This window comes from Amblyomma maculatum, chromosome 1, assembly GCF_055883805.1.
Source record: "Amblyomma maculatum isolate TAMU_Amacu chromosome 1, ASM5588380v1, whole genome shotgun sequence".
In the NCBI taxonomy this organism is placed as follows: domain Eukaryota; kingdom Metazoa; phylum Arthropoda; class Arachnida; order Ixodida; family Ixodidae; genus Amblyomma; species Amblyomma maculatum.
Genome location: NC_139344.1, coordinates 339801461 through 339923356, shown reverse-complemented (window position 1 = coordinate 339923356; position 121896 = coordinate 339801461). Strand labels below are relative to the sequence as shown.

Genomic DNA, 121896 nt, shown 5'->3' with positions numbered 1-121896 from the left:
ATAACAGCTGACATACACCTTTCGAGTTGGATACAACTGAAGAAATAAAGCGGCAGGTTCCCCTGAAAAAAAGCCCTTTGCCAAATGGCGTCGGTCGACTTTCATGACGCCGTGGTTATTCCGATTAAGCCATGGTGGAACCCCCTCTTTTCATCCACACCCTACGTTGTTACGCTAACAGGTCCGAGGGGATTATCTACGACTTCATGAGACGGCATCCGCTGCAATGAAGTCCTTGAGGGGCAAAAGCCGCTTTTTTCTTTAGTTGTATCCGGGTAGAGAACCAGAGACGAAATCCCTTATAATGCCCTCCTCGGTGCTCGCTTCCTCTTACGCTTGCATGTACTGCAAAGAAGTGTGATTGCTGATAGAGACACGAGGACGACTTTATCCAACTTGAGGACTTTATCCAGATCCAGCTTCCAGGGACACCTTTTAATTATGACGTAAATTTGACATATTTTAAGACAAGGTTACGCACATTATGTTAGGAATGCTGTGAGGTTCCAATACTTAGCAAAAACGTGCTTTTAATTGCCATATTTGGCCTCCAGGAGCTTTGCGGCGAAGACCGAAACGACGTTTATTCCTGCTACTTTATTCCTGCTACCTAGCACGGTGGGCTTTTTCAAGTGGTCCTTTAAAGCCAAGATGTGCTATTAGGTCAGCGATGGCTGGACAGTGCGCATGGGCACGTAATACAAGATGACAACGCGCGCTTACGTGGTTTCACACGCACTCAACGCTAATATTTTTCGTGTGCTCGCACTGTAGTTAAAATTCCTTAGAAAACTGCCGAGCTGAGATTTTTAAAAATATTTGCGAAGCAACTATAGGATATTATAAGATAATTTTGATAATATATTGTTACGGGGAAGATGTACAGTCCCAAAGCTGTCCGCGCAACTAACGTTGGTGACAACACCGATTTCACTACCCCTCAGCGTCGTGCTCTTCTGGGAGTCTGTTGCACTTTATCATCCTCAGCACGAGCAGCGAATACCGCTAAGTAACAATATTGATAGAAATGGCCTAAGCTTCTGATGCATGTTGCCGCTCTATTTGTTGTTTTTTAACTGCCGCCGGCATGTGGCCTTATCACCGTGATTGTATCACACGGATCGATATGTATTCTTTGTTTGTTCACGCTCCTTGCTGCGACACGCGGCTTTATATTATTCCCTTTGTCGCGAAAGATGCTTCGAGATTTATTTCGAAAGATTCCAGCCACACGCTTGTGTTTCTACAATGTTTCAGATTATGCTAGTTACCATTCGCGGTTTTATCTAGATGTTTCTTCGCCCCCTTTAAACTGAGCGCTGAAGAGTGAAACGAGCATTCTCTGATCGACAACCAGCGAGCACGTTTGCTGTTATCGCCGCCGCCGAATCGCTTAGTACTTTTGTGGACGCAAGCCAGCCCAATAAACAGTTTCTTTTTGCACTCCCAGACCCCCCAGACTCTTCATTCGTTGTCATCGGCCTCGTCACCACCACGTGACAATATTAAATTTTTCTTTTGACATGTGTTCTTTGTCCACAGCAAGTAATTGGGGCTGCCATAAAAAAACCAATAGGGGTGTTTCTGAAAAGAAATAGCAAACGAGCACAAGCCTGTCAAGGGAAGATCTGGCAGTTATAGAGTGCTGATTGATTGAATGTCCTTTATTGAATGGGAAGGCTCATGGCCATGGATGGGGATAAAGGGGAGTAGACATAATCTTCATTGTTTATTTAGGTCGTCACTCGAATCACATTGCTCTAACCAGGCCACTAAGCGAGCCATACTTGGCAAATATCATCTGTGTGTTTGCATCAGTTTCTAGAAGGGAACGGTAGTTCAGGCGGTAGGGTTCGATCTCGGGGCGTCCAGTAGAAAAAGCAGGGCATTCCCAAAGTAAATGAGATATGCCGCCGCAGGTTAGAGTCGTACAGTGGGGGCACGTAATCATTTTCTCTTTATACTGACGCCAGCGGGCCATAATATGTGGCGTGTAAGCCGCATGGGCGATGAGCTTATTCAAAAAGACTTCTTGACTTCGGGTGAGGTGGGTTCTTCTCGTAAAAGGTGGGTCTGGTGTGGCCACCTGCATGCGATGCTGACTGAGGCTACGAAGACTGGTCCGAGTATAGTGCATAAGGGCAAGAGAAGGGGTGAGTTGCCCGCCCAAGGTCGAATAAGGATGAAGCAAGGGGGGTGGGGAAGTAAATGTGGACATCCCACCTGCCAAGGCAGCCGCGGCGTGTGCCGCCGCATTGCCCCCTGATTCGTCCGAGTGACCTGGGGTCCAGTGAATAGCGACAGTTCTGGTCGCGAGTTGGTGGCGTTTAAGGAGGCGCTGTATAGCCGTAGCTGTTGCATCTTGTGAACCCGGAGTAGCGATTTCCTTGTAAGCTTCAAAGGAATCAGTAAGAATACGTAGTGACCCAGTTCCGGTGCAAGGCACTCCTGACAAGGCTCCCCAAATCGCGAGGAGTTCAGCGTGAAGAGGGGTACCCTGAGGTAGATGGCAGGCATAAGCGCCTGAAAGGGAAGGGTTGTCATCGCATACCCAGGCCATAGATGCGAATTCGCTTGTAATGGATGCGTCGGTGTATATGTCAGTCGTATCGGGGATTCGCTCTTGTCGGTGATGGGCAGCTAGGAGCTCCCGGGGAATGACAAAATCGCGGTTTATAGGTCGGCGATGGACGCGTGTGACTACTGGCATCTCCCAAGGGGGAAGTGATGCATATAGGGCTGGTGTTTTGTCGTTACGCTGTTCATCCCAGGCCAGCAGGCGACGCCCCTGGACGGTGTTCTCTAGACGTATTCGATGACGCGTCTGTGACTCGGTAACGATGGTAGTGAGCGGTGGAAGAGCGGCCAAACGCTCAAGTTCGGCTATAGGAGTGTGCTTAGGTAGACCGGTAATAGTGCGCAGTGTAGCGCGATGAAGGCGTTCGACCTTAGCGAAGTCAGTCTTCGACAGTTGGAGGACCGGTGTACCATAGAGGATTTTTCCGACCGCCGCTGCTCTGGCCATCGCACGGCAGGCATGTTGCCGCGCACCGCCATGCCGGTTGGACAGGCGACGAATAGTATGTAGCAGTGCTGGCCAAAGGCGTTGTAACTGACGAACCCATTTCTGGGGGCTGTTGCAGCTTGATATGGGCAGGCCAAGAATGCGGATTTGCCCATTTGAGGAGGTGATGGTGTTGCCTCCGATGTGAAGATGGATCTGCATACTGGGGTTGGTTTTATGTTTTCCGTCGATACTAATCAATTCTGTTTTATGTGGTGCGAGTTCGAGGCCAATTTTGGTTAGTGTATCTTCAAGACAAAGAAGGGCCGCCTGAAGTTCAGTCTCCATAGAATATTTGTCTACGTAATCCGCTGCCTCAGTCCAGACGGTAATATCATCGGCATATATAGCGAATCTTGCGCTTGTGCTGATTTCCAGATTCTCGGCGACGCGTGTCATGGCCAAGTTGAACAATATGGGTCCGAGAATGGAGCCCTGAGGTACACCCCTATCCAAGTAATAGGTTTTGGGCACCCATCCCGGAGCTTTGCCATGTAGCTGAATGGGTCTAGATGTCAAAAAATTGCGGATCCAGATTTGGGCACGATTACTAGGAAAAAAAAAAAAAAAAAAAAAAAAAAAAAAAAAGGTGCAGCGGTGGCGTAGCGGTAGAACATCCGCCTCGCATGCAAGAGGACCGGGGTTCAAATCCCGGTGCCGCGCAATTCTCCACCGGATGAAAAAAAAAAAAAAAAAAAAAAAAAATCCGCGTGTCGATGGAATTGCATATACAGGTTTGGGGTGCGACCTGATGCCGATGAACACCTCCGGCAACGCACTCCCTCACCAGAACAGGAGTTGGCCACCCTGGTGCAGTAATTGGCCACAACCTCCTATGATAAGCCCAATAAAACCCCGGCCCTCAGTCACCAGCGGCTGCGGAACAACTGACCACGGCGGCGGTCAGACCTGTGACGCAGCAGGGGGTGCTAAGAAAGCCTGGCTCCGCTGGACAGGCCGCCATTGGAAACTGACCCTGGCAACGTTTAATGCTAGAACCCTAGCTAGTGAAGCTAGTTTAGCAGTGCTGTTAGAGGAACTAGAGGGCATGAAATGGGATGTCATAGGGCTTAGTGAGGTTAGGAGGCCGAATGAGGCATATACTGTACTGAAGGAAGGGCATGTACTGTGTTATCGAGGTTTACCTGAGAGGCGACAACTAGGAGTAGGTTTCCTTGTCAATAAGTATATAGCGGGTAATATAGATGAATTCTATAGTATTAATGAGAGGGTTGCAGGCATCGTAATTAGGCTTAATAAGCGGTATAAACTGAAGGTTGTACAGGCCTATGCACCTACATGTAGTTATGATGACCAGGCAGTTGAAAGCTTCTATGAAGATGTAGAATCGGCAATGCGAAAAGTAAAGACGCAGTATACTGTACTAATGGGCGACTTCAATGCCAAGGTAGGGAAAAAACAGGCAGGAGGCAAGGCAGTAGGTGACTATGGCATTGGTTCTAGGAATAGCAGGGGGGAGTTACTAGTTGAGTTTGCAGAGCGCAATAACTTACGAATCATGAATACCTTCTTCAGCAAACGGAAGAACCGAAAATGGACATGGAAAGGTCCTAACGGAGCGACTAAAAATGAAATCGACTTCATAATGTGCTCAACCCCCGCCATTGTGCAGGATGTAGAGGTAATCGGGAAAGTTCGATGTAGTGACCACAGGATGGTGAGGTCCCGAATTAGCCTAAATCTGAAGAAGGAACGCAATAGATTAGTAAGAAAGAAACCCATCAACGAATTAGCGGTGAGGGGGAGGGCAGAAGAGTTCAGGATCTCGCTACAGAATAGGTATTCAGCTCTAACTGAGGATGGCGAAATTACCCTAGAGGCAAGGAATAATAATTTCAGAGATATCATTACTGAGTGCGCGGTAGAAGTAGGCGGTAGGATAGTTAGAGAGGATACCGATAAGCTGTCTAAGGAGACGAAAGATTTGATTAAGAAACGGCAGAGTATGAAAGCTTCCAATCCAACAGACCAGATCGAATTGGCCCAGATATCAAAGCTAATCAATAAGCGCAAGGTGGCCGATATAAGGAAGTATAACATGGAGAAAATTGAGCATGCTGTAAAGAACGGGGGAAGCCTTAAAGCGGTAAAGAAGAAATTGGGCATAGGCAAAAACCAGATGTATGCGATAAGGGACAAGGCGGGCAACGTCATCACTAATATGGAAAAGATAGTCAAAGTAGCCGAGGAGTTCTATACAGATCTCTACAGTAGCCAAAGTAGTCAGGACCGTAATGAGATTGGCGATAGGGAAAAACAGTCAGACGTTCCACCAGTGACGAAGGACGAGGTCAAGAAAGCACTAGAAACTATGAAAAGGGGGAAATCAGCTGGAGAGGATCGGATAACTACAGATTTGCTGAAGGACGGGGGGAATATCGTGCTAGAAAAACTGGCCACCCTGTATACGCTGTGCCTGGTGTCATCGACGGTACCGGAAGCATGGAAGAATGCAAACATTATCCTCATTCACAAGAAAGGGGACTCTAAGGACCTTAAAAATTACAGACCAATCAGCTTACTGTCTGTTACGTATAAGGTATTTACTAAGGTAATCGCTAATAGAATCAGGACAACCTTAGACTGCAATCAAGCAAAGGATCAAGCAGGGTTTCGGAAACGGTACTCTACTATCGATCATATCCACGCCATCAATCAGGTGATAGAAAAATGCTCGGAATATAATCAGCCCTTATACATAGCATTCATTGATTACGAAAAAGCATTTGACTCAGTTGAAACCTCGGCGGTGATGCAGGCATTGCGAAATCAGGGGGTAGACGAGCCGTACGTGAAAGTGCTGGAAGATATATATAGTGGCTGCACAGCAACCATAGTTCTGCATAAAGAAAGTAACAAAATTCCCATAAAGAAAGGTGTTAGGCAAGGAGACACAATCTCCCCAGTACTATTCACAGCTTGTTTAGAGGAAGTATTCAGAGACTTGGAATGGGAGCAGTTAGGGATAAGGGTAGATGGAGAATACCTCAGTAATCTGCGATTTGCTGATGACATTGCCTTGCTAAGCAACTCGGGAGATGAACTGCAAATAATGATTGATGACCTAGACAGGAAAAGTAGAAAGGTAGGCTTGAAAATCAATATGCAGAAGACTAAGGTAATGTTCAACAGCCTCGGGAAGGAACAGGAGTTTACATTAGGTAGCGAAATACTGGAAGTAGTAGGCGAATATAACTACTTAGGACAGGTAGTAACCGCAGATCCGGACCATGAAAAGGAAATAACAAGAAGAATAAGATTGGGATGGAGCGCATTTGGCAAGCACTCGCAGATTATGACTAGCAGCTTACCGGTATCGCTCAAGAGGAAAGTATACAACAGTTGCATCTTGCCTGTACTCACCTATGGGGCTGAAACGTGGAGGCTAACCAAGAGAGTTCTACTTAAGTTAAGGACAACCCAGAGGGCTATGGAACGAAAAATGGTAGGGGTAACATTAAGAGATAGAAAGCGTGCAGAGTGGGTCAGAGAAATAACGCAAGTTAACGACATTCTAGTGGAAATTAAGAAGAAGAAATGGACATGGGCAGGACATGTAGTGCGAAGAGAGGATAACCGATGGTCGCTGAGGGTAACAAACTGGATTCCAAGGGAAGGAAAGCGTAGCAGGGGGCGGCAGAAAGTTAGGTGGGCGGATGAGATTAAGAAGTTCGCAGGGGTCAAGTGGATGCAGCTAGCACAGAACCGGGTTAAGTGGAGAGATATGGGAGAGGCCTTCGCCCTGCAGTGGGTATAATCAGGCTGATGATGATGATGATGACTAGGAAAGCGTTTGGCGAGTTCCTCCAGGATAACCTCATGGCGAACATTGTCAAAAGCTTTGTGTATATCGACAGCCAGGAGATAGTCAGGTAGCGTTTTACGATGAGCTCTATTCAGAACTCTTCGCAAAAGCCAAAGGCAGTCATGCGTTCCAAGGTTAGGGCGGAAGCCGGCTTGAGCTGGATGAAATCCAGGACTGACGTATTCAATGTAGTGACTAATCCGGGTATGCAGCAGGCGCTCGATGAGTTTACAGAGATGTGAAGTCAGTGCAATTGGACGCAAATTACTAGGAAGTCGAGGGTTTTTGCCAGGTTTAGGGATAGGAAGAATAAGAGAAAGCTTGAGGTTATCCGGTACCGTTCCGGTCTCCCAGTAAGAATTAATGATGTCGAGAAGGGCATCCTGGGCTGCCGAGTCGAGATTGCTAAGCTCCTGCCAACTAACTCGGTCGTGCCCGGGTGTGGCGCGAGCTCGGCCTCTTCCGAGGGCTGCTTGCAGTTCTCCCTTTGAGAATGGGCGATCCAGGTCTGGATCAGGGTTTCCGTCTGGGAAAATGGAAACTGCTGGTGGAGGCATTAGGCTGGCGTGTGGGAAAAAGGTGCGTATAACTTCATCTTCAACATCAGCCGGGTTGCCATTGAGAAGGAGATCAGCGAGAGGTGGTGCCCCGCGTGCCTTGCCATTTAGGCCACGAAAGATGCGCCAAAGTTGTGATAGGCCCGGTACTTGTCCAAGACGGTCGCATGTAGAGTGCCAAGCCTCACTTTGCAGGTGAAGCTGGTATGCCCGGATAAGCTTGAATTGTCGTCGAAGAAGCACGAGATCTTTGTGACGTTTTCCGCGTGTCCGAAAACGTTGCGTGAGGTGATCTGCGCGACGCCAAAGGTTAGCCAGGTGAGCATCCATGCCAACTGTGGAATCGTCACAGGGGATATATTCGAGAGCTTGAGTGCGGGCATCTCGGAGTACAGACAGAAAGGAGTCAATATCCGAGAAGGGGGTCGTAGTATTAGCACGAAACTTGTCCCAGTTGAAAAACGAACGTGTTGTCCGAACGCGAAGACATTTACGATTGAGAGTGAGCAAGATGGGCAAGTGATCACTACCCCAAGAATTAGAAAGGACTTCCCAGCGCCGAATAAGACGCGGTGATGAGAATGTAAGGTCCAGTGTAGTGTCTGCTTGAGAGGGATGGAGACCGATACGGGTCGGCACGTTAGGTTCGTTGCACAGGGTAAGAAGAGTTTGATCAAGGGCGTCATATAGGTGTTTACCACGTTGGTTAGGCTGAGATGAGCTCCAGGCTGCGTGATGTGCGTTGAAATCTCCGCCAATAAGAATAGGATAAGGGTGTGCTGCGTTTTCAAGGTCAGGGAGCCAGGAACAGGGTTCTGCCATGACGTTACCTGGCCGGAAATAGGCCGATGCTACGACGAAAGGTTTTTGGCCAGGGGGGAAGATTTTTACTGCAACAATCTCACGAGTGGAAGAGCAAAGGGATTGAAGTGAGAGCTGAGTGGAAGGACAATCGTTTCGGATTAAGACGGCCGCCTGTCCCTCTGAACGGCCGTTTTTATGTTGGATAGTAGGTGTCTGGTAAGTGCAGTAACCAGGAATTTTACAAGGACCGCGCGTTTCTTGAAGAAGAAGACTCGGCCTTGAGAGCGAGCTGACGCGGTTCACCTCGGCTCCGTGTTTTTCGAATTGTGTATGTGGATTTTAGACCCGATATGGCCTGAACCCACTCGAAACGGTCAGTGAAGGTGTTCGGCACCTGTTTGCAACAATTTTACTTTCAGCTCGCTGTTCAATTCGAAGCTTTCAAGGACTAGCGTTTCTGACGGGCTAAGCCTAATCGACGCCCTCAGGGCCCACCACGACCACGGCTGCTCCCGGGCCACAGCCGGGCGGCGCTGCCGCCACAGCGCATCCGGAAGATGTGACCTTCAAAATTTTACGCCCGGCGACCTTCACTCCGTGCCAACCACCGACTACGACCCCAGAGTCAAGCCAAGTTACAAGGCGTTCCGATTATCCGCCATTACCGGCGGGTCACGAGCAGATGGATGCTGCGCCATACTACGTATCCAGCCAAACCCTGACTCCGACACCACAAACGCCACAGGTTACACCGACTACAACCCCACAGTCAAGCCAAGTTACGAGAAGTTGTGATTACCCGCTCTTACCGGCGGGGCATGAAAAGATGGACGCGGCGCCGTACTTCGCATCCAGCCGAACGGTGCCTCCGACGCCACAAACGCCACAAGCTACAGGGAGCGTTGATTACCCGCTATTGCCGACAGTGCACGAGGAAATGGATGCCGCAGCTGTGACTGTCTCTGCAAGCCCTCCTGCTCAGGTTAAGACAACTACAGGATGCAGCATGACTTCAACCTATCGCAAGCGTCAAGTGTCCCCGCAACGTCTGCACACAGAACGGGTGAGTCGTCCTCATTTCACTGTTCTGATCAGGCCACTTAACAAAGTGCATGTCACAAACATCCCGAAACAGGCTATTACCAACGCAATAGAGCAAAGCGCTCCGTCTCAGTATTTTTCGGATATGGCCATTCTCCGCTTTGATTCTGCTGCTAACTGCATCCGCATAACTGTCAGGGACGCTGAGCATTTCAAGAAGCTGTGTACATTGACCCGTTTAATCGCGCGAACGCGGGATTCTGTCCAAGCGTTCGATGTGGACACGTCCCCACTGAAGCAGCCTGCGGTTGGCAGCACGCGAGGTGTGATCAGAATTAGAGAAGGCCTCACGATGGACTATATCATGGCACATCTGCGCTGCGAGACAGCTGAAATCACAGACATACGCATGCTCGGCAAGACAAATTTGCTACTTCTGACCTTCGCATCAGACGCATTACCTTCTCGGCTAGTATTCGACTACGAGATTACACGAATCCGTGAATACCGCCCGCGCCCAGTCGCATGTTATAACTGTCACCGCATCGGCCATGTAGCCAAATACTGCTCGTTTCCCGCCGTTTGTCGGGATTGCGGTAAGAACCCGCACCCTGAGGACCCCGGCTGCAAGCAGTTTCCTCATTGCGTAGCCTGCGGCGCTTCCACGCATATCGCCCTGAGTGCCCAGTGCCCGGCTCGAGCTTATGCAAAGCCTGTCGACAAATCGGCACCTAAGGAGTCGGATGAACCGAATACGCATCAGGTGACATCCTCACATACTGTCTCCAAACATGTATCATATGCTGAAAAGACCTCTTCTCCAGGTTTAGCCGAGGTCATTGAGAGCCTCAGAGCCTCAGAAATATCTGAACTACGCCAGGAAAATCAGCGTCTCCGGGAGATGATAACTAAGGACAAGATAACAATGGACACCCGAACTCGTTCCCAGACTCCGCAACGCAGCCGCTCACAGAAGGGCCGCAAAAGCCGTTCGCCTACCCGCCGGCCGCAACCGGTCACAGCGTCTGATTCCGCCTATACCCACATGCTCGGGCTAATCCGACAGGAACGCGCCCAAGAGACACAGAAGCTGGAAGAAACTCTGCGAAAGGAAGTTAATGCAACTCTTACTGCTGCCCTCACTTCCATGCAGAGCCATCTGCAGACTATGTTTGAGGAGTTCCAACGTACCACACTCACAGACGATAGTAAGCGCCGTAAATCTGTGCCCCTTTCATGAGCACTATGGCTCATGGGATTCAATGGAACTGCAGAAGCTTCAATCAGAACGGTCCTACCCTTCGTACATTTGTGCCTCAGCGCCGTCCTCTTTTCATACTTCTTCAAGTTATAGAGTTGTACAGGAGGTGCAGTTATACAGTATGTGAAAAAAAAATTACGTTCAAAAACCAGAATTTGTCCTAAATTTCCGGGTATGCGTATTTTTCTAGTAGAGATCAATGCTACGCGACCTTTCTGAGAAAGGGAGGAGACTTGTGGCTGTGGTGACGTCAAAAAAAGTTTTTGTGGCTCCTCGCGTACGACTGCTCTTATGGTCTCACAGAGCAGGTCAAGGTTACCAGTGTCGATGATGGCCGCAGCCATCGGGATGGGCGGCCGCTCGCAGTGCTTAGCTCGCATCTCGAGCGCCTTCTCTATGGTACAGTGGCCTCGAACACAAATTCCGCAATGATCTTTTGGGGATATCGTACTAAAATAATGAAGATCTCCTCTTTAATTCCCCTCATCAAATAACTTTTTTTTCTCCTCAGACATGTTGGGATCAGCTCGACGGAATAACTTCGTCCTCGAAATAAACGAGGACGCTCTCGTTGGGATGCTGAACTCTTGCCTGCAGGAGCAGCTCGGCGCATTACTTTCGAAGAATGGTGGTAGGAACTGGTCATTGAAAGAACTACACGTTGTCAGTGTAGGGTCGTGATTTTCAAACCAGGTGTAAGCTGCACCACCCAGCGAGATAAATACATGTTGCAGCTTCTGGACATTGACCCATCGGCTGTACTGCCCCCCCCCCCCCCCTTTTTTTTTCACATCCCCGTCTGTTAAGCACCGAATCGCAACTTCCTTCCTACCTCGTCTGTCCTCATTATTCGTTTTGAAGTCAAGTTCGCTCTGCACCCAATTAACAACGCAGTGCGAGTGAAGTGGCATTTTTTTTCTTCTTGCTAACACTTAGACGTAGCGATCGTGCCCCACGACTGATACTTCAGCAAAACATCACATCAAAAGCACATATTTCCGAAAAAGGCAGAAACACTATCACGTGTGTTGCGAGGAAATTTACTGAGCAAGCGGCTTAATACAGTTGACTGCCCAGTAGGAGACCACGTGTTGTAGTTAGGTCCCAAGCAGAGCCTTTCACGTGCCGCATGCATAGGTGAAAGCCTTTTACTCTGCATTCTCTACATTTAACTTTTATCCTATCCTTTCCTCCAAAAAGTGTAAGTTGCCTTCCACATCCAGGCTGCAAAGTTACCAATGCACATTGATGCCGTAACAGAAAATTTTAAGCACGAAACGGCTTTTTGGAGCTGGGAGACGGTGGGCGTTCCAGGCTCTTTTTTTTTTTTTTTTTAACTCTATCAGTTGTGTTTCTCACTTAAACAATAATGACTGCCTTTTTTAGGGAAAAAAGGTAAGAAGCGCATAATGCCCTACGTGAGCCCCCTTGGGTACACTCACTATCAGCTCCCTTTTTAAAGCTCTTTAATTGGCCTTGCTAACGGTGCCCTCCTTCTCATTATTATTTTTTTTTCTAGTCAGAGCGTAGTGATCAGGCTTGCCATTTTACTTAGCAACAGGCATTCCACGCATTTCGGAGTTCTGAAAGTGTGAGGCGGATGTGTGACTGGGCCGTGGATCGAGAAAGGAGGATAAATGGACAAGACAAAATATTACTGGAGAGATACTGCCAGTGGCACTCGCTTGGGAAAGGAGAGTTAACTACATATACACAAAAAAGAGGCGATGCGGTGGCGCGGACTCCGACGGGTGTCGTCTAATTCAAGCTCCCGCGCAGGGGTTTTTCCAGGGTATACGCCCGTACACCCCGATTCAACGTTAAAATGGCGCGGAGTCTCTGGCATAAACTAAGGCATGTGTTTTCAAGCACTCCTCACAACCGAATAATTCGTTTTACAAGAAGATCACACTTGCCATCTAGTGTTTCAGCACCACCAATGCGCAAATTTTCGGGTCTTTACAAAATAATTCATTTCATCCCCCACCCCTTCCTCCCTCTCAGTGCCCAACTGCGCCCCCCCCCCCCCCCCCCCCTGAGAACTGCACCTGATGCGGACCGCACCCCTTTCGCGACGCCTCTGTGTACTGGGTTACGCGCTCAAATTTCTCCAACCAGTCTTGTCGTCACCTGGGGAGCATTGGAAGGTCGGTATGGCCCGCGGCTGCTGCAACTCGAAGGACGGCGCAGAGGGATCTACCTGCATGATCAAGTGTGACTGTTTGGTCGCCGAAGGTGGTGTAGGAGCAGGTGGTGGTGTCCTCAGAGTACGGTTAAATTGCAGAGGGGATAACTCCGGCTCAGGACCTCGAAGCCATCGGCTATTGGCGTAATCTCGATGGTAGGAGATCCTTGAGAGCTGTTGTCTTGACTGTCTGTAGAGGTCCGGAACATGGCTTGCGTTATCCAGCACACCTCCACCAGATGTCACGGAGGCAGGCTTTGGGCAGAAGGCACACAGAACGGCAGCGAGCTAGGTAAGGCTAGGCAGAACTTCGGCTTCTTCGCCTTGAGCAGGCGAGGAATGCGCCATGTCAATATGAGCAACGGCTCACACGCTCCCTCCTACCCGGCAACACTTGCGCCATACACCGTTCGCGAATTAGTGTAGTGCTCACATGGACACACTCAACAACAAACACAAGCGTACTGACTGGGCAGCAGCGGGTACCTGGCGGGAGACAATATATTGTTCAATGTCCAACAGCATGCCTGGCGTCGCCTGCATACCAACACATACCCACACCCCACTCTGTACGCCCCCATATCGCTACAGCAATGGATGTAACATTTGCAAAGAACCTGCAAATCTGACCGACACCCTATGAGCATATCCAGAAACAGTGGGAGGCAGTGATGAGTTCAAGCCCCGCCGTTCGAGTGGCGGTAATGGCCTAGCTGGGCCGCGGATGCCGCCTGCTCAGGGGCTCCCGGCCGTCATTCCATCCTCCCTATAGCACTCTAATTCAATAAAAAAAAAAAAAAAGTCATCATCATCATGCCTCTGCAGGAGTTGGCAGGTGACATATGGCCGGACATTGATTGGTCGGCTGGTTATGTGACGTCAGAAACCACCTGACATGGCGGTTTGGCAAGCGCTGCCAACTCGGGTTTTTCCTTTGAGATGAGAATCGCACCTACCTTGCAACCTGAGTCAGGCGAGCTATTCCTAGACCTAGACCACGCAGGCACATTCGTACGACTTGCTTAAAAAGGGCTTTAAATCTTTGTTAGGGGCTTTGCTAATGATCGAGTCTTGACGTTCACTGTACGCTTTCTGAGTGCGCGGGCGGGACGAAGCGTGGTAAGTGGTGCTCCGCCGGACTTGTTTTCTTTATTTTTCCTGCGTTCCGGGGTGCGCAGGAGGAGAGGAGTAGCACGATTTTTATCGCTGTCTATAATGAAGCTAGCTTAAATATTCTTACGTTGCGGATAGGACTCAGCAAATAACTTTCATGGTCCTATTAAAGGTGGGTCTTAACTTTCGCGCGTATAAACCGCGTGGATTTCTTTTATTGTCTAAGATTATAAATGCATTCAGCGCGCCGAAAGCGGGCGAAATTCAGTCTCGAATCACGGTCGATGCTATCCACTCGAGATCGGGCTCTTCCAAACGAAAGGGCCGGCATACGCGGCTTACCACAAGCGTACGGGATGCAAGGTGTAAATTGCGCTCACCCATGAACAACACCAGGCACAACGAGCCTGCGATGTGGCGTGCACCAGTTAGGATTTTCGCCTGGTTTCGTTGCCATTCGCGTGCTCCATTGGCTTCTGTCCCGATAGTACAAAAGCTATGGAAACGCAACGATTTTCGCTTCCTTCTGTGCACATCATGGTACACACTTGATGGTTTTCACGTAAACCTGCCAAACATTGTTGTTTTGTTATTAAATACCTGCATCTGTTTTGCCGCGGTTCTTATCCATCCAAGAGCCCGCCGCTGCGGACGCCTCAACGCACATACATGCACACATGCCGTTCCGCTAGCGTTATCGGCATCACCAGAATTTGCGGCGTGTGCCAGTCGTGCAAGTCGGCCGTGTCGAGGCTCGCGCTTCCCGCTTGCGTTCCTTGCACGTAAGCGCTGTTGTAGCATTCTAGATTTTTAAGACATATATTTCCTCTGTTATTTAATATTTATGACGAATGTCTGCGAATGGCTGTTAGCGTAAGCCGGCGGGAATGATATTCATGTGTTTTGTGTTGATCATCGAAATGACCTTCTTGAATGATGTATGTTTCAGCAACGGAAGAGTCACTGAATACCTTTGTTTAACAATTTGCCTTTTGTGATCAATTCGTACTCTTCCTTACTGCCTTTATCCAGCAAAACGATGGCAAGTGAAAGAGCGAAACTAAACCGGTGTGGTGTCCGTTTGCCCTTGAAGGTCCTTGTTTACTTCTGCTTCTCTTATATTCTGTGTACTGCGCAGATTCATGTACGGCCGTGCATGTTAAAATCATGGATGTCACGCCCAAAGTCCACGCCGAGGCGGCAGCGCCCGCCGAGGAGAAAAAGCCTGCATGTAAGCCATGCTGCCGAGGAAAAAAGCTGAAGAAGCCAAGCGAGGTATATATTTTGACAACAGATGCTTTCTCCTGTAGTCTTTGTTTTGAAGTTGTGTTTGTCTTAAGAGCTAGTCATGGTACTTAAAAGCTTTGAGCTACATTTGAAGTTTCGGCCAGTGTATTTGAAGAAGCAACCTCTCTTTTTCTAGCTTTGTCGTGATCATTCTTTCTTTGCTGCTATTTATGGGCTCTCATTATGGCGCTGGTTTCGTTTAACACTTTACTATTAGTAATCTGGGCTTTGGTGGTGATGGCGGTGGAGTAAATATACAGATGGGATGATCCTTCTCATTGAGTCAGTATGGCATTTCTATTGCTTCTCTTGCAGCTGTCAGTGTACGACTGTGCTTCTGATAACATTGAGTATGAATTGGTTGAGGAACCTCCTGGTCAAGTTGAAAATGCTGTTCATTATGTGAGGACAAGCCTGAGTCCCTACTACAACGCTATTGAGGTGAGGAAACTCTGAAACATTCACAATGTCTCCGAGTTAAATCCATGGTGTTTGCCACCCGGAAAACAACAGATCTTAGAGTCTTTAAGACAGTTGCAGCATTTGAGGAACTCATTGGAAAGTGTGCACCAAACTATTTTGGCAGGCTAACTGAAGCAAGCACCTTCAGTATCACGTTGAGACAGCTTACTCGCATATGAAGCACCTTGTCATGCTTGTCAACGTGTGACCATTTTACAGTTCATGATGGGGATATGAGAAAGTGATCATGAGACCTTAATTCGTCATACGGCGTTCAGGAAATTGCATATTTGGGGGCTGTACTTTGGAACATTTCTATATGCAAACTACTGGCCTGTCCGAGAACAACCATCTTTCGCCTGGATTTCCTGTAACGAAGGAAAAACTACTGTTGCCTGCCAGTTCAATTTTTGGAAAGGCTGGCTGAGCTGCCAAAACAACCGGCTGCATGCGCTCCCTGCCAGTCGGAAGCGACTGACACTTTGGCTTGGTGGGTGGGCAGGCTGTACAGTTTCTTAAAGATGCTGTTCTGTCTGGCTGATAAAATTGAAGCCAAGAGAAAGAGCCATCACTCCTCTAACTAAAACACTGCAAAAATGTGACAGTAACCTTCAAAACAAATGCTCAACTTGCATATCCACCAAGCGAGTCTTTTGGTTGCTTCTTGGTCTGTTAGGGGAGATCAGCTGCTTGGCTCATGTCTGAGACAGCTGTACTTGCAATCAACAGCAGTTCCTTTTCAATTCCATACAGTGCAGGTATGTAGTGATGTTAAATTACATCTGAAATTATTTAGATCATGATAGGCTATCTCGTGAGCAATGTGTGCGCTCCACTAGGCCAGCAGCATGTGTACAAAAATTTTTTTAAAATCTGGCCTCCAAATACAGAAGTCCTTGTACATCAGGATATGCATAGTGTTCAATTTCTAGGGCTCTTGTCTTAGAGTACTTTTTAAATTTTATTAAAAAAAAAATGAGAAAAATAAACATTGCTAGGTAATCTGAAATAGATAATTGAGCAGACATGGAGTAAATGCAGTCTGGGTGGAGCTTAATGAAAGGTATAAGCTTTTATGCTGGTTTGAAGAAAGGACATCAAAAGGACGTTCAAAGAAACGGGGGAAAATTGACTGATTGACCGCACATCAGTTATGTCTCTTTTAAGGCGAAAGCCTTTAATGGCTCATACTGTCGGCGTTCGTTCGTTTGGTCACACTATAGCTGTCAGTCAAATGACATCATCATTCGCAACCGAAACTAACGTATTCATAGTAATGAAAATCCTGTCTCCACCGGGAATTGAACCTCCATCCCTCGGATCCCCAGCCGAGCACTTTAACAAACTGCACCATGCCCGGGATCGTGAAACGCACATCACATTTCACCTTGTCTACCGTGAGGATGATAGTTAAATAAATAAATCTTGTCGTCTCCGGGAATTGAACCGCCATCTCTAGGATCCCCAGCCAAGCGCTTTAACTAAATACGCCACGCCCGTGATCTTGAAACTCGCATCATAATTCTCCTTGTCTACAGTGAGGACGATAGTAGTGATGATAATGATGGTGCAATTAGTGATAATGACAATGATGACATTAGCATGATAAACAGTTGATCATGAGAGCAAACATGATGCACCATGTGTACCAGCAATGCTCAGGCTTTCGCATTTCTGCAGGGTAGATTCTGCAGTGCTCTTAGAATTTTTATGATAGCAAGGTTATTCTGCGTTCGTTTCTTTACCATAGTGTTGGAATGCTCTCAGTGCTGATGGTGCATATGTACACATAATTTGAATGGGGTATCTATGATTTGCTCTCTGCACATCTGCTTTTCTACTACAACCACGTCTTTTAATGGCTCGCTATTTGATATTTATCTCCACGTGCTTTTCATTGGAAGTCTCCAATAAATTTCCGTTAGGGCATCATTATCTGTGTAAATTAAAGAAAAAATTTCATTTAGCTCTCTGATCATTTTCACAAAAATGCTGGCATATGAACTGGAACAGTGTTTCTTTATGTCCTTTTATAAATGAGCGAGAATGGAACCTTAAAATCGTGTTAATGATGATTGTGTGGAGCACTACCATTTTTGGCAGTAGTTTTTTTTTTGTTGAATGGCACCATGTTTGATGTATAGGAAATTGTGTTTTCTGTATTGTCAAATGTTTTTGCTGTGGTTGAAGTTGGGACATTTACTTTGATTTGTTTCAATTTGTTTTCTTTTTCAGCCTCATATAACTGTAAGGATACTGCTGTCAAAGTTTTTGCATTGATTTCAGCCATACATTCAATATCTTTCTTCTTTCCTTGCAGTCGGCTAGTGAAAGGGTTGGAGATATTTACACAACGGCTGTCGAGCACTCAAAATGTGAGTCCCCTTTCCTTTGCAAGACGGTTAGCGTCTGGAATGCTTAATGTTATTTTTACTTCCAGCAAGCTACGAGTATGTTACGAGGGAAGAAAACACAGTCGCGAGGGCCATGGCCATATCCTTGGGAGGCCTCACAGGAATCATTCTGGGAGCCAGAGGTATGCTTAGCAAAGTGCTATTGTGAACATCACTGTGTATTTTTTGCTGCTTGTTTGTAATGGTTTCATCTTGTGCATGCATTAATGGATGCATTGGTAAAACAGTCTTGCCTATGCACTCTGTCTACGCTGAAGTCGGGGAATAAAAATATTCAAGAGCAGAAGCTTAACTCTTTGGAATGGTATGGCAACACCAGGGATGTACTGAGTGGCTCACAGTCATTCACATGCTAGAGGAACCTTGTGGTAACCTTGTGCTTGGAAAAGGTCTCTGTTAGCAACTGTTAGACCCTTTTTGTTATTTTTTTACATTACTCATTCTTAATGCAGTGCGTTTATTTTGCTCGCAGTGTGCAGTCAGGTATTTTGAAGCATGCCTTGGAGTGTGTTAAGAATAGCCTTGTTTCTGTGCCACCAGTAGAAGCGTGTGCCTCAGTTGATGTCATCTTCTATTGCTTTATTATTTGACAGCTGGAATAAAATTAACATGAACCTTTATTCTAGATGCAAAGTATGGACAAGTACAATGTTACAGCAGTTTGTGGCATTATTGTGCACTGTCTTAAGTTGACCATGTAGCAGCACTTTCAGTGTCATCCTTCTCTACACCGCCTAGTTCGCCAATAGAACTATGACACGTCTCCGCTGTCACATATCAGGGCTCTGTGATTGGAGGGTGGCAATGAATTTTCCTAGTTTAAAACGATTCTTGGCCCTGGATTCCAGCAACAGGGCTTTGTGTGTTCTGTGCAGTGATCTAAATGTTTGAAAGTGCTTATAATGTCCAGTTATGTGCAGTTCTGGTCAAAAGTTTCCTGCCCAAAGGCTTTTCATTTGAGTTGTACAATGGACAATGCCATTGAAGACTAAGGCCTTAAAATGCTAAGAGGTTTCTTTTTGCAGCAGAAGAGCTTGCTGCTTAGCCTTGTGCTTTGAATGCTCTGCGCAACTGAGCATTCAGGGCTTATTTATTCAGCTACAAGCGAGCACTGTGGTGTGAGGACCTCTGATGATGGTTTTACATCATATTAACTGTGGCAGGGGTCCTAATGGTGTGAGCATTAACCTCTTATACAGGAGGTATAGGATTTGGTTCCCAGTGCTTTTGGGTACCTGCCTTATTTTCATTTAACAAGCTTTTCCGTGTGGCCTTGTGCGCTGCTTTCTCGAGTGTAAAATTTTGGAAAATGGACCTTTGGCTGAACCTCGTGCAGACCAATAAATCGTTAGCCATGACATTACCTGGCCAAGGTTCTCTTGTGCCATTGAAAGTCATATCGTCATTTACAGTATGTGATTGGCCAGGTAGTACTTGGCAGTGTTCATTCCTGCATTTGCCTATAGGCCCATGATAAAGAAAATAATGTACGGTGCTGACTTTGAATGCAGATATGTACTGACAAAAGGTTTGTCTTCATTTCTTAGGAGGCGTGTTCAAGAAGCTGATTTATGGAACCGTGGGAGCTACTGCAGCTGCTGCAGCATGCTATCCTAAAGAAGCCAAGCAGTTCTCACAGGATTACCTTGCTGTGGCCAGGGATGAGGTTACTGCTGCTGTCAAACAGGCCACAGGCAAGCTGAATGATGTACTTTTTTGTGAAATGTGTCACCTATAGAAGTCATATTATGGGCACCTGATAGGCACTTTTATGGGCTTCATGCATGTGTAACCCGTATGCTTAATTGTGCAGTTATCATTGTAATATTTGGTTTTCTGAAATGAGTCTGTGGCCCCTGGCTTCGAGAGGGATGCAGCAATGTTTGTATTCTAAGTGAAGTGTTGGCAGGTTGCGTCTTTGTTTCAGTTAAAGAAGAAGAAGAAAAAAAAAAAAAATGCAACACGGTACTGCTGAGTGCTGCATTTATGTGCTTTGGATGACATGCAACTTCTTGGTCTCTATGGCAACTGGGCTCTTCTCTTGGCTCACTTATTGATCCTTTCTTTCATAATGATTCTCGCTAAATGTCATAGGCATAACAGCCTGTTCAGTGTGCATCCGTTGATCAGTGAAGGGTATGCTAGTTGGGCTGATGCTTGTCATTGACCCTATGTAAACAGCATAGTCTTCTTCTCATCTCATGCTCTCCCCTGAGAGCCAGAGATGTCCTCTAAACAGCATTTGGGGATGAAAGATGCACAGCGGTGGTGCTTTCATTTCGTCCTTGCAGTGTATTGTCAAAGTACCAAGCTGCTGAACTGCATTTATACTGGATATGCAGTGGGTGTCTAAAAAATAATGCCTCCCATGTTTTTTTTTTTTAGTTATAAATAATATTTATAAAATTCACCTATATTACAGCCTTGCATCTGCCAGACCTATATTACCTCTCAGTCAACATGTATGGCTTTGTGCCACTGATGAACAAGGGCATGTGTGTGTACTCTGTAGCAGCTTTTTTCCTTCATGGCACCAACACGGGCAGCAACGCCTGCTTTCACACCAGCCTGAAAATGGAAGAAGCAATTGCCACGCAGATCCAGATTTGTAAACGACAAGTGCATCATTTGCTTTGGGATGATAGTTCATATCAGAAAGGTAAAAACATTAGGAGGCACAAGTTTGCCTTAAAAGTAGGACACGATAGCATTAAAGGACTTCTACGGTCTCTTGGGGTCCTCTGGTGCACTGTATCACAGACATTGGTGCCTTTGTTGCCTTAACATACTGCTTTTAATCCAGTCGAACAAATATGCCTCGGTGGCAAAGGCACAGCAGTTCTCTCTCGTAGCACAACGGTAACAGGTTCGATTTCTTCACTGGACAGCCGACTCTCCTATTAAACGATTTCACCATACAACTTCATGACTACGTCATCACCCCTCTCAACCAGTCTGGATTTTCAAATCACGCTAACTCTGTTTTTTCCACTCGCATTGAAAGCTGGCACAAAGAAGGCATGCATGCCCTTGTTCACAGTTGGCTCAATGCCATACAGATCTACCGAGGCCACGTTAAGAAGCCATATAAGCCCGGTGAATATACAGCTGTAATATTTATGGATTCCATAAATATTGAATTAAGGGTACTTAAGATAAAAAGAGATAAGAAGTATTACTTTTACAACATCCTTGTACTTAAGCTCCTTTGAAAAAGATTTCAAGCCAAGCATTTTTTTTCGTGCTGATACATTTTCTATACATACTGTTCTTGTTCTAAAGTGGTTGTGTACGGTTCTTTTCTTTCTTGTGTGCCTACAGGCCATGACCTGAAGGACCTGTTTTCTAAGGTGCAGCTTCCTAAGTTGCCCGATTTCTCTCCGAAGACTATTGACCAAGTGGGGCAGCAAGTGAGTGACGTTCAGTATTACGGTTTCAGGCTGGCCGATCCTGAATCGGTAAATACTATGCTCTGCATTTTGCAGCTACTTTTTTTTGGTCTGTGATAAAAATACAGACCTGCGTAAGTGTTAAAGGATATGGTCGCCCTTGTTTATGGCTATTACACTGTCTTCTTTATTTTATTGCAGAAGACCTCATAGTGTTGCCATTAAGTGCACGCAAGGTAAGTATTATTTAGTTCTTTGTAAAGTAATTTGACAAAGGTTTCTTTTCTTTAGTGTTGGTTATGATTGCTTAGTTTCTATATGCTGTTGCTTCATTTCGGCATGTGCATTTCAGTGAACTCTCTTTTGTGTTTCTGCCCAGGTCTAGCTTTCCCTGCCATCCTGGTGGATTCCATGTGGATGTCAGCGAGAAATTAAGCTGCTGCAATAAATCTCACTTAGGTGCTTTGTTATTTTGTAGTCTTGCTCCATCTCTTCTCATTTTTGAAGTCTATTAAACTGTGCTTGTAAATACACATGCAGTTTAATTATGTTGAGATGTGGGAGCATGAACCAATAAACCAAGGTGTAGAAAGTTGTTTTCTCATTTCGAAGGCTGCATCGTTCCACAGTTCAGCATGCAGATTGAATCAAATGCTGGTGATAGAAGAGGTTTATGGAATGGGAGCTGGTTTAATATGTTAGATTCACACCAACTAGCCCGTGTGGTCACCATGCCAAAGATCAGAATTTATGCTTTGCTTGCCGAGCATATATATTTTTTTCATGGCCTTCTCTTGAAGTGCAGAAGTGAAACGAAATATTAAGACACCCACGTTCTGTGCGTCGTTGCCATGAACTCTCTTCAAGACTCACAGCTGAAATAATTCTGAGGAGGACGGAGGAAAAAACATTTATTTAAACCCAATAACTAGGCACTGGTGATTAGGTGGTCGTGTCCTCTTCAGGCGGCCTCCTCAGTCCAGGACGCCGGCAGCCGCTGCTATCCCGCACGCTCGCTCGATCAGCCGTTGCTGATCTTGCAAGTGTGAGCTAGACAGAGCAGCTTCCTAAGAGGAGACAGTGGGGTGGTGAATGGGCGGGAAGCCTTGCGGCTTCGGACACGCCCATATGGAGTGGTATAGTGTTGGTTTGGTGCTGGCGCATGATTGGCAGATCGAAGGGTACCGCGAGAGAAAGAAAAGGTGTTTGTGGTAGAGGTTCGGGAATGTGTGCGTTTGAAGTTGTCGCCAGGTAGTGGCATCTGCTCTGGAGACGGATTTGTGCGGTGCGGGAAGTGTTCTTCGTTGTTGTCTGTAGTATTCGAGGGTGAGTGTGTACGTGAATGGTTCTGTGGTGGTTGATAGCTGAGAGTTTGATGGTGGCCTCGGAGCATCTTCCTCTCCGGTTTCTGCATTAGCTGGTAATCTGCCGTCTTCCGTCTTCCCTCCTGGTGCCCAAAGTATTCGAATAAGCGGCGTGTGCGTTTTTTCTTTGCACTGACGAAGGATTTGGTGGCTCTTGGGAGACAGCAGACCGGTTGAGAAGGCTCTGCATGCTGCCTGTGAGTCTGTGACAATAGTGCAGGTCTTCAAGTGTTTGTCCATGCATGGGGGTTGGATGAGATGTATCGGATGGCGAGGGCTATGGTTGTCTCTTCCGCCGTTCTGATCGAGGTCATGAGGATGGAGTCTGTTACTTGTACCTGACCGTCATCGTTCGTGACGGCCAGGCTCGCGGCAGGTTTGCCGGGGTAACTTGTTGCGTCGGTGTATAATACGAATTCATTATTGCTAATGTACCTTGAAGTGCCCGTACTCGGGCCTGCCTGCGGTCTGCGTTAATGTCTGGATGCATGTTTTTCGGGATTGGGGCCACTTGGATCTTTGCTCTCATTAAGGGCTCCATGGGCTCCGGATCTGGTGGTAAGGGGGTACTGGGGGCTGGATACCCGACCCTACGCTACGGAGCCTTTTTTTCCTTTCACTCCCTTCTTATTCCTCCCACCGCGGCGCGGTTGAGGTGCCCATCTGGATACGCGGAGCGTAACAACCTTGTAGCAACTGCTAAAAAATACGAGCAAGAAGTCTCCAGTAGGCTGCTCCACGAGTTGTCGCGTCATCAAACTGTGCTGCCTCTCGATAACTCGTTATAAGACTCTAGCACAAATTTAAGCAGTTGATGTCCTAATAGGAACCATTTCAATCGGCAGCAAATCAGAGGTCCGTGCACAAAACCAGCCGGTGCTCTACAGTGACCATTTGAGCCAGCAGCAAACCACAAGGCTTCACTCGGAGACTACATGAAACCATTGAAAACCAGCAGATTTTCATTAAGAAATTTTCTCCTGGGTTGGCGAGAAATTCTTTTTGAGGTATTGTCAACCTGTGGACCAACGTTACTAGAGCTTGTTCTAGTAACGTTGCCGTGGACAGCGTACACCACGGCATGGCTGAACACTTCCCATCAACTGAAGAGTGGAGGAAAAAAATATATATATATTTTTAGCGCTGTGGTCCTCTCTGTCACACATACTCATAGTATAGTTGTAAAATAAACGCGACCAAGTGGGCATGCCGGAGGAAAACTACTCAATCGCACCATGAGCATGGAGGAAGAAAAAAAACTAGGAGGGAGCGCGCGCAGCCTCCGCAAGCCAACATCTTCTGACGCCGCTCCCTTCTCTCTCTTGCGCGCAATGATTCTTGGGAATTTACATCGAGGAGTTTTTTTTCTTCCTCCATGACCATGAGAGAGCGGGAGAAAAAGAGAGAGAGAGAGAAAAAGAAATGCTCCCGCCTCCAGTTTGAACAAGTTCACTAGATCACTAGAACAAGTTCACTAGATCACTAGAACAAGATCAACAAGATCACTAGCCATGGCTAGATGCCGCAAGCCACCGTTTGATTCAGTTTTCTTTTTTTACCTACTATTATATTATCATCATCATTGCCGCAATGACGTTACTTCCGGCAGCACCCCTTCAGAAATATGTAAACTTCCTGGGAGTGTCTACTTTCGTGCCTCTCGATCGAAAGTGCCCAGAGCATGACTGGGCTCACATGGAGAGCTCTGTCTGTGATATGCTACTTAATTATAGTAACCACGAGCCAAGGTGAGCAGCAATTATTTCTGGCCACAGTCTTGCTGACTTTAGGACATCGTCATGAAAGCTGCCCCGTCGCTCCTATGATCACATTTTTTCTCGCGCCACTTGTGAGATTCAGATCGCGCGATTCATATCTGCAATGAAAGTGACCAAGGAGCGCATTTTTGTCCTTAAATTTACGTTCTGACATCTCATAATTTTTTGCAGCCGCGAACATCTATGACCAGCTCAAATATTTTGAAACACTGAAGGTCAGCGATCTCAGTCATTCCATCACTAAACGCGGAACTCAACCTAGCAAACATAAATTCAACACGATCAAAGAAGTCAGCTTCAGGGCACATGGCAGGTAGGCGGCTTTTATTGCATGTCTGCTCTACCTGAGCCTCCTCTCTGTAATGACCCCTCGTATTTATCCCCAACTAGGGATTTTCGTCTTATCCTAAACCCGACCAAGGGATTGTTGTCTGCTCACTTCAAAGCTTACACCGTGGACGGTTCTGGCAATAAGCGGCCCGTATGGGTAGACCAGAACCAGTTCTTCGAAGGTAGAGTGTTTGGTAAGCAAGCGTGATCAGTTATTTTTTCCGTCAGTGGTTTGGAGGTAATGCTTATTCAATTGTAATGACCATCTGTCCTCAGGTGAACTGGTATCCAATGTGAGCGCGCACATTGATGAAGGTGTAATGACAGCATCTATACGAATCAAGGATGACACATTCGTAGTGGAACCGTCGTGGAGGCATATACCAAACGACAACAATGCCACGATGATTGTCTACCGAGCGTCAGATGTTAAGTACTCCTGGGACCCGACGCATGGAGCTCAGTCACTGTGAGTTTTCTTTTATTATTTTTAGTTTTCAGCGTGAAAAGCCTTCGTCATAAACCCTCAGTGACCTTGTTTCCAGATTTTTAAAAGCCAAAGACAGCAGCAAAATGGAAATTTGGGCCGGTTGGTACATAGCGGATAGTGGAAAGAAACAGCACAGGAACAGAATGAAGGGAATAACCAGTCGTACATATATATGCGGGGTCAACAAAATATACATGAGAGAGTGTCAGCTTTCAGTCACATAGTGTCTGCTTGGGCATACCAGGGATAAAAGACCACTGAACAGCCGAATCCCAAAGATCTCGCCTGGCAGTTACCCTTTACATACACAAACAGACCCACAATATGTATTAAGAAAATTATGCAGGAGTAAAGATAGTGCCCTTGGCAGCTGCGAAACTTTCTGGGCTGTGCAGACAACATGGGAGATACTGCATTAGGAGCACATGCTGAAAGAAGCCCGCTTGTCAATTTGTTGACTGCCACTGCCAAGTTGTGTGTGTCGTATCCCTTGTCGTGATGTAGCTGCTATATCGGCCGAACAGGCTGGGGCATAAATGGTTGACTTAGCACGCCAGCTTGATTAAAGGATCTCAAAGAACAAACTTAGTTGACCGCTGCCTTGAGTATGAAAAATGTACCAAACGTAATTGTATTCTTTTATATGAATCATGTCCAATCTAAAACAGGTATCATGACCAAAAGGAAAAAAAAAAAATTTCAAGCCACTGTTATTAAAGAAAAAGGCAAACAATGTGCAAACTCTTCTTCTATCACACTACATCGAAAAGAGCTGGCATGTGTTGCACGTGACTGAATACTGAAACGCTCTATATTTTTTGCTATTTTATATATATATATTTTTGCTGCCCATTTTTTTGTGTGTAATTCTTTTTTGTTGAGCTTGCATATATATTTATCACTCTGGCCCGTTCCTGTGCTGTTTTTTCCCACTGTCCAGGGCAATTTATTTTATACAGCCCAAACCAACAAATGTCCAAAAACAGCATTCTTCTACAGCAGTTTCTTTTTTTCTAGTAAATGCAACAATCCTGCATGTGGAAGTGATAAAATGAAGATCCACAGCGTGCACAAGAACATTTTACAAATGGGATGAAGGAAATAAAAATTAAACCTAAATGTCACGTGCAAAGGAAATGCAATTCTTTATAGAGGATGGTAACAAAAGTCGGGCTAACACTTTCACCGGGCTTTGAGGGTAAGATTGCAGCTGCATTAACAATTTCTCTCTCACTTAAGTTGTCCCTTTCTCCTTCTTTCTATAATGGCAACATGGCTGAAATTAGGATGGCAATTCTTACAACTGTGGCAGTGAACACCCTCCTCCTCCAATGTCAGCCAAAGAATGCATATTCTCTTATACATCATTCAAAGACTGTATAAACACCTACTTGTTTGTCTGATACAAAAACAGCCAAAATTGAGGGGAATCTTGGAAATGACACCTGCTGTGCACGGAACATACATGCTTGTTCTTTTACAGATTCCTTTTACAGCACATGTTTGGTTTTGGGATTTCCTTTCTCAAGAAGTTGCAGGGTTGCGAGAAAACAATGTCCACATCATATTTGCCTGAAATCTTCTTAAAGGGACAGAACACTGACCAAAATAAGTAATGGGATTATAGTGGAAATGAAAAGATCTTGCCTCGTATGGTATAGATGGAGCGCTACAGTATTTAAGAAACGAGGGTTTATAATTTTAATTTTGGCACTGAAAGTCGCGTAGAAATGACTGGTGTCTCCTTTTACTGTCATCATCATCATCATCAGCCTGACTATACCCACTGCAGGGCGAAGGCCTCTCCCATATTTCTCCACTTAACCCGGTTCTGTGCTAGCTGCATCCACTTGACCCCCGCGAACTTCTTAACCTCATCCACCCACCTAACTTTCTGCCGCCCCCTACTACGCTTTCCTTCTCTTGGAATCCAGTTTGTTACCCTAAGCGACCATCGGTTATCCTCTCTGCGCACTACATGTCCTGCCCATGCCCATTTCTTCTTCTTAATTTCCACTTACTGTGGAACGTTGTAATTATCACTGTAGTAACCCACATGACATCTTGGGAAAATGTCACTGGTTTAAGTGCGCTATGTCCTCTCTACTTTTAAGAGTGCTTGCATTGTTTTATTATATTTTGCACTCTATCTGCTGCACCCATCAATAAAAACCAGCCTCCTTTCGCATTGCCTATGATGTGCTTTTAGCATTTGTCACTAGATGGCGCTACAGTGTTTTGAATATTTTGGATGACGTGGTGACCATGACCCACTAAAGCTTCTGTCGAAGATGCGTACGTTTCTGTGCAGTAAGATTCCTGGGTGGGGAAACTAAACGTGATGCTACTGTGTGCTAAACAATGTGTAATTACTGTCTGGCGGGTGAAATTATATTAGTTTTCAGTACATAACTTTTTCCGCCGTGCTATCATCATCACGGTTGCTACTCATGGTTTCCGGCATCGGACCACGTAAAAACAGCCACATGCACTTATTTAAAGATTCTCGGTAAAATTTTTTTACTGTGTTTCTGTCAAAACCATTACAGAATCGACCACTTCAGACAAAAAGTTTTACATTGCGCCGGAAAAAATCTGACATTTAGAGTACAGTGTTCTGTCCCTTCATCCCTTTAAAGTTATGTGATTCCTCAAGTAGTGCATAAGAACTTCACATTTCCTCTGGCTAGTGAGTTCATGTTATAGGCATTAATTTTCTGCCTTTTAAAGTTTTGGCTAATGACTTGACTAATGACTTAGCAACCATTAATAACAGTTAGCATGGATAACCTGCCTTTTCCATTTGATCAACTTGAAGGTGAAAGCTGAAATTCATTTTTTGAGCAAATTGATTTTAAAAGCATGGGTCTGAAGAATGCTAAAACTGGCTTTATAAACTTGGAATGTGAAAAATAAAAAACAATAAGGCTTTATTGAACCTCAGCTGAAAGGCCTAACAGGCAGTGCACTGCCACATTTGTAAGGACTGTTACCCTATGTTGAGCCACACGGGGCTCATAGGAAGAAGAAAGGAACAGCTTGAGGGAGAAATTGTCAAGGGTGCTATAATTTTATGCTGTCAGACGGTTGAATGTGTTTGAAAATAATTTTTTTTCTTGCAGGTGGCATCTAGGTTTCAGTTTATTTTCCTTCCTTTCCAAATGAAAAGTCATGCATGCTGTGGGTCTTCGTTAACTTCTATGTGCAGGTAGTAGTTGTCATTTATGCAGTAGAACCTGCTAACATTTTTTGGTTCTTTGCTCTTACCTAGAGCTTGGTTGCAACATTTACACATGTGCTTTGCTTTGTCTATATAATAAAGCCATGGCGTCTTTCAGTAAATATTCAGTCGAAATACCGCTTTGTGTTGTTGTCTGCCTTCATCCTATGTTTTTTGTTGTTTTTTGTCCTTATAATGTCATGCCAACTGGCCTACAACTATACTCTTCTAAAATATCTTAAGATGTCTACGACTGACTCTTTAATGCTGTTGCCTACCAAGTCGAAAGAAATTAACCTGCTGAGATAAAAAATATAAAATGTTATTTCTGTTGACTGTGTGGACAGTTGCGCCTATGATTGTCAAAATCCACTTGTTGCTCTCTGCTGGACTTGGGCTTAAATGGCGGGATAGGGCCTTATTGTATTGCACATGATAATCAGCAACCTGTAGTCATGCTTGGAAACAACTAGCAGCGCAGTAAAACAGTAGTCAGCACGTAGCCATAGCAACACATGGCAACAGTCACATAACCAAGAACTTGCGATTGCTACGTGTTTTTTCGCCTTCGTCTCGTCTTGTTATTGAAAAGTTGTTTTTCAGCATGAACATTCACTGAGCAGCATGATTTACAGTAGCCATACTTTATTTGGTCACTTCATACGACCAAGAACTACCTCAAATCTTTGCGTCACAAATTAACTGCAGAACCAAGTACTGCGGATACGTCAAAGAAAATGGAAATGCAACAGAGGTCTCTGGCGATCTCTCAGAGAATCTCAGCCACTGGAATGACGGCAGCAGCATCACGTCTCACGTCCAAAAACGGCAGGCTATGGAGCCTTACCATTGGGAGCCTGTGCAGACCCGCTGCTCCCTGCTGCTTGTGGCTGACCACCGCTTTTATGAAAACATGGGGGGCCGTAACCTCAAGAGTACCATCAATTTCTTGGTGAGAAGCACTGACATGCGTTGTGAGCTTTAAAATTTGTAGTTTCTGTGGAACATGCAGGCTGGTGCGTCGAGTTTTTCTTTGTCTTTTCTTCTTTTGTTTTTGAAGCCAGTATTTTCAAAGTTAGCTGGTGCATAATGCTTTCAGCAATCTAAGTTATCAACATTTAGTTCTGTATACTTGAAAAGTAGTTATAAAATTTGTTATTTTTATTTTTGCAATAACCCAGATTGTTTTCAATAAACAAATTTTCTCATTGTAGATTTCATGAACCACTTACACATTGCAGTGCATTACTTTAAAGATAATGACTGCTTGGATAATGCACTTGGGGCCTTCCAAGAATTTTTGAATTTACAATTTACTGTCAACCAGTGCGCACTGAAACACGCCTTAATTTTATTTGCCATTTCTTTCTTTATGATTCAGTATTGCAGATGACTTGCTTTGTGAACATTTTTGCTTGGGGACCAGGGGGTCCACTTAATGAGGCACAGCTGTATATGTGAAAATGTTCTTACTTTTTATTTTTATTTCAGCCTAATAAGTATTTCATATTTAATTGAAGTTATGTCATGAAAGTATTATTGCCATAAGAAATTGCTTAAACAAAAAGCAGTGAAATTGTGTGCTTTTGGCCTTGGGTCTATCCCAAGGCCAAAGGTTCTTCATTTTTGTTTTGCAGTATTAAAGTGTGGACTGGTTGATTTGCTCTCTCTTGTCCCTTAACACTTCTTTTTCTGCATTTCATGCCCCTCTAAAAACTTGCATGAATTGTGCTGGGGACAGATCACCCTGATTGACCGTGTCAACAAGATCTTTCTGGACACGGAATGGCGAGACAGTGAACGCCACCCTGGTTTTCGTGGAATGGGCTTCGTTATTCAAGAAGTGATGGTGCACACGGAGCCAACACCCGTGCTCCGTAATGAAGTTCATTACAACATGGCAGGTGTCACTTGGAATGTCAGGGACCTGCTGGAGGCAAGTTTCCTGCTTTCTAGGGGAAAATAATCTGCTTAACCCTGTTGGGAACACCTTGAAATGGCCATTTGTAACTTTTTCTTGGTAGTGAGCATGCGCATATTTATCGGGCACATCGGAAAAACAGTGGCAAGAGATGATGGGACAAAAGCCAGAAGAAACAGATTGGAATAAGCCTTATGCCTCTGCCACAAGGGTAGCTTGCAACTCCCTTAAACTTCCTTCCCATAAGGATCATCAGGGAGTTCATTCTCAATGGAGTTGTCACTGTGTCCCACGGCTAACAAGTTTTTGAGAGAAGAAACGGGGATATTTGCTTAAAATACTTGAATTGAAAGCATGTGAAATGTTTTTTATTTCTTTTTTTTTTGTGGACAAGGTACAAATATCTTGACACCATGAGTAAAATAAAATTATTCTACTTTTAAGTGAAATGAGTGTGCACTTAACTTGCAAAGTGGTTTTGTGTGCTCTGCTGGCCACAGCGTGCTCTTGATTTAACTGTCTAGTGCAGTCATTGAAAGGAGACATACTTACGTTATGTGTTGAAAACCATTATAATGGCTAAGGAAAGCAAAATGAATGCAGACGTTTATTTTTCTGAGATTTCAAGATCACTAGGAATGAGAGTATTCTCTTTACTGGCTTGAGGGAGATGATGGAACTCTTTACTCCTTAGGAACATTTTTAAACCTTCTTTCCTAATGGACTGTCGTGTGTCACAAAGCACTGCTGCTCTCAACTTTACAATTGTTTTGAATGCACAGGTTTTGTTGGCAGCTTTTTACTGCTGCTTTACAAGCACTGATGAAGTTCTCACAAACCTTGGTGTTGCATGAGTGCCTTAGGTGCATGCACACTCTGAAGAGCAGTGAAAGATTCTTCTCTTGTTAACTGGGTAGCGCTCATTAAAATGCACTAAGTTTGTATGCACATATTATTCATTCACATTAATGACCTCGTGGGATGTGAAATTTAGTTTGCTTTCATATCAGTAGTCCTGCATTTAATAGCGATGCCCATTTACCTGCACTGAAGGGAGTAATGCTGCGATCACCTAGAATGACTCGATTAGAAAGTCCTCTCGCAAGATTTCTTGCACATGTAATTGGTAAGAATACAAAGCTGTTGTCACATATTCCTTAAGGCTACATACATTAGTACTTAGTGGTCATTGTTATTGATTATGAAGCTCTGAGTTCTAGCAATAAATAGGGCATTGAATAGGGGAGGGGTCATTGAAAAGAAAGTGGGGTTTTATAAATTCTCTCACATATTACAAATGTAAGTATTGGGTATACGCGACTCTCACTTAGCTCACGCAATTAAAAAATAAAAATTTTTAAGTCCTCGTATTTTCCTTACTTTCCTTAAAATATTATAAAAGAACAGTTGCAATTGATGATTTAGTGTTTGTAATGGGACTGGTACATAGCCATGATCACTCTGGCCAGATGTTACTCCATTTCCTGCATTGAGAGAGGCTAAAAAAATAACTCAAAAGATTGAGCGCACTTTCCATCACTGGCGCTCCTGTCCTTTAGGTTTTGCTAGTATAATGTAGACCTTCTTGAGCTTGCACATTTTCCCAGTCCGGCACAACTTGTTGTGCCTATTACGTGCCTGTCACAAGTCTGTCTGATGTAGCATGTACTCAGTAACTTTCGTTTTGTTTTTTGTTTTACACAGTTACATGATGATCTTGCTCCTCATTGATGTTTGTGCTGCCTTTGTGCGCATGCATGTGCAGGCCACTTTGCATGTTGGTTTCTTTGTTTTTGCAGGCATTTTCCACTAAGTGTAGAAACAGCACGTGCTTGTGCCACCTGTTCACAGACCAGTCATTCTCTGACGATGGCAATGTGCTCGGGCTGGGATATGTGGCCTCCGCTAATCCTTTCTCCCCTGGTGGCATCTGTAGCCAAGGTTGTTGGGCACCACCCTTTCCTCCTTGTCTTGTGTGAGCTTCCTTGGCACTGCACTGCATGACGCTTGCTTTGTGCCTTTCATGCTCAGTGTCTAATACAGTGGAACATTTACCTTACATTTTGTGATTGAACTAAATGAGCATGAGGTCAAAAACCTTGCATTGTCCGTTCAGGAATACATGGCACATCATAATACTCGGTACAGTAGACTCTCGTTAATTCAGTGACACCTCATTCCAATATCTGGTTTATTCGAACTGATGGTTTAGTGCTGCCAACATTAGATATGCTAAAAATTCTTCAGTTAATAATTTGATTCTTATGTAAGCAAAAAATTTGTTAATACTCTTCAACTTGTTATATAGAAGAGTTAAGTAGTATCTGTTTTTTTAGTCAGTAACTTCTGGAGCAGAACTGCAGTTGTGCAGTGGGCACATTTTTTATTTTGCTTCTCCCAGTTTGTGTTCAATTAATGCTGTGGCATTGAAGCCTTGCTGCTGAGAAGACTGATTAATAGGGCCTCAATCTGATGAGCATGGATGTTAACAACATACTGGCATCACCTTTTCAAGCCAGCTATTTGCCAAAAGGTGATGGAATGTGACTGTTAATCTGGAAGGAATTAAAATCAGTCTAATTCAGTATCTCCACACAAGATAATCTCTACATGCACAAAAGATGCAAAACACTATAGGAACAGGATTCAAGACGAATTAGAATGAAATATATTTAAAAAGCCTATTATTGTGATAGCCAGATCACACATTGCAGTTTAATATCACATATATTTTCCCTCAATGACAGCACATAGATGATATGCCAGAAATAGAATAGCTGAAATGTGATGTTTCACTGCATTTGAGCTGATCGTTTGAAGGTCCTGTGTCTTGTGCTCTGGGTGCTTGATTCTCAATACTGCACTTTTCTGCATTCATGCTTTTCAAAAGGTCCTCTTTTTGGCCATTGTGCCTGCTTCATTGCATGTCCTACTTGCTTAAGGCCAAGAGAGGGTGAGGGAAGGGAATAGAAATTCAACAAGGGAAATAAGATTCCTTGTGCACATAATTTTTTTATCTTATTAATGTTTTACCAAAACTTAAGTGCCGCGTGTTCAATAAAGTTCAGTACAGTGAAGCTTGCTTACAGCAGCCATGGTTATAACAAATACTTGTTTAATATGAATGATGCTATCATCAAAATACGTGTTAAGGCAACATCAAAATAACGGCTTGAGGGGCTAGTTGGTGCTGGATCATATTCAGATATGTGGCGCAAAAAACACAAACACAGGAGAAGATACACAACACACGCGTACACTACCAACTGTAATTAGAATTTGAAAACACTTCCTCTTCACCACGCCTCTTCTTCTACACTCAGGCACAAATTCATCTTCCTCTTCTTTGCCAAGGGGATAATGGCACTCTCTTCCTCGCAGACCTTAACATCGTCCAAACATGGTATTGACCAATCTCATCTTCCTCTTCTTCTCTTCTTCCTCTTCTTTATCAGGGGGATAGTGGCACTTTCTTCCTCACAGACCATATACCTCTTCCAAACATGACAGTCACAAATTCTCACTGTCTTGTTACCGCACACCTCTGCTTTTCCCAGTAACTCATACCACGCTGGACAAGCAAATATCACCACATTGTCACATAGTCATACACTAAACACCACCGCCACACATATCCAGTAGGACATGTCCATCCACACCACATAACTTGTGTCCAAGAATAACAACTTTAGGCCAAGAATAACAGCTTGAGGCCCGATAGTAATCTCTTTCTTTGCATTACTCAGGAGGTTTGCTCAATAAAATTAAATTCTTTTCTACGTAAACTTAACGAAGCTTCACTAATGCATCTCTCTTCTTTCTTCTGTATCCAATACGCCTCTAAAATTTCGCGTGCCATCTTATCCCGACTCTTGCCTAAAATGTTTAGCCTGCTAAAGAACGGCTCACACTTACACTTTTGGCAGTGCAAGGCTAAATTTGACCCTTTGCCATTTTCTATGGACTTCTCGTGTTCCCTCATTCTATCATTAACACATCTTCCTGTTTGCCCAATATATACTTTACCGCACGTCAGAGGAACCTCATAAATCACTCCCACCCGACATCCAATAAAACTCTTAACATGCTTCTTATCGCATTGGCCTTTCTTTTTCCTCCCTATTAATGCACATAACCCACCCAGTTTTTTGGGGGCAGAAAACACAACTGGCACCTCAAACCTACCAGCCACCTTTTTCAGGCAGTGTGCAACTCTATGTATATAGGGAATCACTTGTGGTCGTTTATTTCTCAACTTATCTGGCAATCTTCTTTTCCCTTTCATTTTCTGAAGCAAAGACTCTGCCATCCCACATATAATCATAACCGGGAAACCAGCCACCTGAAGCCTTTGTAATTGATTATTGAAGCTTTCCTCTGCCATATGTACACATGATTTTAACAAGGCCGACTCCAAACAAAGGGAAGCTATCCCTCTTTTTATAGTCTTAGAATGGGCTGATCCGTATGGAAGTAGCTCTTTTTTAGCCCTGGGCAAATATTTCCAACACACTTCCCCATTACAAATTTTCATATTTAAATCAAGAAACTACAATTTGTTATCCACCGGAAGCTCATGAGTAAAAGTAAGCCCTTTTCCTTGTAGCTTAAAAATAGAAAGCACACTTTCCACTGCAGAGCCCTTATCCACAATGACTAAGAAATCGTCAACATATCTAAATATTTTAAAACCTGATCCATTAAGGGATGTATAAATTGCTCTGTCAACACAGGATAAAAAGATGTTACATAGAACTGGGGCAACACATGACCCTATACAAATGCCCCTTCTCTGCACATACAAATCAGACCCAAACGACACAACAGTGGACTTAAGGTAAGAGCTACTTCTATATGGATCAGCCCATTCTAAGACTATAAAAAGAGGGATAGCTTCCCTTTGTTTGGAGTCGGCCTTGTTAAAATCATGTGTACATATGGCAGAGGAAAGCTTCAATAATCAATTACAAAGGCTTCAGGTGGATGGTTTCCCGGTTATGATTATATGTGGGGTGGCAGAGTCTTTGCTTGAGAAAATGAAAGGGAAAAGAAGATTGCCAGATAAGTTGAGAAATAAACGACCACAAGTGATTCCCTATATACATAGAGTTGCACACTGCCTGAAAAAGGTGGCTGGTAGGTTTGAGGTGCCAGTTGTGTTTTCTGCCCCCAAAAAATTGGGTGGGTTATGTGCATTAATAGGGAGGAAAAAGAAAGGCCAATGCGATAAGAAGCATGTTAAGAGTTTTATTGGATGTCGGGTGGGAGTGATTTATGAGGTTCCTCTGACGTGCGGTAAAGTATATATTGGGCAAACAGGAAGATGTGTTAATGATAGAATGAGGGAACACGAGAAGTCCATAGAAAATGGCAAAGGGTCAAATTTAGCCTTGCACTGCCAAAAGTGTAAGTGTGAGCCGTTCTTTAGCAGGCTAAACATTTTAGGCAAGAGTCGGGATAAGATGGCACGCGAAATTTTAGAGGCGTATTGGATACAGAAGAAAGAAGAGAGATGCATTAGTGAAGCTTCGTTAAGTTTACGTAGAAAAGAATTTAATTTTATTGAGCAAACCTCCTGAGTAATGCAAAGAAAGAGATTACTATCGGGCCTCAAGCTGTTATTCTTGGCTTAAAGTTGTTATTCTTGGACACAAGTTATGTGGTGTGGATGGACATGTCCTACTGGATATGTGTGGCGGTGGTGTTAAGTGTATGACTATGTGACAATGTGGTGATATTTGCTTGTCCAGCGTGGTATGAGTTACTGGGCAAAGCAGAGGTGTGCGGTAACGAGACAGTGAGAATTTGTGACTGTCATGTTTGGAAGAGGTATATGGTCTGTGAGGAAGAAAGTGCCACTATCCCCCTGATAAAGAAGAGGAAGAGAAGAAGAGGAAGATGAGATTGGTCAATACCATGTTTGGACGATGTTAAGGTCTGCGGGGAAGAGAGTGCCATTATCCCCTTGGCAAAGAAGAGGAAGATGAATTTGTGCCTGAGTGTAGAAGAGGAGGCGTGGTGAAGAGGAAGTGTTTTCAAATTCTAATTACAGTTGGTAGTGTGCGCGTGTGTTGTGTATCTTCTCCTGTGTTTGTGTTTTTTGCGCCACATATCTGAATATGATAAGGCAACATCATTGTATCTCACAATAAAGAGCATCTATGTCTGCACCAATCAGTTATAGCGAACCAGAAATGTGCCATGAATTCACTTCCACAGTCGAAAAACTTGCACTTCCAAAAAATGTAGAGACTGAATATCATCTCTCAGCCCCCATGGCACCACATTGCAAAGGACATGGCGATGCTAAAAGTACGCACTGTAAAGAGACTGTGTTAAAACTGCAGTCAAGCAGAGAAGCAGGTGCATATAGCTCCCTTTGTTTAAAGAAATAAATGCTACTTTTGCAGACTTAATTTTGACTCTAGTATGGGAAATTTGTTTACTGCAAACTTTACTGCGATACAACTAATGCGACCCATGTGACCATCAAGGTCTATATAAGTAGGCTCGGCTCCATTCTTAATCACTTAAACACAAACAATAGCCGTACACATGCTACTGTGGTGGGCCAGATGCCATAGGGTTGCATTCGTTGAGCACAAATGTTTGAATGGAAGTCTTTGCTGTTTCATGTACACTTTCCCACTGCAACAACTCATCAGCACATTGTAATTTAACTTTTTTTACAAAATTGCATGGTGCTGCAGCTTTCCCTTCACCAATGATGTACCAAAATGCCTGTGGCAGGCCACGTCTGACATGTTTGAGCTGCTGTGAGCCTAGCATTGTTACTAACACAGTATAGTTTATCGGTGAAACACCACTGCTGTTAGCCCTATTGTGTTGTCAGTGTACACCAGTGCAGAATGTCTCTGTGGCATTGTGCACTTCTGCACATTGGGAGTGCTATGCTGCTGTGACTAACTCGAGGAATGCGGGCATGTTCATTGCCACTGGGCAGGTCTTCTCTCGCAGCCTGAACCACCGCTGGTTCTGCCTGGCACACTTGTTTACCGATCAGAAGTTTGAAGGGGGCATCCTGGGCCTCGCTTACGTGGGCTCGCCTCGCCGCAATTCCGTGGGTGGCATTTGCAGCCCCGGTATGAGCACGCCTCCTTTTTCTCTTCTCTTTCACGACGCGCCACTCCCTGCTTCACTCCATCTAACTGCTGAATTTGTGAACTTGTGTAGGGTTCTGTTTCCTCTTTGCTGGCCGTACCATTTTTTGCAAAGGCTCTTGGCCCAGCAGGCTTATGTTCAGAGCAGGGTTGCGTGTACATTGTGGCTAAGCATCCACATTAACTTGTGTTTGGGAGCATGAAGACAGTGCAAGAATTCCTCCTTGACATCTTTAATTGCAAAGATACCAGCTATTGCTGGCGACCACAAGACCCCCATGTGCACTTTATTTAGTACTGCTTTGGCACGGAAACATTTGCCACAAATAGTACAGGCTTGTAGGTATTACCTTGTTTTTATTTGCGACTTGGATGACTTCTCTGTCTTGAAATGTGCGTAAGTCTTGCGGTCAGCATAGACATCGAGCAAATTAAAACAGAATTTTTTCTCTGTAAAATATTACGGGGATAGACTTCTTGACTGAAAACGGACCTGCGAACAGTGTTGAAATTATTTCACGTTCAGAGCATTCAGGGCATATGCATATAGCATAGTGGCAATTTTGTGCATTGACTGTTTACTGACTGTGTAGTGGTCATACATCAAGATCAGCCAGGGTAAAAGAGAGGGCAGTTATCAGCTGTGATGTTGTTTTAGCACAAATGGTGGCTTAGGATAGCATTAATTTTTCTTTTTCTGTCACTCATTCTTGCTCTTTCCTACTGTCAAATGTGCCTGCTAGTGCCATGGCGCCATTTTGCAATCAGCTGAAGCTATGATTCTGTTCTCCTTGCATAGCTTTGCCATTTTTTTGGTTTGATCTTTTTTTGTTCTGTTGTGTACTACTCTGGTCATTGTTTAAAACATGAACGCTTTCGCTTGAGAAGCTGAAACAATATTGGAATTGCATCAAATTAATGTAGTTGAAGGATAAACATTGTTACACTGAGGTTATAGTGGCACTGAAATATTTTCATAATTCCACAGAGCATCTCGGCATAAAAGAATGGAAATTTTGATGTCATGCAAGGCACATGCACTTTGAATTCTTGCATCAGATAAGTGCTTAAAAGTACTGATTATTATTCCAAAGAAAAAATATATTGAAGTGGCTGGCCGGTTATCTCTTGCTTTCAGGTGAAAAAGGTTTGGCAAAATCACTGATTAAGTCATTAAATTAAGGTTTTGAATAAAAGGGTTCTGACACGGGTCAGCTAGGTTTCTTTCACCAATGTGTTATCTTGTAGGGGGCTTTTTTTTCCCCCAGATTTTCTGCGCTGAGAGTTCTGCGCAGTGTTTGTACAGGTGATAGAGTACTCAATTTTGCACTCTTAAGCCTGGAATGCACTGAGTTCGGAAGTGGCACCTGATGTATCATTTTCATGACGTGTTGCTGGCCACATGAAAAATTTAATACAAAGTGCAGTGCATTAATTGGGCGCTTACTTTAGAAATGCTCCTCTGTTAGTAAGACAACCGCAGTGAAGAACTGTATATTTGCTTGCCTAGTTTGCAATTGTACAAGTATATTGCATTCACAGTTGAGACAATTGCAGCCATGCAGACAACTTAGGCTTTAACTACTTCAGTGCACTGATTGCCTATTCTAAAATTTTTTTGGGGGGTATGAATTGCTGCTGGCTTGAACAGCTATCACATTGGACTAGAAGTAGTGTTTGTTGTCGCACACCTTTGTGAAGATTCTTATCAGTGTTTCTGGTAGGTTATGTGAAAAATGGCTACACATTGTACCTCAACTCTGGGCTCAGCACATCACGAAATCATTATGGCCAGCGAGTGATCACCAGGGAGGCTGACCTCGTCACAGCACATGGTAGGGATTCCTTCCACATGGAGTATTTTCATACCTCTTATTAATGTGAAATTTATGAAGTGTTCAAGCATTCCCTTTGGGGCCATGTTAACAGACATTAAAACTGATGTTTTCCTTGTTTGTAATCATGGAGAGGAAGCACTTGTGTGTAATCCTGACAGGCATTGAATTATATTTCAAGCCGTTAATTTCTAGAAAAATCAGTGTAAGTGACATTCTAGGGATAGGCCTTCTGTTTCTGTATGTCATAAATAACCCCCTCATTTGTTATTTCCTTAATGGCTCTATTTTATGTGCAATTAATTGTCTTAGTATGTTCTGAATGCTAGCAAAAATTAAAAACAGCTTTGCACATTGAGTGCCTTGATTGCTGGCAGATAATGCATTTGCAGCTTCTTTGTAGCCGACATGTGGTATTTTGTTTACGGCTGATAATAAGATTTTTTGTTCAGTTTGTTTATTAATGTCTAGCATGTCAGAAGGAAATTTAACTGAAATATTTAAACGTTGAGGTTTTTCGTTACTGGTACTTATTCCACGATTTGCTTGCAATGGAAGTCCATTCCTTCGGCACACTGGACAGATGATACACATAATTAACCTTGATGACACATTCTCAGATGTTGTAAAAATGTATCAGACATAACTTTTTCTGCCAAGAGATTTTCTAAGCTGTTTTTTTTTGTTTGTTTGTTTCTTCTACCACTGTTTCATTGGACTTGTGGCTACTGCTGAAATGCAGAATTTGGTAAGTGCATCCTTTCTGTATGCTACCTTGCTGTGTTCTTTTTGTACATACCAGAGCTAACTCTCAATATATCTGTTTGAGCTGGTTCCTATACTGTTCCCACACAAAATATACTAAGCACAAATATGGATGTCTTGCCCAGTTGGAGTCTTATTACATCAGTGTTGCTTATTAAATGTGTGCTTCGTGAAACTGCATGTGTGGGCCTCAAGCATACTTTTTTTGGAATCATAGTAAGTCCATGCTTAGAACAAGTGGTTGTGTAATAATAATAATTGGTTCAAAGGAAAGGAAAGGTGCAGTATTTGTCACAGTTCTGTGGACACCTGAACTGCGGTGAAGGTGGAAGTGATAATAGAAAGAGTGAAAGGGGAGCCGTAGTGGAGGGTTGCAGAGTAATTTCGACCACCTGGGGATCAAACGTCTTTTCGTTTAGCCTCCATCCAAACATGGGCCTCCATCCAAACATGGCTGCAGGCATTCCGGGATGGAGGCAAAACAGAGAGGCGTCCGTGTGCTATACGATGTCAGTGCGCGCTAAAAATCTTCAGGTGGTCGAAATTACTACGTAGCCCTCCACTATGGCCCCCTTTCTCTCTTTCCACTTTCACTCCCACCTTCCTCCCTTTCCTTGCCCCACGGTTCAGGTGTCCACAGAAACACGTGTGACAAAAGTTGAAAACTGGGTACTACAAAATGAATTCATATCCACATATCCTACCTGCAAAATGAATGTTATGCATCATGGGTGGCATATTTTGAGGAAACAAAATTTTTCAGTTCAATCTACTAATGTGCAGAGTTCTTTCGTTCTGCGTACAGGTCACAACTGGGGCAGTGAGCATGACCCCGACCTGCCTGAGTGCTCTCCAGACTCCCAGCGAGGTGGATCGTTTTTGATGTACACTTACTCTGTGAGCGGCTATGATCCCAACAACAAGGTTTGTCATGCTTCAAGTCATCACTGAACAAAGGCCTCTTCCTCATCTGCTCACCTGTCTCTCTGCGACCTTGTGCTATATACAGTAAAACCTTGTTGGTAAAAAATGCAGAAAAAAATGCATTATTCAGGAAAACGTATGATTCGAATGGCCTAATTTTGAGAACTTTACTTCTGAATGAGGTACAGAGGCATTTAGAATTGAGACTTTCACTGCATAAAAGTATAGGTTATAATTTATAGACAAAATATGTACTGGTCTTTTTTTTTAGCTCTCGCGGAATTCATTCCAATGCGTTGTTCTCAGTGATGAGGGTAGGGGAGTAATAAATCCGGTTCGTAGTAGAAGCTATGGCAAGCCAGAGTCGCTTCCTTGGGCATTTCCAGATGCTTCACCTCCTTACACCATTGACATGTGGGGAAGCAATAGCGATGTCTTACAGTTGCAGCGTTTTTGCTCATGTATGCGTCCCCTGGACTTGGCCCACTTGTATGCAAGCGAAAAGTTAAATGAAATGATGTTTTTGCAAGGACGAATGCCTCATATGTTGGCTTATTGACTTTCTTTGATGCTTTGCCCCTCTCTTTGCATCTAGGCACTGCAGGAAAACGAATGTGGCGGATGAGCGCTGCTGATCAGTTTTTCATTTTGCGAGTGCTCGTTAGCACATCTCCGGTTGGTCGTAAAACATATTATACAACCACTATATATCGACGTTTCAAACGTAGTAACCGGAAAATTGTGTTATCCGGGAACATGTTAACCGGGACAAAATAGTGTAACTCTATGGGAGATGCTTTACTGCCCGCGATTTTGAGCGTATGAAACAGGAAATCATATGAACCGGGAACTATATCAACAAGGATCTACTGTATTTATTTTCTCTTTGAATCAGTGGTAAACGGAATCAGCGTTCTGAGAAATGTTCCTTTCTTTTCTTTTTCAGAGAATTTTAATGGTAAAATTTGGCAAAAGAACTTCTATAGGTTTTCAGAAAATTTCACAAATAGAAAATTTATTTTTTTCCCCCTCCTCAAACTACTTGATTTTCTAAATGGTTGCCTGGGGAAAACGGCCAGAAATAAGGACTTTTAAGCCTAATTGAGAGTATTTTCAGTTATGGCATGGAACACTACTGGTTGAATATGCTGCGTTACACTAATGAACCAACCATTTGTCGTCTGGTTACCTGCACTACATGTCGTGCTTATGTCTATTTCTTTCTCTTGATTTCCTTGCATTCTTGCAGTAGGTATGAACTACCAGCAACCATAGCCCATTTGCAACTTTACATATCGCCCTCTTTTTGCTTGTTGCAGAAATTTTCTCCATGCAGTGTGCGGTCTATCAGAGCAGTTTTACTAGCCAAGGCAAGCAAGTGCTTTTCAAGTAAGTCCCTGTATGAGGTAGAGAGGAAAAAATGGAAAGGGAGCCATGTAGGTTTCAGCTTACTGTTTCGTCAGTCTTGTCCCGACAACTGCATTTTATTCCTTTTTATTCTTTCTGTTCCTAGAGCCTGAGGAGTCCTTCTGTGGGAACTCGTTAGTTGAAGAAGGGGAGCAGTGTGATGCTGGACTCATTGGAAGTGAGGACAGTGACCCATGTTGCGACGAGGAATGCAGACTGAAACCGAATGCCAAGTGCAGGTACTGTGGTAGCCGTTTACTTTTTGAACGGAGCAAATTTATGGCCATGTTATCGGTGATGCGAGTTGTACTGGTATTTCTAGGGCTCTGTTCGCTTGTTGCACATTACAGCGTCCTTTGAATGGTACTTTATTTGCTCAAGAAGCAAATTACTAGACGCCAGTGTTGTGGAAAGATGGTTGCAATTACATGCTTTAAAGAATTTGTAGCATTTGTTACCTTTCTAAAGGTTGCAGTGATCTGATTCTAATTTTTTTTTTTTTACCTGTTCTTTTTGTTTAGTGACAGGAATTCACCGTGCTGCCGGAGCTGCGACTATTCCCAAAATGGGGCGCTCTGTCGAGAGGCACAGCCCAATGCTTGCAAAAATGAAGCATACTGCACATATCCTTTACTAGGGTGCTTGAATGTTGTGAAATATGTTCATGCATTTTAGGGGAGTCATGCCAGTTACTGAACTCACAGACAGCCATTGAGGGGAAATAGCATAACTTGTGTGCGAGAGGCTACAATGTCATTGCGTACACAGCTTCAGTTTTTCTCACTGAAGCTGTGTATGTGTATGTGTTTCATGGAAGCAGCAATAATCGGGAGCTAATCACTGGCTGTATATTTCGCAAGTAAAAGGGATTTGTGACTAGTCCTTTGTCTCATGGTGTTGACTACTGAGATTGGCATACACAGTGGCCCACTGCTGGTGTGTTCATCCTTTTTTTTTTTTAATTGAAAATGTGCACAATTGCTGAATATTTTTTAGACAGCCGCGGAAGTGTCGCTGAAAAAGAATCATGGTCTACTGGAGTTGGGTTGAAAGCTGCAATTCATCTCTTGGAACAGCTTCATTGCTAAAGGCTGCATTGTAAGGCTTTGTATACAGTGCCTGTTTGGGACCATAAGTACATGCGATAGGCTTAATTTGCAGCCTACTTGAAATTTTTACTTTCTTTGAAACCTCTGATTATTCAAATTGACCAAGCTGAAATTTGTTTGCCAAGTACATAGCAAGTGGACATTAAAGAGAGCCTAAAGCTGAACAACACATTAAGGGGTGGCGAGCTTCATATGCTTTCATGCAAATTTCATCTCTGGTTGCTCTGTACATGATGCTACTGCCGCAAGTACGATATTGTTTTCTTAATGGTGCATCCACTGGAAGGTCAGCAGAGTGCCCTCCATCGCCACCCCAGCGGGATGACAGCCCATGCTTGGACAAGTGAGTAACTTATTTGTCGTGCAGGCACACTTTCACAGAAAGCGCTCATCATGGGCACAGAAAATGATACTGCGTGCTGAAAGTGGCAGCCTAAGAGGTAGTTCAGCTGGACACTTGTACTGATGAACGCTAGAGAACAGGACGCTGTGCTTATAAAACAGTTTTTCTTTTCTTTCTTTTTTTTTTTTTGTTTTTTAGATCTTGAGAAGTGGTTCACTGTAAAGTAGAGTGGACGGGTGGAAGTGAACACTTGCGTCACTCTCCCTTAACAAGTTTTCAGTTTTAAAAGAAATTCTGGTTTTGTGCTAATATTTTGCTGAGAGTGAGTGTCTTCAAAAGGAACGATGTGCTTTTCTCACTTCTTTTTTAACTCTCCGTTGTAGAGCCTGACACAGTGGTTAGGGCACTCAGCTGCTGTACCCAAGGATGCGCGATCGAATCTCAGCCGCAGTGGCCACTTTTCAAAGGAGGTGAAAAGGAAGGCATCCATGTGTTGTATTATGCCAGTGCACATTGAAGAGCCCCAGGTGTTCAAAATTTCTGGAGCTTTCCACTACGGCGTCTTTCATAGCTTGAGTTACTTTGGGACGTTAAACCCTTTAAAAACGAAGAACCAAATCTTCGTTGTTGAATTTACTGTCAGTAAAAAAATGACTACTGTTTGGAAAAAAAGAAGAATTGAGTTCATAACAATTGTAAGGTTGCAATCTTTCATCCAAAACATGTATATATATGGTGTCTTGAACATCTTTCTCAAATCCTCTTGCTCTTTCTTTCTAGGGGCAAGTGTCGAGCAGGCGAATGTATGCCATACTGTGAGACGAGAGGAGAAGTTTCCTGCATGTGTGACACAGGTGAGAGCACCAGGAATAAGACTTCAGGGCTGTCAGTTGTATGAAGCATGAACTTGGCGTGAACCCTCAGAGGGCCATCCTTTCTCCTAAGAATGCTTATGTGCATGACTTTTCATGTCATTGTGTCACTAGCTGTTAAGCAGGCAGTGCATGAGAAGTACATACACTCCCTTATGTGCAAGAGGAAAAATGGAAGCGGCTGAGCAAAAGTACTGCAAGTATAAGTACCGATACTACTCAGCATTGAGTTGCTACTTTAGAAATGGTTTCTTATGTTAATTTTTGGTGAAAAAAAAATACATAAATGGACATTGAGGACAACTTGCATGTAATGCTTTAAAAAAAAAAATCGGTTGTGTGCTTCTTTCTGGCTATATTAATGTTTGTCCGGCAGCAGAAAATGCATTATTTGGCAACAAAATTGGATTTAAAATTGTTCCTGCCAGTCAATTCAAACTTGTGGCATCTGTTCTGAAAAGGATGGATTGCCATCATTTCGAAGGGAATCATTTTGTGAGATCAGTCTCTTTCTGTTTAGAACACGGTATCTTATCGTCACAGAATAACTTCCGTGTGCCTTTAGTGTCCTTTTAAGCTTGGCGAATCTGTGAACATTAGGTAAACCATGTTAACACTGACATTATGCAAGAGACAGTGGTAAGAATAGTATAGCAAGGTGCCCAAATAGGAAAAGGAAAGATAGGTGTGCTGGCAGATAGTGACCATTTCTTTACTTTTTTTTGGCCATATTTTCAGAGGTGGATGCTTGCAAACGGTGCTGTCGACCGTCACACAATGCTACGTGCAAGCCAACTGAGCCAATGGAGATTTTGAGGGATGGCACACCGTGCATCCATGGTTATTGCGAAAAGGTCTGTTCTCCATTTGTTGCCTTTCTTCATCAGCATATAGCATGCAGCTAAGAGTGTTGTGTGGTCAATGATGTGTATAATGCATGCAAAGCAGAGGGGCGATTCTTTTGTGCTAGCGCTACACACATTATTTTGTTACGGTACTGGTTCTTTTAACTTTTCATTGTATAAGTCACAGCATTATTTTTCACATCTGTGCACAGAGATAATTGCACAGCACCAGATTCTTTCCTTGCTCTTTCTCTACTGAACTCTCCACCCATTGAAGCTAGAGCAGTCTCCCATTGCCAAACACAACAGAATTTATTTATGCTAGTTACAGTTGTGGTCGCGACTTCCTCCTCGGTCAGGGTGCAACTTCTCACAGCTAAGTGTAACCAAGTTTTTAAAAAGGTGGAGTGACCTAGGCAGAGAAAACAAAACTCGGTGCTATTTAAAATTGTGTTCCCTAGTCTGCAGCATTTTTTTTTGCTCTGCAATGTTGTTGTTGTTGTACGTTTATTTTGACAACAAATCCTGGGTGCAAGTACAAAAGACAGATGAATTGTGCGTAATGAGGCCCAGGTACCTGTATACTGCTGAGGCACGCAACAACACTAATAAAACATTATACACTATATTTACATGCTGAAATAGACTAACATATGTATTAGTTAGTTCAGGCTAACTAAATAAATATATAAATGTTGATGGTTTGGTCCAACCAACCTTATAAATGTTGAGTTCGGCAAAAAAAATGTTAAATCAAAAGCTGTAGAGCATCACTGAAAAACAAGTTGCTGAAAAACATGGTGTTATTTGTGGAGCTTTTCTTTTCCTGGCCCTAGAATATAAAAAATAATCTGTCGCTTGACAGGGGGGCTAATTGAATGCCTCAGATGCAATCTCCGATAGAAAAATTCACTTATCTTGTATCCCACATTCATTCCCTTTATTTGATAGCACATATTTAGGCACCCAAGTGGAACCAGTATAAAGTAGTCGATCTTGAATTTTAGTGCTGAAGTTATGTGCGCAGTATCGTGTGGCTGACATTTCAGCCAGCTGTTTTTCCAAGGTGATCAGAAATTTTCATATTGATGCCTGTTTCCTGAAGTCACTGTTCAGAAATTAGCTATTTATAAATCGTCTGACCTAATTAATTTTGCAAAACGAAAAACAATAAAAAGGTATTCCTGCAGTCTAGTCCGCATGACCACTCAACAGCACTGAGTTGGTTTCAGTCTACTTTTTTAAAAAGCTTTGTTACATGTAGCTGGAACACTTGGTGTATTTGAGTGAAAGCCTCTCAGAAAAATTTGTTTCTTGGTGTTTGATTTGTTTGAATTGCAGGGAAGATGTGAAAAGACAGTTCAAGACATTGTCGAAAGGTTTTGGGATATTATTGAAGATATCGACATCAATACAGTCTGTGAGTCTGCTTGATATTACATTCTTGTTTGGCAGTTCAAGAATTAGCGTGCTGAGAAATGAATGGATTCTGTTTCTTTCTTCATTGTTGTCTTTTTTTGTGTGTGCGTGTGTTTTCTCTTTGAACTAGTCGTGTGTATTGTATTCGTGCTGAAATTTGCTTGTAATCTGGTTGTAAGCTGGAAAAATAAGCACCATTAAAAGATTGCACTAGGCCAACCACTGCACAAATGTTAAAACCAATATTCTGTTTCTTTCAGATTTTGTTAGTTTGTGTTGACTGCTTTGCAAGCTTGGCTTTTTAATATGGCAGAAAGGATTGTTATGCATATGCAGATGCATCAGTCTTATATTGGAAGTTGCATGAAAAGTGTTGTATTTTTTTTCCTCCTTTTTCTTCCAGTGAAATTTCTCAATGACAACATTGTGGGAACTGTGATTGTCGTTTCCATGATTGTATGGGTACCAGGAAGCTGCTTAATCAGCTATGTGGTGAGTAGCACTTCTGTTTATGATTGGTATACCTTCTATGAAAAACGTGTGCTATTTTTTTCTGTCTTAGGACCACAAGAGGAGAGCAGAGTACGAGAAGGCCAAAAAGACGTGCCGGAAGCGTGACGTAAGTGCCGTCGGCTGCATTTTATTTTCATTGCCACGGGAATAGCGGTTGAAAATTTGCATCACCGCTCCTAAAAGTGATCTTTCCAATGTAAATTCATGTGATAAAGGCAAAAGTTAGGTTAAGGGGCTTTCTTTATTCCTTTCTTTTTTTTTTTTCTTTAACAATTTGCTTTTGTGTGGTCAACATATCGGGTAGCAGGTGTTACTGTGTGCTTCGGCATGTTTTTTTATCATGCTTTGTTAGAGGAGCTCCTTTATGAGTAGTTTTTCATGCTGCTATCACTTAATATGCAAAGTCTGTTGTGAGGATGACTACGGCATCAATTTCAATTGTGGGCATTTTCCAGTGTTACCCTGGGCTGAATTGAAAGCTAGCATGGTAGTTTTGCTTTCTTGTTTCTGATCAAAACACAGCTCTTATTTTCTCTAAAATAGCTCAGTATTTTGGCGTCATGCCTTGGTGTATGACAGGTTTTATTTTTCACCATCTTGCTGGTTCGTCTGCGCTTATTTTTGGGATCATAAAATTAATTCTGCGCCATCAGCCTAGAACTCCCTGTGTTTACTCTGTGTTCCTTCTCTCTTCTCACAGAGTCTTCAGCCATTTCGTCCGCCATCAGACAGCAGTGTTAAGATTGTTCACATCTCGCGACGACATCCGCCTCCACAGCCAGAACCGCAGCCGCAGCCACAACCACAGCCACGGACACAGCTTCCTCTACAGACACCATCTGAAGATCCAGTGCTGGCTCCAACTTTGCGGTTGTCTACCAGAACTCCAGCAGGCGCTGACTATTGGCCTGCTTCAAGCCCTTACGCTAGCTCTGAAAGAGGGTGAGCTACCCTTCTTAGTAAATCTCACAGGGGTATGGTATCTTTAACATGCTGACGTTGGTGAGTTGTGGCATCATGGGCTCTTGAGCACATGTGGGGTCGGCCCATTCATGTCTAGCCATCTGCTGTGTCCAGTAAAAAGTTAATCCTTGCAGTTGAGCAGATGCCAAGTGCTTGGAAATTTAAGGCCCCTTGACAGAGGAAACATGCCACTTTAGCCTATACTGCTCATAGATGGCACCCTCGGGGCTGTCATGACCAGGGAGGATAGACAGTCGCCTTTTCCTCCTCCTCCTTATATATCACTTTTTTTGCCTTCTTTCTCACAGCTGTCCTGTCCTCCTCCTTTCTCGGTTTTTTTCCTGGTGGTTGGGGTCAATCACTCTATCGTATTTGCCGTATTTGGTTATAGTGGGGGTACATGCACGGCTGGCATGGGCGGGACTTCATTTTAGGTTTTAAGTTTCAAGTTCCCGTCCATCCTGTCGTCATGCTCCATGTTTGGCATCTGGCACTGTTGCTAAATAGCGCATATATTCTGTGGCTACCCTCTTTCATGGTGTGCTGTACGTTGCCAGCATTGTGATTGCTAGTTTCAAGGTACATGCCGCATGCAGTAAGTGGCAGTGCACAGCAGTAAATTAATTTTGTCAGTTTGCAAACAGATCTGCGTGAGTACATTTCCCATGTTTCTGCATTCGAACCTTGTTCGCTTTGTATATGAATTTGAGATACAGATATGTTTTTGCTGCTTCGTAATATTCATATCTTCAAGATTATAATGTGGTTTCTCTTGGCCACCCATACCAGCACAAGTGCCCACCTCTGTCTGAAATTTGTGAAAGACAGTGCTGCAGGGGCACTGAGAACAAAGTTTAGTTGGCCGGCAACAATGGCTCAGAGCACTCTAATCGTAAAGATGCTGCTTTGACTGAAAATTTAGCTTTTGTAAGCTTGCAAAGGGCAAAAATAAAGGGAGGAGGGGCAAAAAGTGGGGTGCTGATGCTGTTTCTTGGGCAAGGGTTCAGCCTTGCGGTTCTTTTCAGAATAGTAATCACTACGGAGTCCTTTTTTGGTGTAAACATCATGGGTAGGAATTGAGTGATGAGAAGATCTTTGAATGGAATTTTCTCGGCAATAAATCCCCCTTTTGCTGTATATCCAGAAAGAGCCATGGAATCGATTTCTGATAAAACTTAAAGTCTTTCTCATTGTTTCTTTAGCATTTCCAGCATATGCAGTTTTCGGTATGGAAGCTATGGGTGCCAGTCAGCAGCTGATTGACATTTGCTTTCGGCACAGAAATATGTGTGTTCTAACTAGACGTCGATAAGTACATTTGCAGTAAGAGCGAAAGTGGGCTAATCTTGTCACTGTTTTTCAGCACTAAATGTCCGGAAACTATGCACCAACTAGCTAGCAGGAATGTTCTCTGAAGAAAAAAGAAATTTAGTGAAAAATTGGTTTTTGCAATGCTTGCATCGTTCCTCTGTTGCTGCTGTTGGCATGACTGACACAGCAGCAAAAAGAGCGTGGTATTTGATTATTTGAAAGCCACCACTTGAATGCTGGCATAAAGGTCACTTTTGATCTCCATCGCCTTATTCGAATGCAACCAGGGTGGGTAGCTAAGCCTGAAGGTACCCTACAAATAATCGAATTCTAAGCAGTAGTTGTTAGCAGCAAGCTTTTTGTTGTGCTGATGATTTGGCATGGCAGTTGTTTGATGGTACACTGGTAACAAGTAGGGATGCTTCCCTTTGTTGTTGTTTTTTTTTGCATAATCTGTCACAGTGCTCATTGCAGCAACATGAATTTGTTTGCGTCTTCAAATTTGTGGTGGTGCATCCACTTAAATGCAAGCAAGATTTCCGATGTGTCCAGTTTTATGTGTATGGCCCCTAATTTTCTGCAGTTCAGTAGTTCCATGAAAACACTGGTTTTTAATATCTTTCATGGAACTTGGTATCAGCAGCCACATTCTTTTTCTTTTAGTGATAATGTGTTTGTGGACATCAGGAGGAATGATGCTGACCGTTGCATCACTTGGAGCGTACCAAAAAAAGAGAATGATCTAGGCCTAACTGTTTGCTTGTTGGGGCTCAGATTTCGCACAGAGGTAGCACGGTAACTTCAGTTTTGTATTACATTTATGTTTGTTATTTGCCAGATGCAGTTATAATTGATTATTAAAAATCTTCATTATTCGATGCAACGCCGAACCAAACGAACAAACTTGCGTAGTGCACGTTGGAAAAATGACTTATCCTTCATTGCAGTCTCCATGGTAGAATGTTCAGTTTTCTGGTGGGTGCAAGGTGTTACTATCGCAGATTCTTTGTTTTGAGTTTGCAAAAATAAATATCTGCCACTGAAAATTGGGGCTCATATGTGAAAACTGCACGTGACTCAGATGCATATTTTGGAAATTTCCAGTAAATGGTTGCAAATTGTAATTCTTGAAGGTTCCTTACTAGAAGTGCGGACAGTGGAGGCTAGTAAAATTAGAGTGCTGCTAGCACTAACCCCCCCCCCCCCCTCCCCCACTGTCAGATTTGGCAGTGTTTGTCGGTCTAAAGCCTTAAAAAGCCTTGATCTTAAAATGAAGTAAAACATTTTATGGCTGTGAGTGGGTTCCGATTCATTGGCGGTGTGAACAGATCACCACTATAAGGTCCATAATCACCAGTCTTGCCTACCTTTGTCTGAGCCATGCCTAACCTCAATAACTGAGCCTGAGCCTCAATAACTGAGCTGAATTGAACAGACCACTATAAGGTCCATAATCACCAGTCTTGCCTACCTTTGTCTGAGCCATGCCTAACCTCAATAACTGAGCCTGAGCCTCAATAACTGAGCCGAATTGAAACCTGATGTGTTAGCACACCTAATTCGCATTTGACCTAGTACACATAATTGTCAGTTATTTTTTGGAATTTATCATGTGAGCTGCAGTTGCTATCATGCCATTTCGCAATGCTGCAATGCTCAGTAGCTGCTGATTCCAAGGGTCCGCCATTCGAATGCTGGCTTGAGTGGCCATATTTCATTGGAGGTGGATATAAAGATGCCTGTATTCAGGGTGATGTAAGCCTGGTCTAAACATCGTCATGTGGTCTAAGTTGATTCAGAACACTCCGCTACAGCATCCCTCTTTACCAGCATTTCACTTCAGTACATTAAACTCCAGTACAATGTTATTTCTTTTTGATGAAGATGAATGGAAATGGAGTGACCAGTGTATGCTACTGTATGTTGACTTGAACTGCACTTGCCTTCCTGGTTCTGTTTTCTTTGCAGTAGAAACTTTGAAAGTGATATTTGTTAAAATTACTTTACATAAAGGTTCCTGTTCCATCATTCTTTTTGGTTTAGAATGGAGAGTCTGTTAAGTAGAGCCTGGGCAACTGAGCATAATGCAAGCTGTGGTATCTGTCTACATTCCAGGGGCGTGCATGCGCCAAGGTATGAAGGGCGCCTCTACGCACGGCCTAGCAGTGTCGCCGAAGGTGGCAGCTATGGTAGGCACGACCCATCCGACTACTACCACCACCACCATCCACTTCACGCACAGAGCTATGGACGACCAAGCACAGCTTCTGTCTCGTCTGAGCGGCCAGGCAGCCGCTCAAGGCAACACATTGAGAACTACACAGCTCTTTAGACAACAGTTGCACTTGTCATTCAGGCGCACAGTTTTGCTCGCCAGTTTTATCCCAGTTTCACAGCAAGGGCTGCAAGCATTGTTGTGATTTCGTTAAACAAGGGCACCTGATGCGGTTAATGTCAGTGGTAAATCTGGAGTGCCAACAAGGCTCAGATGTGGCTAGCTAGTAGTAGCCATTTTTTATAGTTCGGCCAGTGCTTGCTTACCCTGAGAATATTTATGTCTTGTGTTACACATGCCGCACTTGTGTGTGAGCAGTCCGTATTGCTGAACCAGTCACATGGCTTCTTGTTCTGGGAACCTTAATCCAGAATGTTTCACGTCAAAAGATGTTCTTGGCGAATAATTTTCATGACTAGTATTTGAAAAAAGAAAAAAAAACATGTTTATGACAGTGTAATATCAGGTAGGCTTGCATTTTGTACACTGAAACGGGTACACACAACTATCTGGGTCACATTCAATTGCAGTGATCATATGTCTGATGAATTTTTGACCAGCACAGTGACTGAAATGTAGAAGCATTAGCCCAAGGTTTTTAAACATAAACCAGTGAGGGTTGCTGTTTCACACTTTTGTGAAATGCCCTTTGTCATCTACCCTTGTGGAACATGAGAATTACTTATCGTGTGATGCCATGCACATTTTCTTAGAGTAGTAGTGAGAAAAAGTAATTGTTTTAACTTTCATAAGTCATTTGTCATCCCTTTTTCATCTGTTTGGTCTTAATTCACACAGTTGTTTGCATATTTCCTATCTTCTTCTGCTGTGCCATCAATGTAGAAACAATTTTATGTTTCTTTTTACTTTTATTTGGCTGGACTTGTGATTCACGGCAATCTAGCTGTACTTTTCGAAGGGTACACTTTCGGTTGTGAATTTTTTGAACTTGTGTGCCAACAACATTGCCCAGAAGTCTGTCATTTGGTCTCTACTGAATGTTCCTAACACCTTTTCATTTTCCTTAAACAATAATTCAAGTTTTTGTTATTTTTCTCATACTGGTGACTTGAGTTTTAGATTTTGCACATGATGATTTAACAGCATTTGCTCTTAGTAGGGCTGTGAAGAGTTGTGATTTTAATCCAACAGTGTTGTGTTATAGATGTTTTTATTGTTATATCATTCTACTTTGCTCATTTTCGATCAAACTGTGCAGTATTTGTATGTATGAGGGACGTTAATTTCATGACTGAGGACACAATGTCTTAGTAACTTCATAGTGAACACATTTTACTTTGTGTTTAAGAAACAATTACAAATAATGTTGTTTTTACTTAGGGTCATTTTTCGCTCATCGGTTAATTCTGCATGTGTTGAATTTTATGCTGTTTTATACCAAAGGCTCAATGCTGTACCTGGCTTGAAATTCGGACTGCATGCTCTTGCAGCATTTGAGTACTTCTCTGTTCAGTCATGAAAAGAGTCTTTGTGCTACTAATTCTGAATTGCTCATTTGTGTATATACAGTGTTTAGTATACGCACTTCTTGGTTCATTGCATCCGTTGGTCTACAGTATTTATTGCCATTGTAGTGATGCAAGACTCTTGTTCCGGTTTGGATTGTTCTAGTCACACAAATTCCATAAATGCAAAAAAGTTTTGTCCTCTGGTAACTGCTTTGAAGCGAGAATAAAATTGGTTCTCCTTTTCTTCTGTTTTTGTTTGTATACCTTGTTGGCATTTGACTGGCTTGAGGTCACCAAAAGCAGTGTTACAGTAGCATGTTTGTATTTCTATAGCTTCTCTTCATTTATTTAAGTTGATGAACAAGAAAGTTGTTTATCTTGGTGCACATTGCTCTTTGCATATCTCAGATTGTGTATGATGTCATCATCATCTCTCCAATTAACCTGGTCCTGTGCTATCTTCATCCACTTGACCCCCGCAACACCAGTGCTTAATAAGTTAGTGCTATAGGCCGTGGTAAGACATTATTGGCTCGAAGAACTACAGTGATACAGAACGACAGAAGTATGCACAACGCACTCGTGTGCTCGTGTGTGTGCGGCATGCAGAAACCGTACCTGAGAGGCATATCATCAGCGTACTGAACAGATCTTGAAAAAATGCAATACCTTATGCTTTAGATTATAGAGGAACCACAGCTAAATCTTTCAAAATTTGCATTTGCAGGTCAATTAAGGCGTATAGCATCGTCTGCATTGTGGTTTCTTTTTGTTTTTTTTTTTGCTTTGGAAGTGATGATGCTAGCTGTATGCACTAGAGTGTCATAAATGTTTTCTTCACCGGGCACAAGACACATCAAATCAATATTTTAGATAGAATTTTCAGATGAAATTTATTTATTTCCTAATGCGACGTTAAAGTAACGCTTTATAAACTATTGAGATGTCCACATGCATGAAAAAGGTAGATTACCCACTCGAGGATGCTGCAGCAGCTGTAAGAAATGGTGCAAATAATATGAGATGCTTAGAACGAGTGTCACTGAAAGCTATGTTTCTGCAGGAGAAAAGAGCAACATGTTTTTGTGATGTTATGCACACTGCAGCTGCATCGAGAGGACTTTGTCATGTACCTATGTTGATGTATGCATGCGAGAACAGAGCATCCATCTCATTCAGCATGTTCGTATATTTTTCTCCTTCTGTTATCATCTTGTGTTCAGTCGCAGCTAGCCTCTGTGGTTTCGCTTAAAAGGTAGCAATAAATTGGCAACAAATGCTTTGCGATACATCCCCCTTGCAGTGGCTCAGTGGTTGAGGTTGATCCCAAGGACTCTGGTTCGATCCTTGCCATGGTGGCTTTTTCGATGGAGGCGAAAAGCAAGGCGTCCACATTATACGCTAAAAAACCCTAGGTGTTAAAAATTTCTGGAGGCCACTGTTATGGAATTTCTCAAACAATAATTTTGGACGTTAAACGAAAATTTTGTGGTCAGAGCATACCGAACGAAAAACATTTTGTTGCTTAAACTGTTCACTTGCTTGGGCTCAAATTTTGCACAGAGGTAGCATTTTATGGTAATTTTCATAATACTACATTTGAGTGGGGCACTGCCTGAAGCGGTCGGACTTATTCATCAGATTTTTCGTTGCGTAGGAATGGTACTATTAACACTTCATCTTGCATTCATTGGAGGAACTATAGTCTGCACACCTTTCATTCATTAATTCATTCATTCATTCATTCATTCATTCATTCATTCATTCATTCATTCATTCATTCAGTGAAGCTTTAATTTCCGCCATTTCCGCCGTATAATATTTGCTCTTATCGGCGTGAGAGATGTCGCTACATGTTACGTTGTTGCACAAGTTTGTTGTTCTTGTTTGTCATTGCATCAGGCAATAATTTAACGACTATATCTGATAGCTTCAGGCATGCACTCTACCTAGATGCAATGCAAAACAAAAATAACTATTAATGAAGTCTAAATTTTCGATAATTTCGTATCTCTTGCGACAGCAGCGTCATCTAGCACAAATCATAAACGCATACACATAAGGCATATAAACTTTGTAAGTAAATTAATAAGCTAACGCGAAACCTATAAGTTTCTCTTATTGAGAAAAGTTGAAATATATAGATTAGATTAAAATAAGTTGAAATAGATGTTTTCAAATAACTGTAGTTCAGTATCCCACGGTTATGCGACGCTGTAGCCGAAATCAGTCGATTTTGCCGTCTGTTTGCCCTTCCCGAATAGAAAGACGTGCGAAACGACAGCATGCAGTCAAACTTGTGGGCCAAGTTGATTCCTGCACTTAGGGTGAGGTCTAAGTACAATTTTAACACGCGAAAAAGCCGTGCTGAATGTTATTTCTCACAAGGACAGCCTGTTGAGCGCTCGGCGACGCGTGTTCTTGGTGCACCCGTCCCAAAGATAGCAGACCGAAAGCGCTCGGAGCTTTCGCCGGTGTTTTTCGTGTTTGTGTGGGCTGTGAAAGTGCATTATCAAGTGAATTGTGCGTGAGTGCCTCGTTATTCGGGCAACGCATAACCTGGATCGTTTTGGCTCTCGACAAATTATTGTAATCTCCTTGTGTGTCAATGCTGTAACTGTTTAGCTGTGCTGCCTTCGTGTGGGCTCTGCCAACTGTAAAAAAGAATTATCAGCACTACCTTCGAGTTGTCCGCGACGTTTTTGTGTTCGTTTGTCTCCTGATCTGCCAGTCGCTACGCGTTCCTTGATTCCTATGTTTGTCCGGATGCAGGCTCCTACCTTGCAAAGGTCAGCGTGCACGGGCATTGTGGTACCTGGTGTCCAGACGTTTCACCACCGAAACTACTCGAGTAGTGCAGGTGAATGTGTGATTGAATTATCAGCGGCATGATGCCCTAGAGCTTACGGTGCACGTATTACGCATAGCATGTGCGTTTTTTGTTGGCATGGATTATATTCGCGTTCGCTCCTACATTGCATCTGACTGCCACTAGTGCGGCTTTCCTTATTATGCCGCGGCTTTCTTATCTGTTGGTGTTTTTCTTTAATGTGTCGGGCATGATGCATTTTCTTGAGATCTGACGCTAGTAGTCTTCATTCTTCTTCTTCTTCTTTTTTTCTTCAGAGGAACAAGACCTGATTGTCATCGGTGGCGGTCCTGGGGGTTATGTGGCCGCTATTAAAGCTGCGCAGTTAGGATTAAAGGTTAGTGCAAATGTTTTTTTTTCTTCCACAACTAGGTGGTCAGAGCCGACTTCCTTAAAAAATCTGAAAAACACAAATGTTGTGATCCTGGTTACTTGAATTTAATGCAGTGTTCTACTTTGTTTATGCACAGACAACCTGTATAGAAAAGAATGACACACTGGGTGGGACCTGCCTCAATGTGGGGTGCATTCCCTCCAAGGCATTGTTGTACAACTCCCACCTTTACCACATGGCGCATTCTAACGACTTCAAGAACCGAGGGATTGAAGGTAATTGCTGATTGAAGCTTTTGGTCTTGTGCTTCTGTAAGCATACTCCCACAGGGGGCATCTGCAAAGCAAATGCTTACGTGTGTTGTGCGACACCACGGACCCCCGAGCACCCAGGCTTGTTCATGCATGGCATTGTCATGACCAGAGAAAGGGGATCCTGGTGACTGAGCTGACACTGAATGTTCAGAACTTTAAGGCCCCACTGGCAGCGGCAACATATCACTTTGGCCCCCGCTTCTGGCTTACCTGATGGAGAAATCAGTAGTCGCAATTTCCTGCCTTCCTTCCATTTTTAGCTTTCCTAGCCTCTTCCTTCTTACCTTTCTTTTGTCCCTTTATTGCTTTTTTTTTCTGGCAGCGAGGGTTAACCTGCGTGGTGTCACTCCCCCGAGTTTTGCCATATTTGGTTACAGTGGCAGTGTACAGCTAATGTAGGCAGGGCTTGCTTTCAAGTTTCCTGTCCTGTCCCCTTTAGTGGCACGGGCAGAGGCACATTATTTTTATTTACTTTTAGCCTGCCTCACCATAATATATGTCCTGTCCCCTTGTTAGGCTCATAGTAAATGGCTGACGTCACAGCTGAGTAATACATATTTTAACACAGTAGCGTTAACAGTGCCTTCGCGAGGGGGGTACGGTCCGCATCGGGTGCCGTGCTCAGGGGTGCAGCTGGGCAGTGAGAGGAGGAGGAAAAGTGGGGGGCGAAATGACTGGAAAATGTGATCTTCTCGTAGATTGAATTATTCTGTTGTGAGGAGTGCTTGAAAACATATGCCTTAGTTTATGCCAGACACTGCATGTAATTTGAACGTTGGACCACCGGTCTTGTGTACGTGCCTGTACCCTACGCCGGAGCATGTTAGACGACACCCGTCGTAGGCCATGCCGCTGCATTCCCTCTTTTTGTGTATGTGCAGTTCACTCTCCTTTTCAAAGCGATGACTGCAGCAGTCTTTTGTCATGTTCATTTATCTCCTGTGCCTTTCTTGCTCCTCAGCCGAGTCACACATCCGCCTCACACTTTCAAAACGCCAAAAGTCACGGAATGCCTGTTGCTCAGTGGAATGGCAAGTCTGATCAATGGGTGCTGACTAGAAAAAAAAAAATGAGAAGGGGGGCACCTTTAGCAAGGCCAGGGGCTTTAAAAGAGGAATTGAGAGTGAATGTACCCAAGGCTGCTCACGTAGTGCATTTTGCAGTTCTTGCCTTTTTCCTCTGAAAAAGGCAATCAATGTTAAAATGAGAAAAAAATGAGCCTGGAGATGCCCGCCGTCTCCCAGCTCCAAAAGGCCATTTCGCACTTAATATTTTCAGTTGGTATGGTAGGAATGTGTGTGTAACATTATGCGCAAGTGAATTTGCACCTTTGTCCTCTTTGTTCTTAATACTGGGCAATCACCTGTCTTAAGCCACTTGCTCAGTGAACTTCCTTGCAACTTGCACTTGCTAGTGTTTCTGCTTTTCGGAAATATGTGCTTTTGATGTGATTTTCTGCTGAATTATTAGTCGTGGGGCGCAATCTCTGTGGCCAAGTGTTAAAAAGAAAAGAATGCCACTTCATTCCACTGCATGGTTGGGTTCAGAGTGAACTGCAAAGCAAACCATGAGGTCAGAGGAGGCAAAAAGGAAGTTGTGATTAAATGCTTAAAATGCGAGGACGGGGAGAGGGGGGGGTGGGTGCTGCTTGCGCCTTCGCATCGGGTGTGGGTGACCCTAGCGACGCCACTGAGCATTAAAAGCCCCACTTTGCAGGAAATCCACTATTGTCAGTGTTGTCGGCATTGGCATTGTGAGCAAAAATCGTGGGCATAGCTCTGGTGGGCGGTTGTAGCCAGGTGACAAGGCCAAGTACTGATTTGTTGGTGGTTTGTGTGATGTCATGAGACCACATGGCAGGAGCTGCCAACTTGAGCTGCTTCTTTGAGAGTGTGAGATGAGAACCGAACCTTCTAGGATCCTTGGGCGATGAGGAAGACATGCTACTCCTGGGTCATGCAGGCATGTTCGTGTGGCTTTGTTAAAGTAGGGATTTGTATGTTAGGTGGTCTTTCATAAAGTTGGGTAGCTTACGGCTGTATGCTAATGAATATGGGCAAAATAATAGAGGCACAAATTAAGGGATTAGTGGTGAACTGATTTGTAAAGTGCATTTAGCAAACAAGGAGCTGTGGATGGGAGCCATTAATGCTATTCCGTCTTGCTCTTAAGGATGGAATTTAAAGGGACAGAACACTGGAATTTAGGTCTTCAAATTTTTCGGCGCAGTGGAAAGATTGATGTCTAAAATTTTCAATTCCATAACGGTTTTGATAGAAATGCTGTAGAAAGATTTTACCGAGAATTTTTCTATCAGTGCATGCGCCTGCTTTTATGTACCGATGCTGGAAGCCATGAGCATCGACTGCGATGACGACTGGTGGTCGACAAAAAAGATGTACCGAAAACAAATATAAATTTCACTCTCCAGGCAGTAATCACATTTTTTGCGGAAAGTAACATCCTTTTCAGTTTCACACTCAATGCTGTTATGGCACAATAATGCACGCCTCATAGACAAAAGTTTTAGTGGGCACTATCATCGCTTCATTTACGCAATTCCAAACCTTGCAGCGCCATCTAGTGGCAAAACCTGAAAGCATGCCTCTCTCGTTGCAAAAAAAGGGTGGTTTTTATTTAAGGACGCACTGGAGAGAGCTCAAAATATAATAAATTATGACGAGCACTTCTGGAAGAAAGAAGAACAGTGTGCAGTTAGGAAAATCAGCGATATTTTGCCGACATGTAGTCAAGTGGGGTACTACAGTGAAAGTAGTGGGGTTTCCCAGCTGGATAGCGCCTCAGTTGTTTTTATGCGATTTTCAGTGGCAAATTAAAATTGTAAAGCCTTTTTTCTTTGATATTGTAGTGCTCAATCGGCACTATATGAGGCAAGGTCTTTTCACCTCTGCCATAATCTCATGACATATTTTGACCAGTGTTCTGTCCCTTTATGTGACCACAAATTTTTTTATAGCATTTCCTTCCCTCAAAAATGATTACTAAAAAAAAAGAATGCGGATGGAGGCAACCATAGTTTTGGAGTGAACATAAGACTATTTTCCCAAATTTCATGTGATCCATAGTGAAAACTCTGAAAAGCCAGCCTGTACAATATTTCCCACCATTTTGCCTCAACGCCCATGTTATAAACTTTCCAGCAGGGACCACCTACTGCTTGAAGCTTGTGAAGACGCCCAATACTCAAATCTCAAAAATATATCATTTGGATAGATCCCCATTACAGTGATAGCCCAAGGACCTTTTTATTTTTTAACACATCTTGTGTCGTAATTTCTGAGAAAATTCTCTTGAATCTTACTGAAAACAACAGAGACCTACTCACCAAACACCTCATGCTTTCCTTTGCATCCGGTACGCTCCGTGGCTCATTCGAGATGGGGCACATAAAACTGAAGATCTGAGTATATATTTTGAACTCCCAATGATGCACCAAATGCTGAAAAATTGACCATGGCTCTCAACGCTACTGTGGTCACCATACTTGTGCGAAATTTCCATCTGATGATCACATTATCTAACGGCTGCAGTGTTGCACCATGCTGCGCAAACTGTATAAGGAACTGTGCCGCATACTTGCAGTTATTTTCATCCTTGAAAAGGGAAAAATGAATATTACCTGTCAAGACAAAAAAGAACATAACCTTTTAAGAAGCACGAAAGCAAGTCAAATAAAGCACTTTTGCATTCACCATGAGAGTAAACATTGCAAATGCTGTGCACAGGGGCGACATAGTGCATCATGAGAGCCTCTAACACATACACCCACCAGTTTGCAGACCTCCAGTGTCTCTGAGCAGGTGACAGATACAGCTCCTAGTTTGTCCCCACTGCTGCTATTACAAAGATCTTATGAGCATGAAAAAAAAAATATCTGATATCAGGACCAAAAAAATCTATCAGCCTAAGCTTTTACACAGAAATCATAGCGCAGTAACAACAGAGGATGAAGCGAGGACGGTACAGGCACTACTATCAACAAAGGTTTATTTCGATTTCTGGAGCATGCACTTCTGGTTTGCAAGGGGAAAGAAGGGAAGAGAAACTATACAAATTGCCACGTGCCACCTACGGCAAGAAATCCAGCTTTGTCTTTGATAGAGCCACAAGCTGTTTGCTAATGCAGTCATCCCCTGATCGTGCTATCAGTGACACTTCCACTGCTTGACCAGTCCTGTGTGGTGGTTATATAAAGGAATCGTTTGGGTGAACAAGGGATGATTGCGTCAAGGTATGATTGTGTTAGCGAATCGACCGTGGCTCTGTCAAAGACAGAGCTGGATTTCTTGGCATAAGTGGCACATGGCAGTTTTTGTCATTTCCCTTTCTTTCTTTTTTCTTGTGAACGAGGAGTGCATATATATGCTACAGAAGTGCAATAAATCTTTGTTGATGGTAGTGCTTGTCATATCCTCGCTTTGTCTTCTGTTGTTATTAAGACGAAAGCTTTACTTACCACCATTCCTCCGATTCCAAGCAGAGCGCACTGACTGCTGCTCTATGTTGGGCTCATGAGCACTGTTTAGTAATTCACCTTGTCTAGCGTAAGGATGCTGTAGGGCGCTGAGCGAAATGACAACAGCAGCAGTAAGCAAGGAAAAAAACAACATTAAAATGAATAAAAATTGCAAAAATCTGCTCCTAAGTATAGGTTGACATGAGTGGTTTGATGACGTCTCTGCGACTGTCATAGCCATGAGTCATGTGACATCATAAGTCGATGATGTCGTAAGGTATGTGACATCACTACCAGCGACATCAGTGGTTTGATGATGCCAGACAGCCAAAAGGTTGAGTCAAACTACCTTGAATGTTACGAGACACTGACGTCAGACTCCGAGTGGTAGCATCATCTTAGGCCGAAGAGTGTTAGTCGGACCTTAACAGAATGGGTAAGTAGATGTAGGAAGTCGTCGAATAGGAGTCAACGTCACAGCAACACTAATGCTTTCTCATTCTCCCAATGTAGTTTCTGCAGTGATCTCTAAGTTTTTGTGCTATGCTTTCTGTGTAATGATGAACCATCATGCCCAGAGATATTCTCATCTATAGTTGTATTCTAAAAGTCCATACATGGCGTCCTGATTCACTGGAACTGTTGTCGACTTGTTAAAAGCTATACTGACGTAAAAGATCTTCTAAATTCAGTTTCCCCAATTGCTTTTTGTTTACAGGAGACTAACCTTGGACCTAAACATGCAAACATTTTAAGAATATATAAAGTATTTCATTGAAATTGACGGCAAGCTAGTAGGTTGTCTGGAGGTGTCACTAGTATAGTTTAGAGTAATGTTGCAACTCCTGAAATTGAGTTTAAAACGAAAATTGAAGCTGTTTGAGTCACTGTTCTACAGTTTAAAACAATCACAACATGTTCTGTATACCTCAATCCACATTTAAGAGTTGCACTTCATGACTTAGCACTTTTAAAACAGCCGCTAGAGCCATATCTGGTTGTTAGGAATTTTAATGCACATTCCACTTCTTGGGGAAGTGAATAGACTGACACTAGAAACCACATTTTATGAAGTTTCATTTTGTGTAATAGTGTCTGCTGGCTCAGTACTGGCAAGCACACTTGTTGCTCTCCAAGCACTGGAAGAAAGAGCTGTACAGATTTACCCTTTAGTTCACCATTAGTTGTACTGATTTTAAACTGGATATTAACCTATTAATTATTAAACTGGAGTGGTAATCTTCCTTTCGTAATGAGCTTATCATCCCCAGCAAACCTCACTGTTGGAAACTTCACTTAGCTAACTGGCTGCTGTTTCGAAAAAAGGCCAGTTTGGAAGAAATACATATTCTTATATGATTTCAGTGTTGACGAACTCAACGAAATGTTCAAAACCTGTATCATTGACAGTATGCACCTAGAGTCCTTGAAAGGACTACTACAAAATCACAAAATTTGGTATGCACAACATAGAGAAGCAAAAGCGAAGCAAAATAGAGTGCGGGGAATTTTTTGTCGATGCCTTACACAAGAGAACCTTATCAATTTTGAAAAAGCAAGGGTCAAAACACGAAATATGTGCCATAATGCCGAGAAAGGTTCTTGACAAAGCCATGTATTATCTATAAACATTTCTATCACATTGAAAAAGTTTTGGGAAATGGGGGGGCAAGTTTTTAAACTTGGTTGCAGCTTCTTCTCCTTTTTCTGATCCTTTTCTTACACCCCCTGGTACCCAAACAAGTCTTAAGGAAAACGCAGATATACTAGGGGGGCATTTCTCTCAAGTTTCTTGCACTACACAGACTTGTTTTTAGAGTATAAAAGCACAGCCGAGAAGCAAAGCTTCATACAAATGGCTGCATTAATGAGCATTACTATAATTTGATTACACTTCAGTAATTCATGATGTATTTTTTGGCTGGTAAAAGGAATGAACATGGCCTTGATGAAATTCACTATGAAATGCCTGCCCAAAATATCTTTTGCTGCAGGTCGCTTCAAAGAATTGATTTGGTACCAACTTGTTTTGGAGACCTTTTTTTCTTCTGATTGCTTAAAACTGTCGATTGTGCTGTTTAAGCAAAATACTTATGTATTAGTATTGTTTTTGGTTGTTAGGTAGTTGCAGCACTGCTTCTGAGGAAGTGTTTTAATGGCTTTGTTTAGTTGACATGCTTCAATCTAGTACATTTACGCAGATGTTAACAGCTTGTTCAATCAATGAAGATGTGTGCAGGAAGCGAGGGTCCGGCTGACTGATCTTGCGGTTTTGATTTTGCCTTATCGTCGCCGAGTGAAGCCTTGCTGCCGCCGAATTGCGGTGTGCTTACAAAATATTTCTGCATGAAGCATTAAAAGTGCACTCGACGAATGCCGATAGAAGAAGCAGTATGAGTGGCAAGATGAGCATCAGAACTATGCAAGATTGGTCTGCTGGACCTTTGCTGTTTGCATGCACTTTCGCTGATATGTGCTCTGGAAAGCAGCAGTTTTGCCATCACTTGCGTTCTCCATTTTACTTTTGGTATGCCTGTAAATACCAGTGTTCAACAGTGTGCATAAATATCTTTTTCTCCTTTCTTGCTGTATAGTTGACAATGTACGTCTGAACCTTGAGAAACTTATGGAACAAAAGAGTTCATCTGTAAAAGCTCTTACTGGTGGAATAGCACACCTTTTCAAACAGAACAAGGTAAGAATTTGTGTACCTCTGAGGACTTGGTATAGTACTTAAAACATTCTTGCCTACTAAATATTTCTTTTGAACTCGTATGGTTGCAGGTCACACATATCCAGGCTCATGGCAAGATCACTGGAAAAAATGAAGTTACAGCCCTGAAGCGCGATGGTTCATCACAAGTTGTAAAAACCAAGAACATTTTAATTGCCACAGGGTCGGAAGTAACACCTTTTGCAGGGATCGAAGTAAGTACACTTCATAAGTCTTTTGTAGTGGCATTGCAGAATTTTAGTAGAATGAAATTGTCAGTATGAATAAACAGGAAGATCTAATTAAATCAGCTTAACTGACTACACTCCTCTGTCTTGCACTGTTTTTTTCGGTGTTGCAAAAAAAATTTTTTTCTTCTGACAGGTAGATGAAGACACCATTGTGAGCTCGACAGGTGCGCTGAGTCTCAAGAAAGTGCCAGAAAAGTTGGTTGTAATTGGCGCTGGTGTAATTGGACTTGAACTGGTGAGTGATGCAAAGGCAGCTCTTGCATATGCCCAGAGAGCCAGCCTTTGCTTGGAGTTCGCTGTGCTGGCTACGGTCTACTTATTATTATGTAATTGTTTTTTTAAATGTAGTTTTGAGTGGTGGGCAAGTGGTGTGACGTTTTTATCAGGGAGTGTGTAATTTTCCTTCTAAAAAGTCATCACATAACTTCGGTGAGCACTTGTGCCTATTTAAGGATTTTCGTGAACCTTGCATTCTTAAACAACTCTGTGGCTCAGTGTCCATCATTGCACTGTACAGTGAGGTTTATTGAAATATTATGCTTACCGCCAAGTGCTGTAAGTGTAGTGCGAAAAGTAGTAGTACAAGCATTGATTGAGATTTGCTGCTTGTAACTACTGCTTGTCTTTCCACACAATGTCTAATAATGAGCTGACTTTGTTTGATAGTTCACTGCACCTGATAATTCTTATTGTGCTTAGTTCTTTTCGTACTGTCCTTTTTCCGTCAGCTGAGGCTAAACTTTTGCAACAGGGTTCAGTCTGGTCTCGACTGGGAGCCCAGGTGACAGCTGTGGAGTTCCTGGGCCACGTTGGTGGCATGGGCATCGACATGGAGATCTCCAAGAACTTCCAGCGCATCCTTACGAAACAGGGTCTGAAATTCAAGCTTTCCACAAAGGTAACTGGAGCTACCCGCTCAGGCAGTACCATCAAAGTCAGTGTGGAGGATGTCAAGGATCCCTCTAAGAAGGAAGATGTAAGTCCTCCATCTCTTCTTTGGCTTTCTTCAGAGAACAATTCAGCTCTTAGGTGCAGCAAAGCAACATCATACATTCAGCTAAAATTCTGAGTGGCCTGGTAACTTGTGCACATAGCAACTGCTTGTATTGAGCTGCTGAGTAGCACTTCTGTTCTCCAGGAAAAATGAAAAGTTTTGTTCCACATTGCTGTGCAGCTTGCATTGGCCCTTTTATGAATTGCACGGTTTTTTGTTGAAGAGCATGTGTGCTGCAAGAAAATTAAATCACTTCACTTAACTTTGTTAAATATCTATGATGAAAGAAGTGCATAACAGCTATATTTTACCTGTACTCACCTGTGGGCAGAAACATGGAGTTCATGGAATGAAATCTGGAATGAAGAGTACAGCTAAAATTGAGCACTACGCAGCAAGCTGTGGAAATGAAACAATAAAACGGCATAAGAGCAGCAAGCAAGCAGAGTGGGTTAGAGAATAAATGAATCTAATCGAAATCAAGAAGAAATGAGTGTGGGCTGGGGCATGTTATACGAAGGCAAGATAAGCAGTGCTCACTAAATGTAACAAACTGGATTCCAAGAGCAGGCAGGTGTAACAGGGGTGGCAAAAGGTAGGGTGGACAGATGAGGTTAGGAAGTCTGTGGAGATAAAACGGCAGCAGCAAGCACAGGGCAGAGTTAAGTTGGAGGGATATATGGGAGAGGCCTTTGTCCTGCAGTGGGCATAGCAGGCTGATGATAGTGAACAATGAGAGGCACAAGAACGGGCATTTGTTTAACTCCAGATATGTTTCCGCTGGTTAACCTTTAGAGAGATTGCATGTATTTTAAATTATTACATGCAAAGCGCACCTCAAAAGAACACATCTATTGTGTGTGACGGGTGTAGTGCGAGCAAGTGCACTTGAGTGTAACACCGTGCACTGAATTAATGCTTGTTTCCTTGACAGCGGTTCTCCTGGTGTACAGGTTTTTTGATGTACAAATGATTCTGCTGTTCTCAGCCAGTTCGGAGCAAAAGAAGGGGGAAAAAAAACACTAAATACATAGGTTTTCTTGGGAAACCTGTAGTGCAGCATCAACTACTGCATGATTTCCACAATGCTGCGACGGCACAGCTGATAGGGACAGTGGCAGGCAATTGCAGCTATCAAATCTTGTTAATTAAAGTCATTCTTGGTAGACTCTTGCTCTTTGGTGGAGTAAAGCTGAGATAGAAAGTCTACGAGGCAAAGAGTAAGCTGAGGAGCCAGTGACCGCACTAACTATGCTCCAGTAGTTCTTGCACTCCATCCTACTATGTGATTAATTATTTCAAAACCAGATGGTGCTGCATGTCAGATTTAGGCACGCATCCTGGGCAGCTCAAAAAGTGCTGCTTTAGCATAGGCAATGGGTCAGGAAACGTGTTTTCACCAGAGCCTTAACGGTAGGACTGTGCCAGCTGTAATCTCACCCCCGTGATTTCGATGCGGTCCTTTTTTTTTTTTTCTTCTTCTTTTAGGTGGAATGTGATGTCCTTCTGGTGTGCGTGGGCCGGCGACCTTACACCGAGAACCTCGGCCTGGAAGAAATGGGCATCCCAAAGGACCAGCGTGGTCGCATCACCGTCAACTCTCGCTTCCAGACAAGCATCCCCAAGTGAGTGGTTGAGCTACATTGGAACTACGAAACGAAATTAAGTCTGATGCCGCTTCATTTGTACATTGTCCCAATCCAGAAGTGGTAGCCTTACGGCTGGGTTTAAAATTAAATGTTCTTTGGTGCAGGAAGCATGTCCCTGAAGGACTGGAGTAAGCCTGTGGCCTCAGCAGCCACGACCACGCAAAAGCTCATGGCACTGGCATTTTGCATTTCAGGGCTTGTGTTTCAGCAGTACAGTTGAACCTGGACCTTTCTCAAATTTCTCAATTCCGCACTGCCAGCACCTTTGAAGCGTCTGTTTTCGAGGGCTTCGTGTAATGAAGCTGTTCAGGGGCCAACAGCAGGCACAAGGCAAGAAAGGCATGCCTGAAAGTGCAAGCAATGATAATGAAAAGAGTCAGTTCCTAAGGCAACTCCGACTTGGCAGGACGAGAGAGGAAATGCTAGAAGAGACGGATGCTTCCGACTTCCCCTCTCCCTAAATCTCAGTGACGAGTTGCACGCACAAAATCACACGTCACACGAAAATAAAGACAGAGAGCAATTTCGTCCTGTGACTGTTTTTGTTGCACAACTCGTCATTAAGTAAAAGCCATGCACCAACTAGCCCAACAAGAGGTTCTTCTCAACTCCCCCAGTCTCTGCTGTGTTTCGTTTTTCCCATTTTTCCCAGCATATTTCTGCCCTTGCCTCGCTCACTTTTCCCACATTAAACTTAGAGACATTGTGCAAGCTGTGTCTGGGGTACTGGTGGCTGCTGCTGCAATTGCATTCTTGATGCAAGTGCAAAATGTTACTTCATAATTTGACTTCAAGCGACCGGGCGTTACTGTGAATGTTTCCTGGGCCACCTTGCTGAAAATGCAGTTTTCATTTTGCATTGCCCTTTCAAGCCTTTTGCATGAACACAATTTGCAACAAAAAATTGTGGACTTTTCTCAAGTTCAATAAGCAAGTTTAACTGCATTACTACTTAGATAGGCTTTAAAGAAAGAGAAAGCGATGATTATTGAAGATGTAAAGAATGACTTAAGCAGCAAAGTCAGCAAATCCAAAACCTTGTTTTTGGTAAAGCTAAGAATAACTTCGTAGTTAGAGAACTAAAAGGGCCATCCTCTTTCTATGGAAGAGCTGCTGGCAAGTCTATGAGCTCCCTGAAAACCTGTGTCTCAAGAAATGTTTGTTCAGCAGATAGTGTTCTGTTTAGCTTTACTGCAGCGAGCTATTTTTTTTTTTTTTTGCTGCTGTGCTTCAGCTGGAGGTGCTTTGTATGCAGTCCAAAATCAAGAAATGGACACGGGCAGCAGGTGATGTAATGTGTAGAGCATGTAACCAGTGGCTACTGGAAGGAAGGAAAGCGTAGAGTGAGATGGACAGATAAGATTAGGAAATTTTCAAGGATGGGGCGACTGCAGCTAGTGCGGGGCAGGGCTAATTGAAGAGACTTTTGTTCTGCATTGGATATGGTATGCCGCAGCTGGTGATGATTTTCTGCTTGTGGAGTGACTGAGATTGGACAAATATACCTTTGTCTTTTCCTCACAGCATTTATGCAATTGGTGATTGCGTGCCTGGTCCAATGCTGGCACATAAAGCAGAGGACGAAGGTGGGTGGATTTCTTTATAACATGCTTTTCTGTATAACATGAACTGGTGGGCGAGTTGGTTAGTTTTTCTTTATGCACGTGTGTGTAATGAGTATCTTGGATGCTGTGCGTGTACTGTTTGTTACAGACATGTGCTACGGTGCTGGCTTAATACAAACCTTTTTTATTCACAGAAAGTAAATGGAATAAGCTGCCTTTCAAAAGAAGCTGTGAGCTTGACTGAACAGGCTTCGCTGTCAAACTCAGTTTTGTGCAATTTGAGGAAGTAGATGTTATTAAGTTTGGTTTGATTTGTAAGGTTTGAAAGCAACTCGGGCTATGAGAGATGTCGCAGTGGAGAGCTTTGGAAATTTTGACCACCTAGAGCTCTTTAACGCGCACCGACGTCACACAGCACATGGATACTACGTTTACAGAATTGACAAGCCCTGTCTGGTGCCAGCTACTGTTTTTGGCTTAGTGACTTACTATTGCAAGCAAGTGAAACAGACTAGAGAATTCTAGTGAGAATGTTAGTATTGGACTGTTTTGGTTTATTGAATTGCACCATTAGACGAAGCGCCACTTCTAGGGGCACAGTGTACAATTAAATATAGTATTAATTTCCTACTGAACAAGAGTTCGATAAATTCGACCACCACTGTGCTTTTGCATGGGATTTTCAGGTGGTTTACTGTGCGTTAAGCTTGCTTTGTTTCTTGTGTTCGGGAGCTACTCTACAGTCACAGTCAAAAGGGGCCTACTTTTGAAGTCATATGGTGACATACTTATGGTGCCTGTCAGTCTCAAAAAGATTTAAATATGTGAGGACGAGAGTCTGCCGTCCCCTTCATGAACTTGCATATTGTGGTGCTCTGTAAACACCTTACAACAGGACTGTGGCTTGAAAACTTTGACCAAGGCTGTACATGTCTCATACATATATTTTGTTGTGTCCTTACATTTGTGCCTGCTCAGTCTGCATGATGGTGCGATTATGAATGCTTGTGGCTGTTGCAAATCGCTCATCCCATGTGCAGGAATTGTCTGCGTTGAGGGCATCGTGGGAGGTCCAGTGCACATTGATTACAATTGTGTACCTTCGGTCATCTACACTCATCCAGAAGTTGGGTTCATTGGCAAGACTGAAGAGGACCTCAAATCACAAGTGAGAAGCAGATGCTGTTTTCGTTTGCTTTGCCAGCTAGCAAAGGAAGGCTTCTCGGTTTTTCAGTGCCCGCATTGGCACTAGGGTGTCTGTAGCTTTCTCCATCATCACAGGAGGAAGCTGGAGAGGATGAGCTTTTAAGGAGAGAGCGCAGGAGACGTGAAGTGAGAGTTGAAGAAGTTACGACAAATCAGCCGGACTCTGCAGTTGCTGATGGGCAATTATGGCTAGTCAGCAAGGCTGTGCAGGGAGTGGCATGTTCATCATTTATCAACGTCTCCATTGGAAAATGCCAAGCAGCAATGTGGGGAGCCTGTTCAAACTGCAGTAGTGCTGTGCACGAGATGTAACAGAAACAGTACCGCACTGAGGTCTGTGCCCGGGATATGACATGTAGTACATAAAAAAAAAAAAAAAAAAAAAAAAAAAAAGTGCTGCATTGGGAACTAAAAGAATAGCACCCTTCATTTTTTAGGAGCATGAAGAGCAAGCACGTGATGCCACTTGCAAACACGTGGCTAATCGGGCCCCTGAGGTGTGACTTCTAACGGCAGTGTGAAAATATGACATTTTAGCTGCAGGTTCGGACGTGCCATGCAAATGCAAGGCTTGACATGACCTCAAAATTCATGCCCGCTGAGTAATGCAGAGACATGACGTGTATAAGAAAGCCAAGTTGTGTTCACAGGAAGGCGATTCACAAAAACCTAGCGCTGAAATCTGTTGTGTCAGGGTATGAGCGCCAGATTATTCTTTAATGCCTTGTTTTGTCACTTTAACCTCATCATATAATGGTCTGTGATGGAATCCTCCTACTGATGGGTATAACAAACTATTTCCTTCTTGGCCTAGCTTAATTTGAATAGTTTGTCACACATCAACCAGTGTGCCACGAGTTGCCACGAGTTTTACCAGGTCACTACATTCGACTCTTGGTAATTCAACTTGAAAAGAGGAAAAAATTTAAGCAGGGCCATCAAAACTTCAATTGGTGTGCAGTGAGTGTTTGCATGAGAGCTTAAATTTTGATCGATACAGAAAAATCACATCACTTACTGGTTTCCAAGGGTAGGAAATGGGTTTCCCAAGTTTTGATTATAGTACAGTAACGTTGCAATATAGATTACAGCATGCAACCTTGATGCTTCAATGGCAGTGTCACTCTGTCTGAGCGCTGTTGACACTCCACGCAGGGTGTCGAGTACAAGGTGGGCAAGTTTCCCATGGCTGCCAACAGCCGGGCCAAAACGAACAACGAAACGGATGGCGTTGTGAAAATCTTGGCGGACAAGCAGACAGACAGGATATTGGGATGCCACATGATTGGACCGGTAAGTCCATCTGCAGGCATTTTACACGCCAAGTGCACAGTCATCTGCACCTTTGACCTTCATTTCGGCTCACGTGCTACATGTGAATTGATTGATTGCTTTTAACCCCAAGTATTGTGAACTTGTGTTGGTGTTCTAACATTTGAGGTAAAATAGCAGTACAGTCTGCATCACCTCTGTGTAGAGTGCTCAGGCAGTACATTTCCAGTCGTTACGTTTCAGAAGTAACTCTTGGGTAGGAGTAGTGCCAGATAATCCTGGTATAAGAGTTTTAGTTAACCGTGATCTGTGATCCGCCACCGTGACCCTCTACCGCGCGTGGGCAGGGCGCACAAGCTGATTGCTCCCGATGCGGCAGGTCTATGTGCCGACATCCAGTATGTGGCGCCATCTATCGGTGTCGGGAGGATCTGGGCATGCGCATTGGAACGCGTGGTGGTGGATCTCTGTAGCAGATCACGGTAAACTAAAACTCTCTACTATATTCAAGCACTTTGACCAGAAATCAGGGAATGCTCTCCAGCTCGTTTTTGTTGTTCAGTACGCACTGCATGAGCACTCTGTGGAAGTGTCACAGAGACTGTGCATCACCTAGCATTTTGCTAAATACTAGTATGCGAGTGTTAAAGGAATCATTTCTGGTGTGCGTTTGATTTTCCAGTCATCCCCATGGTGAGGTTTCGTGAAATCGGCTGTAGCATGCCTAGAATTAAACTTGTTCCTTCTGCAGTTAGTATATTAATAAATTCTGTTCCAACAAAGCTGGTGCTAGTGACGTGCTCTGTGCATGCAACGGGGTGCTATGCTGAACTAGTTGGCGCACCCTCATAATATGGAATCAATACAAACAAAACCACATGGTCCTTTGCTTTTGATCAGCAGGGCTTCAGTGTTCAGCACAACATGTGTGCTCCCTCCTTTTTTTGCTTTTTCTTTTGCCTCATGCTGGATGTTGGTAACTGTTTCTGAATAAATTTCCGTGGTATCTGCAGAATGCTGGTGAGATCATCAATGAAGCTGCCTTGGCAATGGAGTACGGAGCATCTGCAGAGGACGTGGCTAGGGTCTGCCATGCACACCCTGTGAGTAGCATTTTCTGGGGGCTGTTTTGTGTTGCCGCTCTAGCTTAGCAGTGAAGGTCATGGAAATGCTTTGGCATGGCAACTGTGTGGTTCATTCACAGCACAATGTGTACACACTCGAGTGCCAAGGTTTCGATGCATGTTAAAGAAAAGCAGATGGATGAATCTGGTAAAAATCGTCCTGTTAGTAGACTATGAAAGTGCACTTCCATCGCTGCTACGGGGCAAGCGTGAACGACGTGAGGCGTGAAAACAAAACTACCGCGTGGGCAAATGCTACGTGGGCAGTGCTGTATACGATCCATGCTCAAGTCGGCTCATACACATGCTTCTGTTTCTGCATTTGTTTTCCCGCCTGCAGCTTAAAAATGCTATCTTTAGGTTCTTATAGACGAAGCCACAGAGTTTGTGCACAATTAATTCGACTTTCATCATAAGCAATGCAGGAGCGCGCACATGTGCTTAAACTTTATCTGTTCCGTACATCGTTCCTCTTCGCTGCAATGTCCCTTCCACTAACAGCTTCTCGGGTAGACAGAGAGCCATCGCAGGGCATACAGGGCATTGTGGGCATTCAGAGCCAAGAAGCCTTGCAAGTTCCAAAGAAGCATGCTGCTCGAACCGGAAGTGGAAAAAATAAATAAGTACAAATAAGATGAGAAGAAACTCCACGGACAACAGTGCACCTTTTTTTTTTTTTTTTTTTCACACATGATTCCCACCTACTGCATTTCTTGGCTGGTACATTTTAGTTCCGCGGTCTCTTGAAAAACGCAACAGCGGGGCTATCATAACGCATGATTTGGATATGCGAATACATTAAGCATATTGCTCCCTCCCTCCATTTTTTTTTCTTCGTGACAGTGCTTGGATGCAGATTCTGTGTCGCATGCCTTTTGGAAGATATGCCCATTCTAAATGCCAAGCACCAGGCTTTATGGCATTACAGCATGACTGAACTTGTAGGTAAACTAGAACTAACTTTCAGTGTGAAACCTGCGTTAATTTAGCCAAACTATCCCTTGTTTTTGGAAAATATTCGGTGCCTTGAATGCTTACGTTGTAAGGATGTCCTCAGAAGCCTGGCAGATGTGGTGCAGTCAAGCCTCCTTTTTTTTTTTTTCCCTTCCAGACTGTTTCTGAAGCATTTCGGGAAGCGAATCTTGCTGCGTACTGTGGCAAACCCATAAACTTTTGATGTGATCCCAATGGGCCTGGTGATTTCATTGCATTACCAGTCAACTGGTACTCTGCCTACGACAGGAGGCAGGCGTCATGTGCAACGCAACCAACTGTAGACCCGCGTGCATTGTATAGAATCGTGTTCTTAAAGGAAGTACGATTACAAAGTGTTTGAAAGTGTAATAAAGCCACTTTTAACAGCTACTTGAAACTTGGCAATTGCTTAGAGAAGCTGAGGGTTTATTCTGAATAATTCAGCTTTAAGAAATTCTAGTCTTCTTGAAATTCTTGCATGGAATACTAGCCAGATTTGTAGTTTAGAGATTGCTGTAGTATTCTGCAAATTTCACTGGCCGAGTATACATAGCTTGTATTTTTGTGCATTTATGTATGAATATTACACGCACATTGTTTTTCCAAAAAAAGAAAAGAAAAATAGACTGAACCTAACTCTACATGTACATCAAATTTGTAAGAGGCAAAGGCGTTAATGCCATGCCTAAACTCAAGGATAGGGTGTATGTTGCGATTATGTGAACGTGGAGTGTGCTGCAAAACAGCAAAACTTAGTGAGCACGTCGGTACCTACTAGCAATTTTAGCAACTTTGAGATACGTGCCAACGTGAAACATCTTTGCAAGATTGAGAAAAATGTTTTCAAAGTTGTGCATTCTTGTACGTGCATTATGTGTATCCCATAGCCTTATAAAGCTTGCAAGATTTAAAATAAGGCATTGTTCATGCTACTTATTCTGAGCTTAGAAATTAACATGAATAAACAAATGAAATATTTTCGCATATGTCACTGCCACGGCCCACGAGTAGCAAGCACTGGATCTTGGTGTGCTTTAATTCGGTGAGATGGCGGCTTAACTTGCAGCAATACATTTAGGAGAAATTGTGGTTGCAGTAATGAATAAAATTGTTTGCTTCCAGTTTTTACTTCACTCAAGAGGCAACTAAACGTTCAACACTAATGGCATCATTCACACTCTTTACCATATAGCATCATTGCAGAAGGTTTATGTCAATGCAAAGTGTACAAAGTATATACCCACCAGGACATTTGTTTCGCAAAAGGCTGTAATCTGTGTAATAAACTGCAGTAAACTGCTCCACCCCAGCAGCATGCGTTGTGCCAGTGTGGAAATGAAAACTCCGGGCTTGATTTTCGGAGGAGGCGAAATGCATACGCGAGATTTTGACGCACAGTGAATACTAGCTCCAGGCAACAGCAGTTGATCTGCATACCTTTGCTGTGCAGTTTCTTGTCGCCAAAGTGGTGGGTCTACAATGTGCTAAACAACCGAATCTTTAACCCCCTGATAGTAAACAGCTATTCGAAAATGCTTAGCGCAAATAAGTGCTGCCATGCATTGCCATACGAAGTTTTTTGCATTCTGTTCTTGCAAGTGAGGATCCTCACTTGTGAGAACTGAATGCAAAAAACATCGCTCTGCCAAGGTTATTACTAGTCAAGAGAATTCAGTAGACAGGCCAAGTATTTGTTTGCTAGTAGTAGCCCCCAAGCTTGACCCAGATTGTTAATCTGCATGACGTGTGATATTTGCAAGGCTTTTGTATAGCAATATGTTTAGCTGGTAAACTCTCATTAATTTGGCTCTCAAAGGACCAGAGAAAATGATCAAATTAACTGGATATTCAAATTACCAAATGGGCCTGGAAAAAAATTCCGAAAACTGTTTGCATACCCGTGATCACCACACAGTTACAGCATATTCAGGAATTCAAGTTCTGGGAGGTCTATTTAGGTGACCGCTGGCCACATGAGTGCCCCGAATCGATACGCCATTCTTATTAACGAGCGTCCAATGCTGTAGACTTGCACAGACGTTGGCTGGGACTGCGTTTCTAGTTCGAACTATCAGAGTTAATGTGGGTTGAATTAACATGATTTTACTGTACCTGGAGAGTCTTTGTAGCATGGGTGACCAGAGACTGTCAATGTGACAAGCCGGCAAACCTTGCAAAGCATTTTGTTGACACATCTGCCAGATCTTTTCTTGCAAAAGGGAGATGGCGTACACATACCTTAAATGCTCATACATTGTGCAATGCAACTCTAAGATGACATTACAGCATAGCTCAAAAATTTGCTCGGGCACAGAGAAAAGGACCTGCAGCTTTCTTTTATAGTCTATTTCTGTGTTGCTGACTGCCGAATTGGTAGTGCTCGGAACGGAGCTCATTGGTCCTACACAGCAACACAAACTTAAAGGAAATAGACGCTGCCATTGCTTGTCACCATAGGAATTGATAATATCGCAAGCAAGCTCGACATGGTGAACGTTTTATCGCCTCCACAAAAATTGGTCTGTGCATAGAAGGGCGAGTAATGTGAGGAATAATATGGTGGTTGTTCTTCCTGTGTGAAATACTCACGGAAATTGGTTAATTTTGAAAGACTAGTTGCATAGTGTATCCCCTTGTTTGTTTTCTCGACTTCACGACTAGCAACACTATGGGAGAACCGGCCATTTCAAATCTAGTTTTTGCACTTGAAACTTCTACACTGTGGTATCGATTGGAAAATACCAATGCAAATTATGCTGTCGTAAAGCACAGCAATTCTAAGCAGACTTTAAACCAGAAGATATGTCTGGTTCGGGTTCTGTTTGCAGCCTGGAATTTCTTGCTAAGATTAGAGGTAATCTTGCAAACATTTGGACTGCTAACCCTGATTGCAATTAATATTTGCTGGACATTACGTACTTAGGTTGAGCACCGGACACTTCTGTACTGCCTTAACCCTTTTACAAGCATTGTATATAACTGTGTGCAAAGCGAATCTGCAGCTTTTCTGCAATAGTGCTGCACCTAGCAGCAATTTCTTTATTTCAGGTAGTAGTAGTAGTATACAACTTTATTCCGCAAAATGGGAGGGAATGGGAGGGGGTTCAGGGGTTGGGGTCTTGAGCTGCAGGTGGTGTTCCTAGGTACAGGATCCCATTGGTTCTTGCTGCCTCTTCGGCCTGCTCGACCAGCGCTAGCTGATCTTGCGGGTCGGAGCTGGACAGAAGCCCCTCCCACTGCTCGACTGACAGGTTTGTAATTTTGGGCTCTATCGGGCACGCCTGACAGCCCCATGTGGAGTGGTAGAGGGTGGCTGTCTCTCCGCCCCACACGTATTCTGGAGTGTATTGCATAGGCTGAATCTTACTGTATATGTAGCGACTTGGGTATGAGTTTGTTTGTAGCAGTCTCCAGGTAGTTGCTTGATGTCTTGAGTCTTTTGAGTTTTACATTCTTAAACTTTCATATAGGGTGTTTTTTATGCCATATATACAATCAACAGAATAAACATTTCGCAAAACAATGAGCAGAGTAGCAAGTCGTCTGCAATTGTTGTGTGGGAATGTCGCCACCAGTAGTAACATTTTGCTCACCTTTTCAAGTGTAATGTGTATCTTTGAAACAAATTATTTAAAAAATCCTTCAGGTGTTTATTGTCAAAGATGCACCATTTTGGTGTTGCTATCTATAATAAATGCGACGCTTCGTACGAAAGCAAGACTTTAGTTTGAGCTAGTTGGCTGTTGCGAGATATGCTTTCCATAAAAGTGAAAAGGCACAAGGAAACTAGGACGAAACTCACAATACAAGGCTGGCGACACCTACCAATTGAGTTTATTTTATGGAAAAACTACTTTTAACTGTACAGCGTCAAACACAAGCAAAGGAATCAAAGGGTGACACAAGGAAAGGACAACCCTGTGATGATATACGATCACAGATTAAAATTTGGGCAACAATCCATAAAAAAAAAAAAAAAAGCAATTTCTACATCCGACAGTGACAGATGGCTTGAGTCGGGCCTCTTTGCTTGATAAAATAAGCTTCAGTTATTTCTTGTTCTTTTTTTTTATCTACCTATACATTTTGTTTTCTGAAATACTGAGGGACACTTCTGTCTTCTCTTCTATGTGTAACCATGCTGCTGCTATAGCCATTTTTCACCAAAATCTTATGCTGTCTTGCTGTACTATTTAAGTACTGGCCTGTCTGACCACTGTATTCATGGCCACAGCATAAAGCTGTTGTGTACAAGACATCAGCGTGTACTCAATAAAGACAATCTTGTTATTCTTTTGGCACTAACTGACTGGCCTTTCTTTGTTGATGATGCACGCAGGCAACAACTTGCAGGGAGCAAATAGTACTATGCTGACTTTGTACTCGTTGGCCACCAGGCGATGAATACTAGGAATCACAATAATGGGTTGCTTTTCTTTGTGCAATGCTGGCTTGAGCTTTTCTAGAAGGTTATCACAAACACTAATACTATAATTAATCGTGTTGTGTGCTTAGAGTACCCGTTGTGGCGAAAATGTTTGTGCCATCCCGTGCTCAAGTATTTTCCAGTGCTGCATTTAGGCAGGTTGCCACGATTCCAGACTTGATATGATGTTAATAACATTGGTGAAATGAAATTGTGGTTTGGACGATCTGCGATTGTAACCTAGGGTATTGTTCATCCTGCTTCAAAACTAGCCTTAATCGAGCAGGATGAAGATGTTGCCGGGCTTTGGGTGAAACGGAGCCCTCTTATAGTATGTACTAGCATATATAGTGATGTCATTGCTAATGATGCTTGGTTTTGAACTTGTATGACTTGCAAGTACAATTAAAAAATTAAAGAACACAAAGCCCCACATTATCCAAACCTCACAAAGGTCCCTATGTGGCCTAGGGGTACCATGTTGACATGGTACCCCTAGGCCACATAGGGACATGGATTCGATTCTGAAGGAACTCTCAGATTTTCTTTTGAGTGCAGTTCGTTTACTTTATACAGTACCTGCATGTCCTAATGATGTTTGAGTCATGTTGCAACCTTATAGTCGTGGTTTATGCAATGCTTTAATCACTCTACGTATGAAGCTGCTCCACGTATGAAGTCAAACCTCCTTGACCAATCCGGGCCACCGGTACTGGTGGGTCTTCTAGTGAACACTGAACCAGCGTGTTACTGCTGTCACATTAAATGTCGTCCATATACCTAAACTGTACCCCGAGAACATTATAGATCAATAGAAGCTGGTCATAGAATGTAAAAAGATTGCTTTAGGAAGTGACCTTTGTTTAAACGAAAACATACATTTCAAAGTGTGGTTTGGAGTAGTGCTAGTAAGACTTCAATCAAAAAGGCCAGCTGCAATTTATTCACGCAGCTTATTCCTTACTTCTCGAACCACCTCACTCGAGTTTCGGACAAGATAAGGGTTATAAAAGGTACAGCATGTAAGCGGCACTGAGGAAGTGCAACTGATTGCTACAATTTCAAATATTCAGCATCTCTCAAGAAGGTGACTAACAGATACAAAGCTGATGTTTTGCTATCTGCCTTTGCAAACTATTGCATGTAATGCACCATTACAAAAAAAAAAAAAAAAAAAAACAAAGAAAAAAAAAAAAACAGTCGGACAATGCCGCAAGAATTGCGAGACGGTCATCTATTGAAAGACAAATTGGAATGAAAAACAATTGCGCATATGATCAAACAAAGGGACCTTTCCTGCATCACCAGGCTACCCTTATCACCTACATGTGAATTGCCGTTTTTTTTTTTTTTAATAGATTGTTGGCCATGTTTGAATCACTGCTTATGTTACATTGCAAGGCTTTCTTATCCTGAGTCATCCTTTTATTTTCTTGCTAGCATGTTTTCTTGTGTGGTTAAACCCAGTTGGCACCACTGCTGTTGAATGTTTTATCCTCAGTTTCTTTGTGCCAGTTTGCTTTAATGCAGAACATAATTTGTACAGCATTTTGCACATCTGTGCTAACAAATGTTAGTATTTTGTGCTGCAAGATTTAATAATTGCCTTTCAGCAGCCTGAATATTTATACTATTAAGGTGGAAAACTGCTTTCGTAATAGAAACAAGGAATGACATATGAAACGGTTAATATAAGCAAATGTGCATTTGCTATGGATTTATAGTTCTCGTTGATTCACACATTTTTTGGCTGGTCTTTTATTTTGGGTTGGCACTAATAAAAATGTGGCAGGCCCGCTCTCTTAACACACTTCAGGATGTGATACAATGAAATATACAAGCACAAGAATATTTGCATGCATTGTAAATGCTTTTGAGCGTAGCACTTGCTCTGCACATGGATTTGCTTTCATATCCGAAGAATAATGCAGGCTAAAATGCATATAACTATATATAAAATTCTGTTCTGAAAATAGTCATTTGCTTTCAAGGTGAACACTATATTTAAGCCACATATAAAATATTGCTGTGGTTGAACATGACTACACAGCAAAAAGACTGACTAAAAAACTGGGACCGCTCAGCACACCAAAATGTGTACTACTTCCAAAAGCTCATGGTATTACCTCAAAGAAGGTGTGAGCACGCTGACGCACAAAACATGTATGATCCGACACCTCTCGATGGCAGCACATTCATATCACAGTATACGTTAAGCCACATAAATGTTGCACTCTCTCTTATCCTTGTCACCTTTAGTGCACAACAGTAAGCCCTGTAAGTTCACTGCATGCTGTCCGCACAAAGCGTCATTAACAACTTCCAAAATAAAAAGTACCAGTGCATGTCACAGAGCAAAAGTCATCTCAAATTTCACCGGTGTGTCTGTCTTCATGCCTCGCTTGAACGTGCCTCACTTTCTACACCGGTGTACTGGCTGTAGTCCTCGTCATCGTCCTCATCATCTAAGAGACCCGAACTGCTCAGGTCCAGCTCATCCAAGTCGGGCAATTTCAGCTCACCTCCTCGCACATGGGTCATAATAACTGGCTCGCACTCAAGCAGCCCTGGCTCATCAAAGTTGGGCAATTTCAGCTCATCTCCTGGTACAACACGGTTCACGATAATTGGCTCACGCTCAAGCACCCTTGAATAGCTGGCGCCACCTGCATTCGTTACTCCCTCACTCGACTGCTGCTGTTGCTGCACTCCGCTCCGAGTTACACCGAGTATGGACACCATGGGGAGCTGGTTCTCCGGCGATGACATGGGCTGTTCCAGCATTACAGGCAGACAGACTTCCGCTACAACCTCCTTCTCTGCAACCGATGCCACAGGCGGAGACGTTGAAGGCAAGACAGCTCGGGGTGGAAGTGTGGGCGACATTTTGGGGCTGCAAAAAAAAAAAAGAGGGCTGCTGGTTGAGACGGGAATTAGGAGCAACAAACTCTACGGAGTGCTGCCAGGTCAGTCATCACTGCGTGCTGGTTGCATTTTCTAACACTAAAAATGCAACACCTACGCTTGATTTGAGACATGTTACCAAGCTCAATTACTGTGCCTCACTCCTGACTACTGAATTCGAAAAGTATACAGCTATGAGATGCTTATAGAAAACAGAGTAGCCTTCATTGTGGGAAGCTTGTGGCACAAAGCTCCAATGCTAGGCATGTGACCATCTGAGTCACATTTGTCATGCAAATACTTTCCAAAGCAGAATGCGAGCAAATTAATAAACACCTTTAAACATATACTATTCTGGTATGCAGTCATCACAAAGTTCAATGTGAAAAACATTTTCTTCTCCCATCATCACAAGGGACATCTTGTGCAAATTGAAATTGGTTCATATAGGCTGCCTGTGTTAAAGATAACCTTAAGTTGTGTGAAATGTGATTAGCTGTAATGGAAGTGAGACATAAATTTGGGAAGAAAATTATCACTGATGGATACAGTGCTACATTCAAACAACGAGGGTGCTACTTTCATTGAAGATGGAGCTTTGAGAAGTTAGGAAATGCCAATAAATTGTATACAGGTGTCTCCTTCGCTGCCCCATTTTTACAAGTAAACTGTCGTGCATCCGAGAAGTACCACACTCACTTCGAAACAGAGTCGTTTTCGGTGTTGGTCACTACTCTGTCGCCAAATAATGGGAAAGTTGTTAAATGCAATTTTCTTATAAACATAACACAAACTTTTTTGCCGCTTGACAAACATCAACCTAGCTAGAATGAGTCGTCGAACAAATTTTTACAAAGATTTAAAATTTGACGGAGGTGTCCCTGGCGTCCTAATGAGACAAATGAGAATGTGATGGCTGCACAAAAAACTGCCATCTGCTTTGCACACATCCCGCAATTTTTCTGCAAGAAATGCTGCACAATGATTTGGCAGGTACATTATGATGTAAAGCCGCCTAAAGTTACTATGTTCATTTCTACTGCACTGCTTACATTGTGGGATTCATGAATTTTGTGAAATGCACTAACATTTTTCAGTCGTAATAGTACAAAATTTAATACTACTTGGCACATTCTAAAGCCATTTACCGCGCACAAGAACAGTTCACAATATATTGCAACGTTGTACTCTCTTGGGTAGATACTGCAAAGCTAAAACACTGCAGTACAATTTGAGGCAAAATTTTAATATGTGCAATGCAAGTGCACCAAAATAGAATTTGAACATTAGCGGTGGCATCAGCAACATTGCACGCACATAAACAATGGCCTGCATTCCTCGCAATATGTTTGCAATTTTTCTATACACGTGGAGAAGATAACAATGAGACACAGGCCTTGTAGCCTGAGCATTGGTTGGTGTTGTAGGGAAGGCACTGTTGGGCGTCAGATTAGTGGGTTTGGTGGCCTGGCGTTGTCGAATGTCATACCACCTCTGCAAGTCGTATGGGGATGGGCTTCCAGGTGTGCTGGGAGGTGTGCTGGTAGGCAGAGATAGCCCTGCAGGTATAAGAAAATGTGTGAGGCCGACAGCTTAGCTGCCGTGGAAAGAGCGGAGCTTTTAACTTAGGGCAGTGCAGACAGCAATTTTTCACAGTGCTTCCTTCTTAGGAATGGTAAGGTATTAGTACACAAAAGAATCAAGTGGAACCTTTACTCATATTTTCAGTTTTGCTTTCAACAACCAAACAGCGCCTATGACATCAATTCAGATCACATGAGGTGCAGAAAAAGTGCAGTATAATTGATGCTTAATTAATTTACTTAATTTGCACCAATGCAACAAAACAGTATGAAACTAAAATTTGCTGTTTGTACTTCAACAGCATGCTCCTGAGTGGAATGGTATGCAGAGGTAAATGGGAGAGCAGGGACGTGATGGTGTGCATGTCACTGCACCAACATTAGAATGCTTGCACATACCAAGGTGAGAGTTTATTTTTCACCCAGATAGAAACACATGAATATGTGATCTAACCACTAAGAATGGAGCACTGCAAGCTGTGCATTACTGACTGGCCACCAGGAGAAGTCCAGAAAGAGCTCGAGGCAGTTAACATTGTTTTGTGACAAGCAAAAATCTTTTGAAATTGGAATAATGTAAACCACAGTGAAAAACTCATTGCACTTTTGTTTCCTACAAGCATCACTTACTTCGAACAGCTTCATTTGGATTCCCCCGGAACTGCTGAAGCACCTGCATATTGTGTAAGTTTTGTAAGGCAACAACATCACTTGTACCAATGCAGTACTTTTCTATGACGAAGTTCTCACCTGTTTCATCTCTGGCCGTTCCTTCCTGTCGTAGCTTGAGCACTTCTGGCCCAAGTGAATGAGCAAACTAAAGATGACTTGGTTCTCGTCACCAGCGTTTGTGTCTCTGAGGCTGTCTAGCTGGTTGCTCTGGGCGCAGTCCTGCACAGTTTCGATCTGAAAGTGATAGGACAGCAAATATTTGCAGCTCTTTTACTTCCAACGAGACCATATTCTCTATGTGCATCCCAATTTTCAATATAAGAACACTTAAGCAATGTGTCTGAAAAATGAACTGAGGAGGTAAGGGAACCATCTGCTCCTTTTACCCTAAACTAAAGTTTTCCCAAAGGAATCATTTTGAAAACCATACACTGATAACGAACAAAAAAAGAGCTAATCTACAAGGAAAAGAGATAGACTTGCCAGTGTCCTTGTTTTCCGCCGCCTGTCATACACATGTTTGCTAGTCGCAAGCTCCAGAAGGACCTGTGTGAGAAGGTTGGAACATGATATTAAGGAAAGAGTGGACTCTGCAATCGTGGCTAGAATGGTCTGCTTTTCTAAAAATTTTGTAGCATTTGGCATATGACACTGAGTTAAGTTATCAAACATCACCAGTGATTCCAGTCATGCAAACTACAGTAAATTAATCTACCGTAAAGCTGTCAGGTATTCGTGCTTAAATGATCATGAAGCCATTTAGCCTGCAAAAATTTTGAAATGAAGGATATTAGGACAACATTGTACAAAGCACAGAGCTTATTAATATGTAAACAGATTGAGGTGCTTGAAAAAAATCTTGGGGGTGTTAACACCCTAGCAGGCTTGGACGAGCCGGGCTCCTCACAAGCGGACTGTCGTTTCTGGCTCCTGCAGAGTCTTGCATGTCGAGTGTTTTTTGTTGCTCTGCGCTTGGTTTCCAGCAAGTAAGGTCTTCCAAAACGAATACTTTTTCAGTTGACAGATGGTGGTACGGGTACTAAAAGGCCATTCTGGCAAGAATTTCGTAGAGAAAGAAATGTTTGTTGCGGGTTAACTACATCCTTTATCGAAGAAAAACGCGAAAGCATTTGAGCTCTCGGTTTAAGCACCTGCATTGTGTAATTAATGTCATGCGACTAATCATGCCTTCCCAACCTTTTATGATTTTGGGCACTTACATATTATATATATGCAGCTTCTCTCCACGTGAGCTTCGCCAAACTAACAATCTGTGCCCTGCTGCCGCTTGTATACTCTCGTCCCCTACCAAGAACTGGTTGGATCTGGATTTTTTGTGATTTTCACACCAGGTAGCTTCTTCCCGCCAATTTTCTAGTTAGACTCAGTTACACGTTCCTTATACAGTAATTCTTTTTTCTAGTTAGACTCAGTTACACATTCCTTATATGGTAATTCTTCTAGAATGTACCAGTGCCTCCCGCTGAATTAGTGTACCTGATTATATATGAACCTGACCCACTAATCCACGTTAACATGCCAACTAATCTGCCTTAATTCATACTGATAGTCCACAAATACTGATTAACATAGATCAGTGGGGGACAAAAAGTGGGCCTGATTATAACCCTGCAGTTGACTCACTCCTGCTGAATTTTGAGGGTCCTCAGCATTTTCAAATTTGGCTGCACCTTGTGATTATGGAGGAAGAGGTCCTGATACGGAGGTACGCATGCTTATCTGAACTAGTGACAAATTAACAAGCGACAAATTGTTTGCTTACAATTCCGTAGCTGTAAATGTCCACCTTGGTTGACAGCTGCCTGCTCTTCAGGTATTCGTGAGGGAGATAATACCGGGTGCCGTGAACGTGAGACACCACTACCATAGACTGATCTGCTTCAGGCCCACATCGAGTCAAGCCAAAGTCTCCAATTTTCGGCTCCAAGTTAGAGTCCAGAAGGATGTTTGCACTAAAATAAAAACAATTCTGCGTCAAAAAAAATGCTCACAATCAAGACTATTTTGTCACCACAGTAACGCGCTACTAGAGTGATCATGAGAATAACGACAGTAAAAAACTGTGTAATGTAGTAAGAGGCTGGCCATTTATAACAAGGGTGATTGCAAGAATAACAAACTGTGTACTGTACTTTAAAGGCTGGCCATCTATGACAACTTTGCCAAGCTTCAAAGACCGCAACGAGTAAAGCCATAAATTTTTAAATAATTCCCATTTTTAGCATGACCATATTATTATATTATTATATATTCAGCAGGATGATCAGTACGCAATAATGAAAAAAGTGCCCATTACCTGAAACTGCCGTGTTTCAGGCAAACATATTAAATAAAATTCAGGCAAGGATTCTGATGAACTGCGTTCATCGAACACATATTCGGCTATTTGAAGGTACAGCAAATGATCTGCCACAACAAATTTCCAGCTTGAAAGAAACACTGAGGATAACTATATTAAAAGTTTCAGTAAAAATTAAACCTCTGGCTCTTCCTTGGAATGTTAATGTTTGTCCAACAGCTTTTTTTCACTGATAAAATCGCACTTAACATTTTCCCACCACTTGAATCAAACTTGTGGCACCTACACCCAAAGAGAGTCTGGTTACCGTTTTAAGTGAATGGAGGCATAAGCTAGTCTCTGGGGTCTGTGTTAAAGAAAACTGTCAATGCACTTAGTTTTCTTGTAAAAGAAGCTGGTGAAGGTGCTGCCTATACCTTTTTTTTTTTTTTTGCATTTTCTAGCTCGTGAAAGCTACAATGTTCACTGGAGTAGTCTTGTCGTCAGAATGTGATACAGGCTAAATTAAATGAGTATTCAGTGTTTCCTCAAAGGGGCTTTAAAATCACAAAAGAGGCCAAGAAAGTAATATAATAATTTCTTTTACATTTTTGTAACATTTGTAGCCTCATTTCTTATTTCACCCCGTAGTTTCATTACTGACATCCACCGGGAAGTACACTCCATTTGTTTTTACACTCTTATGACCAAACAACAAACCAAGGCATTATTTGTCTTTCAAATGTGTTAATTTAAACCTTCTTTTACAATGAAATTGCATCTCAGGTTAGACATGTCTACAGAAATTGCATCAAAAAAAAATTCAAGATTAAGAATGTCCTGACCTGCAGCATACCTGCAGAAAAGCAATGAATGTTAAACCAGCCTTCTGCCACGTATTGTCAACTCTGCAAGCTTTTCACAATATTCAGAAGGGAAAATAAATGCTAGTCAAAAACAATCAATATAAAACAATGAAATTTTGCGAGAGTAGTCATACAGTTAGTACGTCTAATATGCTAAAAAAATTTCATATAAATACATCAAGCAACAAAAAAAGCTTTTTCTGCAAGCCACATTCTCTAATTTCTCAAATCGTATTCAGATTCTGAGAGATCAGAAACTACAGCATGGTATCCGATTTGTCACAGTGGTATTGAGCCATAATGAAGTTTTCTTGTGGAGACTGCATACGAAAAAGCAAAAAGGCTCCAAGCATCATCAACCTTATGGGCTCACTGCCTCTAATTAAAAGAAACTTTTCAAACCTTTTGATATCACCATGAATGAGCGGTTTCCCGTCAACCAGACTAGTGTGAAGGAAGTTGAGTCCTCGGGCAACGCCTTCGGCAATTGTCCCCCTCTGTGTCCAGTTGAGGCTAGGTGTGTTGTGCTAATAAAAGCACAGAAGCAAGGAAAAGAAAAACAAGATGCGTGGTAGCACAAAATTTCCCACACTCTTACTGCTTTCAAAGTAAATTATATTTAAAAAAAAGGGGGGGGGGTGTAATGGGAGGAAATTAAAGAAAAACAAGCTGTAATATAATGATAACTCATTACAGTAATTTGAAAGCACAGGACTTGTCAACACTTTATAGAAATATAGCAGTGCTGCTGACAAATCCATAAACTAGTAAAAATTATACGAGGCTCAAAATGGATATCTTAGCTGGTAGTGACAAGTGGTGCAGGCCTGCAGCTTATACCTCAAAAAGTTTTCATGAAAACTCTCTGCCACTGATTGGCAAAGTAAACTGCTGTTCCTGAAAAGAGCACGCACGCACGCACGCACGCACGCACGCACGCACGCACGCACGCACGCACGCACGCACGCACACACACACACACACACACACACACACACACACACACACACACACACACACACACACACACACACACACACACACACACACACACACACACACACACACACACACACACACACACACACACACACACACACCTTGCAGCGAAGCCTGTCTTCAAGGGAGCCATTCTGCATGAACTGGAACACAATGCATGGCTCTGGTCCATCAAGGGAAACACCATATAGTGGCAGGATATTGTCAATGCGGCAGCTGCATGAACACGATCACACAACATAAGCCATGAAACGTTCTTTTTTAACCCAGAAGAATTCGATTTACTAAAAGTTTCTCACTGAAAGCCTTAAGAAACTCATTAGAGAAGCATGCAATTGCCATACCTTTGCAGCACCTTCATTTCAGTGAGAGACTGCTTGAAGCTTTGCTCTTGCCGTATGTCCCCATCTCTTTCTTTCTGCATCAGACCAAACCACCATCTCTAGCACATGTGCACGATCTTCCTAAACACACTAACAACAGCTATAATTATTATTGAAAAAAAATTAAAGGAAACTTAAGCTCCACCTTGAAGAGCATGATACGATTGTGTAGGCTACCAGTTCACCTACAAAGGCCTGCTTTAACCAAGCCCTATTAATAACATGCTTGCGTGGTCCAAGGGTAATGTGAATTCAAATGTCCTGGCAGGCCAATTCTGACATCCCCCTCCCATGTGAAAGGAGAGGCCCAAGTTGGCAGCTTCTGCCAAACGTAACGTCAGGAAACCCTACAGTCGGTCAGTGTGCGGCCATGTCAGCTACCAGCTACAGCGTGCCAGTGCCCTGCTTGTGATTGTTCGCTCACAACGTCAATGCCAGCGCTGGAAGCCAATGCCAGATTTCAGTGAATGGGTCCTTTAACCCTTTCGCATTAAAATGACCGCAAATACTCTTCCACTTCACTGTCTTCGTGCATTAGGGGCACTTAGCACAGACAATGTTACATCTCACTTGTAACACACAATGGTACAAGACAGTTCTGTTTTTACTGCTATAGAATTGCATATGGTACCACTAAACTTAATATTCTTCGTAACTGTTTTCATGCAAAAGCTAGCGTGCCGGTAACGCTAGAAAATGCATGCAGTTTTGACACTTCAGTTTCACTGAAAACCAGAGATGCTCATAAGAACTAACTTGTATACATAAGTAGCCAAATGTGGTGTTGGTTTTTTCTTGCTTCTGTTGGCACATCAGCACTGCATACTTTACTCCATTCGTGGCAAGCACATTTGCTACTGCTGCTGGCCCATTTATAGTTGAAGTGACAGCAGGAAGTTTTTGTGTACTATTAAAGCTGGGTGATTACTATTTTGTATAGAACTTCATATCCCTGTTAAAAGAAAAAAGAAGGCTTACCACATGGAGCCTTTTGACAGCAACTATTGTGTCCTTCCAACAACCCTTGTAAACTGTTCCGAAGCCTCCTCTTCCTAGAATCTTGGCATCTATAAAGCCTTCGGTGGCCTTTTTGAGTTCTTCATAGGGTATCGTAGTGACGAGAAGCTGGGCTTCACTTGGCTCTGAAAAAGGGAAAGCCATGCAGTCAATAAGTGTACGATGACCTTTCTTTAGCAAAGCAGAAGGCAACACCAGTTATGTTATTTTTGAAGGTGTAAAAGGCTCAACTAACTATCAATATGATGTTGCATCTTGTCAAGTTTTACACCTGCTATGTAGACAGATAGTGCCGCATCCACAATGTACAAATGATACCATGTTTACTGCACGTCAAATCAGTAATATATACTACTACCAATGCAGTCCAGTCACACGGACTGGAACTTGCAAAGTAGCAAGTGTAAATAATAGCTGCATTTCTTTCTTTGTTCTCTGGCTCTGTTACTCATTCCAGAAAGTCATTTCCTCTACATAAAGGCATTGATATTGCCACCTGGTGCAGTCAAGCGGAACATGAAGGCAAAGGAACTGGAGTTTCTTGCACATGCCGACTGCTGGACTGATGCTACACTTAACTTTCTTCCTGCCTTCCGTGACATAATTTTGCCAGAGCTGCTGGGTTCTGATTAAAGAACCTTAGCTGTGCTATAGCAAATTCAAAACTATACAGCTACAGCACTTTCTGCCTTCGTCTTGGCCAACAAGCCTGTTGTGCCATAGGCAGCGTGGGCAGGGCAATTTCGCTTTTATTAAGTTTTTTTGGGGTGTCCATCAAATGCACTTCTTTACCCACATGTTAGAGTGAGCATAGCACTTGTAGCATAACTTATCACTTTGCACTTATGACAATACAAATACACGTTAAAATGCAGCTCTGAAAGTTGTGTGCCCATGGCTATCTATCAATCCAATACACACTCACCTTTTGCTGCGCATGCCCCTCCTTGCCTGTTACTTCTCTCCTCTGAAGAACTCTGTGCTCTCTCAGGGACCACATTCTGCACCTTTCCTTCAGGACTGCTCAGCTTCTGATCTTCAGAAGGCTGGAATTTCGGAAGCTGAGGGTACAAGTTGTTTCCATTTGCATAGCAGTTATTAGTCACAGATGGAAAGGTGCTCTGCAGAGCTTGCACAGGACTCCTGTTGCCTTGGCCTGGCCTAAAATAAAAATACAATCTTCTGTAATGATGCATAAACATCTAAATGCATACTTTGCTCACCAGGGCTCTGTTGCACATCAGTTTTTAAGTGCTTACAGTTCACACCTGATAAATTATTACTACACTGGAATTAACGCACACTGATTGCTGCTGTATATCCTGCACTATGTTTACATATTGTTACATACGTTCTGAACATTGAAGAAGACGATGATCAACAGCAGAGAGACAGAAGGAAGACGAAGCGGCAGCAACGGTGGTTGGTGCTAAGAGAAGTTGGGTGCTCGTCAAGTCATCAGCTGTTGCGTTTATTGAGGTAACCTTCTTGCCACGTATCAATATCATGCATGTGTGGGGGTCGGGCTTTTCAGTTACAACTTTTTAAACATTTGGTTTGTTTTTTTGGTGAATTGTTTCCCAACGTAGAATTAATGTTTCCTTTTTTTTTTTTTCAGTTATTATCATATTCAGTGACTTATATATAGTTAATCTTGGAATGCTTTTATTAAGAGCAGTTTATGTACGAACGATTAACGCATAAATTGTCATACTGAGTGCACAGAGTGGCTATAATGTGATATAAGTAACAGCGTAAAAGGTAAATGGTCGGGTCATAAGATAAAAACATTACTATAAATCTATTTCTAAATACTGTGCTGTGCTAAAACTGAAATAAACGATAGAAAAATACAAGTGAAAACACGACAGCAATATGTAGACCTGAAATTTCTTCTTAGGCAAGTAGGACCAGGCATTTCTATCAAGTCAGCCTGATGCTAGAACAGTTTTGTTTGGCTGTTAGAGGGACAACTTTAAGTGTATACGCGTTACTCCCAACATATTGCTCACTCCTTTAGTGATGAAACAAACTTTGAAACCAAGGAACACTTCACACGAACAAAATTTTTATTAGAAATGACTGTTGGCGGTAATTTAGAACGAGCCAGAGATAGTTCATATGATGATGGCAGTGATAGAAGTGCGAATGAATCGCTGAAAAAGCCAGAACATGACACTATTTCATGAAGCTGATGCACCATTTCGAGTGTTACGGACACGCTCAGTGACAGGGCAATGTGATTTTTCTTGCTTCCTTAAGCTTTTCGACCATATGTCCCTTATATGCCTCACAAATTTTCTATCTAAGCAACAGCTCTATAAGGATGGCCTTCAACACACCCGGTGTCTGCGTGAAGGACCAATGTCTGAAAATATACAAATGCCGATTTGACCATCCTGTTGTCTCGCCACACTGCCAGCTTCTAGAGTTCCTTAACTCTCCCTTGTGGCCGACTATAACTCGTACTCAACAGCCAACAAGCTGTGGTGTACCTCCCAAGGATGCAGACCTTTTTCACCTAAAACCGAATCTCAAAAATGAGTTTGCAACACAGTAATTAATTTTTATTTCAGTTTAAACTGAAAACTCTAACCTCTATGCCCGTGAATTAAACTGGAATGAGAACTTACAGCCCGGGATACACCATCTTAACCTTGGAACAGTTGACTTTAGCCATGGAGTGCCCGTTGTCCATGTTCATGTGGCAGTCATCAGGGTAGAAATTTTTGCTGTAAGCTGTTGCACCCATAGCAGACTTCAAGGAAAGAGGAAAAAGCAAGCAATTGGCCTCCAACTCCACTGAACACACCACGAAAACAAATTCTGCAAAACAGGCTGTATAGAACCGCTAACAATACGAGTATTTGGCATTATTTTTCATCAGAAGGGCACCTTCCTTCAAAACCTCACAGCCACACAGATTACAGGTTTTAGAATGTTTGAATGTATGGCTTGGGTGGCGATGTTGCTGCTGAGTGCTTGCAACTGGCTTCGAGACCATGGTAAGGAGGCTGCAGGCTACCTGCTATTGTTAGCTAGTGAAAATACCTCAAGATGCATGGCTAATGCCAGTTCAAGCCACATGCTCATGTCAAGTGTGTAAACAGTAGTACATCCATGGGCCCCATAACACCTTTCTGCAGTGTGCAAACTGTTTGCTTTAGAATACTGCAGCAATAGCTGAATGCATGTGGTGGAAAGTCAGGGTGGTTTTCCATAATGTCAGAAGAAAGCCACTATCCATAATAAATGATCTCTTTCTCATAAGGCAGCCTGTAGAAGACCACAATACCAGAAGCCAGCCACCATCCGTGGTAAGTGCTTAGCCAGTAGAAGACCAGAGCTGTGTATAAAGTTGCCACTTGCACGCTATAGTTATGCATACGGCAATACTGTACTGGAATTGCGATTAGCTTCACATTTCTGCAAAACAGAAGCGTTTAGGTAATTCAACTAACCATGCTGCTTAAAATAAATCCCGCATGCAATGCCACATTTTAGGATTCTCGACGATACAACGAAACACTTGAATATGAGTAAACGTTCATACATCAGGTGGTGGTGCAGTGCCTTTGAGCATTGGTGATGAGTGAAGGTACACATTGCTGTTACTGTTCAGAAGGGCACTGTCCAGTTCAGTCGTCTGTTCCCTGTCGAGGAGGTACAGATACTTCAGGCTAACTGTAAAATGCAGTTGAAAAAAGCACAGGGTATGAGGCAGGAATGCTAGTGCCAAATGGAGGAATAGAATGCACAGCTGCAGCATGAACTCTTCATCCTGCAGACAATTACATTATTTCATTTACTAAAACTACCTGTCCAAGCTGATCCCAACATTTGTTTTAAATTTGTTTTCCTAAATTAAGCAAGCCAAAAGATGGTATTTTTTATGCCAGGGTTGCAGTGCGGCCCTACTGTTAAGAATCAACATAAAATTCCGACGACTTTTTGCTAGCTGCACTAGCTAAGGTCTGTAAGCAAGTCCCATCATGTTTCAGAATAACAGCTTGAGGGACGAGTTGGTGCTGAATAGTACCCAAAAATGCGGCGCAACAAACACAATCACGTTAATTCATGTTGTACTCTGAATACCAGTGTTGATTCATGTGTAGAATATTCACATGATTCAGAGTAGATGCAAGACCCTCATTTTAAATGTTACTTTTGTAATCACACCGGAACAGTCCACACAGCAAGGAAACTCACCGAAGTCCTTGATTATAAGCATCGCTTGCATGTGTTTCATTTTGTACAGATAAACGAACAACTGGTTCACTGTGCCATTCTTTTCGCCCCATTTGTGTAAAAGTTCGTCAGTCGGACTTTCTTTCCGGAGGATCGCTTGCTCCATGAGGCTGATACTTATGTGGTCCATATGCATGAAATTGAAACCTGCGACGAAAGACAAACGTATATTTCTTAAATGCATTTTTACCGCGCGTGGCAAGCGCGATTATGCACGGTTTCCAAGTCTGGGACTACGCTGCCAGCTTTAAAACAATATGCTGCAAAAGCCACTGCCGTGCTACTCGTAAAATTTAAGGTGCTCTTTTAAGGTGCTAGTTGAGTAGAGACGCGCTTCGGTCACCGCACCAGCAGGCCTCCCTTTAGTTTTCTCTCAAACGAAATCCATTCTAGACATCGTTCATTTGAGAACTATGCGAAAACTTAGACAGTGATCTTTTCTTGCACTTCATATAACTTTTTTCACTAAGGAAACGGTTCAGGGAACAAAGTTTTTATTTTTACTTTTCTTACGGCAGTAAGAAAGCCGCGTCAACAAATACTACGGTGGTCGCTTGACCGCCACAGTGCCTATTGTAGAGGCAGGTACCGCTTCAGTGAATGGGATGAAATACTCACCTAGTTCCTTCCACCGTCCACCAGCGTCCAATAGCCTGCATAACTTGTTACGTTGAGCGTAGGGCAACTCGTATATATACTTCACTTGTTGATTGCTTGCAGACGCCATTCCGCGCTTTGCGCAGCTCAGTGAGCGATGCGAACTCATACTTCTGTAAGCAGCTGTCCCAGGACAGCCACTAAACAGCAACAGCGTTTCGATACAGATCACTCAGTCCTGGTCCAACAGATCGGGATAACACGGCACATCGGAACGCCAGAACTCTTTATTTACGCACACTGATTGCGAAATGAGCTGAAACACCTAGCAGATACCGTAGTTTCCTCATTGAAAAGTTTAGGCCAATGTAGCCAGAGGAAAGCTGGGCGCTGGCTGCATTTGGCCTGTATTTCTTGGGGAGCAACGTCAAAAATAAAAGCCTTGTTGCTAATATCTCGCGGACGCAGGGTACCCCGTTAGCTCTTCTCATATCAGAAAAGCCCTGATGCTGCAGTTTTCGCTCGTAATTAACCGTGTTATATACACACGATCGAACGCTCGCTTGTTACGAACAAATTTGGTGGAACTACGAAGGAGTTCATGGTAGAAATGACCTTCGAACTACCGCCAAAATATGGTACTGCGTCTCGGATAAAACTAGGGTGCCTCGATGCCTCTTGCTAGGCGAAAGACATCGAGGCACCCTAGATGAAACGAATGGCCGTGGCCGCACTGCTCGCTTGGAGACCCCGTAAATCCGGGGGAAAGAGAAAACTTTGTCAGTGATTTATAGGTCTTGGGTAGCTCTCAGCTGCTCTAGGTGGGGTGGCCGGCAGTTAGTCTGTCGACATCTTGCGCTCAAGCCGAGACCCGGGACGCGCGGGTCCCGGCTGGCGAGAACAGTTTCCCATTGTTCCATCGAGGGAGATGGTACGAGATCTGCAGGAGGCGGATCCTCCACGCAGTCCCAGATTATATGGTCTAAGGTGGCAGGCTCGCCGCACAGTTTACTATGCCGGGAAAGATTTTGAAATACGTCCATGGGGTTTGGCTGCGCCTGCGTTTGCAGCCGCCGCCATGTGGTAGCCTGTTCTCGGCTGAGCAAAACGTGCGGATGAGACAGGCTCGCTCTCAGCTCCTTGTAGTAAGTGCATGGTAATGGCCTTATACGTATCCAGCTAGTGACTCACCCGGTCGGACACCCGCGTCCGGGATCCCCTCACCAGCTCGGCTGACAAAACCTCGAGCATATTGGTGAACGCGGCCTCGTTCCCCGGGTTCCCCCTACTTTCCTATCTTTTGGCAATACGAGGGACTCTGGCAATACGAAGCAGTGCTAAAAGTCTTGCTCCATCGGAGGGAGGCCTGTAGCAATTCGAGCACTGGTGGAAAGGGAAATAAAGAGAAAACGGGTGGTTGCCTGTTTTGCAAATCGTTTTATACATAGGGGAGAAATCATTTTTCCCCATCTTTGTTTTTCGAAAACACGTTAATACTCACTGTAAAACTGTCGAAACGATAGAGAAGAAATCTTGCGATTACACCACTGAGGAGAACAATGGTTGCTTGCTTTGTATTCATACAGTCCTTACCACTTAAACTTTCAAGCTTGGGGGTCTCGCACCCCTTTTAAACCTTTTAAATATCCCCCCCCCCCCCCCCCCAAGTAATTTATTATGCAAAAGCGTTTGACTGCGTAGATCACAGCAGATTGTGGCAAGCTCTCCAAGAGATGGGAGTTCCAATTCACCTCATCTGTCTCCTCAGGAACCTGTATGAAGGGCAAGAGGCCACAGTCAGAACTGGGCATGGTCTTACTGATTGGTTTCTGACTGAGAAAGGAGCGAGGCAAGGCTGCATACTGTCGCCCTGCCTATTTAACCTATATGCAGAGTGCATCATGAGGAAGGCCGGTTTGGATGAGTCTTCAGCTGGAGTGAAGATTGCTGGAGATATGCGGATGATACCACTTTAATGGCAGAAAGTGAAGTGGAACTCAAGAGACTTTTGATGCGCGTACAAGAAGAGAGTGAGAAGTTTGGGCTTAAACTGAACATTAAAAAGACAAAGATCATGGCGTCTTGCCCTATCAAGTCCTGGAGCATCAAGGGACAAGTGGAAGCTGTGACAGATTTCCTCTTCTTGGGCTCCAAGATTACCCCGGAAGGAGACTGCAGCCATGAAATTAGGAGACGCCTGCTTCTGGGAAAGAGAGCCATGGTTAGCCTTGACCGCCTATTAAAGAGCACAGACATTAGTCTGCCAACCAAGATCCGTATAACTCGTGCTATGGTCTTTCCAGTTGTGATGTATGGATGCGAGAGTTGGACTGTGAAGAAGGCTGACCACCGAAGAATTGACGCGTTTGAATTGTGGTGCTGGCGGAAACTCTTGAGAATTCCTTGGACTGCCAGAAGATCAAATCAGTCGATATTGTTGACCATAAACCCTGACTGCTCATTGGAGGGCCAAATTCTAAAGTTAAAGCTCAGCTACGTTGGTCATCTGGTGAGAAGAGAGGAGTCGCTGGAGAAAGATATGATGTTGGGAAAGGTTGAGGGTCGCCGGAGAAGGAGTAGGCAGCGAATGTGATGGTGAGGTGCTGCAGATGAAGTTATGTAATGTTAGGAAGATAGTGAGAGACCGGAAAGCATGGCGTGACATGGTCCATAGGGTCACGAAGAGTCGGACACGAGTGAACGACTGAACTGACTGGGGGGGACCCCTCCCACCCCCCACCGCAGACCCCCGACTTTAAGCCCTGGTGCTAAGAATTTTGAATGCAGTGGCGGAGATACGACTCCTAACGAAGTTGCAAAGGGCCGTTTTTTGAATCACCGAGAACGGTGCTGGTTCCATTTTGAATTCCTAGGGCTACTGCCAGCTGGAAAAACAGGAGTCGAACAAGAAATTACTGCATGTGACCGGTGATCGACTAAGGGCACAAATCTCGTCTGTATGTCACTCACGAGGTGTACCTTGATTGCTGACATGGCAAAGTGGCAATCGCTTTGTCTGCGCAATCAGTTCTGCAGCTGCTGCGCTGCTGCCATAAGTAGACAGTATGCAGAATGCAGGCTTTCTGTATTACACCGATTTTTGGTGGGCAATGCACACCAACCAACGACGAGTGAAATCAGACATTAGCCGATGGTTCTCGGGCGCTAGTTGCCACCTAGTCTATAGGTCTAAGCGACTCCACTTGCATCAAATGTTTGCTCAGGACTACTAGAATTAGATACAACAAACGTAATCTGCATGACTGCCAGGTTTGTAAGGGGGTTCAAGTGTAACACAGACTAAAATCATGCAATGCACTTTAGTAATGAGGAGCTGCAATCCAGCGATCAAGTGCTCTCTGCAGCTGAGGGGAATCCCCAACTGTCCTTATTACACAACAAAAATACAGCAGCTCAAAAACAGTGACCTTTATTAAACTGTTTAGATGCAAAATAATTCCATGCAAAGGAACAAAACAAAGCCAATATCCATGGCTAAATGCCCTCACCCATAAAGACAGCTGCTAGATAAGGCAAATTATGATGGTAATATTTCACAGCCAGACAGTTCTTACAGGATCTATTGAGGAATGCATATTTGTATATGCAACTTATTGTGCCTGGAACTGTACAGATAGGCCATAGTGGTTCCGCAGCACGCAGACGTCTTGACTATGAAACCACAGTGCTGCTATGTGGAAGCCGTTTTTGACCCAAGAAAAAAAAGGAAGGCGGTCAATCTCTCCACTGGTGCCCACACTGAGGGTTACAGCACTTGTAGAAAGTAGTCATGGGTTCATCCGCTGATCGTGTTTGAATCTGCATGAAATATGCCCGCTCATGGCTGCACTTGGGACATTTTTCTTCTGTTGAATCGACATTCTCCCATGCCGCAGCACCTCCAAGCACGTCGTCAACATCCTTCAGACGTGGATACTTGCGGCTTGACATCTTTTGCTTGATATTGCACACATATGGACAGGTGTTGCAGGCAAAACGGAAGCATTCGCTGCCCTCTTCCACTATTAAAATGTTGGAGCATGTCGGGCAGAACAGCAACATCTTGAACTTACTTGTATTGTTCACTTAATGAAAAGCAAGTAACAGCCAGCCAGTACGCAGCTCACAGAGACAAGAAAATGCAACCGCGTGCCTATAACAGACGCTGTAAAAAGAAAAAGAACAAATCAATCAAGAACAGGTTTCGATAAAATTTCATCAGCCATGTCATCAGCACAATAACTGTTGATTTCACATTATAGTAACTGCTGATTGGTAAAACTACACAAAATAAATAGCACCACTCTAAGCAATAAGATGTAAGCGAAGGAATAATTTCAACTTTCTAGCAGTGTTAAGAAAATTAACCAACGTTTCAGAACATCTGTCTGGTCGTACCCATTCACTTGAACAGGCCCAAAATCTCGTTTGACAATCCGCGATAGTTTTACAGCTTTTTGAAAGCCCTAAAACGAAAACACGGCTCTTTGATAAAAACTTCTAATTATAGGGTTATTCAAAAACAGCAGAGCTTATCAAAGTTGAACACTCGCCATTTATTTCTTACCTTTGTAAAAAACTCCCCAAAACCCTTTCTTTTCAGAGAGAAACCACTGTTTCAACCGGGGAACTCTGCGCATGTAAGCACAGGTGCAGATCACCAAAAGTCCAAACACCACCAGGCCATCAAAGGTGTACGCTGCAAGAATCCATATATAAAATTTTAAAGATTATGCTGCAGAATACGAGCGGTAACTGACGCGTGTCAGTGGAAGTATGTATTCAATGGTTAGACAAGGGAAAGGCAACAGTTGACAAATGCCAACATCGAGATGAAATGCTGCTAGTACTACCTGTTTTGTTCCTTACTGCACTACTCGGTCTAGGTGAGAGACGAAACAGAGCTCGATGCAACTGGTTTCATAGACGACATGCCAGCACAAGGCAAAAACTGCTAAACAAATACGGGTCGCTGCAATTGCGGCGTTTTCCCTTATCGATCGCCATGCTAACACCATTAAAGCACATCCTTTTCATCGTTCTTGAAATAGCATTCCGCGCACCAGCAATACGCGTAAATACTAACCATTCGTCATTATTTAGCACGGAACATCAGAAACAACGCAAATGCTCGGCACGTACACGAAATCTTTCGGATTTGTCTTCGGCTTATCTTGACTTCTACGGCACTACGAACCGTCGTGCCATGGGTCTTGATGGTGATAATAGCTTGACAGTAGCTTTTCCAGTGCCGCCAGTGGCAATGTTTTGCGATGATACTGCAGGGTTCAGGACGTAAGTACAAGTTCAGATGAATAAGAGAGAGAGAGAGAGAAAAAAAAAAAGCAGAAAACATTTTGAATGCATTTGATAGAAAATCTCGACAGCGAGAAAGATTATTTTCATATAAACAACTGGTTCTGCGGTGCTACAATGGTTTTTGTTCTATGATAAACGGCGAAGAGAATCTAAATTTTTCACTGGTCAACGATAACAGTGCCCTAGTTCGCCAACGAAACGGGATACGCGTATTTCACACCGGGTTTAAACAAAAGCACGTGCACCCTAGTAGAACTGGGTCCAATTGGAAATTTTCCATTTGACATCATGGTAGAGAACCAGTGATGTTTTCGCCTCCTATTGGACTCAACCATTTCGTCGCATCTGGTGCCTCCAAATAGAAACTAGCCACCGATATTAACCAGACTGCTTTTCAATTAAACTCCAGTGGCTTTCCTATTGAGGACAAATATAATGAAAAATTCCATTTGGAGCTTCCTCCTAAAAATTCTGGGAGACCTCTGCCTCTGAGGCAATATATTTAAAATAGAACTGAAATTAATGGAATTTCGAAATTGTACGGAAATCAGACCAAGCAAACCTATAGCATATCCTCGATCACCGTGCACTGCATGGGTGCGCCCCAAAACCGGCGCGGTGCCCTGTGCACCACGGCGGTGGCACCCTGAGAAGGATAAACATCGAGGACAAAATGCACCGTGCGGGTACATTTCTCTGCTGCAATCTCGCCAAACTCCTTGCCCCACACACACCGCGTTGTAGAAAGCAATAATATCAACGGTACGAGGTGCCATTCGTCAATATCTGTAAGAGAACTGAATGGTGTCATAGAAGCGCGGCTACACAGCCGAATTATGAGTGTACTTTCTGCTATGCCAAATATTACAGCGACGGAAGCTTGTTCGCTACTTTTGTTTTCCACATGCCATAAGTGGGTTAAATCCAGTCATGACGCACACAATAGTGATTACTCAAAAACAAGAAATGAAAGGACGCGTTCTTCAGCCGTCTTCTGTTGGTAAGGGCCCCGCTGAGCTTAAAAGCACGACTTCTCATAGCCGTGTCGATCACATTGTAGCAGACGTTCCTGCTCACCCAGAAATGATTTAACTGCATATAAATCACTCAATTCGCGTCTCAAATGCACATGTCGTACGTTATAAGTTTGACGTGTCAAAGGCTCTGCACACTGCTATATGCTAAACAGGGAATCGTTAACAGCCGCTCGCTATCGTTGAGGCGCCAGATGATCGGCCCGATGAAAAAAACTGGTCGACTTTTGGGCATTCACCATACTTACGCTGTGTGAGGACGATTGTCATACTGTCTTCGTAACCAGATTATGTTGACAGCAGTCTATCGATTGCGGCAACCATCCATGATATTTTTCTCCATCGCGTCAGTCAGCGTGCAGACACGAGCACATCGAGCAGGGAAAAGAGGCTTCTCTGCAGCGCGCGTCCCGCAGTGCTTGCCGGGATTGCACCTCTGCGAACCACCGATTTTCTGGGTGCGTGACGGGGCTCAGTGGCTGGGCAACGAAAAACTGCTCCTGGAAGGGGCGCTTCCGGTGATCGAGGACAGCGGGTGCGCACCGGCGCGGTTGATCGAGGTGCGCACTAGGGCGCCCCGGTGTGCACCGGTGCGGGAGATCGAGGATGCTATTAAGCACTCAAGGGACATCTAACATATATAGTTATGCAGAAAACATTTTGCCACTGACTTACATAGCACATTCAAGAAACTCTCCTGCTTGTACCAGTGGCACTTGTCAACTAATCGACGTTATATCTTATTTAATTACTTCCACGGTTGCGACGAATGCAATGAAATGGATTAGTAACATTGGTTATGCTTACCTACCTACCTACCGAGTACCAAGTACTGACCTAGTAGTAATATGACACCTAGTTACAAGAAGTATATTCACTGCTTTCTTTTTAGAGAGCTGTATATATGCAGATCTCCCTCAAGCGTATAATTTCATTTGGACTGTCCAAATGGGAATGTTTCCTTTGGACCAATTGGAATAACTGCTCGGTGCTAGCCGGATGTCTGGGTTCCAATTGGAACTTCCTGTTTTATTCCCATTCTTGTTAGACGACCGAGATCCCTTGTGACCTAGCAGCTTCGAGGGCGTGTCTGATAACGGTCTTCTGCTCTTCCATGTCCTGGGTGTGTATATCAAAGCCTCTCACGTAGGACTTCTTCAGTTCAGTTCAGTCGTTCAGTCTTGTCCGACTCTTCGTGACCCTATGGACCATGTCACGCCACGCTTTCCGGTCTCTCACTATCTTCCTAACATCACATAACTTCATCTGCAGTGCCTCGAGGATGCCATCTAACCATCGCGTTCGCTGCCTACCCCTTCTCTGGCGACCCTCAACCTTTCCCAACATCATATCTTTCTCCAGCGATTCCTCTCTTCTCATCAGATGACCAACGTAGCTGAGCTTTAATTTTAGAATTTGACCCTCCAATGAGCAGTCAGGGTTTATGGTCGACAATATCGACTGATTTGATCTTCTGGCAGTCCAAGGAACTCTCAAGAGTCTCCGCCAGCACCACAGTTCAAACGCGTCATTTCTTCGGCGGTCAGCCTTCTTCACAGTCCAACTCTCGCATCCATACATCACAACTGGAAAGACCATAGCACGAGTTATACGGATCTTGGTTGGCAGACTAATGTCTCTGCTCTTTACTAGGCGGTCAAGGCTAACCATTGCTCTCTTTCCCAGAAGCAGGCGTCTCCTAATTTCATGGCTGCAGTCTCCTTCCGAGGTAATCTTGGAGCCCAAGAACAGAAAATATGTCACAGCTTCCACTTCTTGTCCATTGATGACTCCTGTTACGACCAAGCATCCGCATTTGCGCGCTCTATTGTTCGCCTGTGGGCATGGAAAAGTATTGTGAATATGTGGTGATGGTCCAATGGCTCTAAGTGAGCCTGTTTCCAGGAATCCTGTTTTGTAAGCCTGTTTTGCTTTGTGGACACTCTGCAAATGCCAAATTGACCCTGCCAAGAGAACGTCTGGAAAAACACAAAGAAACGTCCCCCTGCGGGAAATGCAGGAAGTGCTTTCTTTCTTTTGTTCACCCTTCCAGTCGATAAGCCCTATCGTCCAGTGAGGAATGCCTACTTTCCAAAGGAGACGACAGAGTGACATGTCCGCTGACGTGCAGGACAAGAAAGGAGCATGACGCATACAGCCATTAAGTGATTTCCCAGGAATGCAGGAAAGATTTGCAATTGTCGAAAACGGACAATGCTGGGAGCGGATGCGGCGCCACGTGCACTCGGGTTTCTGAGAAGTAAAACCACTTGTCAGAACCAGCCTGTGGTTTCTTTGCTGAAGAATAGAAATGTACCTCCTCTCCTCGCCGTTCCCAAGCTTTTCCCGCCAACAAGTGATCACGCCCAACGAATGAATGCCGGACCAGTCAGTGCTTCAGACCATCAGTGCAGTGATGTGTTCGATTGGATGCCGATACCTGAGGGGCGTGCCCTGGATTTGGTTGGTCAGCATCTTCAGAGAGGGGCTGGACATAGGGGGTTTTAAGGACGCTGCAGAGCACGAAATGTCGCTCTGGGCCCTGGGTAAACGGCTCATCCAGTCGCTTCTCGCTATGAACTCTTAACGCTTGCCATTTTGCTGTTATACCCTTCTTTTTCATGTAAATAATCATGTAAATAAGTTTTCTCAAAGTGCCATTAAACCTGCTTGTACATATTTCACCAACTTCGAAGATTCAATCCTACTTCAACCCCGAGTCTCTGCACGCTACCAAGTGAAGGCCGGGTCGACATAGCCCCAGCGTCACGACAACTGGTGTCCAGCGTTGGGATCTGAATCTACAAGCCACAACATCTGATGACTGGAGGTGGGATCTGAATCTACAAGCCACAACATCTGATGACTGGAGGTGGGATCTGGATCTACAAGCTACAACATCTGGTGATTCGAGGTGGATCAGAATCTACAAGCCACAACATCTGGTGATCGGAGGTGGCATCTCAAGTAACAAGCAGGCGCAACAATCGGCCAACAAGAGAGCAGCTCGGAACATCGATCGCATGTGTGGGTGAGTGCTTGGCTTTTCTTCTGATGTGGACCAGGTTCTAGAACAGGGTTAGATTTTAGAACTGGTAAAAAGAGTGTGGAAACGCCTTTAGGTTTGGTAGTTTGCACAGTTGTTTTGGAAGTAGCCGACACTCGGAGCGATCATGGACCTACAAAAGCTGCAGAAACCGGAACTGTTGCAATTGTGTGAGGAATTGGGAATTGATACAAGTGGTTTGGCACGAAAACCTTTGATTATAAAGGCAATCACAGATTTGGGAGCCGATGATGAGGAGCTCAGTGAAGCATGGAACCTCATCGGACAAAAAAAGGAGGAGCAGCTCAGACAGCAGAAAGAGCGGGAAAACGAGGAAAAGAGGCGTGAGCGTGAACTTGAGAGGGTAAAAGAGGAACAGAAGCGTGAACTTGAGAGGGAAAAAGAGGAAAAGAAGCGTGAAATTGAAAGAGAAGCAAGAAGGCTGGAGCTAGAAATTGAGCTCCGGAAATTAGAACTAGAGTTGAGCAAGAGGTCGGGCAATTGTCCCCAGCTAGCGGTACCTCTTCTCAACAAGGAGGCAGATTTCAAGATGTCAAAGTACATGCAGCCATATGTGATATCAGGGGATATCGGTCTGTATCTGGCTAACTTTGAGCGAACCTGCGAAAAACTGTCCTTCCAGCGAGACACTTGGTCTCAGAGATTATTGACGGTTCTGCCCTGCGAGGCAGCGGAGGTTGTCGCGCGGCTGAGCAAGGAGGACGCGGACAACTACGAGAAGGTCAAAGCTTGCCTTCTGAGAAAGTATAGGCTTAGCGCCGAGGCGTTCAGACAACGTTTTCGGAAAGCTACTAGGTCCAGGGACGAGAGTTACCCTGAATTCCTATACAATTTAAGAGTCAATTTGGGCGAGTGGCTAAAGAGCACTGATTCCTACAGTGATAGGGACGCTGTAGTCGAGCGAATTCTTTTGGAGCAGTTTTATAACTGCCTCCCAGAAATTGAAAGAAATTGGTTACAGGACCGAGGCGACATTAAGTCGGCAACTGAAGCTGCCGAACTCATTGAGGAGTACGCTTCGCGCCGACAATTCAGCAACCCAGCAGTGGATAGGCCCCGCAATCCCAAATTCAGAGTGAATAACCATCAGAAAAGGCACTTTGCTAGATTTGCAAACGAAGAAAGGAAGGCTTCTTCAGGCAAACGCCCTAGAAAGGACGGCAGTGAGAAAAGTGGGGAAGTGACCAACGCGCAGAACACAAAGAAAAAGCTTGAGGCTAGGAAGCCGCTCACATGCTTTAGGTGTAATGAGCAGGGTCACATTGCCGTCAACTGCCGGAAAGAAAAGATTGCTTTCTCGTATGTCAGTGACTGCGATGAAAATATGCAGCTTTTGGAACCTTACATGCATGACCTAGTAGTCAACGGGAAGCCTTGCAAGGTACTGCGCGATTCGGCCGCAACGATGGATGTTGTCCATCCGGTGTATGTGTCGCCTTCCGACTATAAAATGCAGTGTGCGTGGATCCGCCAGGTAGTGGAGGAACAGAGTGTGTGCTTGCCAATCGCGAACGTGGTCATCGAGGGCCCTTTCGGCAAGTTGACAACCGAGGCTGCCGTTTCAGGAAAGCTTCCTAAGTGCTATCCGTATTTGTTCTCCAACAAATCGGATATGCTACTGCGAAAGAGGGGCATCCTTTTCGGAGACAGAGTTGTGCCAGCCTTAACACGTTCAAAGGCGCGAGAACTAGCTACACTGCTAATTCCAGAAAAATCCACCGCGGAGGAAACGACAGCTAAAACAGTGGTCGATGCGGAAGACAGTGGGTCAGAAAACTTTGAGAGCAAGGCATCTCAAATAAGTCAACTTGAAAGTGATCTTGATGAGACGCGGAATGAGGACGTCCTTGGGAGTAACCTCTTGCCGCCAGCGTCTAGTAATCTAACGAGACTTTTAAGTGAAAACCGAGAGGACTTAGCTATGGAGCAAACCGTGGTAAATCTAACGTTAAACCTTCCCGAGGAGATGGGGGATAACTTGATTTGCCTCAGTGGAAAAGGAAGCAACGCTCAGGAGCTTCTCAGAAAGACAGAGCAGAGAGGAGAACTAAAGAAATCCCAGCTGTCCGATCTGGGCGAGATAATAACAGAGTTTGAGACCTGCTTCGTGGACAGGCCAGGCAGAACTGATTTGACTGAGCACGATATTGAGCTGACTTCAGACGTGCCAGTGCGATCAAGGTGCTACCGATTTTCTCCAAGGCAAAGAGAAATTCTGGATAGGGAAGTAACTCGCATGCTGGAATTGGGAGTAATAAAACCCTCGGAAAGCGATTATGCTTCGCCTATGATCTTAGTAGAAGCTCCAGGTAAAGACCCTAGGCCTGTGGTAGACTACCGAAAGCTAAATTCTCTCACCAGGGATCAAGTGTATCCTATTCCGAATATTGAGGAGAGAGTAGAACAGGTCAGTAGAGCGGCATATGTGACTACGCTGGACCTTACTCGAGGATACTGGCAAGTACCGCTCACTGAACGCGCCAGCAGATACGCGGCTTTCGTCACTCCGACGGGCAGCTATCAGCCAACAATGATGAGTTTCGGGCTCAAAAATGCTCCATTTTGTTTTTCCCGACTCATGGATAGGGTTTTAAAGGGGTGTGAAACATTCGCGGTGCCTTATTTAGACGACATTGCGGTTTTTTCCGACTCATGGGCGAACCATATGGTACATCTAAGAGCTGTACTGAGCCTTTTGCGTCAAGCTGGACTAACCGTAAAGGCCGAGAAATGTTGCCTGGCAAGGGCGACCGTGGACTGCTTAGGTCACAATGTAGGTCAGGGTTTCAGGAAACCCAGCGAGATTAAGATTTCTGCGGTAGCAGACTACCCGCGGCCGAGCACGAAGACGGAAATTCGAGCATTCCTAGGTCTGACGGGATACTACAATCACTACATCCCTAACTATTCAGCTTTGGCTAGCCCTCTGACCGACGCTCTCCGCAAGACAGAACCGACAAATGTAGTCTGGGACGAACAAAAGGAAGCCTCCTTCGTAAACCTGAAGGCTGTGCTGATTAGCCGTCCGGTATTGCGAGCTCCAGACTATGACCGAGAATTCACGGTCCAGTGTGATGCCAGTGATCGAGGGCTAGGTGCTCTTCTCTGCCAGAGAGATGACGACGGTAATGAGCACCCGGTGCTCTACCTGAGCAGAAAACTGAGTTCTAGAGAGAGGGCTTATTGCGCGTCAGAGAAAGAATGCGCTTGCATTGTATGGGCCATTCAAAAATTGCAGTGCTATCTTGGAGGGGCCAAATTCACCGTAGAGACGGACCATTGTCCCCTGGCTTGGCTGCAAACTGCGACATCGAAGAACAGTCGCCTTCTTAGGTGGAGCTTGATTTTACAGCAGTACAATTTTGAAATAAGATACAAAAAGGGGAAGTTAAATGGGAATGCGGACGCGCTTAGCCGCTCTTTCTAAGCGGTCCGAGATGTTCCTCACCATGTATCCAAATTGATAATCAGGTTTTTTTTTTTTTTTCCGTGCGCTTGTATATGTGTGACTATGTAAAGCAGCACGTTTGGTTTTCTAGGCATACGTGGGTCCTGAACGTCTTGAGAGTGGGCTTTTCTCGAACAACAATGGCAGTTTTCTTTTAACCTGGTCTCTTCAGACGGGAGCCGAGTGCTTGTTTAGACATGTGGTTGAGTTTCAGACAGCTCGAGCAATTTGGCCTACAACAATCAAGACAACGCGACAAGCAACAGCGAGCTTCAAGCGTTCACGTGCAGGCCATTAAGTCGTCTCTTCATGCAGCAGCTGGGACTGCTGCCCTCCGAGACTCTTCTGGCGGGGGAGGAGGCTGTTACGACCAAGCATCCGCATTTGCGCGCTCTATTGTTCGCCTGTGGGCATGGAAAAGTATTGTGAATATGTGGTGATGGTCCAATGGCTCTAAGTGAGCCTGTTTCCAGGAATCCTGTTTTGTAAGCCTGTTTTGCTTTGTGGACACTCTGCAAATGCCAAATTGACCCTGCCAAGAGAACGTCTGGAAAAACACAAAGAAACGTCCCCCTGCGGGAAATGCAGGAAGTGCTTTCTTTCTTTTGTTCACCCTTCCAGTCGATAAGCCCTATCGTCCAGTGAGGAATGCCTACTTTCCAAAGGAGACGACAGAGTGACATGTCCGCTGACGTGCAGGACAAGAAAGGAGCATGACGCATACAGCCATTAAGTGATTTCCCAGGAATGCAGGAAAGATTTGCAATTGTCGAAAACGGACAATGCTGGGAGCGGATGCGGCGCCACGTGCACTCGGGTTTCTGAGAAGTAAAACCACTTGTCAGAACCAGCCTGTGGTTTCTTTGCTGAAGAATAGAAATGTACCTCCTCTCCTCGCCGTTCCCAAGCTTTTCCCGCCAACAAGTGATCACGCCCAACGAATGAATGCCGGACCAGTCAGTGCTTCAGACCATCAGTGCAGTGATGTGTTCGATTGGATGCCGATACCTGAGGGGCGTGCCCTGGATTTGGTTGGTCAGCATCTTCAGAGAGGGGCTGGACATAGGGGGTTTTAAGGACGCTGCAGAGCACGAAATGTCGCTCTGGGCCCTGGGTAAACGGCTCATCCAGTCGCTTCTCGCTATGAACTCTTAACGCTTGCCATTTTGCTGTTATACCCTTCTTTTTCATGTAAATAATCATGTAAATAAGTTTTCTCAAAGTGCCATTAAACCTGCTTGTACATATTTCACCAACTTCGAAGATTCAATCCTACTTCAACCCCGAGTCTCTGCACGCTACCAAGTGAAGGCCGGGTCGACATAGCCCCAGCGTCACGACACTCCTTACTGTCCACTAAATGGAAATTTGACTTCCTCCGAGTATAGATGCATCTCAGAAAACGAGCGGCTATAATCTTTTCGAAATTCAACGATAAATGGATTGGCGCGCTAATACAATTTGCCACCGCAGGGATCGCTACCGAAACAGAATTCTCGAATTCTGATTTGTATTAGCGTGCGGTGCCGGGTGTTTTCGACACTGTCCAGGCAACGATGAGGCAGGAAGCGGGCCAGGATGTTAGAGGGTGAGTGGCAGGTTCTGAAATTCGTTTTCCTGCTTGCTGCCCACTAGTGACCGTAGGTGAGAAGCGCACATGTGTTGCGAGCACTGTGCGCGCTCCACCAAGGAAATTCGCGGCGTCCTGGAACACCGCTTATGTACTACAATACCATGTACAGTATGCCTAATGACGCTTGCAACGGGATCAGAACAAGCGAATGCATAAGGAAATGATTGGCCTCCAGAGGCTCAGATGATCGAGAGGGCTTCTTGATATATAGTATCGATATACATCCTCTCTGTCGGTGGCTCTGAACGCGTAGCCTTGTCAGAAGAAGCCCCAACCAGGAAGTTATTGTCAGGCTTAGGCACCTCAATAGTTTTGACGCACAGAGAGCTCGAATTGCATGGTCGTCGACAAACGTTGAGGGGCATTGGAAGAGCGATTCTCTTCGGAAAATTACATTCGCCAGCCAACTGCGCATGGCTGTAATGGTTAGAGAAGGAAACGAATTCGATGGGTAGGCTGTGGAAATGTCCATCAGCTCATTATAACACGTTCTCTAAATGAATGTTTAATTACCATGCTACGCTCTCGCGATATCAACTTCAGATGCAAGTACCGAGGACAGTGGGCGAAAACTGAAGGCATACGCATCCCCTCTTCTCATTAATCCATCATGGACGGCCATAAATGACTCTTCCCTTTAGGAACCAACAAGTGCTCTTTTTTTTTTTTTTTTGCCACTATACTAGTCTGCAGTTTTATTCGTTTCATCCAACTTGCGCAGAAGAAAGCTAGAAGACATTTTAGCGCATCGCCGCCTTCGGTAACGAAAACTCATGGCGGTAATGTAAAACACAAGCAGCAAAAACAGTGAAGACCGCTGCGACGACCCTTATGAAGAACCTTGAAGAAAGCGCACGCACGACCAGAATCAGTCCTGTTTTACACGGCGCCACCGAGCGGCCGCCAGGCCCAAAGGCGCGACAACGTTTTCAGGACGAATTTATGAGAACTACTGGCGGCACTCACTGGACAAAATTTAACGTTCAGAAAGCTGTACTCAAATTTGACTATATTGATGGCACTATCATCACTATCTACGTACAGTGTGCGGTAGACTTCTCCCAAATACCTCTCCAGTAGACGTCAAAACTTTGCTTGCTTGCTTTCTTTTAAGTATACGTGTTGGACTTTTTGTATACGCGGCAGCGTTCGTCGTGTATGGCATTATGGCTCAAAAAGACCACAACGTTGTCGTATGATATAGACTACGTAAGGCTGATGATCGTTGGTAATTTTAAAGGTAGTTAAGCATTGACTGAAGATGCGCATAAAAATGCTTTCGCGCGTGTGACGAACGTTACTTCTGGGCCGCATATAAAACAGATCAACATATCCTTGTGCCGTGTGCTTAGAAAGTGTTCTACTCTCACTTCAAGATCAACACGCACTCGAAAGTAAAAAGAGATAAATGAAAATTTATTTTCAAGTCAACTTATTCTTTGCGTGTCTGGTATGGGTGAAAGAAGGAGAGAGAGAGAGAGAGAGAGAGAGAGAGAGAGAGAGAGAGAGAGAGAGAGAGAGCTCGGCGGTTCGCGGGTGATTAGCGCATAAGATGGTAGATGCTTTTTTTAGGCTATGTACACGTAAGGATGCCCTCTCAGCCAGCGACTCAGTATCGGGGCAAGGCGAGGTTTTCCTTGTTCTTTTTGTAGACGTAGTAGCAAAAGAACATGGACACGACCGTGGCTCCGAGGCAGGCGACGACCACCATCGATATCCCGGCCACTTGCAGCGGTGACAGCTGGCCTGCACGGGTCATAAAAAAACGAAAGTGTAAGCACTATTAGCAGGAGCAAGCACTACGCTACCAACTTGGATTCCCACAACCAGCTGTTTTCGTAGCATTGCGTAATCTCGTTCTGTGTGCCATGCTCTCTATGGCATCCTTACTGTCGCGTCTGCTTATGAATTTTCGTGTTTAGTGTAACTGCGTCGGGCAACAATGCATTTACACGCTGCATAAAAAGGCTAGCAGTTTCAAGGTGTGCTGTACTGATTAATCGGCATAACCATGTGCTGCACTAGCAAGAACAACAGCAAACGACAACAACAACAAAAAGATGGGGCATCGGGGACTCCATTTAATATCCTGAAAGGACTTGCTACACGATTAATTTGTGTTCATCTATCATTTGCCATACGCACTCAGAAGAGAACGAAGAAGTCATGGGCACGAGAATCGATCTGTGCGTTTCCGTGTGGAGGCTGCGGCAATATTAAAGGATCGCAACTCGGGTTTTGCTGCTGTGACTGCGCGTCAGTCAGCTTCTCTAGAACCTACTGTTTCTTCTGCTGTGACCTCTGCCATTGAAAAGTCTATACCGGTTGTAATGCAGCGCTTCTCTGCTTCTTTTGCGGAGACCTTTTCTCAGATGCCTGCGGCAAGGACGGAGACGTTTTTTCCAAACTCTGGCAACCGGTGCCTCTGTAGTCCTTGCTATGCCCGTGGTCTCCAACATGAATGCGCTTCCCAACAAAAAAGCCTCTGCTACAACTCATGTAATCAATTCTAAGGCAGCTGGCTCTCTAATTTCCCTCGACTACTTTTCCCAAGGACGCGGGATCGAATCCCGGCCTCGGCGGCCGCTTTTCGTTGGAGGTGAAAAGCAAGGCGCCAGTGTACTGTGCGTTGTCAGTGCACGTTGAAGAATCCCAGGTGGTCGAAATTTTCGGAGTCCTCCACTCCGGCGTCTCTCATAGCCTGAGTCGCTTTGGGACGTTAAACCCCACAAACCAAACCAATCTCTAATATCCGCTGCTTCTACTTCAAGAATCGCTGGAGCATGCAGTAAGCGCTGTAGCTCCCCAGTTCAAAATCTCCCGAATCAGCGCACTAAATCTCGACCCAAGATAAACCCTGAAAGTGAGCCCCAGCAGACACATGATGTGCTGATGTCTGCTGTAGAGTGCATCTTTGATTCAACATAGGTTGTGTAAAAAGTTTGCAATGGAACTGCCGCTCAGTTAATTCTGGTTTTGATGATCTCCTCCGCTTAGTACTTAAAAGTTTTTCCTGATATTATTTCACTTCAGAAGTCCTGGCTTTCATATAAAAAAAGGTTTTCTCTTAATAACTTTCGCGCGTTTAGATTAGATCGCCCAGGCACGGGAGGTGGGTTAGTGGTTTTAGTTTCGTCTAAATTATATCATAATGTTTCAGTTTCATTTGAATTAATTTGTTAAGATTGTGAAATTATTGGTTTGGAGTTTATGCTACCCGGTTGTACCCCTTTCACTTTGGACAATGCGTACTTCCCAAATGGCGTTCATTGCACTTCACAGCTGGATTCTTTGTTAACTCTTTGTTCTCAAAACCTTCTATTAGCAGGTGATTTCAATTCGCATCATATTTCTTGGGGTCTGAAAACTGATTATTGTGGGCGGAAATTCTGGAATTGGATTAAGAACAATGGCCTCTATTGTCACATTTCTGGGAATATCACCTTCCTGCGGGAACGGTGCTCCTCAGCTCTGGATCTTACTTTTTCAGATGCGGGTCTTCTTATATCATCGTGGGCGACCGTAGACAGCGGAACCAGCAGTGATCATCTTCCTATTACCTATAATTTACTCCTTTCAAAATCTGACTGCGGAGCTCGCCAGAGGCGCTTTTTAAATTACGGGAAATACGAAACCGCTCTTCGATCTTCTCTTTCGTAAATTTTCCCTCCTGACGCTCATTCACGGACGGCGTCTGTGGTGTTATGGCTGCGCGATGCGATTGAATTGGCTGAATTTTCTGTTGCCTCATCTAGTCAGCCCTCAAAGTCCTCTTGGTGGATATCCGACTGCACTCGTGCTTATCGGTGCCGAAAATCTGTACGGAAGAGTCTGCGTCATAATCAGTCTCCCTCTAATTGGTTACAGTACAAGTTTCATGCTGCCCTTTTTAAACGTGCTGTGTCATCAGCCAAACAAAAACATAAGTCTGATTTACATTCCTTTTTATCTGATAATAAGCACCGGAGTGCACTATTTCGTTTCCTGCGCCGTGCTAAATCTCCGCAGCAAGTAGTTTGGCCTTCATCTGTGGTGCTGATCCCTAGCGAGGCGGCTGATTTGTTGGATACTGTTGGTCGCGGTTTAGAAATTCGCTTTTCGTCTCCATGTCCAAGGCCGCTCGCATTCCCGGTCGCTGCGACAAATTTTTCCGAAGTGACTATGTCAGAATTAGCCACTGTAATTTCAAAAACAACAGCTTCAGCTCCAGGTCCTGATGGTATTACTGCTGGTATGCTAGAAATCCTATTCCAGATTTCTTCGCAGAAATTATTAACTATTGTTAAGTGTTCGCTGAAGTACTCCTGGATACCTAGCTCCTTGAAGCTCGCCAAAGTAGTTCTACTACTAAATAATCAAAGCCTTGGCTATGTCATTGACAATATCAGACCGATTTCTTTTAACTTCTATTCTGGTGAAAGCAATAGAGTGCATAATTCATTCGCGATTGTCTCGGTTCATTTCAAGAAATAAAATTCTTTCTTCCAGATAGATTCGCTTCCGTCCAGAATGCTCAATATGGTCTGCTCACATTGACCAGGAGAGCGGAATTCGTTTGGCTAGTCTGTCTCGTTAAATTTCTGTTCTAGTAACTTCAGACATTTCAAAAGCTTACGACAGCGTTGGTCACAGACTACTAATTTCTCATTTGATAAATTGTCAAATTCCGAACTGCATAGTCGCCTGGATACAAAAATTTTTATCAGGAAGATTTTTTTACTGTTATCAGGGTGGTCTTTCATCTCGCACATTTTCTCAATCTAAAGGCATTCCTTAAGGTTCGGCCCTGCCCCATCTTTTGTTCAATATTGTCTTTTCTTCAATACCTTTGCGAGGCGATGTTCACCTATACGTCTATGCAGATGATATTGCCTTCTTTTCTTCACCCACAGATATGCATACCTTATACCTTACAGAATTACCTAAATGCTCTTGAATCCTGGTTAGATAATATTTCGTTTTCTCTAAATGTCATTAAATGCTTCATTCTAGTCTTTTCGGTCAATCAACCTGTTTCTATTTCTCTTTCGCACCATCAAGAGCGTTTAGTTCAGGTTTCTACTCTTAAGTACTTGGGCGTTTTCTATGATTCTTCAATGAGCTGGAATCCTCATATTGAACATAATAAGCGCAAAGGGGAGCGTGCCTTAGGTCTACTGCTTTGCATCAGCCAGAGGAGATATGGAATGAGGTCTGCCCTTATTATGATCTATAATTCGGCTGCGTCTTGTTTGCAGGCTGCGCTGCTTATAAACTTCGACCACTTTTCTTGATTGAACGGCAAATATTGCGGCTTTGCCTGGGCCTTCCTATAGTTTTGTGGCATTAAATGTCTTGTACTCTGAGGTTTGGGTACTTACTTTGGATTCCCGTTTTCAGCAAATTACGGTGCAGCCCTTTCTAAAATTATACGAATCTTTCCCATCGTGTTCACATTCGATTTTCATTATTTCACCTAATTTATTTTTTCGTACGCATATTGGTCTCCCTATCAAAGACCGCAGGTTGTACATGTGCAGTCGCTGTTAACTCCGTTGACAATAGATGTGTGCTCTCTTTCACAAGCCAGTTCTAGTATACCTCAAGTTAATTTGGTCCATGATGACATTTATCTCAATCATGCCAATTCCTTTCCAGTGTCTACCTTGGTTTTCATTTTGAATGACCGCTTGCAATATTTTCATTCATACGTTGTGATTGCCACTGATGCTGCTCAGCGCGAGAAAAAAGTGGGAGTAGGGATTTTTTCATCTCAACTTCATTGGGCTTCTTCACTCCGCCTTCCTGATTATACCCTCATACTTATTGCGGAATTTTTAGCTATTGTTTTAGCCATCCGGATAGTTTGTTTAGATCAGTGCAACGTTATTGTAGTGACGGACGCTATTTCAGTTTTTACTGCCTTGACTTCTTCAACTGCATCTTCTTTGTGTCGCCAGTTTTATGACCTTGCGCCGTCTCATATCCGCGAAATTAGACTTGTGTGGGTCCCCGGCCATTGCGGAATTTTAATGAACGAATCCGCGGACTTTCTTGCGTCCGCTTCTTTGAATGGCCCTATCCTGTCATTAATTCCACACTCCTCTTTATGGGTGGCGGCGCGATTCAAACAATTTCTTTGGATGAAATCTTCAAATTCGGCCTTTTTATCTTTGACGACTTCCGACATTTGAAATATAAACGGAATTCTGGTCAGTGTCTTTCCCGTCAGTGCGAGGTGTGGCTAACAAATTTCAGATGTAGGAGTCCTCCCCTTAATTTTTATCTTCATAGATCGGGTTGTTCTCCTTCAGCCATGTGTTCATACTGCAATGAACCTGAGACGTTGGAGTATTTTTTCATGACCTGTCGCCGTTTCGCCTCTCTCTGGAAACTCTTCTTTGAAATTCCTTGCAAAAATTTATCCTTGACTTACAAATTTACTTTCGTTTGCGAGGCTTCAGTAGCGGGACAGTTCGCTCAGCGGTACACAAATTTGTAAACGCCTCTGGTCGGATTCCCTGCTAGGTATGCCGATTCCGCTACTTCTCCTATTCAGGTTCTTGTTGAATTGAAATTATCCCTTTTTGTTTTCTGATCAGTAGGGCCTTTTTCAGTCGTATTGCATATGTATATGTATTATATATTTTTTAAATCACATAGCTAATAGCATAACTCCGTTTCTACTGGATTTATGTGTGGCCAATCACCCTCGTGGGTATGTGCCATTACCTGAGGGCACAACAACAACAATTTCCGTGGGCGCAACAACAACAGCAATTTCCAAGCGTAAAATATTCGTTTGTGAACTCGTGTGTGTTGCGTTTCACAAATCGTAAATTGTAAACAAGAGCAGGATGCGTAACTTATCTCAGTCTTAAGTCGCTCATCTGGCGGAAGAGGGAGGAGGTGAACACTCGGTATATGTTGCACTAGTATTGACCGTCGCGATGTGTATTCTCTTCTGCATAGGAGCGCATCCAGGTAGGAATGGAGGCCGTGTCTTTCACGTCCTAATATGAATGTAGAGGGACACGACTAGGCAATGCGGTAAAACACATGCGAACGGACCCGACACGGTTTACGTGCACGCCACAGAATATCCACACCGCTCAGCCTATGCGATATTCGCGGTATCCAGCCGCTTCGAACATATCACATCAGACTCTATCACTGCCCGAACAGAAGCGGAAGAATCCGCTATAGCCATCGCGATAGTCTCTTCCACTGCCACCATTATCCTAAGCGATTCTAAAACTGCCATACAAAATTTCGCCCGAATACAGCTACATATTGCTTTTCACAAACTCCAACTACCGACTTTAAACCACCCCAACCCATAGAACTTGTCTGTGTATCAGCCCATTCAGGCAACCCCGGTAACGAAGCGGTCCATTCTGCTGCTCGAGCATACGTCGACCTAGCAAAATATACCGAGGACCTAGGCAGCGCTAGAGATCGGCTGACCACGTACAACGACGTTACACTACACTACCGCTCTGAAAGATTTCACTACCCTCCACCGCACCCCTCCCTAACTAAACCAAAGCAAATAACATGGAGAAAACTTCAAGCCCGCATCTTCCCCACCTCGGCATTGCTGGCACTTTTCTCCTCGTCTGGTAATCAACCCGAATGTTCCCTTTGCGGGACCTCGAGAGCTATATCCGAACATATGTTCATATGCCAAGGGTTTCAAACACCGGCCAAACGGGGCCTTACCGACAAGGAGGGTTGGGATAGCGCGGTCTCCAGCTCAGATCTGGTCTCACAAAGGTGGCTGGTCGACTGGGCTGAAGCGGTCGCCGTCAGGCACGTGCCTGCTGGCCACCACCCGTGATCAGGAGCCGGCCCAGCCCTTGTAACAAATATTTCGCTGCTCCACCAAATAAAGTTTTTCACCACCACCACTAATTTGGCTTATGGGGTTTAACGTCCCAAAGCGACTCAGGCTATGAGAGACGCTATAGTGGAGGGCTGTGAAAATTTCGACCACCTGCGGTTCAGCAACGTGCACCTGGGGTTCAGCAGAAGGGCGCCTTGCTTTTCGCCTCCATCGAAAAGCGGCTGCCGCGACCGGGATTCGATTTCACATCCTTGGTCACAGCAGCACAGCGCTCTAACCGCTGCATTATCGCGGCGGGCTAATCAGGTTTAAGGAGGAACCTCAGTCCGCTAGCCAACGTTCCGAAAACTGGACTTGTCTTAGTTTGTCTAGGCCGCGCTGCCAAGATGAAGGAAAGTCCACTTGAAATATAGGCTGGCAGACTGCTCCCCCCCCTCTTCCCCCCTCCACGCGGGCATTAAGACTGCCACAGAAAGCTAATGGGGAGAGTTTTTGACAATTACAAGGGAAATATTTAATGCACTAGCATAGACTATATGTAATTTATTGTTACGAACGCGTTGGTGAAAAGAGCGTAATTGTCGCATGCGCAGCAAAATCTCGCTTTTAAATTTGGTCTCGCGTTCGCGCCGAGCAGTTAAGACTACTGTAGGAAACTAATGGGGTCCGTGTTTGACAATAAATAACGGAAAACTCGAGCCGTCTCGAGCGAGGAGCTGCTGGTATATTAACTTTTATGGTGCAGTCCTATAAAATGGAAAGAAAATTGTGTTCATAAACAACTTCTCATCTAAGCACAGCGCTTGTTCAGAGTTTCTGGGTACGTATCTATCATCTGCCCACGGCTACTATTTACAGTTTCAGAGCAGACAGCCAGAAAATCTACGTTTCTTTCCCCATCTGCATTGAGTTACCTTAATGAGGCCTATAATGTGGTTCAGGTAAATTAAAAAAAAATATGTGAGGACGGTATGAGACAAACAAAAATAGGAGTATCATCAGTACAAATCAAGGTATTGAAACTCACCGATTAGCTGCCCTTCACTCTGGGCGTTGAAATCGTAACCTCCGGCCCCTTGAGCAGAGACTTCAGAGACGACGGCAATGAAGCCTGAAAAGGAAGAGAAGGGAATCCTGCAGAACACTGTAACCACGCCGGAGGAAGCGTGACTCACACTGCAAAAGGCGATGCATATACGCGCCTGAACCCTTATCTCTGTTGTTGTGAGTAAATGCCTCCGCCATATTCTGTGTGCTTCTTTTTCAGAATTTTTTTTTTTTCTCGTGAACAAAAAAGAGAAGATTGCAGAGTTCATCGAAGAATAAGCTTTTGAATCTTAACGATGAAAACATGATCTGGCTCGCTGTAAAGATAGAGATTCGCCACAGCCTTGTTATCGACAAATTGTACGCAGTACGAATTCCGAAGCGTATCATTAGCGAGGCAAAGCTGTGGCGGTCCGTCTTCTGCACATACACACGGATCCCAATATTATAAGCGCTTTTAAACATACACAGATGCCAAATATAACCAGGACACAGGGTACGCGGACAGCTCTCGTCTACTGGTGCTTTGAGTGAAAAAAAAAATCAGGATATCTTGTTCTTTGTTTTATTTCTATGGTATACACAATTTTTATTATCTTAGGTAACAGTAGTAAAATACGATATGCCCTGTTCGTCCCCAAACTGAGAATGCTTTGTTATCCGGTCGATCCCTCGGCTATAGACGACCAACTTCCTACTGGCGGCTGTAACCGACGTTTCTACGCAACAAATGTAGCAATACAATGCTATGCAGCTGTCGCCTCAATCATCCAACGAACGGTAACAATGGCGCCGAACACTAACCTAGGGCGTCATCCTCACGCCAGAACACAACTTACCAAGAAGCGCACTCAGTAGAAGCAGATCCATGGCGAGACACTACCACTCCGATGAGAATCCGATAATCTTCCTAACGCACTTTACTGGGTGAGCTGGTCGTGATGGTACCTCAGTAGGCTGTCGGAAGTTTTGCTCGATTTCGTAGGTCTCAGCGACCGAAAGAATTCTGAGGCTGTCAAGAATCTCCGCAAGAGACCCAGCGCGACGAAGCGTTATCGCGGACCTGAGGCGGGGCCGCTGCAACGGTCGAGTCTCTGCCGACTAAGACCTTTGGAACTCTTCTCTCCCTCCTTCTCCTCGTCGCCGGTTTTTATTGGTTTTCTTTAGGCGACGTTAGCGCAAACAACGCCGTCACTGAGCGTCGGACCTTGCTCGCTGCATGCCGGGCATCCGGCTAAGTCCGATAACGGTCCCACCTGGGGGAGCCTCAGTGCCCAGGTTGGGCGCGAGCGGGCGCCCCTGTCTGCGCGCCGTGTGCTCCGAGAAGCGTTGCGCTGCGAATGGCGTACGCATGGAGGAAGGAAACAACTTTCCTTCCTCCATGGGCGTGAGAAATTATCCAGGGCGGCAGGGGGTAATCGCCCGATCACGTAGCCACCACCAACGACTACTCCCTCAGCACGCCAGATCTGGTCGGCGTGTGTATTTAAAAATGTTTTATCGAATCAGTAATTCGACATCTTTAAAAGAAGTTTTGCCTCTTGAAAAGAAACTAGATGTTTCTCTTTTGTTGGATTGCGCTGTAACGGAGACACGTAACGGAGTTGTCCCCTACAGGCCACGGCGTCCCTCTGTACGCTATATGTCGACCCGGGACGTTAAATATCACACATTACTTTGAAAGACTTTTGTTACAAGGTTAGAACAATCAGTGCTGCAACAACCGTCCCGATGGTGTTACTGTTCGTCTTCATCGCCTAAATATGAGGGTTCGCACTAGAGGATAAGCTACGAAGGGCACTTTACTGACGGAAGTATGGATGCCAGTTTAAACTTAGCACCAAAAATCGCTTCCAGAACTATGTTATGTATATATGGGTTCGCAGTGGAGGTTAAGCTACTAAGGGCACTTTACTGACGGAAGTATGAATGTCAGTTTAAACTTAGCACCAAAAATCGCTTCCAGAACTACGTTTTGTAAACCGCATACACTGAACACAAAAGCTGGAAACTCCAAGGTGAACTCGCCTCTATCGCGGAAAGACTAACAGCGAGTCCGCAAGAAAGAGGAAAGGGCAGTAACGGTACGTGCGACACACACACACACACACACACACACACACACACACACACACACACACACACACACACACACACACACACACACACACACACACACACACACACACACACACACACACACACACACACACACACACACACACACACACACACACACACACACACACACACACACACACACACACACACACACACACACACACACACACACACACACACACACACACACACACACACACACACACACACACACACACACACACACACACACACACACACACACACACACACACACACACACACACACACACACACACACACACACACACACACACACACACACACACACACACACACACACACACACACACACACACACACACACACACATATATATATATATATATATATATATATATATATATGAAGGAAAGAAGTCAATAGTCGGCGAGGCCAAGGAAAGCATTGGGGATGGTACTTTGTCTTTTTTTTTAATTTTTATTGGATAATCACAGAAATTAGTAATGCAGTCTGTTTAGGGGAAAGATAATTAAACACAAAGTAGAAGAAAAAACAACGTGCCGATGGTGGCAACCGAACCCACTACCTCCGAATATCGCGTCCGCGGTGCTCTTCCAGCTGAGCTACATCGGCCGCTGTCCCCCCTGCTACTTTCTTGGGTATTTATGTTGTCTGTATATGAACCTTGTGAGTGTTCACCAGCGCCACCAGCACCGGACGCGATATTCGGAGGTCGTGGGTTCGGTTCCCACCATCGGCACGTTGTTTTTTCTTCCACTTTGTGCTTAATTATCATTTCCCTAAACAGACTACATTACTAATTTCTGTGATTATCCAATTAAAAATTAAAAAAAAGACAAAGTACCATCCCCAATGCTTTTCCTTGGCCTCGCCGACTGTTGGCTCCTTTCCTTCATGTATTATAATGAGCACCCTCATTTCCCCTTAATTGATCTGCTTATATATATATATATATATATATATATATATATATATATATATATATATATGTGTGTGTGTGTGTGTGTGCGTGCGTGCGTGCGTGCGTGTGTGTGTGTGTGTGTGTGTGTGTGTGTGTGTGTGTGTGTGTGTGTGTGTGTGTGTGTGTGTGTGTGTGTGTGTGTGTGTGTGTGTGTGTGTGTGTGTGTGTGTGTGTGTGTGTGTGTGTGTGTGTGTGTGTGTGTGTGTGCGCGCGAAAAATGTCTTGGTCTCGTATCTGTCGTGTTTCCGCTGGACGTTCGAAAATATCGCCGTGCGTCGTAGCGTTTCATATCCCCTTTTTCATTACATATACGGATAATATTACGGTTTTCATGCGCCACAAGACTCGTGGTTGATTCATTTCCACATTAATTGTTTAATGTGTCCACATCATATCACATGGACAAGTTCGTTTGTCTGTTTCAGGCATGTTTTTTGTGCCTTGTTCACATTAGCAAAAAGCATTTCAAGGAGACCTGCTGCTAATCTTTACACATGGGTTTTTTGAGATATGAAAACGATGCTCGCCGTTGATTGCTGCTCTAGCTCAAGCGGAACAGAGAACATGAGGAGCGCCGGTTTTTCGAAAGCCCTCATCTTTTCGAGCGAGGTAGCAAAATTTGATCAGCTTTACGCCGAGGATAATGGAGTTTTCAAAATTATAACAACTGATATGACAATTAGTATTGGCTGGCTGCAAATATGTAATTGCACCTAGACGTCTAATTGCAATAGTTAAACGTTGATTATTAAAAATTAGTTTGCCACTTTTTATTTATTTATTTATTTATTAGTACCTCACAGGCCCCGAAGAGCATTGGGTGAGGGGGGCAAATCGGTACAAGAATATCGTACAAGAACGCGGTACAAGTCAAATACAAGAAAGGAGCACGAAATTTATACAAAACCGAGTTAAAATAACATCAGACACGAGACACGAAAAACAACGTTAAGAACAAATGAAACTGTTGTACATTTCGAACATCACTATGGCAATAGTGAATGGCACTAATGAATGATATTCCTCTGTTTTGTGATGTCCGTCAACGCTCGCACAATTGTGCCGCATAAGGCGTGTTATACTTCAAAAAGCCCATTTTTAAAAATTAGTGGCAGGCTTCCTTGACACCCCGGGTGTAATAGCTGTATCGTACGGTTACTAAGCTATAAGGAGGCAGGAGCGCGGGGGCTAGCGATGACTAATTTTAAATCGAGGGCAACGGCACCAGCTATGGAAAAAGAAACTGGTGGGCATTGAGTTAAGAGACAGGAAAAGAGCAGTGTGGGTCGAGACAAACGCAGTTTGATAACATTCTAGTCAATAAACGAAGAAGGAATGGGCTCGGACGGTGCATATGTAATACGAAGGCGAGATAACCGGCAGTCTCTAACGGAGACAGACACCAAGGGGAGGCAAGCGTAGCAAGGGGCGGCAGAAAGTCAAGTATCAGCTGGCACAAGACCAGATGGTTCACTTGGTGGGATACATGAGATGCCGTTGTCATTCAGTGGATGTAGTCAGGCTGATGATAATGATACTTTTATTTTTAACGCTAACTGTGCTGAATACGATCTCGTCTTGGGTGAGCGTACGCTCTAGCGCTGCCCGCGCTGCGCAAAGGAATTCTGGCTGTCTGTTATAAAAGGCATGAAGCAGTATTTTTGCCTTGCAGTTTCCTTAGTTATGTTCCCAGTACACTGATTAAAAATCGGCGACCTACCGTATACCACGTATTCTGCAGAGTGATCTTACTCTTTTTGTTTTAGGTGGCGCTATGAAAGACACCCTCGAGCGTGTCCCATACGAAAAATGGTCTATGTACCGTCTGTTGTAGAAGTTTGCAGCCCAACGCGCCGGGCGGAGGAGCAGTATCGCTCCCGAGAGGCGGCGCTGCGCCCTCCGGCGCGGCCTTGTGACGCAGCTATAAAAAGTGAGGAGGCTTGTTCTCTTCCCCTCATCCCGCGGTTGATATCGCACATCTTTGCTCTCAGCCGCACAATGAGAGGAAGAGAACAAGCCTCCTC

General features: G+C 43.8%; 6 protein-coding genes across 8 annotated transcripts; 3 read left to right on the top strand and 3 right to left on the bottom strand.

Annotated features, from left to right (window-relative positions):
- The first annotated feature begins 14517 nt into the window (after positions 1 to 14517).
- Positions 14518 to 21873, top strand: Mic26-27 (MICOS complex subunit 26/27). Its single transcript, XM_084588665.1, has 9 exons — positions 14518 to 14633; positions 14990 to 15126; positions 15454 to 15579; positions 17921 to 17975; positions 18041 to 18136; positions 19562 to 19708; positions 21336 to 21424; positions 21605 to 21639; positions 21783 to 21873. Exons 2-8 carry the CDS (start codon positions 15019 to 15021, stop codon positions 21614 to 21616), a joined length of 633 nt encoding a protein of 210 aa, XP_084444791.1. The 5' UTR covers positions 14518 to 14633; positions 14990 to 15018; the 3' UTR covers positions 21617 to 21639; positions 21783 to 21873.
- A 2483-nt stretch (positions 21874 to 24356) lies between these two features.
- On the top strand, positions 24357 to 53920 carry Tace (ADAM 17-like protease Tace). Its single transcript, XM_084588645.1, has 21 exons — positions 24357 to 24515; positions 24717 to 24858; positions 24936 to 25069; positions 25152 to 25344; positions 29294 to 29537; positions 30327 to 30521; positions 32306 to 32447; positions 39352 to 39462; positions 40205 to 40210; positions 41033 to 41151; positions 42471 to 42540; positions 42665 to 42797; positions 43080 to 43181; positions 43948 to 44010; positions 44791 to 44864; positions 45621 to 45736; positions 47069 to 47147; positions 47550 to 47638; positions 47709 to 47765; positions 48360 to 48601; positions 52049 to 53920. Exons 1-21 carry the CDS (start codon positions 24449 to 24451, stop codon positions 52263 to 52265), a joined length of 2595 nt encoding a protein of 864 aa, XP_084444771.1. The 5' UTR covers positions 24357 to 24448; the 3' UTR covers positions 52266 to 53920.
- Positions 53921 to 55858: 1938 nt separating this feature from the next.
- LOC146207567 (dihydrolipoyl dehydrogenase, mitochondrial) lies at positions 55859 to 73810 on the top strand. The gene is made up of 14 exons (XM_084588633.1): positions 55859 to 56004; positions 56450 to 56537; positions 56804 to 56883; positions 57017 to 57155; positions 64266 to 64366; positions 64456 to 64599; positions 64769 to 64870; positions 65387 to 65611; positions 67118 to 67254; positions 68803 to 68864; positions 69884 to 70011; positions 71205 to 71342; positions 72335 to 72424; positions 73557 to 73810. The coding sequence occupies exons 1-14, from the start codon at positions 55963 to 55965 to the stop codon at positions 73620 to 73622; spliced, it is 1542 nt and encodes a 513-aa protein (XP_084444759.1). The 5' UTR covers positions 55859 to 55962; the 3' UTR covers positions 73623 to 73810.
- A 3408-nt stretch (positions 73811 to 77218) lies between these two features.
- Positions 77219 to 93891, bottom strand: LOC146207566 (serine/threonine-protein kinase pelle-like). 2 transcript variants are annotated; one of them, XM_084588620.1, is made up of 15 exons: positions 93436 to 93891; positions 92779 to 92964; positions 92123 to 92253; positions 91203 to 91327; positions 89495 to 89730; positions 88531 to 88694; positions 87514 to 87587; positions 87271 to 87385; positions 86573 to 86697; positions 84789 to 84978; positions 83489 to 83551; positions 83084 to 83239; positions 82964 to 83006; positions 82243 to 82309; positions 77219 to 80739 (listed from the first exon to the last, which is right to left on the bottom strand). In XM_084588620.1, exons 1-15 carry the CDS (start codon positions 93581 to 93583, stop codon positions 80238 to 80240), a joined length of 2325 nt encoding a protein of 774 aa, XP_084444746.1. In that variant the 5' UTR covers positions 93584 to 93891; the 3' UTR covers positions 77219 to 80237. The 2 variants fall into 2 exon arrangements, with proteins under 2 accessions (XP_084444746.1, XP_084444738.1); XM_084588612.1 differs by having other exon boundaries at positions 82147 to 82309; positions 93436 to 93889.
- Positions 93892 to 96819: 2928 nt separating this feature from the next.
- Polr3K (RNA polymerase III subunit K) lies at positions 96820 to 98631 on the bottom strand. 2 transcript variants are annotated; one of them, XM_084588590.1, is made up of 3 exons: positions 98501 to 98631; positions 97982 to 98113; positions 96820 to 97579 (listed from the first exon to the last, which is right to left on the bottom strand). In XM_084588590.1, the coding sequence occupies exon 3, from the start codon at positions 97474 to 97476 to the stop codon at positions 97150 to 97152; it is 327 nt and encodes a 108-aa protein (XP_084444716.1). In that variant the 5' UTR covers positions 97477 to 97579; positions 97982 to 98113; positions 98501 to 98631; the 3' UTR covers positions 96820 to 97149. The 2 variants fall into 2 exon arrangements, with proteins under 2 accessions (XP_084444716.1, XP_084444727.1); XM_084588601.1 differs by lacking the exon at positions 98501 to 98631 and adding an exon at positions 98268 to 98476.
- Positions 98632 to 109310: 10679 nt separating this feature from the next.
- On the bottom strand, positions 109311 to 117960 carry LOC146207564 (uncharacterized). The gene is made up of 3 exons (XM_084588577.1): positions 117627 to 117960; positions 116768 to 116851; positions 109311 to 109661 (listed from the first exon to the last, which is right to left on the bottom strand). Exons 1-3 carry the CDS (start codon positions 117655 to 117657, stop codon positions 109525 to 109527), a joined length of 252 nt encoding a protein of 83 aa, XP_084444703.1. The 5' UTR covers positions 117658 to 117960; the 3' UTR covers positions 109311 to 109524.
- Positions 117961 to 121896: the final 3936 nt, after the last annotated feature.

Excerpts from the sequence above, each read along its gene's own strand:
- LOC146207564 (XM_084588577.1), bottom strand. The coding sequence starts at position 117,657 with ATGGATCTGCTTCTACTGAGTGCGCTTCTTG. Across the intron at positions 116,852-117,626 it reads TCTACTGAGTGCGCTTCTTG|GCTTCATTGCCGTCGTCTCT; the intron begins GTAAGTTGTGTT and ends CTTCCTTTTCAG. Across the intron at positions 109,662-116,767 it reads GAGTGAAGGGCAGCTAATCG|GCCAGCTGTCACCGCTGCAA; the intron begins GTGAGTTTCAAT and ends TGACCCGTGCAG.
- Tace (XM_084588645.1), top strand. The coding sequence starts at position 24,449 with ATGACTGGGCTCACATGGAGAGCTCTGTCTGTGATATGCTACTTAATT. Across the intron at positions 41,152-42,470 it reads GCTATGATCCCAACAACAAG|AAATTTTCTCCATGCAGTGT; the intron begins GTTTGTCATGCT and ends TGCTTGTTGCAG. Across the intron at positions 43,182-43,947 it reads AAAAATGAAGCATACTGCAC|TGGAAGGTCAGCAGAGTGCC; the intron begins ATATCCTTTACT and ends TGGTGCATCCAC.
- LOC146207567 (XM_084588633.1), top strand. The coding sequence starts at position 55,963 with ATGCAGTCAAACTTGTGGGCCAAGTTGATTCCTGCACTTAGG. Across the intron at positions 56,884-57,016 it reads CTGCGCAGTTAGGATTAAAG|ACAACCTGTATAGAAAAGAA; the intron begins GTTAGTGCAAAT and ends GTTTATGCACAG. Across the intron at positions 67,255-68,802 it reads TTCCAGACAAGCATCCCCAA|CATTTATGCAATTGGTGATT; the intron begins GTGAGTGGTTGA and ends TTTTCCTCACAG.
- Polr3K (XM_084588590.1), bottom strand. The coding sequence starts at position 97,476 with ATGTTGCTGTTCTGCCCGACATGCTCCAACATTTTAATAGTGGAAGAG.
- LOC146207566 (XM_084588612.1), bottom strand. The coding sequence starts at position 93,583 with ATGAGTTCGCATCGCTCACTGAGCTGCGCAAAGCGCGGAATGGCGTCT. Across the intron at positions 92,254-92,778 it reads GCTTATAATCAAGGACTTCG|TTAGCCTGAAGTATCTGTAC; the intron begins GTGAGTTTCCTT and ends TGCATTTTACAG. Across the intron at positions 80,740-82,146 it reads ACCAATGCTCAGGCTACAAG|CCCCAAAATGTCGCCCACAC; the intron begins GCCTGTGTCTCA and ends TTTTTTTTGCAG.
- Mic26-27 (XM_084588665.1), top strand. The coding sequence starts at position 15,019 with ATGGATGTCACGCCCAAAGTCCACGCCGAGGCGGCAGCGCCCGCCGAG. Across the intron at positions 15,127-15,453 it reads AGCTGAAGAAGCCAAGCGAG|CTGTCAGTGTACGACTGTGC; the intron begins GTATATATTTTG and ends CTTCTCTTGCAG. Across the intron at positions 18,137-19,561 it reads AATCATTCTGGGAGCCAGAG|GAGGCGTGTTCAAGAAGCTG; the intron begins GTATGCTTAGCA and ends TTCATTTCTTAG.